General features: G+C 42.0%; 3 protein-coding genes across 5 annotated transcripts; 2 read left to right on the top strand and 1 right to left on the bottom strand.

Annotated features, from left to right (window-relative positions):
* The first annotated feature begins 38,175 nt into the window (after window positions 1-38,175).
* Window positions 38,176-64,108, top strand: COG2 (component of oligomeric golgi complex 2). 2 transcript variants are annotated; one of them, XM_054394739.1, is made up of 18 exons: window positions 38,176-38,247; window positions 39,125-39,286; window positions 40,025-40,090; window positions 41,005-41,085; window positions 42,036-42,139; window positions 43,383-43,491; window positions 44,848-45,027; window positions 48,314-48,438; window positions 49,710-49,836; window positions 50,449-50,588; window positions 54,302-54,363; window positions 55,595-55,746; window positions 56,283-56,483; window positions 57,330-57,402; window positions 58,300-58,439; window positions 60,347-60,486; window positions 61,984-62,164; window positions 63,779-64,108. In XM_054394739.1, the coding sequence occupies exons 1-18, from the start codon at window positions 38,176-38,178 to the stop codon at window positions 63,878-63,880; spliced, it is 2,217 nt and encodes a 738-aa protein (XP_054250714.1). In that variant the 3' UTR covers window positions 63,881-64,108. The 2 variants fall into 2 exon arrangements, with proteins under 2 accessions (XP_054250714.1, XP_054250706.1); XM_054394731.1 differs by having other exon boundaries at window positions 58,297-58,439.
* Window positions 64,109-70,058: 5,950 nt separating this feature from the next.
* AGT (angiotensinogen) lies at window positions 70,059-76,341 on the bottom strand. Its single transcript, XM_054396799.1, has 4 exons — window positions 75,528-76,341; window positions 71,641-71,905; window positions 71,042-71,186; window positions 70,059-70,256 (listed from the first exon to the last, which is right to left on the bottom strand). The coding sequence occupies exons 1-4, from the start codon at window positions 76,318-76,320 to the stop codon at window positions 70,059-70,061; spliced, it is 1,401 nt and encodes a 466-aa protein (XP_054252774.1). The 5' UTR covers window positions 76,321-76,341.
* Window positions 76,342-101,714: 25,373 nt separating this feature from the next.
* CAPN9 (calpain 9) lies at window positions 101,715-132,453 on the top strand. Of its 2 annotated transcripts, none has more exons than XM_054398810.1 (20): window positions 101,715-101,927; window positions 105,339-105,408; window positions 106,400-106,518; window positions 107,144-107,277; window positions 108,128-108,296; window positions 109,852-109,935; window positions 110,169-110,254; window positions 112,015-112,092; window positions 116,377-116,537; window positions 117,220-117,377; window positions 118,038-118,246; window positions 118,845-118,881; window positions 120,277-120,357; window positions 120,859-120,916; window positions 121,459-121,523; window positions 124,955-125,023; window positions 126,412-126,490; window positions 127,111-127,227; window positions 128,270-128,328; window positions 132,391-132,453. In XM_054398810.1, exons 1-20 carry the CDS (start codon window positions 101,715-101,717, stop codon window positions 132,451-132,453), a joined length of 2,109 nt encoding a protein of 702 aa, XP_054254785.1. The 2 variants fall into 2 exon arrangements, with proteins under 2 accessions (XP_054254785.1, XP_054254792.1); XM_054398817.1 differs by lacking the exon at window positions 132,391-132,453 and adding an exon at window positions 129,131-129,157.
* Window positions 132,454-144,179: the final 11,726 nt, after the last annotated feature.

The following is a 144,179-nucleotide window of genomic DNA, read 5'->3' as shown; positions in this document are numbered from 1 at the left end:
AGGGAAGCCTTCTTATCACATCCTTGACTTGGCCCCCCAGTAGGCAGCAGACCTCCCTTTGAAGTGGGTCAGGTCTGCATATTGGGCTTTCTGTTCCCTTTGAAAGGGAGTCTCCTATAACAATGACTCTTCTCTTTTTTTTTTTTTTAATAGAAGATGTTTGTATGGTGGGCTTAGGCTTCCTTAATCTTCCAAGCCAGATGATTCACCTTCCTCACTGGCCAGCTGCACCTGCAGGACATCAAACCTGTTCTGCAAGGGCACCTGGGGGCTTCTGGTAATAACTGAAGCAACACTCATACCACGGCAGGTGGGAAGTTGTTGCCACAGCCCCATGTTGAGTGGGTGGGGGGAGGTAGATGAGGCAGGAGTTTGTTTACTTCCTTGACCTTGGTGGTGTTGCTCTTTACATGAGAGCAACTAGAATGGGTTGAGTTCAGCCCAGGGGTGGATGAAGAGTGAGTTGAGAGTTTGTGGGCATGAATTAAAGGGCAGGCTAACATGACTGACACTGCTGTGGGTGTTTATTACAGGCCACCTGATCAGGATGAGGAAGTTGATGAGGCCTTCTAGAGGCAGCTGACAGCAGCCTTGCAATCATAGGCCCTGGCTCTCATGGGGGATTTTAACTACCCAGATATTTGTTGGAAGGCTTACTCAGCCAGCCAGGAGTTTTCTCCAGTGCATTGATGATAACTTTTTGATGCAAATGTTGGACAAGCCAACGAGGAGAGGAGTGCTGCTGGATCTGGTACTCACTAACAAGGAGAGTCTGGTTGAAGCAGTGAAAGTTTAGGGCAGCCTTGGCTGCAGCAACCATGAGATGGTGGAGTTCAGGATCTTGTGTGGTAGGAACAGAATACTAAGCAGGATTGCAACCTGGGACTTCAGCAGGGCCAACCTCAGCCTTTTCAAGCAATTGCTAGGGGAACTTTCATGGGACAGGATACTAGAAGGTAAAGGGACCCAAAATAGTTGGTTAATATTCAAGGACCACTCCTTCCAAGCTCAAGATCAGAGCATTCCAACAAGTAGGACATTAAGAAAGGGAGCCAGGAGACCTGCATGGTTAAGTAGAGAACTGCTAAGCAAGCTCAGCTGGAAGAAGAGAGTCCACAGATTATGGAAGGAGGGGCTGGCCACTTGGGAGGAATATAAGACAGTTGTCAAAGGATGTATGGAGGCAACTAGAAAGACTAAGACCTCCTTAGAATTCAACCTTGCGAGGGAGGTCAAGGACAACAGAAAAGGCTTTTTCAAATACATTGCCAGAAAAACTAACACTAGAGGCAATGTAGGTCCCCTGATGAATGAGGTGGGTGCCTTGGTGCCAGAGGATACAAAGAAGGCAGAGTTACTAAACGCCTTCTTTGTACTCCATCTGTCCTTTTGGAGAATGTCCTCAGGAGCCCCAGACCCCTGAAGCCCCAGAGAAAGAGATGACAAAGGAGGAGTTTTCCTTGGTTGATGAGGACTGGGTTGATAAGGACTGAGTTAGGGACCAGTTAAGTAATCTGGATATCCATAAATCCATGGGTCCTGATGGTATGCACCCATGGGTGCTGAGGGATCTAGCAAAAGTCATTGCCAGACCACTCTCCACCCTCTTTGGTAAGTCATGACTGACAGGAGAGATGCCTGGGGACTGGAGGAAGGCAAACATAACTCCAATCTTGAAAAAAAGGTAAGAAAGAGAACCCAGGTAACTACAGACTGGTCAATCCGACCTCCATCCCTGGAAAGGTGATGGAACAATATATCCTCGGTGCTGTGCTTAGGCATATCAAGGACAAGAGGGTTGTTAGGAGCAGTCAACATGGTTTTACCAAGGGAAATTCAGGTCTGACCAACCTGATAGCATTTTATGAGGACATAACCAGGTGGATAGATGATGGCAGAGCAGTGGATGTGGTTTCTCTTGATTTCAGTAAAGCATTTGACACTGTCTCCCACAGCATCCTTGCAGCTAAACTGAGGCAGTGTGGTCTGGATGATCAGGTAGTGAGGTGGATTGGGAACTGGTTGAAGGAAAGAAGTCAGAGAGCTGTGGTCAATGGTACAGAGTTTAGTTGGAGGCCTATTTCTAGTGGAGTCCCTCAAAGGTCAGTACTGGGACCAGTGCTGTTCAATATATTCATCAATGACCTGGATGAGGGCAGAGAGTGCACTGTCAGCAGGTTTGCTGAGGACACCAAACTGGGTGGAGTGGCTGACACTCCAGAGGGTTGTGCTGCCATTCAGTGAGACTTGGACAGGCTGAGAGTTGGGCAGGGAGAAATGTAATGAAGTTCAACAAGGGCCAGTGTAGAGTCTTGCACCTGGGAAAGAACAACCCCATGTACCAGTATAGGCTGGGGACTGACCTGCTGGAGAGCAGTGAAAGGGAAAGGGACCTGGGGGGTCCAAGTGGATAGGAGATTGACCATGAACCAGCAATGTGCTTTTGTGGCCAAGAAGGCCAATGGTATCCTGGGTTGTATTAGAAGGAGAAGGGATGTGGTTAGTAGGTCGAGAGAGGTTCTCTTCCCCTCTACTCTGCCCTGGTGAGGCCACATCTGGAATATTGTATCCAGTTCTGAGTTCCTCAGTTCAGGAAGGACAGGGAACTGCTTGCAAGAGCCCAGCGCAGAGCCACAAAAATGATTAAGGGAGTGGAACATCTTCCTTATGAGGAGAGACTGAGGGAGCTGGGGCTCTTCAGCTTGGAGGAGAGGAGACTGAGAGGTGACCTCATTCATGGTTATGAATACATAAAGGGTGAGTGCCAAGAGGATGGAGCCAGGCTCTTCTGGGTGATGTCCAATGACAGGACAAGGGGCAATGGGTGGAACTTGAGGTATAGGAAGTTCCATGGAAACATGAGGGAGAATTCTTTCATTGTGAGGGTGAGAGAACACTGGAACAGGCTGCCCATGGGGAGCTTGTGGAGTCTCCCTCTCTGGAGGTATTCAAAACTCACCTGGATGAGTTCCTTTATGCTCTGGTATAGGTGGTTCTGCTCTGGCAGAGGGGTTGGATCTTTCGAGGTCCCTTCTACTCCCTAACATTCTGTGATTCTGTGATAAAATGCAAACAAGGGCAGCAAGAAATTATAGAAAGTCAAGAAGCCATTTTGTCACTGTGCTGTCAGTGTGCAAGCACTGATCATCAATCTTGCTGACAGTCCAGGGAGGTGTGGAAATACCTGCACCCTCAGGAAACCAAACGAAGCCTTGGAACAAGACCACTATAGAAGGATCATCTCCAATCATATTGAAATCCAGGTAGCAGCTTGCTGAACTATATGTTCAACAGGATACTGGGGCTGGATCAAGGTCTTTCATGAAGAGGTAGATCCTTTTCACCTGTAAGGAAGGTCTTGTGTCTGTTTGCCATCTTTCAATTTCTAATGACAAATAGGTGAATGCAAGCATTGTCTGTTAAAGATGCTGAGAAAACAAATAACAAATATACTAGTAGCACAAGGTGCCAGGGTGAGAAGGGGAATTACAAATGGGGATTAATTCAGTCTTGGTTATGCCTTTCATACCTCTGCAATGCTAGTGGAGTTGCTTACTTATGAGTAAAATTAGTTTTCCAGTCAAGAGAAATGAATCCTGCCTTGTATGCTGTAACAGGAACATCTATGTGACTGTCATATATGTGCCGGGATTTTATAGCTAGTGTTCTGAGGACCAAGAGATGTCTTGCCAATAAACAGCAAAGGAAGACCACAGCCTTTTGCTTCTAGAAGACAGGACATCTTCTGGAAGACAGATGAAAACTATAACTAGCTCTAGGGGCATTTAGCATGGCAAAGTGTGTGAAGGGGTGGAAGTGACCTCATGTTACTCTGGATGGTTGAATGACACAAACTGATCTTGAAATTGCCAAGATGAGGATGTGTGTCAACATAATCACAGAATCACAGAATTAAACAGGTTGGAAAAGACCTTCAAGATCATCAAGTCCAACCTATCACCCAACACCATCTAATCAACTAAACCATGGCACTTAGTGCCTCATCCAGTCTTATTTTAAACACTTCCAGGGACAGTGACTCCACCACCTCCCTGGGCAGCCCATTCCAATGGCAAATCACTCTTTGTGTGAAGAATTTCTTCCTAACATCCAGCCTAAACCTCCCCTGGCACAGCTTGAGACTGTGTCCTCTCATTCTGTCACTGGTTGCCTGGGAGAAGAGACCAACCCCCACCTGGCTACAGCCTCCCCTCAGGCAATAAGGTCTCCCCTGAGCCTCCTCTTCTCCAGACTAAACAACCCCAGCTCTCTCAGCCTCTCCTCATAGGGCTTGTGCTCCAGAACCCTCACCAGCTTTGTTGCCCTTCTCTGGACACGTTCAAGCAGCTCAACATCTTTCTTGAACTGAGAGGCCCAGAACTGGACACAGTACTCAAGATGTGGCCTAACTTGTTATTCATGGATCATGTTTAGTCAGTAAGAGGTTTTTTGGAGACCTACACTATGACCACAGATGCTAATATTTAATAGTAGAACTTGAGACTGCTCTTGAACCTATCAACTGCAGAAATTTTCATGGTGCTAACTTTTGCTGGAGGGCTGAGAACAGCCTGTAGAACTCACACTGGAATTTTTAGACCTTTATTGTGTTTTTATAAGCTACAGACCTATTCCTGTCTGTTAGAGAGTCTCTCACGGCCTTGATTCACCATCTGTAATGTCCTTATGGTGCTGAACTTTAAGACATTGGTTTCTTTTACAACTTAATCAGGCTCTTTTGGGGAAAAAATAATTAAAAGGTACAAACAAATATCTTAGTGTTTTGAAACTGTTGTTCTGGCTCACTTATGTACTACATGGAGGTATATTCACCTAGCCTTTTCTAGGAAAAACAATGACAAATTAAAAAAAAAAAATCTATAGACCCAGAAGTGAAATCCTGGTTGTTTATTTGTTGGTTTGGTTTTTTTTCATTGTTATTGGGGGGGGGGAGGGGTGGGGGGTGTTGGTTTGGGTTTTGGTTTGTTGAGATTTTTTTGGTTGCTTTTTGGATTGTGGGGTTTTTTTTTTTTTTTTGGGGGGGGGGAGGGCAGAGGAAATTAAGTAAATTAACAAAGAAATTACAATTGTGTCCTTTTTTCTGGGGGGGGGGAGTTTCAAAAACTTTAAAATTTTTCCACACATTTTTCACAATTATCATAACATTGGATTGCATTTCAGTATAAGGAAACTCTTTAAGCTCAACACAAGTATGCTGAAATTAGAAAACTAATTATGTTGAAACATTTTGTAATCAATTTTGAAAATTTTTGGTGGTAAAAAAAAATCTATTGTCACGACTAACACTTCTACAAGCAATTTCATCTTGAATGAATCAAAATTATTTCATAGGAAACCAGCTTCTCTAAATGCAGATATTTTGAGTTATAAAAAAACTCTCTTATAGACTAAATTTATACATATATTTATATTGTATATTAGATTTTTTTTTTAGCTAATTCAAGTAAGCACAGTTTTGATCAAGTAATTCTGGTGAGTTGTGAATTCTGATTTCTCAGTCTCAGCCCAGTTTGACTTTTTTTTTTTTTGTTTTATTAAGTTTAATCACTATTTATTTGGCTGTCTGAATCCTTCAGCTGTAAGTAATTTAAGAGAAATCAATTTAGAAATTAAATGCATGAATTACTCAGCAGTGAATAGAAAAGAACTTGCCTTTTTTGTACTTGGTTGAGTCCAAATATCTCTTTTAAAAGCTAAAGCACTAAATCTACTCAGAGGTGAATCAGATCACTTTTTGAAAATACGGGTAATTTTCAGTTTTCCTATTCATAAAATTTGTTTGTTTATGGTTTTAGATTGATCCAAATTTGGACTGATCATGCATGCTGCCCAGTGAAATATCAGAGGTGATTCTCTTTTTCAAAGCAAAATGCCCCTGGGTTAACAGCAGCATGAAAGATGAATGGTAAGGAATACAGCCTCTGAGGGGAGGGAGGTAGTCGGGGATCACAACCAGAGCTGGCTCATCCGCTGACTCTGTGTGATGGATTTCAGACTGTATTTTTAATTTTTCTTCACAAAGTTCTAGCAGAGAAAGCGAAAGAATGTAAATAAATCACTATTGGGTGCAAGAAAGCAAAATAATGATTTTTCTAAACACTTCCATTGGAGAGATAGAAATGTTTAAGAATCTCTACTCAAAACAAGGTTGGGGAGTTGGGCAGTCTGGAACTCAGCTTGCTGGACTTTGGTCTGTTTGCTTCTTTTTCTTCTTTTCTGGCTGAAGATAACACACTGGCCTTGACAAGCTAAGTCTAACAGCCTGTCTGCTTCTTGACTCTCTGCCTTCTGCCAGGGGAGTCTGGGGGGTTCCTTCTGGTCGGGGGGAGGGGGGGGGGGGAAGGCCCCTTGGGGAAAAGCCCCTTGGGAGAAGCAAAGGGGGTTTGGTTGTGCTTTTCTGTTGATTGTACATATTTGTAAATGTTGTGAATAGTGTGTATTTTGTACATATTCATTGCATTTCATCATAGATTGTAGATCTGCTTGTAAATACAGCTTTCATTTGCTTCCAGACTGAGCTAGCCTGGTTACTGTCAGTGTGGGAGGGGGATTTCAGCTCTCATACTGTTACACTCTGGCACATCCAGGATCCCATCCTTGCTTATAAAACCAGAAAAGCAGCATGATTTTTCTATTCCTTGGGTAGGTGGTGAGGTTAGTTTATGAACATTTATTAAACATTTAGATTTTGCCTAGTGGAGGGACTGCTATCGCTCAATGTTTTATAAAACATTGAGGTTAAGAGATTAAGGCTCTTGCAAGGTTACATAATCTTCATCAAGGGCAGTATTTAAAGAAAAGAGTTAATTAATATTTTAATGTCAAAATCAAGAAGAAAATTACTTACATTTACACACTTCTGTATGTTTTACAGGTAGCATTTTTGTCAGATTATGTATCTGTAAATGGAACATTTGAAACTTGCTTTCCTGTATTGACTTTTTATTGATCTCTCTGACAGGCACCTGTGTTGCATACTATAATATGTTAAGTCAAAGCCACAATGGAAGTGGTAGTTCATGATACTCTCTAATGCATTGCTCAAGAATGTGTCAGGAAGGGTTGGCTATTGCCTGTAAATAAGGGAGCAGTGCTGTCCTTGGGTTGCAATGAATTGATTTTAGCTGCTGCAGATGTGGCCCACTGTTTTGAATGTCATGCTGTAAGGCAAGCGAGCTCTGCATTTCTGATTGCTCATCCTTGATGATCATTTGCTGTAGCTGACCACTGTTCTGTCTATACCCCAAACATGCATTAAAGTCATTAGCATAGTGTGGTAGTTTCAGGCTGTGTCTAGAGAATTTTCCACAGATCTTGAGCATAAAGTGATAGAATGTAAATAAATTGCCATTGTATGTAAGAGGGAAAAGAGTGGTAAATTCTAAATAATCCCATTGGTCAGATAACTAACATAGTTTGGTAAACTAACTTTTTTCAGCTTCCTTGCTCTGGCAGATACTAACTTGTGCTTCTGCTGGGTTTGCTGACTTTGAATGCGTTCTTCTTGTGGTTAAGTACCAACAGCAACTCTCCGCTCTTCCTCTTGTCCAGTGTACAGTGGGGAAGGAAGGGAGCAGAGAGAGGGAAGCTATTAGTAGCCCCCTGGTTTGTCCAGGAGGGTTCTTGTGTTGTTTAAAAATTGTAAATATTGTGTATTTTGTACATATTCATCGTATTTCATATTTAGTTTTGCTTGTAAATTACAGCTTCATTTGCTTTCTAACTGAGCTGGTCTGGCAATTTTATATTGGGGGTAATTTCAACCCACCACACATAGACTAAGAAAAAAAAAAGGTGATTCAGTCATCTTAAGATTAGAAATCTCTTCCTCCCTTCAAGATGCAGTACAGAGACAAAGCTGGTTTCATCCTGGTTTGATGTTAGGCTTGTCTGACATGTCTGTCAAAAGCACCTGTCATATTGCATTACTTTTGACTAAACTTTGCTCCTTCAACTTCTCTCTTAATTCTGCATGTTTAAGGAGAACATGAAGGAAAAACTCGGTTTACAGTTTTTTTTAATTCCTTGCTTCTAAGCTATTTTGAGGACTCCAAACTGGGTAAGGAAATTGATCATGCTGAGCTATAGACAATGTTTTTTTTCATTTAGAGAACCAAGAGGTGTTCACACTGAGAATCTGTTAAAAAACCCCACACCCCTGCAGCAACTATTTGGCATCTGTTTGGCATCTGTCTGTAAAGATACTGATGGTGAATGGATGAAAGGCATGAGGTGCATGCCAGGTGTATTTGATTGCGTAACTTGGAGCTGTTTGTCAATAATTTCCTGCATGACAGAGATAGTCCTGGAAAATGTTAGAAGCTGAGTCATATTTGTCTCCTGCACACAGAGGCACCTTAGACATTTCTGCTGCAAGCAGATTTGAAGGGCACTGTTGCTCCCCATTGGTCTGCTGAACTAGTATGACTTATGCTTGGTATCAGCTCAAGCACAGTAAAAAACCAGCACCTTCCTGTAATGGCCATGCATAGACAACACAGTGCACAATCTAACTAAGGGCACCTCCTGGGGCAGAGTTAGTTTGAGGAGTGTTGAGGAGTGACAATTTGTGTGTTTATTGGCAGAGCTGCTAGTCCCAATGTCAGTGGTGATCCCAAAGTCTCTCCTGGCAAGTTTGCTACTGAAAACTTGGCAAAGTAATTCCAAAAGAAATGCTGAAGAGGTGTGTTTCTGGGTGCACAGAAAAGGCTGGATCCAGCATCAAGTTCTGTGCCACTCAGTGGCCTCCAGGAGGGCAGGAATCACAGAAACACTCAGGCTGGAAAAGACCCTCAGGATCACCAAGTCCAACCAATAACCCTACTCTGCAAGGTTCACCCCTAAACCATATCCCCAAGCACTACATCTAAACGACCTTTAAACACATCCAGGATTGGTGACTCAACCACCTCCCTGGGCAGCCCATTACAATGCCTGACCACTCTTTCCATGCAAAATTTTTTTCTAATGTCCAGTATAAACCTACCCAGTCGCAGCTCGAGGCCATTCCCTCTTGTTCTACCAATAATTACCTGGGAGACCAGCACCAGCCTCTCCACAACATCCTTTCAGGTAGTTGTAGAGAGCAATGAGGTCTCCCCTCAGCCTCCTCTTTTCAAACTAAACAGCCCCAGCTTTTTCAGTCACTCTTCATAAGATTTATTCTCCAGTCCCTTCCCCAGTTTCATTGTCCTCCTCTGCACTCACTCCAGCAGCTCCACATCTTTCCTGTATTGAGTGCCCAAAACTGAACACAATGCTTGAGGTGTGGCCTCACCAGAGCCGAGTACAAGGGGACAATCACCCCCCTGGTTCTGCTGGACACAGCATTTCTGATACAAGCCAGGATACCATTGGCTTTCTTGGCCACCTGGGCACACTGCTTGCTCATATTCAGTTACTTGTCAATCAGAACCCCCAGGTCCCTTTCTGCCAGACAGCTTTCCACCCACACACTTCCCCAAGCCTGCAGTGTTGTTTGGAGTTGTTGTGATGCAAGTGCAGGACCTGGCATTTGGCCTTGTTGAAGCTCACCCTATTAACGTTAGCCCATTGATTCAATCTATCCAAATCCCTCTGTAGAGCCTCCCTATCCTCATGCAGATCAACACTTCCACCTAATCTGGTGTCATCTGCAAATTTACTGATGACATACTCTCTGTTTTCCTCAAGGTCATCAATAAGATGTTAAACAGAAGTGTTCCCAACACTGAGCCCTGAGGAACACCCCTTGTGACTGGCCAGCTGGATTTAACTCCATTGGCCACCACTCTTTGGGCCCTTTTGCCCAGCCGGTGCTTTATCCAGCAGAGCACTGCTCATCCAAGCCATGAGCAGACAGTTTGACCATGAGAATTCTGTGGGGAACAGTGTCAAAGGCTATTCAGAAGTCTAGGTAAACAATATCCACATCCTGTCCTTCATCCAAGGAGCACACCTATATTTTCAACAGATACCAGAAAAATGCATGAGAGATGTTTCACAGTCTCAGAATTAACTTATTTGTATACAGAGACTGAAATGAGTAGTGAGTGATAATTATCAAAATCCAGATGCATTTTGACATGTGTTACACTGATAATATTTGCTCCTCGTTCCTTGTACTCTTAGGAGATGTTGCTGCAGAAATATTAATATCAAAGTTAAATACTAACTTTATAGTGGAGTCACCATCCCAGGAGGTCTTTAAAAGACATACAGATGTGGTGTTGAGGGACATGGTTTAGCAGCAAGTTAGTAGTACTAGGTTAACGGTTGCCCTTGATGATCTGAAAGGTCTCTTCCAAGTAGAATAATTTGATGATTCTATGGCTTTACTGTGGCAAAAAATATTGGATAATATTGCTGAATGCAGCAACTAAGGTGGGGAGAGTAATTCCCTGTTGCAGAGGCAGCCATGTGTGATCTCAGTCCCCCACATAATTCAAAGCAGCTCATGGGCTGCCATACCTTTCCCCTTCTTTGGATCATCCCAGTTCCATACCATGGACACTCACTCTTCACTGACCAGCCCCAGCAGAGGCATCCCTGGCTGATGACAAACCCCTGGCCATCACAAGGGGAATGTCATGGTTTACTCCAGTGCTTATTCCAGCCTACTTTCCCTGGTCCAATATCTCAACTGGGCTGTGGTGGTTGCAGCCCCTGGGGATGCCGTTACTGCCTTGTCTGCCTTGTTGCTATTACTGTGACTGTGAGGAATGACTCTAGTGTGATGGTTTGAAACTGTCTTTTTAATTTTTCCTTGCAAAGTTCAGAACAGTGTCTGTTCTGTGTATTCTTAGAAAATCACAGCATTAGTGGGATGACTTAAAATATTTATTAACATGGGAAATTATGTCAGTTTGCAGATTTCTCTCATTACTCTACTTTTTTTTTTTTTGAGGGGGGAGGGAGTGTTTAGCTTGTTGCAAGGCTACCAAGCAACCCTGTGAGGAATCCAGCAGTGGTGTCTTCAATCATGGAAAGTGCTTTTAGAAAGCATTATGGTAATGCTCAGCAGTAAATGCTGCTTGTCCCCAAAAGTAGAAAAAAATCTTGACAGAGAACAAGAAAGTAGCACAGACAGAACAGTGTTCACTGCAAGAAAAGCGTTTCTTCACTCCATCTGCAAATGTTCTTCAAATACAAAATCAAGATGGTTTCAAGCAGCAAAATTCAGATGGTGAACAGTCCTCAGGCATGAACACAGGTAGTGGGCTAGTCAAATGAGAAGACAAAACCATTGTTTTCATCAGTTTTTCTTTTCCTTGCCAGGAATGTTTCAAAAGAAATCAGGCAAGCGTGGTTAAGGAACAGATATTTGGGGCAAATTTCAAGCTAATTTTTACAATTAATATCTAACATTCATTTGTATTTCTCTGTAGGTACTGATGACTGGATGCCACTCTCTTAAGTTAGTTTACTGACTTTCAAATGTCTTTCTTAACTTCTTTTGTACTTTCTTTAGTATCATTTGGAGTCATGACATCCTCAGTAGCAGGTGCTACTGATGCCTCCCTACAGCCATAGGCTGGAAAAGTAGAGAATGTACAGAGACATGTTAAAGGAGGGCCTTTCAACCTATGTTCTCAAGGCCCATGTAGAATCTGTCTCATTTAGGAAAATTGCTACCAGAAAAATCCTCTTTGAGACTTATATCCACTCACATGTCCACCTGAGCACAAGTGCCCACTCATAGTGAGCCTAAGTATTGATGGGCAAGTGCGCTTGTACGATTTTGTTTCATTTTAATTGAAGCAATGAAGAGGTTGTTAAGAGTTATCTGATGAAAAGAAAAATAATGATAGTCTTCAGATTGGTGAGAACAATTTAGATGATTTGCATAAACAGGCAAAAGTACATCTGTCATTTGTGTATGATGTCAAGCAGAAATTGCTAAGTGGTTGTGTAGCTTTGCATGTTTTTTGTGATAGTCTTAGCTTAAGTCAATAATTCTCTTGAAATAAGTACCTGAAATGCCAGAGGCAAACCAATGAAGTAAAAGGCAAGTATCTAAACTCCAAAACTGAAAAAAAACCTCAGTGTAATATCTGCAGGTTACAACCTATAAAGAAATTGTCAGTTAGTTCTGAGCAGAATTTGACTTACACTGAAAAACTACCAAAATATAAGAATCTATTACACAATAAAAATATTCAAAAGGATTAGATATTATTGCTGTTTTCCCAATCAACACTTTGCTTTCCTGAATCTAAAAATACAAGGGTAATAGGGAGTGAACAGAGATGGAAATACTTGTACAAGCATGGACTTTAGAAATTTTCTGTTAAACTAGTCACATCCACTCTTTTTGTTGATGGGGGAGCACAATAAAGAAGGAAGCACAGTATGTAATCATCATTATCATCATCATCATCATCACCTTAAAATGTACATTAAGGACCACAGAGCCTATAACATTGAGTCATTAAGGGAACTCTGAGGGGCTCAGTCAGAGGAAAAATACAGACCTTGGATTATACCTTGCAAATCCAATAGTATATGGCAGGTTTCCACTAATGCAAGCAAAATCATTTCATTGTTGATAAGCAGAATGCTGGAGTCAACACAACGGCTAAATTAACAGGCATGTTTACCATACACACGCAAAATTGGATCAAAACCAACAGAAGATTACCGCGATGCAGAGACAGGACAAAGCTTGATGCAAGCAAGGTGTCAGTTTATTGTATACAGCTTTTCCTTTATATAGGTTAACATAATATCAGAAGGCAGCTTAGTCATTAGTATGTCCAAGCGGCAGTTGTAAACTCATGATTGGCTACAAAGTATCACGCAAATGCATATATTCTACCAAGGCTTAAACAAACGTCAGGCAAGAGATAAAGGATTCTATAACTCTGCATTCCCCTGTCCTAACTTCTGCCGAGTTCTTGTTATCAGGTAACTGTGTCCCCTTAGGTCACACTGACCGTTAGGAGTCACCTATCTGTGTTTTTCTTTCTACACAGCTGCATCCTGTTCCCAAGGCTTACGACCCACCAGGGTTAAAGCATCTCCTTCTATCAGTAAAGCAGTGTCTGGGCTTCTGGTCCCTAAATTATGTCCTACAGCAGATGACTTACAATCTTCAGAAAGTGTTTACAAATCTGGATGTGTGACTTATGCACATCTTGGTCAGCCATCTTCTTCAGTTAGAGAAAGGACAAAGACATCATCTGATAACATGTCTTCCCAAAGCTATGTCTAATTACCTGTGGACTCGCAGAAGTTCCACACCATTCTCTCACTCATTTAAGCAGAATTCCTCATGGAACTAAGTGCTCATCAGAAGGAATAAAGATTGATAAAGCCTGCCCCTGAGAGATCTTCATGCTATTGTCAGATGGATTTTATTCTTGTACAATTTATTAAAAGATACCTGAAATTGGAGCATTGTTGCCTAGGTTTAATTAGATATTTAAGTAACATGGTAAGTGCATGACTCTGGACTAGAAGGGTATCATTTTTTGAATCAGATTGATAGAGAAATTATTCCTTTGTATAAATGTAAAATGTATTTCTTCCCCTTTTTGGCATGGTTATTATTGTTATTGTTAATGAAAATGCTCTCCAGAAAGTTTTTTTAATGGCATGTTCATGCACAAGGAAACTACTACACTTTTATCCAATTACTATTTTTTAAATAGAAACTTTCTGTGATATTTTTCCAGTACAAATTTTATCAGTTTACAGCATATAAGCAATTAAAAAGTATTTTGACGCTAAGCAGATTAAAAGGAGGGCTGAGAGACAGCACTGTGGTACAGGTAGGGTAAAAGTGAAGCTCACCACTTCTTGCAGGAGGTCTGTAAATGAGCTGTTATGCTCTGTGCAGCTGGAAATGTGAGACACTTCTTTCTTTGGTTATAACTTTATTTTTATACCTTATGGCAAAAAAATTCTTTCAGAACTGTTGCTCCTGTTGTCCTGCACAAAATCCTGAGGCCTCAGGAAGACCTCTCCTCTGAGCGAACTCTAGGAATAACAGAGTACTCAAATGTCTAAACTGAGTTCAACTGAAATTAATTTTTAAATACCCATAACATTCAGTGAAAGCAATGGTTCTCCAGAATTTTAAAATGTTACATAAAGTTCATTAACACCTCTGAAAAACAGTACAGTTCCACCTTAAAGGGTGAGACAGCAAGAACAACCAGCCTCCTGAATTAATAATTTCTGAAGCCCTGGATTGCAGTAATGCCATTTGAGAACCTGTCAGCAGTTGCAAAGATGAAGTTGGACCCTGATCAGTTTGGTTTTTAAGCTGAAGAATGTGCATGGGTGCTGGAGTAGCTCTGTCTAAAGACTGCTGCTGTTTGTCCTGTTTCTAATGGCCCCCATGGCTTTCTGCATATGTCCAGTAGGATGCTGTTGGCGTGGCAGGTCATGGTTCCCAGAACTTCATTAAGAGAAAAGAGACTTACAGCTGTGGTCACAAAATGAAACTGCAGCTGAAACGAGAGGAAAAATGCAATGAAAAATGAGGACAAGTTTTAAGTCCTCAGAAACTAATTGGCACCACAGCTAACTTCATTCACTAACGCATGGGCATAAAACCAAATTGCTTTATCATCATGACAGTACTGAGGTTTTTTAAATACTGTTCTTTTAGGCTTTTATCCCTTTTACTATTTTTCCCCTACAGTTTTATTCTTTCCTTTGTCTGAACATTGATTCTAATTTCCCCATTTTCTCTTAGTTCTAGCATTTTTGCTTTTCTCTGCCTTTTTATTTCAAACAATTAAAGTCACATTTATTTTTTTCCCTTTTAAATAAAGTCTTGGTTACCCATTGTTTTTTTCTCACCTTCCACCTACTCCACTCTTACCCACCCAAATATAAAGCTTTATTTTGCTGGGGTTTTGTTTCGGTTTTGGTTGGGTTTTGTTTGTTTTCTTTGGTTTTGTCTTTGGGTGGGGTTTTTTTTGTTCTGTTTTGGGGTTTTTTGTAGTTCAAATCTGCCCCAAAGATCATTGCAGACCTCTATGTTTCCCAGTAGCGATGAGAGGGCATTTGATGAACAGGTGGAGCAGAGCTTTCATTTAGTTTTCCCTGAAGCAAATCCAGTTTCTGTGCTCAGATGCTGCTTGTTGAAACAAATCAACAGGTGAAAAGTGGAGACAATTCTCTTACAAACCTCACTACTTGTCCAAATCAAAATGTTAGACACAGCAAAACAATCTCTGACACGGAAATGTTCCTTTTTCTTTGTTATCTGAAATTTAAATTAAAGTCATCCAAACTAAAAGAGTCTTTGTCTGTCTGCATGGCATAATGGAAGTCATCACTAGCATAGCACATCAACATATTATAATGAACTATTTTCATGCAGGAAAAACATTCCTTCAGTGATGAACCCGGTGCATTTCTGTGATGAAATATGAGAAGACTTTACAAAGAAATGCTAGCTCTTTCCCCTGTAATTCTGTTGAGCATCTAACAACACACATACAAGGGATTTTCTGACATGTTACTAAAGCACTGCTTCAGTCAAATAAAAGATTTTTAAAAAATTAATTATCAAGTTCCCTGTCAGATATAACTTTGCTTCAAACACATCATGTGGTAGTTTTCTTTCCTTGCCTTTTAGAAATATGTATTAACACTACAGAAGGAGCTGTTTGAGCAAATGGAAGTCTGGAGAATAACAATACATTTGATTAAATACCACAATTTTAGTTATGAGAAGGACAATTCGGTGGCAGCAGGCTCCATGTCCCTTTACATAGATGGACTCGGCATGCAGCACATCTAATAAGACGAGGCTGGCAAAAGAAAAGGTATTCCAAATGCTGCACGACTCCACAATTTTCTGAAATCAGTTTTCAAGCTCTCTCAAAGTGATGTACTGTGTATAAATCAGCTGGGTCAGAGGTAAGCAGTGGCATAAAGAGAAAACAGAGCAGACTGAGTGAAAGATCTCACCAGCCAAAAATTGTGTCTTCAGCTTTTAACTCTTATTCAGTCAGTCTTTGACTTCTATGCTGGCAGCTCTCATCACTAACAGAGAAAACAGTTTGCTGCAGGCCAGACTAAGATATCTACCTCCACCACCTCTCTGAAGAGCTATTTCCCCTCTGAACTAATTGCCACCCAAAGAGAAATCGTTTCTAATATGCCATTTTAGGATGATGTGCCAAGCTGGGTCATGAGAGCTAGCCCAGGGATGTAGTAGATATCCAGAGGAAATTCTATGTTGTCCCCATTTGAATGACTAGCACTCAAAACCAGAGATTCATACTGTACTCAGATGGGCCACAAGATGCTAAGTCTTGATCTGATATGGGCTGATCATTTAGCCTCTCCAACCTGTTTTCTCTCAGCCATGCCTAATGTTAGGTCTCCTTAATATCTTCTCCAGCTGTTTTGTCATGGCCTTTAGCAGCTCTGTCTCTCTCTGGCTGACTCAGGTGCTTTCCTGCTGTAATCTGAACCCCCAAATTTCAGAGGTCACCCCTGCTCCACAGCTGCTTTATAAGGTTTCTATAAGTTTTAATAGAAAGTTCTTAAATTAATATATTTACCATGACATGGAAAAGAAGGAACTCATGTCATTAAAATCTGCTTATGACAAAGGGGAAAGAGCATAGGCATGAAGAGTCAGTTTTCATAATGAAGGGAAATTACCGACTTTAATCTCAAAGATTGTGTGCTGGGACTTGTGAAACAGTTACAGGTGACAGAAAAATAAGGTGCACGTATACATGCAAAATTTTTGTGATGATAAGAAAGCTTTGGTAAAATCAGTTCTAAAGCTGACTGCAAAACATGGCTGAGGGATTTCACAATGCTGAATAGCTGCAAGATAAAATGGCAGGTGAAACATAAGGTCAAAAGCATTGCATCCCATAGAGGGAATACACTTCAAAGTATACATCAAAGTAAACGGAATTAGCTATTGAGATTGGGGAAAAAGAATAGGAATCACAAATAGAAGCCATCATTAATTAGGCAAATAGACTGTGTGCTCACATTATTTCAAAATTTTTTTTTCCCCCAGAAAAGATATGGACAAAGGAAGTAATCCTGTTCAAAGCTCTGAAAATAGCTTAGCACTTTTTCACTTGCAAAAGAGATGACTGAGGGAAAAACAGGATTAAAGTTTATGAAATTATAATGTTTTGGAAAAGGACAACAGATCTCCATTGCTTCTCATAATGAAAGAATGAAAGCACAGTGCCACAAAAAGTCTCTAAGCAAATAAAAGAAAAAGAAGTGCCTTTTTGAACAGCAGGTCGCTAAACTATAGAATGCTTTGCCACAAGTGTTAAGGAGACTAAAGTATGAATGGGCTAAAAAATCATGAATGCAGAACTCATTCAAGGGTTATTTATCATATGCTCTAGTTAAGTTTTCAAGGTGACAAAAACTTTCACTTGTTGGTGCCTCAACAGCTGAGACATCAAGAAACAAAAGAAAAAGTGTTGTGTGTCTGCCCCTTTTCTTACTTTCTTCTTTTAAGTATCTGCTATTGGCCAATATCAGACACCATGCTGAGTAGAGGTGTCTATGTTCTGGCTTTTTGTGGGCATCCTACTGCAATTAAGGAGCAAAGGCTGTAAAGAAATTATTGACCAAAAGCACCTTTGTACATTGAATGAAGAGAAATAAACACAGTGTCCAGCTCAGGTACTTCAAATAGACAATCGATAAGGCCTTCAAAGAGATTACATGGATGGCAACGGTATTGGAAGTGTAGAAAGTGTGTTTCCGCTGCAGAACCATCAAAGGAAAATTCTAGCCAAGGAAGGATCTTGTTCAGTTCTTATGTGGCCCAGATATTTGGATTCTGGCTTTAATGTAATCTCCTGTGCAAGCCATTCTGCTCAGGGCAATGTTGTGAATCAACTTCAATGATCAGATATTCTGCTGCAAGAGGGATGAGCTGATGATGATTTCAAATGCGCTATAAATAAACTGAAGGACATGTGATTGAGATCAGCTATTATGCAGAATAATAACAACTTCTGAAGGAGCAAAAATAGAGCACACAAAATGCCAATTTTGCTAGTAGGTGAGGCTTTATGTCAGGTGTAGAAAGCAGATGGCGACAGAAGGAAATATGGGCTACGTGTACTTATTGCCATGGGCATGCTCTGAATGCAGCAAGCCAAAACCACCAAAAGAGACAGGAGAAAAATTGTTTACATAACTACAGGGGGAAGAAAAAGGAAGCAAGAAATGATCCAAACAGGATTCTGCATTTCAGGACATAAGGTGGGAAGTGTTAGTCACAGCATCAGGCATACTTATCTCTAATCCAGTGAGAGGTGTGAAGGCACTGGTTCTGCTTTCCACAGCTATCTGGTACAGTGAATTTTGAAAGGGTGCAGTGAAAGATCATGAAATGAAACTTTGAATAGTGGGCCACATCAGATGGAAAGGTTAATCTTCTTTGCTACTGAATCAAAAAGAACAATCTCTCTAAAGTACTGCAAAGTCTGGAAATTTCATCCACTAGCTTCTTAGGAAAACTGCATTCAATTTAAGTCCATTCAACCAAAGTAAGAAGCCACAACTTTTTTTTTCTGGAAGGAATGCTATCCAGAAGCTTGCAAATTCATGAGGTTTCTAAGCACCAAATAAAACCAAAATCTATGAAAATGCAAAAGTAGGTGACATGTAAATTCAGATAATCAGAGTAACAGATTCACGTTTTTGAGTCATCTATTTCAAAGTTTTTATCTCCCAAAGTTCAGTATCAAATTAAGATCTGAAGGCAAAAGCTACAAAATTATTCAAAATCTGGCAACTCTTACCATTTATATCTCTAACAGAAATTTCAGCTCAGGGTTTATTTATAGACTAGCATTCTGAATCCAGATATGACTGACAGACTTTTCAGCTTTACTTAGCTGATTTTGTAGAACTGACAACAGTATCCATATAAGCTAAGTTTCACTACTGTATGTCATATAAAAAAATGTCACTTTCACCAGGATATGAGAACTTGAAATGTTTTCTGCATCATACAAGGACAAACCTGTCGTTTTTTACTTCCAGTTGTCATAGAAAAAGTCCTTGAGAATGCAAAAAGAAGGCTCAGCATTTCTTTAGCTTCAGAAACCATGCTTAGAAAAAGTAGTGCCTTAGTGAGTTCATTTGTGTCAGGACTAATTTTCTCAGTTTTTAATAATTTGGGGTGGGAGCAATTCTTCCAAAGGCACTGTGTCCTTTATACGTTTGTATACCTTATAAACATGCCAAAGAACTGAGGACCAGTCCCTAAGGCCACTGTGTCTTATCTCCATGTTGCATGCCTCATCTGGTCCATCAGGCATTCTCCACTCACCGTAAATGAGATCTAGGTCTGCCATATGTTGCAAGACTGAAATTACCCTGCCAAGGCAGGTCACTGATCACAGATTCCTGGGGCAAGATTTCTGTTGTTTGCTTTCTGCAGAGGGAGCCAAAACACCAAGGATCCATTCTTCACAATAAATCAATAGTGGATGTTGATCAACAAAAGGATGAACATGAACCTTAATAAGCCTTCAATAAGGTCAGGTGCCAAGTCCTGCATTTGGGTCATGCAACTCAGCAGACTTGGGGAAGAGTGGCTCAAAGCTGCCTGGTGGAAAAGGACCTGGGGATATTCATTGACAGCTGACTGAATATGATCCAGTAGTGTGTCCAGGTGGGCACCAAGGCCAATGGCATCCTGTGTTGGAAATAGTGTGGCCAGCAGGACTAGAGAGGTGATTTTCACCCTTTGCTCAGCACTGGAGAGACTGCACCTTTGAATGCTGTGTTCAGTTTTGGGCCCCTCACTAACAAGAAAGATATTGGGGTGCACAAGTGGGTCCAGGGAAGGGCAACAAAGCTGGTAAAGGGTTGAGAGAACAAGGAGCATCTGAGGGAACCAGGATTATTTAGTCTGTAGAAAAGGAGGCTGAAGGAAGACTTCATTGCTCTCTACAGCTACCCAAAAAGAGGTGGAAGGAAGATGGGTGTTGGTCTATTTTTTCAAGTAGCAAATGACAGGACAAGAGGAAACAGCTCTGGATTGCACCAGGGGAGGTTTAGGTTGGGCATCAGGAAATTTTTTTTACTGAAAGGGCTGTCAAGTGCTGGAAGAGGCTGCCCAAGGAAGTAGTTGAATCGTTAACCAGACGTCTAGGCATAGTGCATAAGGACATGCTTTAGCAGCAGACTTGGCAGTGTTAAGTTAATGGTTGGACTCAATGATCTTAAAGGTCTTTTCCAGCCTAAATGATTTTATGATTCTGTGAATGTGAGTATATGTAGGGGTGACAGCTAAGGAGAGGGATGTGGAAGTTCAGGTTAGAGTGACAGTGATCACAAATTTCATCTTTTTACATAGGATACATGAGTCCTACAGCATCAACAGGTGAAGTCAGCTGGCTTTTGGAGCACTGGTCTCGAAGTACAAAGGAATTTTGTAAAGTTAACATACAAAAGATATGGTACTGCACTTTCAGCTCCCAACACTGACTATAGCTGCCCTCTAAAACAGTGAAAATGCATCCAGAGGTTTAGTCTCTTCTCTTCATTACTGGAAAAGTTGCTCACCTTCATCTTTCTCAGTTTCGGAAAAATGATTTGATGCACTGCACCGCATTGTGAAAGAGAGAATGTGTCACATTCCATCACAGCAGCAGTGGTTTCTCAAAATGGGTAGTACAGTGAAGGAGGCTGAGGTTTCCAAGGCCAAGGCATTGCTACTTAGGTTAAGGAAGTATGCAGCCTTTCTATTTGTTTGTCAATAGCCACATATATCATAATCCATTAAGGGGATGTTTCTGGACAGAGCACCGTTCTAGAATTTACTGTTTTAGGTAGAAAATATCACAGACAGACTCCCCAAGTTTTCTATTCTGTCATTTAGTATTTATCTGGCATTAATAAAAAAAAAAAAACAAACCTGCTGCAGACAGCAAGCAAGGCAAGTTTCATCCTAACCAGCTAAAGAATTATATAATTACAGGCAACTAAAAGCAGTCTTATCTGGGAAGTGTCAGGCATCCTTACTTACAGGCACTGATTGTGCTACAATATGCTCTTTCATGTCTCTTCTCCGTTTTATTGTTTCCCCTGCATAACTTTGTGCCTTGATTTTACACTGGTTTTATTAAGCAGGCTTTAGTCTTCTGTAAAATCAATGGGGATGCAGAATTAAAAAGTTTAGATTAAAAAGAAGGATTTTGCCAACCTAATATGAATGATTTGTCAAGAAAGCTAAGCTTGGCATGTGAAGGTAGCTTTCTTTAGCTATCCAAAATAATTTCTACAGTAACTGGCTTCTTTTGCACATTTTTGAAGGATGTATCCATAGTATAGTACTATACAACTGAAGATTTATGCTACTCATCAGAGCAAGTAAACTGCAGGAAAAATAGTACCTAAGCCACACTGAGGAAAAAAAGTAAAGTCTATAACATAGCTACTAGAACTTTCTTAAGATACTTTGTTAAAAATTAAGAGGTGAGGATAATGTGAAGAATCATTTAAATCAATAAAGCCCAGGATTCTCACAAACTGCAAAGTTATTCTAGTCCATGAAAGGGAAACCAATCTGGAGCTGTTGTGGAGGGCATGTTTTTAGGAGCTGTCCTAAACAGATGCCCAAGAGCCACAGCTCTGGATTTTGGCCTGCCACCCTTCGGATTTGGGCCCATTTGTGTGTTGACCTGGAAGGTTATGCCCTCTGCCTTTGAGAAAGAGTGGGAAACAGTGACAGCCAGAACAGGGGTTGAGGTATTTATTTAGCTCTTCTTCCTGATGGCTTTGTGAGGGATTAAACAATTAGATGGAGCAAAGCATAGCTCATGTAAGTACTCATGGAAGCAGGCTCTGCTGAGCCCTGGGCATGGAGCATCTGCTCAAGGTGGAACAACCTGCATACGCAGAGGCAGTGATCCTGCCCACTTCCCATGCAAGGAGAGGAGCCTTGCATGTACTAGGAAACAGGGGTGCTGTAATCATACACCTTTCCCTCTATGAAAAAGAATGAAATCCAGTCTATTTTCTAGTCTGATGGTCAAAGGATATTGCCTGTAAGGACTAATAGCTAATGAATGGGTTCTGTATCATAGATAAGGAGATGTGGTTTTTTCCATCAGCAACACAACTCATTGCATAAAAGAACAAAAAATAGTAGAAATAGTACTTGGTAGTGACTTCTTGTGTAACAAAACTATGGTAATGCAATAGAAAATAGATGTATTAGCAGTGAATGGATGGATAATCCCTACAGCTGTGCTTTCAGAAACTCCTCATCCAGTTATTTTACAGAAGCCTTTATAAGAACACAGAAGCCTGTACTGGGTGATGTACTGATCCTAGGGTAGTATGACAGCTTAAAACAGCTACAGGACCAAAACCCACCGAAAGAACTTCCACAATATGTGATATTCTTCTTGTGACAACGGTGCTGGGGGCCAACTCTGTTGAGCATCTGCATTTGTGCCTCACTACTCTGCTCAGACCTGAAAGTCCTTAAGCCTTGGTTTAAGGAAAGGAGAGAGAGAAAGGTCTGAGATGGGTCACAGCCTTTATCATCCACAGACAGACAGTGCACTCCATGAACTGCCTCATGCTGGGAAATGAGAGATCTGTGTCTTTGAGGGACATGGTGAAAGAAGAGATTGAGAAAGAAGAGAGCACCCAAATAAACCTTTCCAAAGCAAGCAGTGTTTGCCTTATGTTCCCTCACACATGGGACTTTCATTACCTTTCATTCCTGCAGAAGTTGTAGTCTTGTGTTGACATCTAAGAGCAGTTATCCTTCAATGCTCTCTTGCTAGCAGAGTTCTTCAGAGTGACTTGAGCTCCTGGCTTGACTGGCTGTTGACTGGCTTACTCATTGTGCTTTATGCAGATTAATTGCATACTGACAGACACTAATGAGAACACTAATGAACTAATTAACATTTTTGGTAGCTGAGCTTCCTGGGAATGCAACGGGTGCTGCTCTTCACATATGTCACTAGGACAGCCTCTGCTCCCAACTTAATCAGAGATTTCCACCTGTTTTCTCCTTGGTAAACCTTAATGGAATAGAAGAATCATGTGAATTAAAGTTTGGAAGAGATACACTGCACAGTCCTTGAATCATGGATCCCAAGAATGTGCATCCATCAATGGGACAGGCAGTGGTGGGGAAGAGAAACAAAGGATCAACCACCTGAGCACAGTCATGCATATCCCATAAATCATCCTAAGACATAAGGCTTGATTCCTGTGGAAGCAAGCTTTCCAGGAATTATGTTTCTCTTGCCTATTGGTCACAGCAAGAATGAGAAATCAAATGCCTGATACATGAGATATGATAGGAAAATTATTTTAGTGTAAAAGGACAACTTTCAGAATTGTTTGCATGTTTTAGGCAAGAAATATCTTGTCCAAAAAAGCCAAAAACGGAATGGGTATTATCATCAAGGAAATGCTGATACAGCTACACTATAATAATGAGAGAGTCAGGGTGTTAAAATTATAAGAGCTCTAGATAATTCAGAGATGGGGAAACATGCATAAGACCTTCTGATGGACTGTATCTCCGCAAAGTTAAAAAACAACATATGGGACAGAGCTGCTTAATTCCAATATTTGACCTGTCCTTTGGAAGAAAATACCAGATACGGCAAACTCCAGTTCTTGTTATTCTGTTTTTATTCATAGCTGCAATGGAGATATTTCCCTTGATTAAAATGGGTTTTAAAACTATGTAAACTCATTATTCACAGGATCCGTTGGGCTATCTGGGATATTCTGTGAATATTAAAGTGAAGAACTGGAATGGAAGAGTGCAGAGAAAAGGGAGCAAAAACTGCTGGACAAGAGGAAAGAAAAAGAGACAATCAGGGAATCTCAGAAGATGTATGTTGGCAAGAGATAGACACACCACACAAATATAGGTGGGGAAACGCAATGATCTGAAAAAAGATAACATTTCTGTTCACCTCCCTCTGCTTCCTGATAATGTCAGCAGGAGAAGGCATTAGCCCTGGTCGAATGTCTTATGGTTGTAGAAGGACAGTATGTTGATACACCTCAGAAAACAGGCAAAGAATGACTGCATGTGTTTTGCATGCTTTGAACAACCGATTGTTTGATAAGAAATACTGGAGATCCCCAACCAGTTATGTATTAGCTTTCAGGGCATGGGAGACAGAAATAAAAGTGGTAAGTTGCACTTCTTTCGAGTGTCGTGAAGTTCTGATCCTAAGACAGGACTGCAATTTCTTAAAAATGTGCTCCTGTCTCCGACGTGGCAGTGTTCTATCAATCACTGTGGCAGTGTTAGGACTTCTGTGTGCTGGTGCAAGAATGCCTTGTCACAGGATTGCCATGTGACTTTGAGGAAAGGACATCCCAAAGCAGGGATGTTTTTAAGGAGATTATATATAAACTTCAGGAATTGTTGCCTTAAAACCAACCCTTGTCCCAAAGAAAAGGGCTGTAAATAATGTAAATAGTAGATTGCAATATCACTTAATAAAATTCCATGCTTTTTCACTATCATTGGATTTTTTTTTAATTATTATTTTGTTACTAAGATAAACCAGAAAGCTAAGAAACTGATAAAGCTCTGTGATACTGCAGGACCATTTTTCACTGTACCACTTACCCTATGCACCCAGATACTATTACAGTTTCTGTGCCTTGGTTTCCCTGTGAGGTAAGGAATAGGCAGGTATTCCTGTTAATAGCATCATTATTACTTTACAGGAGTGAGATGAGGCTTAAATGGCATTAGGAGTTTTCAGATCCACTGATAGTAAATACTAAAAAAATGGGTTCCCACAGAAGACCATAAACAAGCTGCAACAAAACAGTACATGATGATGCTCTTGAACAATGACCTTACTTCATCACATTCAATTCCTTTGAAGTAAGTTGGGACTGGTTTTTTTGTTTCTCTTGAGTTAGTATTCCTTGTCTTCTTTTGTTGCTGCACACATTACATCCAGACTTTTTTAGCTGCATAGCCAAGAGGGTGAAAGGAGTTGCACTGCTTCATCCCATGCCACACAAGACAACAACATGCCAGCTGGTACTATCTGGGAGCTGCAATGGTAAATCTGTGCTTTCTTGCTTTATATTCAAGCTGTAGAGAGGCAGAAATAACTGGGGCAAAGTTCTTAAGGGCAGCTTTTATTCCCTTGTTGCATAAGATGATATGTGAGTGCCTGAAACACCAAGTTGAGACTTATCTAGAATTTAATGATGCAATTGTCCCATTCCATAGCAAACTGCAGGAATCACTAATTGCATCTCTTAGAGGCCAAGATAGTCAGCTTATGTAGAAAGAGAGGCTGGAAAAATAATTACTGTTAACAAGTGAACTGCAGACTTCCCCAGCGTGCAGAAGCTGCAAACCAAAATCTGAATGAGGTGGAGAATAGCAAACAGCAAATGTTGTTAGAGGATGTGGAAATTCCTGTGTCCTCTCTTAAAAAAAAATAGAAAAAAATCTAAGATATCAATGGAAAAAATGTGAGCACAGACTTCTGCCCTAGGGTCACAAAGACAAATTGGGATGCAGATGAGACACCATTTTCTGCAGAGCCACTGAGCTGAAGGAACAAATTAAATTATTGCCATCAACCAGGCCAACTGAAGACCAGTTCAAAGTCCCCATTCCCTTTCCCATCTATCTGCTTCCAGCTGGTACTGTCAGCTCAGATGTTGTGAAAAAAAATCTCCTTCTCTGGTGAGAAGTGAATGTGTTCTGTAAAGATTGTCCTGAAATAAAACTGGGCCACCAGCCAAACTTGGATTCAGAGCTCTAAGTTGTTCTAAAATAAGCACAAATACCTTCCCCTATGTGGTGAGAGTTCAGCCCATGGCTGTCTTAATCTTTTCCAACTCTCTTGTATTCTCTTTGCTCATCTCCAGTGCCTCACCCCATAACTGTACCCTCCTTCCCAAGACTCACCAGCACTTTTACAGGGCAGTGTGCATCCTAACACTGACTCAGTCTTTGCACAGGGTGCTGTAGAAGAGATCTGTGAGCTACAAACCTACCACCTCCCAGAAAAACACATCTATTGCTCCAGCATCCCTGCTATCTAGTGCCACAGTGCACATCAAGCTGACTTCCCTTCGAATGGAACAAAGCCTTCAACTGTCTTGTATAAAAGCCTCCATAACAGCAGTTGCTCTAAAAGGGTGGCTTGATAGGATGCAGGACTGGGAAGAGTAGCACATGGCAAGATCCTTATAAGCACGTGGTTACATCAGTCATTGGTATATTTATGCCTGAAGTTGGATTGAACTGTAAGCCCAGATCTTGGTCTTTTGTTTCATTAATGGGGACACTTCAGGGGAAAAGAGATTTTTTTTTGATATCTCAGGTTATTAATTTGCTTTGAGGCATCTGATTCCTTTTGAGTATTAGCTTGGGAGAGATTTCAGCAGAGTATTTATCAGATTCAGTAAATATCCTTATTGGTTTTAGACAGCATCAAAGACAGAAAGCAGGGCCAGCTGAGCTGTCAGTCAGACTTTCTGTAGCAAATACTATCATTTTAAAAGATAAAAAGAACTCCAAACCTGAACTGGCAGCATTTTTAATTTACAGAGTGGGCTAGAGGAAACATTTTTGGAGGGGTATGTTGCAGAATAGGAGAGAGCTGGAACAGTAAAGTAGAACTGAAATCTCACCTGCCATACTTTATAAGACAATAGGAGAAAACAGCAGTGAACTGTACTGCTAGCAAGGTGACTGAAAGTGCTTTCACAGTTGAACTCACAACTTGCACAAAATAGTCATGGTTTAGGGCCTGTGAGTCAGAAATAAATTTAAACCTTGTGTTTTTTAAAATGCCAGCAGTACTCCTTTCTTTCTTCTGTATTCTCCTGCCCTTGCTGAGTGTGACACTTAGAGCCTGTGATCTGCAGGACTGTTTGAGAACAGAAGCAGGTGTGATGATAGCTTTAGTCTATTTATATCTACACAAAATGTACCTCAACCTTGAAAATTCTCCCAGGCTGTTTTTTCTCATTTTCAAACAATGTCATTATTGTGGATGGCAACATACCCAGTTGGGAATCATTTACTATAGCCATGTGAAATAGAGATTCAGATGGATGCAGAACCAATCAGGCAATCAAGATAGATCTAGAGATACCTGGTCAAGTGGAATCAAGCTCTGAATAGCAAGGGAAATTCATCCCAGAGCACCAGATGACACAGCACTGCCAAGAATTTTGAAGGCAACAACTTAGAGGTGGGCTTCAGAAAGGTTTCAGAGTATTACAGACTCATTGCTTTCCTCATCAGCCTCTCCATGATTCAGACAGGAGCTATCCATTTCCTTGAGTTCAGTCCACTTTCTTCAACGTTTCCAGATAGCCTGTAACTCTTCCAGGTTCATTTCATGTGGTTTCTTTAATTCAAATGCTTCACACAGCACTCTTGGGCATCTTAGCAGCACATGCATATAGGTTACTGAGTAAGTTCAGACCACTCTAGCCTCTTCATTATCCTTCTTTCACTGTTTTTGCTCACTTACTTTCCTCAGCTGAGACAGAAATATGCTAAAAACACTAAGTAGTGCTCAGTATGTTCCGGAGGCTTTGTCAGTGCCACAGCCTTTGAAAGAGAGCAATCTAGAAAGCACTCTCGAAAACAGCTCTCAGCCCAGTTCTGGGCTGCACCCCATATCTAGGAGATGTGAACCTGATCTGAGGACAAGAAGTCCTCCTAACTTCTGTAACTGTCCATCAAATGTCTGCCTAGTCCCCTGTATGTGCCCCTGAGGATTCATCCTGCTACTGAAAAAGAGCTGTTATCCATTCTAGTATTTGGCTATAGCAAAGAAAAGTGAAACAGGAACTCAAGGAAACAAGTGCTGTATTGTGAGACTTACAATACAAATTACCAGCAAGCAGCATGTGTGGGAGCACTGGCTGCAGCTGACATAAATGCCTCCCTCACACTGACAGCTCCCTGACAGTGAGGTGACTCAGGAGCAGCCACCTCTGTTAGATTAGCAGAAAGGGCCACAAGTATTGTTGTGTGCCCCCTGATACCTTGTCCTCCACCTTTGCACTTAACATGGGTGTGGGGAACCCTGGCAGAGTACACCCTATAAGTAAAGCCACTCATGCAAAATGGACAGAGTAGGACCACAGTTATTTGTTCAGAAAGTGGAGAATGGCCAGTGTGGGATACCTGCCTAGCTTACCATGGCATGGGAATGCAAGGTGGTTTAGCACACTTTGGGATCAAGGTCATTCACAATCAGCAGGTGTTTGTGCTAAATAAGATCTGTGAAGCTGGCCTGCCAATGGCCAAACGTGGAGTCCCGGGAAGACAAGACAGCCCTGCTTTGGCTAACACTGATGAAGCAAGGCCCAGATGACATAAACACCCAACATCACAGCAGATTTTGAGGGACAGGCTGCCTGAGAAAAGACCTTTGCCTCATCAACTGCAATTTTAATATTAAAGTTAACACCCCCAGCATGGTAATGAGCAAAATGGAGTACTTGCAAAACATGTATGACTATGTTACTCAACTCTCCTCCCAAATCATGCTAAACATCATCTAGAAGGCAGGGACAGCCAGGCCTAGGGTATAAAGCCCACAAGAGGAACATCTCTTGGTGTGCAGGGGCACTATCACCTGCAAGAGCACCACCAGCAAGAGGTGCAGGACCAGCAGCAAAAGTTGCAGCAGCTTATGGGAGGGAAAAGACAGAGATAAGGGTGGTCAACAGGCTGTGCTCCTTTACTTGCATGCAAGACAGGGACACCTTTCTTGGCAAGATTTTCACCTTCAATATACAGCTGACCTTTGCTGCATTTCTATTAAATATTGGAGCTACTGCAAAGGCTTGCATCCCTGACATTGCCAGATGTTACCAGGATTTATTGACCTGAGATCATCTTGCAGTTAATGTCTTTATCACTGGCAAAACCTGAACTGTTGCATCTGTCACTCTAATAAATTAAATTATTTGATTGTTCGAACCTTCTGAACCTGCGTCAGTGCAAGTCCCTATTGGGGCCCTGGAAAAAGAGAGGCAAACGTTAATTTTGTCATAGTTCCAGTAAGAGTTCTGGACTCTGAGTCAGGCAGACACTGGGATCTTACCCTTCATGCAACACCCAATTAATTCTGATCAGAAAGGAAGGAACAGAAGTTCTTCACAGAAGATATTTAGCACGATTGTTTCTAATTGATTTTTCAGAAACAGGGTCAGACTAGGCATTGTTTTCTTGGCACAATGATTTTATTTCTTTAATAACAAACGTTGATCACTTCATCAAGGTAAGCCCTTTTAATTTGTATAAAGAAGTCATATCTTGCCTCGTGAGAAATTTATCTGAGCGGTGTTCTTTATTGCATAGCAATTACCCTGCTGTGAAGGAATGGACTTCATGACCAAACAGGTAATTTCTATTGCTAATTTCTTTGCTTATATCTCAGGAGGGAGCGTGCTAAAAATTCTTTTTAATAAAAGGAGCTTTCTTAACCTAGTGCACATAATTACACCACTGGTAAAGCACTGATACGTTCTACTTTTTAAATAAACGACTCATGATTCAGCCTGCCTTGCTTTTCAGATGTCGAATGTGATCCATCTTGTAGGGATCTGATTCTTAAGAAGCCTCAGGCACTGCTTTCAAATAAGTGGTCTCTTTGAAGTCTTAGAATCTAAACAAAAAGCACCACAAAACTAATTGGGTGAAATTTTCATCTGCAATTACAGTATCTTTCCACATTGCAGCTGCGGTCAGGGGGAACATTTCTAACAATGGCATTTGGCTGCACAATTGTCTGGAGAAGATCCATTCATTAACTTTACATGGCAGAGGATGAGAAGAGAATGGTGGAAGCAACAGAAAACATGAGCTCATATCCAGTCATTTATTGCCACATACAAATTAATCGGTAGCCTAAATGAGAATCTGACAAAACTGGTCTGGCCTAAGGGCAGAATGAGGATTGCAAATCATAGCCTTAGGTTTTTTCTTTTCCAGCTCTAACTGTACAGTGTAAGACAATGACAGTGACACACAGCCTCATGTGTAGTTCAGGCTACCATATGTCTCAGATACATTCTCTTTCCACTGAAAAATTTTGCCTGGGCAGAATAAGAGGATATTTCACATTTGCCTGTAATTTCTAAGCAGCTGGCATTATTTCTTACTAGCTCTGACCAAGTTACTATCTGCAAGGATGAGATATTTCTTCAGACCATCAATGGATCAGATGTACAGTGTTTGACCTGAAGAGCCAGCACACAAACATATGGGTAGTTTAGCATATTTGCTCATAAAACCTACCCTTCTCAGGAGCATCAGCTGATAAGCACACCTGTACACATTCAGTAGAGTGTGGCTTATCCTAGAAGCACTGAATACACTCTGTGGCACATTGCACTTAATTCTCACAACTACCTGAGGTGCCATGTGTTAATTTATCAAATCCAATACAGACCCAGTAAAATTTTCTAAGCAGATTTAACAGGTTTCTTCCCAGTGAATAATCATGCCAATGCTCACCTACGAGTGCACTAACTGAAAGCTGTAGCATGACTACCATGAAAAGCAAATGACACATTTGCTTGAGTTCTATGATGAGTTCTTGTAACTGTCAAGATGTGCATTTTTTTTTCACAAATATTTGAATAGAGATCTTTCCCCTAGCAGTCAGTCAAATTCAAGTTCTTTATCTATAAGTGTATTTTTGGCGATTTCAGGGCAAAGATAACATATCCTTATATAGCTGCATCAGAAAAATGTTTAAAATCTTTCTGAAGATTTAATTTCTATTGTCTGAGAATGCATATGAATCTCTGATCTGCACAGCACTTGATTTAACATCTGCCTGAACCTGGTCAAGACCTCATAAACATTACCAATAGAGAGAGATGATCAGGTACCACATAAAATTGTGATAAAACCAGACCATTCTCTTTGAAAATTGCCTTGCTGTGGTGCAGGAGAGCGTTGTGTGGAGAGATGCCATGTTAATAACATGCTCTGCTCAGACATCTGCTGTCCTAAACAACTTGACATGCCATAGTCATTGACCAGTTTCACAGTGGAGCTGGGACGAAGGTTGATGTCTGGCTGGGGAGGTCAATGGCACCCATAGGGCAGCCACAGGTCCAGAGACAGGCCTTGTGAGGTGACACCAGGTAGCAACAGTGTCTTGCCAGCATTCTTCCCTGTGAGTTCTGCCAGTGACAGACAGCTTTAAATCACCTCTAAAGTGGTAAGTAGCCCTCCCCTACTGATCCTGTTTACCTTTTGGGTTGGCTCCCAGCAGCCATGAGAGGCTGTGAGCATTTTGTGATGTTGCTCCCACTCCCCCAGGAGGAGATGGGAGCCAGAGGAAGATGAGCTGAGGAGGACAGCTTAGCCTCTTTGGCATACAGCAAAAAAAAACCCCAAATGCTCAGCATGAACAGGAAGGATCTTGCCAGGAGTGGAGTAAGAAAGATTATTCATTTTTCATTTCCACTTTGATTCTGATCACTTGCTCTGTTACAGACTGAAGTGCCAGTGTATACTTCAGCACAGAAAATGGGAGGATGAGATGGAGCCTGATCTCACTCGTTGCTAAGAGAGTAACCTAATTTGGAGCAGATGGTGTTTATTGTTACTTCCCATCTGCATGGGGATTAAGAATTCTTCTCAGAATAAAACGATGCAGCCTGACAGCATCCTGGTAGGAAGGGACAAAATTAATTCCAATCAAATACAGCTTTTTACAGAAACACATTTTTTTTCTGAATTTTCAGGTAAGCTTAATTTAGATAGAGTTTAGGATTTTCATTTTTTCAAAAAATAATATCCTTCTAAGTTTCTAGCTCTGCAGAGTAATTTTAAAAAATGTACAGGAATGGAGTCAAATAAAGGTTAAGCACATTGCCTCTGATCAAAAAGAAACTTATGGCCAGAGCTGAGACTGAAGTTTCAGGTCTCCATGGTCTTAGACCAGGATGCAGTCCCACAAAGGAAGTGATAGCACATCTTGTAAGCATCTGTCCTTGGCTCAAGTACTGATAAAACAGAGCTATTAGTATGTTGTCTGTGGTCAGTCCCTTAAACTCCAGATGTCTCTCTTACATAGTTGCACCCAGAGGGTGGTGCTCAATGGCTTGAAGTCCAGATGGAGAGCAGTGACAAGTGGTGTCCCTCAGGGGCCTGTACTGGGACCTGTGCTGTTTAATGTTTTTATCAATGACACAGGCAGTGGGATCAAGTGCACCATCAGCAAGTTTGCAAATGACACCAAGCTGAGTGGTGCTGTTGATACACCAGAGGGATGAGATGTCATCCAGAGGGACCTGGACAAGCTGGAGAGGTGGACCCAGATGAACCTCATGAGGTTCAACAAGAGCAAGTGCACGATTCTGCACCTGGGCCAGAACAATCCTCACTATCAATACAGACTGGGGGATGAGGTGTTAGAAAGCAGCCCTGTGGGAGAAGGACTTGGGGGTGCTGATGGATGAGAAGCTGGACATGAGCAAGCAGTGCATCAAAAGCTGCATTGCCAGCAGATCCAGAGAGGTGATTCTGCCACTTTACTTTGCTCTGGTGAAACCTCACCTGGAGTCCAGGTCTAGAGCCCTCAATATAGGAAGGACATGGCCACGAAAATGATCAGGGGGTTGGAGCACTTCTGCTACAAGAACAGGCTGAGGGAGCTGGGGTTGCTCAGCCTGGACAAGAGGAGGCTCCGGGGAGACCTAATAGTGACCTTCCAGTACCTGAAGCAGGCCTACAAGAAGGATGGAGAGAGATTGTTTACAAAGACCTATAGTGATAGGACAAGAGGCAATGGCTTCAAACTGGAGAAGAGCAGATTTAGATTGGATGTTAGCAACAGGTTCTTTACTATGAGGATGGTGGACACTGGAACAGGTTGCCCAGGGAGATGGTTGGGGCCCCATCCCTGGAGATATTCAAGGAGAGGCTTGACAGGGCTCTGGGCAATCTGATCTAGTTGAGGAAGCCCCTGCTTAATGCAGAAAGGGTTGGACTAGATGACCTTTGGAGGTCCCTTCTGACCCAGACCATTCTGTGATTCTATTCTATGATTCAGCTCCCACTGGCTGAGGTTTCCTTGTGGCTCAGCATGTCTTTTTATACATACTAAGAAAGTAATTGTTTGTTCTATTGATATAATAGATCTGAAGTAGTAAGAGTTACACCAAAGCGATTAGTACATCAAGCCTCATTATAGTCTGCCTATTTTTTTTGTGTCCCATACTATAAAATTCACACCCACCACTATCACTTTCGGTTGTGCATGGGCTTTAATGAGCACACAAACATTAACATGACTACAACTTAGAAACAGATGAAACATTAAAATGGAAATGCAAGCAACTGGCAGTGGACAAAGGAAAAAAAAAAGTATCCAAAACAGAGATAGCAAAAGAACACAGAATGAAATGATAATATGAACAAACTTGTGTTTGTGTATAAATGCAATTTGTCTTAACACATGGGCCTGTTCCCAGAATGCAGCGGTTATACAGTATGTACAGTGTACTTCTATTCTCTGTTTGCTTCCTTACAGATTCATTTTTTGATTGGCATGCCCTCTTTTCCTTCCTGCAGTTTGTCCTGGAAGAAAAATCAAATTTTGACTATTTTCCTCTCATTTCTAGAAATCAGACAGCTTTTGGAAAATCACTGGGTGGTGTATGAGCAGATTGACTATGTCAGGAGATTCCTGTCATTCCCAGCAACAGGGATGTGGCTGAGGCCAGTGGACCTGACCAAAACACCTGCCTAGACTGCAGTAGACAACCATCCCTTGTATTATAGCTGCATGGTTGATCTGTATACTCACAACAAATCTGAAGCATCTGGGATATAGAATCATAGAATCATAGAATCAAGAAGGCTGGAAGAGACCTCAAATATGTCTGATATCTGTCATATCTGCTGCATAAATAGAAACCTCTGTCTAGGATTTCTTGAACAGAAGTCTGGAAGTCCTACACATATATGTAGCAGGTATTCTAGTGGTTGCTAATTTAATGCAAAAATCATGGCAGCATTAAATCATTTGTAACGTTGTCTTCCTAAGACTTGCAGTACAAAAGGCACAGCAGTAGTGGCACCTATATGGTGATGCTGGCCAGAAGTATACTTACCAAAATCTTCAGATGTGTATTTCAGCTCTTAACTGGTTTATACAATAATGACACATCTGAGCCTTTTTCAGTATTTCCTCTTTTGAGGTGTTACTAGGTGGACTCTGTGTCAGAGTGTATGCTTACATGCAATATCCATTATACATACACCACAACTCACACGTTTTTTCCATGTGGAGATTCTCTTCGAGCTTGGTTATGCTCATGCCTCTTAACTGAATTGTACAAGAAACTGCAGGCAGGCCCAGAGTCTTATAACAGAAGATCCATTTGCTTATATAAAAAGTCCTCAAGTTCAACAAAATTGGGTCACCCCAACTAGATCTATGCCTACTGCACACTGATGACATTTTCTTTTATTTTACATAGAAATGTTTCTCTTCCAAATCTTGTACTATTCAAGTAATTTTTTACCATTTGGAAAAAGTGCACAGATTTTTATGTTTCTGTGAACCATTACTGACATCCAGTGGCTACCAATGCAAATGCTAAAAATTCGTAACCTTTACTGTCAAGGGGCACCTCAACCTCCATCTCTTTATCTAACAAATATCTTTAAGAAAAAGGAGAAAGGCAGGAAAAGTGACTGCAGGCTTTAGATATGTGGTGCTAAGACTGACATTTAATCAGAGGAATCAGCATTCACTCACGGACTTCAGTGTTCAGGACTGGAACCAGGGACATAAACTCTGCTACCTTTAATCATGTATTGAATTCCATTCCCAAAAGGAAACAAAGGCACTCAGTAAGGCATTAATATTAGGAAAATACACTCTTCTGCCTTGAAATTCTGCTTATTTATTGGTGTTCACTGTTTTTAACATCTACTTAAAGCAGCTAACACAGAATTTTTCTTCCACAATTTTGCCAGAGAGACAAGTGATACATTGATGGAGACACTGTTTTAGGAAGGCAAAGTATTCAACACATCCACACTGGCACTTTAGTTTGTCTAATACTATCCACATTTTTGAAGCTTCTTGGTACCTGGAATGCCAACACACATTAATTGTAGCATCTCTGTCCCCGTATGTTGTACAATGTCACACTTTTCTCCTTGATCATAAATTGTACATGATCCCTTCAGCTTTTTAAAACCATAAAACCAGAGAGAAATCTTCAGAATGTGGTGGAAAGCAAAACTAGTTGCTTTCCTTCAAATTTAGCTGACTTATACTGTAATGGAAGTATTTCCAAGACAGTAGATTAGTCATTGACAGCCTTCAGGAAAGCAATGATACAATTATACTAAACATCATTTGTCACATCATTATGCATCTCTTGAAATGTTCTTTATTTGAGAATAAGAGAGGATGTTGCAATCTTTAAAAATCAGCACCCACACAAGAGCTAAAAGTAGCTTTTCTACTCTCTGTCACCAATATGATCCCTATTCAGATTATAGAGACAGGTTTTCAGATGCCCTCTCTTCATTCATCTAATGAGTTTTTAATGATATATTATAAAAACCCAGCAGATTAAATAGTAACTGTAGTTTTCACAAGAAATCATTAAGTATCATGTCTTTCTGGTTGGGAAAGGATGATGGGAAAAGAGTTTAAAACTGTGTTTTCTAATCCTGGAAATCTTGCAATGGCAGTGATGAGAGAAAAGGAAAGGGATGAAGGGGCTTGTACTAGAAATTCACTATGTAATATGAGTCCAAAAATAATACAAGAGAGCCTTCTATGACTCTTTGGAATGGCTAATTCCCTCACTGCTTTGCTTGTCTGATCCATCTTGGAGAAACTTTACTTTATGCACCACTGTCCTAGGTGAATAAGGCTGTTCAGAGACAGTGCATGGAAATAACCCATGAGTCCTGTTTATGGTTTTACTGTTAACTTACCTCTGAGTTCCTTAGATGGTCTTGAAACTGATCTTTTCCTACAGTGGGCAGTTCATCCAGCCACTTGGATGGCATGGCTGGAGCAACTAGGTGGGGAAGACTGAGGCAAAAAAGTCATGAAGTACAACAGCTTTCTCCATAGTCCAGGTAACTATGTCTTCCATTTACTTCCAGAGAGGGCCCAGATTTTCCCTAGTCTTTATCACTGATGTACCTGTAGAAGGAGTTGTTGTCCTTAATGTCCCTGGACTGCTTTAATTCTATCAGAGCTTTAGCTTTCCTAACCTGATCCTTGTCTACTTGGACAATTTCTTTGTAGCAAGGCTACCCGTCCTTGCTTCCTCATCAATAAATCCAAAGAATGTAGAGAGTTCATTACTACACAAATTCAAGTGGAAGCATACCTTTTATTTCCTGAAGGAGCTTAGTAATTATAGCCTTGTAAACAAACCTGTAAACAGCAACAGTAAGTCTTTTTGGAGCAAAATCCGTCTTCACTACTATACAAGACCTTAAAAAAAGCAGGTGTAACTTCTTTGTTAAGGAGTTAGGGTTTAAAAAATGGTTAGTTTTAATTTTAAGTATCTACCTCATTGAATTAAAAAGATAGCTGAACAGTAATGTAGTTTTGTTCCTGTACCAGAATGCAGACATTTAAATATCACACAGTAAGAAAACCCTTTTGATCCAGAGCTGTCAGAATAAAGTGCCAGTCTGGATTTATGTAGTGCATCTATCTTTTCTCCTCTTTAAGTGACAACATATGAGAGCTGCCAACGTTTGAGATCTCAGAAAGGGTGGGACACCATGAAATATATCTGTCTCAAAGAGCTTTTCCAAAGCACAGTGAAAGCAAGCAGTGGCAATTAGCACACAAGGAGCCAGCCAGCAGGTTCATATGCCCACCACGTTCATCACTGAACTGTTTGGCTCTTCATATTTCTAACTCAGAGAAGTTCTAAGGAACTCAGCACTAGCTGTGAATCACTGGCATGACTGGTTACATGCTAGCCAGGCTCTGTGGTGGCACTGGTGGAGTTACTGTATCGTAAGTCATGGAGAATTAACTCCAGCTCAGCCCAAACCCAATACGTGTATGCATTGGCTCTGCTGAAATGCTGGCTGCCCAAGAAGTCTGGCAGTCTCCCACCCAGTGTACAACTGCAGTGCCACTGAACCCACGTCCATTGGGCCCCAAGGGTCTTCTCTCTGCCTTTGATCGCTAGCAGCACTACAGTAGATGCACCCTTACAACTGTTTGGTAAGCACTGGGCTCACTCCTTATTTGAGCGTGTAGAGATAAAATTAAAATTCCTATAATGTGTGTGCAAGGAACGAGATCGTTTGCCATCTTCCTTCCTGAGGCGGCAAACAGAAATGCAAGTGACAGCAGGGAGGCTTTTTAGAGCTAAATTTGTCTTCACTAAGGCATAAGCAACCTTGAACAAAAGATTTGGAGACAAGACTATAACAGAAAAGTGCTGAAAAGCAGAAGGATGAAGGAGGGTAAATTATGCTCTGACTCAATTGCTATTACTCAGGATCATCTCAGCACGAATTGCAATCAATTTAAACATAAGGACAAGCTTTTCTGGCTTTTAAGACAGTCAGGCTCTGGCACAACTTGTTTAGAGAGGCTGTGGGGCCTCCACCCTGGTGATTCCCAAACCCTGACTGGACGTGGCCTTGGCCCTCCACCTCTGGGTGACCCTGCCCAGGTCCGGGACGCTGCCCTGTACCGTCCTCTGGATTCCCTTCCCCCTCTGCGGTCCAGGGTCTCCATGGCTGTGACGCTGTCCTAGCGACCGACCCTTGCAACTTCATGTTGCTGGGGCAGGTTTATGTGCTGGGAGCCCTCCGCGGACCACAAAGCAGCTACTTGAAGAGCCCAGTCCACCTCCTCTGACTTCACAGAATGGTAGGAACCAGAAAAACTCTTCTGAAGAGGCTGAGTTGGCCAGCTCTAAGGGCCCGCGCCCCGCAGGTCGGCGACCCATACAAGCTTCGAGAGCTACTCCGCCACGCCATCTTCAGATCCCTGCTGCTCCTCTCGGCCCGCTGCCGCCTGCAGCGCCGCTCGGAGCCCTGTAGGGTGCGCTGCCGCGACGGCAGGCGGCCGCGGCGCCTCTCTTGCACACGCTCTGGCCTACAACGCCACTGCCGGTCGGTGCCGTGCTGGTGGACTCAGCCGCCGCGTTGCACCTAGCGAGCCGCGGCCGGCCATGGAGGCGAAGAAGATGAGCCTGCCGCGGGGTCCCGAGAACCTGTGCTTTGACAAGGACGAATTCATGAAGGTGAGTGCGGGCTGCCGAGGCACTTGGGCTGCGGGCCTAATGGCCCCGGGGGGCCTCCCGTGGAAGGGAGTGGCGGGAGAAGTACTTAGTGTGTCACTGAAAAGGGGGATTCGAGCCACTTGCAAAGCTGGGCGGCTCGCTTCTGTGCGGCAATGTTCAAGAAGGGGTTTTGTCCGGATCTGGTGGGACTAAAACGGAATCTGAGCGGCGGAGCGGAGTGGGGAGGCCTGCCCCAGGGTAGACAGTCGGCAGGTTTGCAACTGCGTGATTGGAGTGACGCCGGCCCGGGCCGGGGCCAGCTGCAGCAGCTCACCTCTTAGAACAGATCTGACTCTCGCCCTTTCTCCGAATTATATTCGGCGTGCTTTGAAGCCAGGTTACAGATAGACTGACGTTCAGGCCTCAGTTCTTGGAGAGCTTAAAGTAGTTCTTAGTACTGTACTTTAACTTTTTTTTTTTTTTTAAGATCATAGAATCAGTCAGGGTTGGAAGGGACCATAAGGATCATCTAGTTCCAACCCCCCTGCCATGGGCAAGGACACCTCACACTAGATCAGGCTGGCCAGAGCCTCGTCCAGCCTGGCCTTAAACACCTCCAGGGAGGTGTTTAAGATGTACACAGGGAATAGACAATCCTGTATTTTGGAGATCTGGTCTTTTAGTTACTCAAACCCACGACTTTGTGTGCATTTGAGGTTAAGGACCAAGACTTTGGAATGTTGGAAACCAGTCTGTTAAGTAACCTTTTTGCCCCCAGAGCTTTAGTTTGGTCAGTTTACTGGCATGTGGAATACTTTTATTTTGTGGATGGGGAAGGGTGTGTTCCTGGTTTGAATTTTTTAGTTACATACTTCTCTCTTTCCTGTTTCATTTTCAGCCAGATTTTGATGTTGATCACTTTGTATCAGACTGCAGGAAACGTGTGCAGTTGGAAGAACTCAGAGAGGATCTGGAGCTCTATTACAAGCTCCTTAAAACTGCTATGGTAGAACTCATAAATAAGGACTATGCAGATTTTGTTAATCTCTCAACAAATCTAGTAAGTATTATTAAGTTATACTATGTAGTTCAGACTTAATGTAGTTTAGTGGGATTTTTATTTTTCATATTAAAAATATATTAATTTTATTTTGGGATTGTTGAATTCAATACATTTTAAAGTGTGACCCCTTTGACAGAGAGAAACTAAAAGACCATTCCTGTAGAAATTAATTACTGTACACAATTGCAGTTGGCTTGTAATAAATGTTTTAGATGTATGTTCTTTGTCTTGAAAAACTAATTAATTATAAAGTTAGATTCAAAGCATGCTGTTTTTCGTTGGTAGTTGTCAAAGTGAAGGAAATAAATCATTGTATAATAATGACGCAAATAAGGCCATTCAGAAGGGCTCTTTTAAGAATCTTTAAGCTTACAATGCAATCAGTATATCTTAAACCTCACCAACCTCTACCAAACTGTAATAATTTTCATATTTCGTCTCTTCCTGCTTTCACTCCAGCTCATTCAGGTTACAATTATACAGGTTCAAAGACTGAGATTTAACATTTGAGGGGAAAAATTTCTCTAGGTCAAGACTTTCTTTAAGTTTTGGTTTTGTGTGACAAGCAGTCTGATATGTTCATGCCTGTTTTTGAGGTGACATATTTTTGCATTACATTTAAAAGGAGTCTGTAAAGGCGAGGTATCATTTCTCAGTTCTCTTTTAGTATCCATAAACTGTCAGGCATTGTCAGTAATTCACATATGAGCTTACTGTTCATGGCAATTTCTTTAGGTTGGAATGGACAAGGCTCTTAATCAGCTTTCAGTGCCCTTGGGACAGCTAAGGGAAGAAGTGATGGTATGTTCAAAACACTCATTATACACAGTTTAGTAAACTTATCTCACTTTCATGTGACCTATAGAATATCTTTTATTCATGTTAATAATTACTATAATAAACTTCTCTTTGAAAGTTGGTGACTTAGAGTGGTACAAGGGAGAGGCTTTGTATTTTCAACCACTTGTAGTAGTGGTAAATACACTTTTTTTGTTGTTTATAGTACCTTTCAGCCAAGGGAAAGGATTCCCTAAATGTGATAAAGGAACGGATAAGTCTGTGATGAAATATTGAAACTGTTTTAATATCTGAGTAACTTAATGATGGTAGTAAATAACTCAGATGTAACACAGTCCAATTAAACACTTTTTAGATCAAACCTGTGGTTTAACCATAAAAGATAAACTCTCTGGAAGGTGGATATCATTCTGACTCTTCCACAGTGACTTGGTAGTTAGCAAATGACAATTTTTTGTCATCCTGGCACTTTGTTCAAAGGGATGTTCGCTGCATAAGTGTGCCTTACAAATATCACAACCTTGATGTCTAAACAAAAAATAGGTTCGTGTAGCATAGAAGTATTTATTATGTGAAAAATGGTACTTAAATCGTATTTCTAACTGCAAGACGTAAAAGCATATTGGGTTTATTGCCTGTTTCTGGGGGAAGGGTGCTTTGTTCTCTGTAAGGTACTAAAAGAACACTTCTGTTTGAAATAATGATACTTGTGATTGCAGTACTTAAGGAACAGGTTATAATTTTTCAGTTTTTTAGTCTTATTTCTGGCTTTCATGTAGGGGGCAGTTAATAACTATACATTTTATTAGTCTTACATTATTAATCTGCCTCCTTGTTTACATTTTTCATTTTTTAATTAAGTTTTTTTTAAATCTGACTGGTCAGCCAGCTTTACATACTGACTTTCTTTCTCACAGAGTCTTAAGTCATGTGTCAGTGAGGGGATTCAAGCAGTAGATGACCGGATGACTAAACAAGAAGATATTAGAAGAAAAAAGGTAAAACAGATAAATTATTACCTTCAAAAGATCCTCCTTAGGATGACTTTTTTTTGCCATTAACCCAGAAAAAAAGACATTTTAGAAGTTCTGGGCTGTCTAGACGTTATCACTCTCTACAACCACCTGAAGGGAGGTTTCTGTGAGGTGAATGTTGGTCTCTTTTTCCCAAGTAACTAGTGATGATAGAACAAGAGGCTGCACCAGCAGAGGTTTCAGCTGGACATTAGGAAAAACTTTTTCACTGAAGGGGTTGCCAGGCATTGGAACAGGCTGTCCAGGGAGGTGGTTGATTCACCAGCCTTGGATTCGTTTAAAAGCCATGTAGATGTGGTGCTTGGGGAGATATGGCTTAGTGGTGGTCTTGGTGGAGTAGGGTTAATGGTTGGACTTGATGATCTTGAAGGTCTTTTCCAACCTATATGATTCTGTGACGCATACTGTGCAGAATTTTATACTTACAAAATTTATTATTGACGTTTAGGTTGGCAGACTTCATTTTTTACAGTAGCTAATTGATCATAAACCTTTATTTTAATTTATTTGCCAAAAACATGTTTAGTTTGGTTGGCTTTTTAAAAATTACGCTCTTGTTTCTGATTGTAGTAGTATATAAACCTGCTTATTATGAATGTAGCTGAAATACAGCAGTTTAATTTTTAAGTGGAGGAGACACTAGCATTTGTCTCTATGCTTAACTTGGATCAGAATCAGGAATTTGAACAGCTATTCTACATCTGTCACAAATGTTTATTTGTGGGGTTTTATGGATTTATATGAGCAATACTTCAATTGAGTTGTAATTCCAGTCCTAAGGTGGAGGTAGTTAATTTACCCTAGCAAATTAACCCCCCCCCCCTCCCCATAAAAACCTAAAAATATTGTCAGTGTTCTTAGATGACGTAAATTGGCATTGGGGTCTGATGAGAAAAATGTTTCTTTAATTACAGATGTGCGTTCTGAGGCTGATTCATGTTATTCAGTCTGTTGAGAGAATTGAGAAGATTCTACGTTCCCAAGGAACTAAAGAATTGTCCTCATTAGAGGGAAACAGGTAAAAGAAATATGTAATGTTCAGGTTTTTTTGTAATTGATGGAACTAGCTTAATTTCATGGTATTGTTGTAGATGAATTTACAAGCATTAGGATATATCTTTAGAAATGTAACTCTGATGGAATAAGTGACTGTTCTAGTATTTTCTCAGTTTTAATCTTCTGCCGACTGGTCACTTACAGAACATGTATCTCAGTCTCCCAAGTTCTGAATTACTTGTAGCGTTTTCAGTAAATATTTTTCGAAGTTTGCAAGCAATAATTTTTTATTTTGTTTTCTTGGAAGTCACTCATCGTGTCATGTCTGAAATACTCTATACAGTGCAGTTTATTCCAGTATTATTTGGAGGTAAATTTTTCATGTTTTCTTTGCTTATATATAACTGAAAGGACTGCTGCAAAAATAGTCTAAAGGTGGGAAGGCCACATGTAGTATTCCTGGTACAAAGAAGGTTTGTGCAAATTCCAGTCAGATCCCCAAGTTCTGGTTTTTTTTAACAGAAGTCATGGGAAGTGTCTTCTCTGCTTTTGCTGAGGGATGGAAGATGTCTTTCAGCCAGCTTTGGAGCTAATGTACCAGCCACATGCTTGACATATTTGACCGGGATGCAAGTGCAAAATGTTGGAGGAAAAAGATGGTTTTGTGAGCCTGTTTGAACATGAGTCTGTCTCTTCAGCTTAGTGTGCTGGGTCACCTGACAGTGATTGAGGAGACAGAATAGACAGTAGACAGAAGAATAGGTTGATAACTAGGGGGACAAAGCATCTGTAGATATTTTCAGTCAGAGTGAGGCACTTTGCAGAATTATGTTTGGAAGAAAGATTATACTTGAGTGATGTTTCTATGTGGGGTTTTATGGGTTTATGTGAGATAGCTGTCATTAGTTTTATCACAATACAGAAAGCAGAAACAAGAAACTGAATGGTGAATAGCACTTACTGCAGTTTCTGAACTCTGTAAGACTGACTTTTCATGTGACGGTAAACGGCACTGCTGTATAGAAAACAGTGCTTCATACTGCTAAGGTAAGATCTCACATCCTTCTCAGCTTCTGCTTCATCAACTTCATATTTTTTTATCTTCAAAACAAGTCTAACCATGTAGTCTGTTCCAGATCGTTATTGCATGATTGCAGTAATTGTAGTAGTATCTAGCAGAGTTCCACAGATGTAGATTAAACCGAAGTAAGTTGATTTGAAAGGACCTAACTCCCTATTTTCATTTTCTATCGTCTCTCTTTTAGCCCACTTTTAACTGGCCAAGTTTTAGAAAGAATTGCCACAGAATTTAATCAACTACAATTTCATGCAGTGCAAAGCAAAGGAATGCCCCTTTTGGACAAAGTGAGACCAGTAAGTATTGCATGATGGCCAGCTTAACACTTGTAGGACCAAGCAAAACCAGTATAACTGGCAGACAAATGGCTGTTTACACAGAGTTTTATTGGATTAATTTGAGGGAGAATGGGTTTCGAGAGAGCGTTTTTTTGGTTGACTAGAAACATTGCTTTTAGTTTATGCTTTGTTTGCTAACTTCTTTAGGATAAACTCCTTACAAGAAGAGTAGGAGATACAATGAACGTTTTTGTCAGGGTAACGTAAGTTGCAGTTTGCTTACTGAGGCCTGGTTCCAGAGATTTATGTTGGTTTCGTTTGCTGCAGTGGACAGACCAGATATAAATGGAATGTACATATGGAGTGGCTGTCTTGAATATATTTTGGTTTGTCTTTTGGTGAAATTTGTTGCCTACATGGCTGTTCAGACTGACATGCTAATCTTCCTAATAACCTGTTTGTAATAGCTATCTACTTGTAAAAGATCAGTTGATGTTTCAGTGAAGAGAGAAACAAATGAAAAACTGGTCCTTAAAGGTTGATATGAATATGGAGATGGGGTAGTGCTTTAAGCTGATTAGTGTGGAGCCGTCATTCTTGACCTCTTTCAAGCTACTGAGCTAGTTTGTAGTTCTAGTGTTTCTCTATGTACTTACGCCTACTGGCAATATAGACGTGTTTCAGCTCAGTATTTCCATAGTACCATGTTGACTAATGGACAATTTACAAGACTGTTCTGGTCACTAATTATCAAACAGGGATAATGACAGGAGTAATCACAAGCAACAGAGTAGTATTCATGGTGGGAGAGCCTTTGTTACCTTGTTTTGTTTTCTTAGTGATGCTTGCCAGGATTTCTGTCTTGTAACTGTTGTTTGCTAAGGGTTTCATGACTGGTTAGCAGTTGGGTTACTGAGTTTGCATGTTTGAAGCAAATTCTGTGGAATCGTTTCAGGATGGATGGACACAATACAGAACCAGAATGGCACAGAAGGCATTTGACTGGTTAAATTAGCAGTTTGGCTGTGACTACATCAATGTGTGTTGCTGAACTTGCTTCAAATACAAGTTGTAAGGGACCATCTTGGGCCAGGAGTATATCTGCAGGTAGTGTAACAATGAGTTGGATCTAGTGGAAGAGATGTAGAAGGAGATCAGGAAAAATAGATAGCAAAAGGAAGAATGTATATTGACTGAGAGTTTGTGTTAATATTCATTTAATGCTGACAGTTGTCAAAACTTGCGCACCTTTCAAATGAAGATGGGAAGCTGAGCTAGGTGTTTCTGGAAGAATTTACTTCAGCAAAGATGGCAAGGCTTTGCTTTTGGTTGTTTGGGTTTTTTTCTGTTTCTGTGTTTTGCTTGTTTTCCTAGCGTATAGCTGGAATAACAGCTATGTTGCAGCAGTCTCTGGAAGGGCTGCTCTTGGAAGGCCTTCAGACTTCGAATGTTGATATAATACGTCACTGTCTTCGCACTTACGCAACAATTGACAAAACACGAGATGCAGAGGCACTAGTTGGTAAAGTGCTTGTAAAACCTTACATAGATGAGGTAAGATGAAATTAAGATTCATAAGAAAATGAATTAATTTGCAATTTTTTTCTGTTAACTTCTAGCTTTCATTAGTAGCTTCAAAGTTTGTATGTGGAGATAGCAGGCAACCTGAGTCCTAACACAAAACAATGTGAAGGAACCAATGTGGAGGAATTCTCTCTACCTGTCACCAAGTTCAGGTTATATCCAACTGGTATTTTTTCTTGCTTCCATTTTTCTTGGAGCAAGGAATCCAAAACCCAAACCTTAAACCAAGCATGTGACTGGAATCAAATCCAATTTGTTTTGAACCAGGGTGCATATGTGGATCTTGGAGCAGATTTGGGGGTTTATTTCTCCATGGTTGGCTCACTAGGAGCAAAAAGCAGTGCAATGTCCTTTTCTTATTACTGTATGAAGAAGCAGTTTCTGCAGTTCCCAGCTGTACCAAGAGCTCAGGAAGAGCAAGAATAAGTGTTTGTTTGGGAAGCGTTTGCTATTGTGTGGTATAAAATAATGTCAGATTTTTTTTTAGTAGACTATCCATTTACAGTACCAGATTGAACCAATCGCAGTATTGGTGTAATTTTCTGCTAATTCTCTTAGCTGTGCAATTTGTTTCTCATCTTCTTGCAGCACTGTTTGTGCTTACCAGTCTTCTGGCCTAAACAGTTGGTGACTAGACTACTTTTTTTCTCTTTTTGTTTTGTTTTTTTTTCCCCTTTGTGTGAGCACACCTGCAGTTGCCGCAAAAAAAAAAAAAATCCCAAGGGCCCACAGTTCTGGTAAATCTAGTTTAAAGGTTCGAGTAAAAACCTAAAAATTACTCTTATAAAGGTCTTTCATAGTCTGCAGTGTTTGAAATGACTTATGAAACAGGTTTGTTACATTTCTAATGAATGTGCTGATGTGATGTTGCTTTTGACCCTTTCGATCTGCATGCTGAGAATCATGTCCAGGTCAGGTAACGATTCTATATAACTTCAGAGGGTGTGTTTCCCTGCCAAGAACTGAATCAGTGCTCTTTTACAAGGTTAATTGCTAGCGCTGACTGCCGTGTTGCAGATGTTTCCCTGGATTGTCCAAGTGTTATATAAATGTGTTATTAACTGTCCTTAAAGTTACTGAACTGGGTCAGCACCAGGGATATAGAGATAGCATTAGTAGCTTTCAGTAACACTAGCATTAGTACTCTTTCAGCAGTATTTTCCTGCTGCTGCAAGGAGGAAAAACTGAAGTACAGGAGCTGTCTTGATGACTCTAAATACACAGAGTTGAATTTGTGCAAGTTAATAGAAGGAAGAATAGATCTTCCTCTCATCATCAGCTCTGTAATACAAAGCACATTTTCAGTGACTAAGTCCTAGGTATTGCTGTTGATGTATCTTTCCCTTAGCTGTCAAGATATTATTTTATTGTCGTTCTTTAAATAGAGATATTTAATAACATAAACCATGCCTCTCTTGATGCCATTCTTTCTGGATCTTTAAAACAGTTTGTTCTCTACTGGTATTTTACAAAAAAATGAGACCTATAGTAGAGAGTTAACATTTTTATAAGACCCATAAAAGCAACGTGAACATTGTTTCTAGAAGTATTGAATATGTTTCTGTAGGCGATAGTTGCTTTTCCTTACAGTGATGTGCTTTTCTGAACATAACGTAGAAATGACCTTAAAGTATTTGCTTCCTTTTTTCATTTAGCAGCCATTTGCCATGGTATTCCAAACTAATGCAAGTGAAGAGTTAATCTGTATAACTTTTGATGATGTAGTTATTCTTCTAAATCAAGATAGGGAAAATAAATTACTTTTTTTCACTCAGTAATGTCTTTAGCAGCAAAGAGATGGAATTGTTACTGTTCCCTTACCTGTGAAAGTATAGTATGTCTGATAACACCTGAGCTGCATGTCATTGTCAGTAGGATGTTTCTTTTCTACTCTTGGGAAGGAGATATGTTTAATTATTCAGGTTTTAATTTGTATGCATACAGATTTAAAAAATAAAGCCAGCTTCTGGCTTTTGGATGGGAGAATAAGTTAAAGACCTCTCCAGTTATGGAGAAACTTTCTTTGGGTACTTGCTAATTCTGTAACAACTGCTATAGTGAGGGACCAGTTGTCGTCTTCTCTTAGTTTTCACTGTATCTGTTTGTGGTGGGTTGAAAATTCCCCCCAATATTAAATTTTGCCAGACTGGCTCAGCTGGAAGCAAATGGAGCTATATTTACAAGCAAAGCTGCAATCTGCAATGAAATGCAATGAATATGTGCAAAATACACAGTATTTACAGATATTTACAATTGATAAACAGCACAAGAACCCCCCTGGCCAAAACCAGGGGAGTTGCAACAGCTTTTTGTTCCCTGCCTCCTCCTTACACCCCTGTACACAAAGGGACAACAGAAAAGAGCAGAGAGAAGTTGTTGTTAATACCAGTCACAGCAAAGCAGGGCAGCCAAGGTCAAGCAGAAGTGAGTTAGTCTCTCCCAGAGCAAAGCAGCAGAAAAAAAGAGATTGTTTAGTACAACCAGTTTAAGTCCTTTATCTTTTCCAAAGGGATTGTTTAGAACCATCATTATTTTCCTTTTTACACCCAATAGTGATTTATTTACATTCTACTACTTTCTGTTCAACATCTGTGAAAATTTTTAAAGGCATAGCCTGAAACTACCACACTGTTCTTTTCTCCCTTCTGCACAAAAGTGTTCAGAGACACGGAAGAATACCAAGAAACAGAAGCTATTGCTCTTCTGTATTGCTCCACTATTGTCTGCCTTCTCTTTAGAGCAGAGTTTATCCCTTTTCACTGGCAATGAGATACGGTGTAGACAAATGGCTTTGCTAGCTGCATTAAAGGCTCAGCACTGTCACAGAAGATTCTTAGCTGTTGGCTTACCTGCATTTCAGACTGCACCAACAACCTCTAAAATTAGAATATTTTTTTTTTTACTTTATTCTGAGCTTTGACTAGCTTTTGCCAGTCACAGACACACAACTTCACAGACTGCATCAGGTGAGAGTGATAAGTTTACTGGGTTGGGAGCTAGACACCGTGGCTAACATTTTAAAAGCAAAGAACTCACTCTTGTTCCTGGGGCCAGTAATGCCAGTTAGTGCTGCATTAAGGAAAGTAATAATGCCAGTTGGCAAGTTATACTTGGAAACTGTAGTATAAGAAAAGTAATACACTATCCCAATGTTTGGGGTTATAACGTTAGGAGTTTTGAGTGAGTAGACTGAGTCTTGCATTGCAGTAGTTTATATTCAGTTTTCTGACATTTATCATTGAATTCTGCCTGGCAGGTCATTGTGGAACAGTATGTTCAATCTCATCCTAATGGCCTCCAGGCTATGTACAATAGACTGTTGGAGTTTGTTCCTCATCATTGCCGTCTCTTGCGTGAAGTTACAGGCGGAGCTATTTCAAGGTAAATATCTTGTGGTTTCTTTCAGCTGCACTCAGCTTACAGCAAGCGTCACATACTTTAAAGTGATTTGCATAATTAGGTTCCCCGTGCAAAAATTACCTCTGTGGCCTTTCCTGAAGATTCATAGTCAAGTTTGGTTTCTTTCTCATATCTGTGTTTGAAAACAAAACAGTGAACAAACTTTTTTTGGTCCTGCAGCCTAGACCTTCAGAGGAGGGAAAGAAAATCTTGTATTTCAGCAGTACAATTGAGTACTGTTCTTAATACAATGTGTTGGATACCTTCTTTTTTTCTGAGTCTGTGAAATATTACTGTACAATTCATCCAAGGAAAGGGGCATAATATAGCCATTGAAAAACACATGTTTAAGAGTTACTGGGTTGTTGGTGCACATCAGAAGAGTGGAGATGGTCCCCAGAGGTTTGACTGATTTATTGTACATACTAGAACTACAGGTTTAAATGACTTGTGCTTCCACTGTATTCTCCAAAAGTATTTAATTCCTTATGCAATTAAATTGCTTGGTTTGAGTTTTAATATTTCAGGTCTACTGAACTGTATCCATTTATTCATCTGTTTGCAGGCTGGTTAGTAGACTGCTGTAATTAGCAGAATTACAACTGTAGCCTTTAGGGACTGCAGAATTACTTTTGTAATTAGTAATTCATTGCTGAGCATTTTATGACTCCAGAGTTTTACTAACATTTCAATTGTTTTAATCCCTCAAAAAGTTGTAATCTTTTGTCTTAGTAATGGAATGTTTCTACTTGAACTGGAATTAAGTGCTTGTAACTCTTCTGCTCTCAACTTACAAATTTTCATGATCTAGGTAGCTTTTAATTTTTTGCTTCAAAGCACATTATCATGTATAAATACAGCTTGGAACAGTTTTGAAAAAGTTTTGCTTCTTTCCATTGAATTATTCAGATTCCTCCTACTTGGTGTACCTCTGAAATGTGGGGCTTTTAAAACTTGAAATATATAAGTAAGAATAGGAGTTCTGAACTGAAAAGTACTAATTTTCTAGAATGCTCTTGCAAAATACATAACTGGTAGACTCTTAGAGAGTCATAAAAAGTGCCTTGCATTTGATGAGACTCTGGGATCAGGTAAGAAATCTCAGAGGAAGAATAGTTGAAGGGAATCAGCACACCTACTTAATAAAACTTAATCATGTTTTGTGTAATGCAGTGCATATCTCTAGTTATCTCTACATCCCAACAGAAGCCTGGTAAAAGTATAACCATAGAATAATTGCAATTTTATTTCAGTGAAAAAGCTGATATTGTGCCTGGATATGATTTCTTAGTGAATTCGGTGTGGCCAGAAATAGTACATGGTTTAGAAGAGAAATTGCCATCACTGTTTAACCCTGGAAACCCAGATGTGTTTCATGAGGTAATTGATTTTGTTTTTTTCCATTTGTGATTCCTTTGACATATGCATAAGAATTTAAGAGTCATGCTTTAGCACAGGTTTTGTTCCTGATTTATTTCTGTTTGTTGTATACCTTTATCTTGTGTGACCAACTGTTCTTAGCACTGTGCATCACTATTGTTCCACCCTAATGATTCAGATTGGAAATATGGGTGCATCTCTCTGTTAGTTCTGCCTGTTCATTGAATCACAGAATCATTTCAGTTGGAAGAGACCTTTAAGGTCATTGAGTCCAACCATTATCTAACTCTGCCAAGCCTGATGCTAAACCGTGTGCCTTAGCACCACGTCTGTGTGCCTTTTAAATACCTCCAGGGATGGTGATAGTTCAGGGTACTTGCACAATTTTATGCTTTTTAGAATAGTCCTGCACTAGCTTTTTTTTGATAAAACCCCCTGCTAGTTAAATGGTTTGGGTTTCACTGCAATCCAGGATTTTTGCCTTGTATGATTAGGTGATGGGGCAGTGTCAGTGCCCAGTCAGTGTGATATAAAATTCTGCTGGATCAGTGGTGGCCTTCCATGTTTGCTAGGACCCTGTGTGTGATCAGATGGCTCCTTCTCTTTTTGCAGAAGTACACTACTAGTATGGATTTCGTTCGGAAGTTTGAACGACAGTGTGGCTCCCAGGCCAGTGTGAAACGGTTAAGATCTCATCCCTCTTACCACAGCTTTAACAACAAATGGAATTTGCCTGTGTATTTTCAAATAAGGTTAGTGTCCATTTTTTTTTTGTTCACTCTTTTAAAAGTAGAGTTCAGTCACGGCTAGATGATCTGCCTTAGGGTCTGTTCTCAGCATTTGAAGTTTCATTTGCCAATGGATCAGAGTAGAAGCCAAACTAAGAATTTAATCACTAAGTCAAGTAGCAGGTTGATACATCTTTCAACAATTTACCAAAATCGCAGCGAGCTACCCTTCAATATGTACTATGCTGAATTTGATATGCTACTGATAAGTCTTTCAGGAACAGGTCTAGATAAGTCTTAAAATCTTGTTTCAAATTCTCTTTCCCAGAATCATTAAGGTTGGAAGAGATCTCTAGAATCATCCAAGTCCAACCATCAACCCAACATCACAATGCCTAGTAAATCATGACTGAAACATGTCTACACGTTTTTTACACCTTCAGGGATGGTGACTCCACCACCTCTCTGGGCAGCCTGTTCCAGTGCTTGACCACTCTTTCAGTAAAGCAGATTTTCCTGACACCCAACCTAAACCTCTCCTAGCACAACCTTAGGACATTTTGTCCTGTCATATAGTTACTTGTGAGAAGAAACCAACACCCACTTTGCCACAATTTCCTTTCAGCTAATTGTAGAGAGTGGTTAGGTCTTCCTCAGCCTCCTTTTCTCCAAACTAAACAACCCCAGTTCTCTCATCTGCTCTTCATAAGACTTGTTCTCCAGACTCTTCACCAGCTACACTGCCTTTTTCTGGACATGCTCTCTCACCTCAATGTCTGAAACTAAATACAGTAATTTGAGGTGCAGCCTTGCCAGTGATGAGTACAGAGGCATGATGACTTCACTACTCCTGACCACCCCATTTCTGATACAGACCAGGATGCTTAGGCCCTCTTTTTCTCCAGTGTCCCTGGAACTAAACTGTAGGTTGAAAGATACTACTTGTGTCAGTCCAGAGGAATACTTAATATGAGGGAAGAAGTCTTCTTAGAAAAACGGACTTGAAGGACAACTTGTAACTTTTCCAAATCTACCCATGCTTTTGTCTCACAGGATTTGCTTTGCAAAGCACTGGGTCATGTGGTAAAAGTCTTTCCAAAGGTCACCTTACTATTCACTCCCTGAGAAGCCAAGTAGTAAGTTTTAACTTACTTTTTCAGCAGGTGTAGTATTACCTTTTACAGATCATGCAGCTAAAAGAGCAAAGAGACCCCAAAAAAGCCCTCTGCTAATCGGAATAATGCTAGAATTGTAATGAACAAAACAGAATGTAAAACCACGTTTTTAGAAATAAAATGTAGACTACGCTTCTGATTTTAAGGCTGAATAACAAGGCTCCAGGCAAGAAAGAGCACTGTTGATAAAGTCTTATGACCTGTGTCTGCTGTGTATGATCTCTGTTAGACCAAAGCCTTCTGATGGCCTATTTAAAAAAAGAGGTAGAAATTCTAAACCAGAGGAAAGGGCAATTTGTTTATTTTTACCAGAATCGCTTTAGTGGCCTTTTAATGACATGATTCTGTAGCTGGCAGTAACAGTACAAACATTCAGATGGTTCTTTTAATTCAGGATAAATCTACATTGCTGCTGAGAAATTCCATCCAGGAATCTTACAAGTGCTGGAGCTAATAGAAGATAAGTGACAGGAGCTGGGAACAGGATTTTAGTGGTTCACTGTTATATAAAATGGTAGCCCCAGACTCCGACATCCTGGTTTGTTTGGTTTTTGCTTGCACATCTGTTCCTGCAGCTGTGTATGAACTGATAGGAGGATCTGTTACCCTGAGAAAAAAAGGCTACCATTTCACTCCAGTCAGTTTCTCCAAACTACTTAACTGTACAAATATTTGTGCTGGCCAAAGGTAAAGGGCAGTACTCCTTGCTACAGTAGAGCTGCTGAGTGCACAGACTAGAGCTGTCTATGCATCTGTAGGGATTACAAACCTTTTAACAGATATATGCCATTAATAGGTCTTTGAGTCTGCCCCTTCTGCTTAAGGTGCAACTTCTCTAATAATTGACCACTTCATCAAAATTTGATGCTCTTGCTCATAGGATTGAAATGTAGCTTCAGCATATTTCTCCTGTTCAAAAGCGTTCTTCACTATTATTTTGAGCTCTGACTGATTTAAAAATAAAAAATCTTCTAAAAATTAATTTTCCATTAACCCAAGAATACAATAAATCTAAATAGTTCACTATTTCAGTAAATGGTTGGATAACAGCAACTGTTCATTCTTTCACTGTATCTGATACTTTCAGAAGTGCCCATGAATTCTTTAGTGCAAAGATGTGAAAATAATGCAACATAATCATTACATATATCAAGGAAGCTTTTTCTTTGGTGTATGTTAACATCCTTAAGTCATACTGAATTTTTATTGAAGTATTTACTCACACTATGGCATTTATAGTTAAAATTGCTGGATTTTTTTTATTTTTTCAATTAACAGAAAGTACCCAGACTATTCAGTCCTCACTAAAACCTTTATAATGATCCTTGCATGTACAGGCATTTCTTCTGTAGCAGTTCTGTTACAAACAGCTCCTGTAACTCTTTCCCTTGCCATTCCTTCAGTTATCTCAGTACAACTGATTGTGGAGCTGTTGTGAACCCCATGTTGGGAAACTTTTTTTCCTGATTAAGAAACATTCATCAAAAATTGTCATTGTTAAAAATTTGATTCTATTCTTTAATCTTTCTCACTATAAGACTTTAAGACTGCTCCGATGGTGGAAGTTGTGCATAGGCAGGAATGAGGTTTTGATGCCATTTCACAAATATTTCTAAAATATGTTTAGTTACTACACATGTATCTAGTCCATTAGGAGTTTGAACCAGGTGGGCCCCTAGTCTGATATGGAAATGATAGTTATGAGACTTTACAAAGCTGTAGGGCTCCTCTTAGTGAGTAAGTTTAACAGAAAGACACAGTTAATAAAATGCACATAAAAGCAAGGAAGAGGAAACCAATAAAAGTAGAACTTCCTATAGGGGAACTCTACAGGGGAGCTCAAAATGATATCTTCATTTGGGCATTTAAAGGGAAAACCTGGGAAAAAAAAATTTCCTGCACCCCTTTCCTGACAATTTTTAGATAAAAGAAATGCTATGTTGCTTACTCAGTAAGCTTTAAATATGGAAAAGCATCTGTGGTTTTAATATCAACTTTGCTGTTATACCTAAAAACTGTGGAGAAAGGATTTTAAAAAACTTTTTTTGAACAGTATTTTTTTTGAGGGTCAAGGTATCCTGTGAGGAACTATTGATTTTTTTATCATGGACAGAATTGTTTGTAGAACCTTATGCCACTGTTCATTAGCAAATACCTAGAAAGCTGAAGCCTCCAGTGTCACATGACATACATGAAGGTCAGCTAAAGCAAGTATAGGCAATGTGCTCACTCCTGGTTTAAAAACAGTAACAAAAAATTTGCTTCCTCAATAAAGGTGAGGACTCGACACTTCCTGAGCTGCTGTTTTGATGTCTGCAACCATGACTTTAATTATTTCCTAAAGTATAAGCTTCATGTCTCCCTGTGAAGTGTCCAAGGTTCTCTTTCAAGTATTTGAATATTGATCTGGTTTATATCCCAGTTTATCTTGGACAAAAATAATGCCTCATTTAAAATCTGCATATGTGCAGATAGTACATTGAAACAAACACTGAAAAAATGTTTAGGCATCAATTCAAGCATTTGTTGAATTGTAATATTCAAAACTTTTCTGTCTCTCAGATTCAGAGAAATAGCTGGGGCCTTAGAAGAAGCACTTTCAGATACACTAGAAGAAGCACCAGGTAAACTTTTATTGCAAAAAAATAATTTCTCAGTTTTGAAGGAAATGGTGGTAGCTGTGGTTAGTGCCTATAGAATACTTAGTAACATGCACCCTGAAGATTCTCTGATGAACTGATTAAACAGTGTAATACATTATAGAGAAGTCAGTATGAGAGTACTCTTCAGTTATCACTTTACTTAATGAAAACAGCTATTTTGGTAACAGCCATTAACATATTTGTGATACTGTCCCTTCAGTGCAAGGAGGAACTAAATAGACATTAAATTGACATGCTCTAAGTGACAACCAAAAGATTATGCTATGTTACTGGGACACCTTTTTCTTAGTTGTTGTAGGGCTACATAAAGGTGAAAATGGCTACCTGTTGGGAATGTCGAAGCCTGCTATGGTTTATAATGTTGGTGTCTGCTCCAAAAGCATACATTGATTTATGAGCAGATGGAGAGGTATGCACAGGAAGGATTAGAGTGGAAGGGAAAATCTGGTGTATTTGTTAGTCATGTATTGTAATCAGAAAAACTTACTTCAGTTAACAAAGTAAATATTTATGAAGTCTGTAAGAGCCACATAAGTGTGTGTGTTTACAAACAAACTTTCTGAAGGTAGCAAGAGAATAAAATCCTAATGGAGATGAAATACAGATACCCTAACGCATCAAGGCGTTTGCCTCGAACTTGCAGACACATTCCTTACCTTTATCATTGTATGCTATAAATACATAGTGCATGAACTGCTTTAAATAGTATTTATTTTAAATGTGATTATTCCTATTGTGTTTTAAATACCATATGTCTCAGATATAATTTACAGGAGCAGTAGTTCATTGCTAAAGAAGTATTACTGTTATGGCTGGCAAGCATGTCCAATATAACTTCTTCAGAAGACAGACAAAAATTATCCCAAAAATGTTATCTCCTGAAGTGAATTGTTTAACCAGGCTGTTCCTGCCTTTGTTGCAGGCGAATTCTTACTTGTTGCTGTTGCAAGCTACAGCAAAACTCAGTGAAATTTAAAATCTAAAGCAATGAGGAGCTAGTATTTTAGGAGTTTGTTTATATGCTTAATAAATCCTCTTTGTTATCTTTGTGATTGTGTCTCATTGAAAGACTTTTTGGTGTTTGGTTTGTTTTGGGTTTTTTTACCTTTTTTAAAATCTCAGGTAATGCAATTATGCTGATGTTTTAAAATGTGCTTAGGAACATGAGCTTTTTTGCCTTGATTGTTTCTAGCTGGCAGCACATACTGTCTTCTGGCCACTCACATGGTCTGGATGAGTCTTCTGAAGTGCTGGTCAGATCAAATGTTTTTACCGCTATTAGCGCATCGTCTGTGGAAACTTAGTCTGCAGATTTTGGCTCGCTACTCTGTGTTTATTGGTGAGGTAAGAGAACAGCAACTAATGATTTTGGTGATTTGGTATATCCATCAATAAGACACTTTTTGAAACACAGTATGTGACCTCCTTTTAAGCACCTTTTTGTCTCAGTTGTGAGTGATGCACGTGCCTGACAGAGAGCTTGGGGAGGTGGGAGAAAGAGTTTGTTTGACAGCAGTGAGTGGTTATAATTTTTGTACTCCAGCACATGAAGGTAAACTGTGTTTCTGTGAAACAAGTAATGATCATGTTTTTGGTGCTGCACGTTCCTCCAGTGTAGTAATTAATTTGAATGATACACAGGTAAAAATTGCTGTAGGACTAGTCTGCCCCCTGCTACAGGGATTTGCTCCAAGTCATCTAACTACTTAGGGGGCAAAAAAACCTGTTTTGAAAATACCTCTTCTAGTGCAAATTAGGAATACTGATATCCCTTGTGAGTGTGGCATTATAATGCTTAGAATTTGAAAATCCTTTATACACTGTCTAAACTGCCTTCATTACTGCTAGGGTTCAATATCTCAATTTGATATTTATGTCAGGTCTCTGTAAGGCCCATTTCCAGTGAGAGTATGAAAGAAAGCAAAAAGTCTGTGCCAGTTGCCAGAAAGGAATCTTCTTTAAGCCTCAACTCTAATGAGGACCAAGGGAATGAGTCTTCTCCAGAAAGTGAGCCATTGCCTTCTGTATCTAGTGCTCAGTTGGTCTCTGCTGCTGCAGATCTGGACAAACTCCAAGAACAGGTTTGTGCTGGTGACTTTACTTAGAAAACAATCTTTGTTGATCTTTGTGACATTATTATTTGGCATATTGTTAAGGACATTAAATTGGTTAAAATAACTTTTTTTTTTTTTTATTTAAATGCTAAAACTGGAGTAGTCTGATACAGAAAGTATCACTTGTAATAAATGGTCTATTCTGCATATTTGGAATGGCAAATTACAGAGAAACCACATTTCTCAGGTGCTCTTCCTATCAGTAGCTCCCATCCTTAACCTCTAAAATAACAGGCTTCTGTTAATTTCCAGTGCGAAGCATCACTGTGCCAAACTCTTACCTTTGCTAATAAAACCTTTTTGTTGCAGCTTGGAGCATGGCGCAGTAAAGTATTTAATATTATGTTCTTTTTTAAGTGTTTACTGGTTTAGTCTTTGAGGTTGAAATGGTTTTGTCATCACAATTATGCTTTACTAATGGTACGGATTCTTGAAAACAGATGTATGGTATTTCTTCCAGTAGTGATGACTTCTGTGTCTGTTTGGTCAATAAGGCTGAAATTCCTCTAGTTTTGTGAAACTGTAAGTTGCATGTAGGTTGATAATATTTTGTTAATTCTGAATTATTTCCTCTGAGGACAACAGTAAGATAGGGAAGTTAATGCATAGTTCTTTGTTCTTATAAATATTTTATTTTTGTACTGGTTTCTTTTAAATCCAGTAAAAATATAGAAAAGATTGAAGGTATCTTTTGATGCACTGGAAACTTAAAGAGTATAAGAAAAGTAATTAAAATAGGCTTATAACATGGCTGTATCTCTTTTGGATTTTTTTATTTGTTTGGGTTTTTTTCTTGTTTTGTTTTTTTTCTAGATTCCTACTATCTTAGAAATTATTAAGCCGAAACTTGAAATGATTGGCTTCAAGAATGTATCTTCTATTGCAGGTAAAGCTGATGGATGAATTCAGTCTCTCTCCTCTTTCTCCCAAATCCTCTCTGCCAACTTAACAACAGCAGCTGTTGCACACATTTTCATTAATTACAATGAAAAATTTGAAAATACAATTTTTTTCTCTCTGGCCTGACACCTCATCTTAAGAAGGAGAGTTCTCAAGTTTAATAGTTAAATACTGCAAATTCAGAAGCAATTAAGTATTTGAGCCTCTTTTTTTTCTGTTGTTGGTTGATTGCTTTGGTTTTGTTGGGGTTTTTTGTAGTTTTTTTTTTTTTGTTTTAATCTGATAATTCTTCATGTGAACCATGAAGTCTGATTTTAGTTTAAAGCCAAGTCTGTAGCTGGGTGAGTGAACTGGTCCCTATCTTTTTGATATTACCAGAAGTTCTACACTGTGAATTCCACTTAAATCTTCTAAATCAGGATTATTGGTAGATGTCCAAGAGAGGGAGAAGCTTGTTCATATCCCCACTCGTAGATGGTCTACTGTCAATTGTAACTTTGAAATGTGCATGTTGCAGTCGCTCCACAGGGAATTTATGGATGTGTGAAAGACTTTTACAACAGCAGTTTTCTCGATGTGTCGCAGCCTTTTGATTCAAGCCCCTTGCTACATTGGTAGTACTGAACAAACTGTGAACCTGGAGAGTGTTACTTTAGCTCTTATTTCTTTCCTTCTTTCCATCTGTTTTTCCATCTGAGGAATGGTTGATGTTACTGGTGATACTTTACAAATGGCTGTGCGTGTTTGTTCAGTAAGCGTCCTGTATTTGACACCAGCAGCTGTCTAGATAGTGAAATTGGGACAATGAGGGGATTCACATAATGTGTGTTGTGATTGGACAGGTAGCTCAGTTTAAATTATAGCATTTTTACTTAAATAGGAGCCTTGGAAGACTCAAAGACTTCCTTATCAGCCTGTGTGCCTACCTTGAATAAGAGGATTATCCAGGATCTCAGTGAGTCCTCCTTCACTTACCTGAAGAGTGCACTGGAAATTCCAAGGTTATATAGGAGAACCAATAAGGTCAGTGCTGGTTGCGGACGGCAAAGTAAATGTCAGGAAGGCCTGCACTGTTAACCAGTCAGTACGTTTATGAGTTCTTGAGGCTTGTCCATGTGTACTTGACAGTCAAGAAACCTAATAAATACCTTGAGATAACTTCACGATTTACTGTTTACCTCATTGCTAAAGAAAAAAAAAGGTATTTTCAATTTTAGGTAGGATAACAATGATGAGAGTACAGGCTTGATATGGAAGAAAGGGCAAGGAATGCATTGCTGATGTGCAAAAGAAAAAGGGTTAACGATAGTAAGTGTGTTTCTCACATGTCATTGCATATAGCTTAAGGTGCAGTGCCTGCTGAGTGGCAGGCTTCTTTTGGGAGGATGACTCTTATGCCTGCTATGTGAAGAACTTCCTCCTAGTGAGCTAGCTCCTTGGATTTGATTCAAGAAGTACCTTGCACCAAAGGAACAAGATGAGAATGGCTAAAAAAAGTAATTTGTTGAGAAACTAATAAAAGGTAATGCTGAAATGTGATGCCAAAAGCAGTTGTCTGATCTTGGCCTGTTCTACTACTGTGACATGGCTTTGCCAGCCTGCCAGTTGTGTTGGTAGTTCACTTGATATCATTCAGGCAACAGAAAACTTTGAATAATGGGAACCACAGACAACCACATCCTTGCCTAGTTTGAACACAGAAGGCAGGCTGAAATGGGCAAGACCACAGCTTTTTCCCGTTCACCCCTCTCTTTCACTTGTTTATGGAGTGATTTTGGTTGGGGTTGGGGCAAGGGTTGCCTTTGTGCACCAAAATCAGAAGCACTTTCTTGGCTGTCATGAAGAAACAGCGCAGCCACCAGCAATGCTGTAGTTTTTAAATGGCTAAATAGAAAAACTTAAAGCTGTTAAGTCTACTGTGAATGTCACTAAATTTTCTTCAGGTGCTAAACATTTAGGGTCAGCTGGAAGAGAAACTGTTCTTAATGGAGTGGTTTATTACTTTGCTTATTACTAGGGTTTCTTACTATCTTAATTTAAAGACATCCTTAATCAGAAATTGTATTTCAAAAGAAGAAACAGACTCAAGCCATAAATTCATCTATTTAGCGACTAGATTTTCTGTAAGTAAAAATATTCTCCTGAAGATGGAACAGAGTTGAGTAAAGTATCATTAAGTTCAGGGAGGGTAAAAAAAATCAAAAACCCTACACTGCTTAGCTCAATTGCCTGAAAGCAAACTGCATAGCAAATCAGTGGGCTACCATCATCTCTCAGTTGTCTGTGGGGTATGTGTTATCCCAAGAGAATTCTTCTGAAAAATATATTGAGGATGCAGGAAGGTGTAATCATGGAATAACAGAATGGAGGTTTTGGTTGGAAGGGATCTTAAAGATTATCTAGTTCAAGCCCCCTGCCATGGACAGGGACACCTTCCACTAGACCAGGTTGGTCAAGGTCACATCCAACCTGGCCTTGAACTCTTCCAGGGGGCATCTACAACTTCCCATAATCATAGAAGGAACAGTGTCTTCAATACCTCTTCAAGTGTGATACAAAGCAGTTGGTATTTCAACAAAATGTAATGATTTGTTGTGAACACCGAGTCTGTTCAGCCTTCTCCAAACTAAGCATGATCAGAAAGTGTATTCAGGGTCATGCTCTGGTTGTAGGAGTGGCTGGCTGGTGCATGCATCTTTAGTCACTTTGAATCTTGTTCTATATCACATAGTAAAACACTACTGAATGTTTTTGTGATGGTGTCTTTCCTGTACATGTTGATCTCCCTGTTGATTTGACAGGGATGGAGTATCTCTTTGCATAAGTGCAAGCTTAGCATTTTATGCATGTGCTAGAATTCAGTGTTGATACTTTTCAGTAAGTAAATTACTTGTTCTTTTTCTCCACCTTGTTTCCCTGTCATCTACTAGGAGGTTCCAACTAAAGCTTCACCTTATGTTGACAGCGCTCTTAAGCCCTTCTACCAACTGCAGAATGAATATAAAGATAGACTGAAGCAACCCATGATTCATCAGTGGTTGGAATGTGCCCTCTCTGAAAGCACACAAAAGTAAGAGAATCAAACAGTACATTCTTTACCTGAATTAAAAACATCAGTGCCCATTGAATGGGCACAGGAAGAAAGCAAAATACCTTGTGTTAAGGCAACTGTGAAGAAAACAGTAGTATACACCTCTTTTGTCAGGGTTTTATTTCTTCAGATTTACTCTGCTCTCTCCAGCAGGGTAGGGAATCCAGAGACTTTTCTGTTGAATTCTGTTTTTGTGACTTGTTGTTACTACTTTTTTATCAATTTGGTTTTTAAATGTCTTCACTTAATTAGAGACAAAGAAACTGAATTTCTTAAATGGAGGAATATTATAGTTTCTTCATTGAGAATACAGATGCAAGTAATTAATTTAATTTCCTACTGTGGCAATACTTTCTGGCATTCAAATGAGAAAAACAGAAAAGCATAAACTGATAAAATCACTGAGGACTAAACTTGCTTAAATGACAGAAGAACTTTGAAGTACAATAGAAGCAAAAAGTCTTCACGAGTGAGTAAGACTTTTACTTTACTGGTATGGTATCTTGAAACAGTTTCCATGGCACCGGCAAGCACTTACTTCTTTAGCTTGCATGCTGTCTGTTACTTCCCTGTATAAAATAAACATCAGGCAGATTCTTTCAACTTTCTTAATTGTTGCAGTAGTAGCTTGATCACTGTCATGGAGAGACTCTTGGAAAATTACAGATTTTAGCAAATCAGGGAACATAGCTCAATCTGGTCACTTCTCTCATAGCTCCTCAAACTTGCTATTGTTGCTCAATTTTATCATCGTAATGACTTGCTGTGCTGGGCAGCTGTTAGTTAATTTATACGATGTTATGCCCTTCCCATTTAAGCAGGGGGTTTCAATCCATAAGGCTTTTTTGTTGTTGATTAGTCTATTTGTTTACCTTATTTGATTCTGTGCTTTCTCTAATGTGGATCTCATTATGTTGAAAGTGGTGTTTTATTCCATCTATACCATTTCCAACTTGGCTTCAGTGTTCTTCTGACTTCTTTTGCCAGCTTCCTGAGAGTCCTGTTTAGATCAGTTTCTTCCTTTTAGAAATAGTAATTTCTGGCTGGTGTGCATTTGCACATTCTGTGAATACATGTACACATATATCCCTTGTCTAAAACTGTATTTTAAGTAAAATTCCTTTTACAAAATGCTGTTGTCATAAATAGAGACTGATTCATGCTGTTTGAAACTGAGCATGCTAATTCCTTTGTCTCTAATGAGTACAAACATCTGGAGCGGGTCAGAAACATTGCAATGAAAGGAGGCTTCAACACTGAATAGTAATCTTCAGATTGGCCTCTAGAACTAATGATGGAAATACTGAATAATTGATAATGATGGAAACATAAGTAGCTTCTTCCTTGCAAGTAAAAAAATTCCTGACAGCATTGTTCAGCATTTTGCTCAGGGCTAGTGGAGTGCTAATGTGTATGAAGTAGGCTTTTCGGTAAAATGAGGGTTTTTTTCTTTCTCATTAACGTCCCTTAATCTAGGTATTATGAAACTGTATCTGATGTGCTAAGTTCTGTTAAGAAAATGGAAGAGAGCCTAAAAAGGTTGAAGCAAGCCAGAAGAACTGCAGCTTCAAACCCTGTTGGTACAAATGGAGGCATGAGTGATGATAACAAAATCCGACTGCAGCTGGCCCTAGACGTTGAGTATTTTGGAGAACAAGTAAGTTAGGAGAAACAAGTTTGTTTGCTGTTATCATTGGTCTTGGAAGGGAGTGAGGTAGAGAAGGAGGAGAGGGAAGCTTGACTCCAATTTTTGGTTTTGAAAGCTTGTTCATTCCAGTTTTGAGTTCTGGAATTTGTGTTTTATTTTTTCACATCTGTATAATAGAGATGACTTGAGACCTTGATGATTGTCGATACCATTTGGGAAGTGCATAATGTCCTGTCCTTTCTTATACAAATGCAAAACTTGTGTTTCTTACTAGTCAAAATTCAAGTACTGCATAGTGCGTAGAAGTACAAAAAATAAACACTGTGTGGACAGAGCAGAGGGCAGGGACCTTCCTTATTTCAGATGGAAACACCTTTACGGATGTGATTCTGTTTGCCTTCTCTGGATGTTTCCAGCCTTGACTTACTGTATAGTCAAGGATCTCTTCTCAAGAGTTTTGAAGATGTAAGCCTTATTTGTACTGAGCAGCTAAGTTCCTTTCAGTGCAACATACGAAACTTTAAATTGAAAAAAAAAAAAAATCCAGAAAAGGCATGCAGTATCTACATCAAATTACATAAGCGTTCTCTTTTATGTGTATAGTATATCTTCAGTATACTGTTCAGCATACTTAACATTATATATAGGAAAAAACAAACTTCCAATTGCAAGTCCCTATCTTAGTTGCTAAGCAGTTGTCATGAGTCTTGTTTATGAGCAGATGCTGTTGGTCATTATAACGGGTAGCTGAAGTCTGCCTGTGTGTGAGCAGATGCTTTTCTTGTATCTGAGACTTACCAGAAAGGAAGATTTAGGTGGAAGTATGTAAATCTTAGTAATAAGAATTACTTGGCAGGCTTTAGCTGGAGTTGGACTTTGGTTCTTTTATTCCTATTGCATACACTAAGATTGCTGCAATTTGAATTTAAGATGAAGTGGAATGGATCCATCCATAATCATTTAGGAGCTGTTTTGGTACATGTGAACATTACGTACTTTTTCCAGCAGCAAACACCTTTTCTGAGTCATTTCGCTCCAGTTTTATTTAGATCCATATTTTTCAGTTCATTTTAGTTTTCTCGTGACTGTATTTTTCTAATTGTGAGAGCAATAGATCTCCTGGGTAAGAAATGACTCGTAGCAACTTCTCTATTTGTAGAATTTTTTCCATCACTTTAGAATTTTGAGGCTAGAACCACAGGCTCTGGCAGCCTATTGAAATGCTTTCATCATCATGCTGTTGGCTGTTCTTGGAGGTATCCATATTTATCTGTGAAGTTTTGCCCAGAAACCTCATTTGGGGTTTGAAAGCAATTCATTTAAAACAGACTTACAGCCAAGTTTCTCTTTTACTGTTTCACTGGAAAACTTCCAACTGGCTTTAGTTACAAGTTGCCTAGAAGACGGTTAAATATTTCCCTGCAAGACACTACATTAACTGGAAGGACTTAACAAGGTTGGATACAAAATCTTTTTTTGACAGTGTGCAGTATATGTAGTTGGGATTTTTTGTCTCACATTGATGCAGGGCAGAACATGTGCTTTGCTAAATGTGTAAAGGAGAATAATTAGTGGGCTTTTGATGTTTTAAAACACCCTAACGTTTCTTCTATGTCTTTTTAGATACAAAAGATGGGACTGGAAACGAGCAGCATAAAAAGCTTTTCAGCCCTTACAGAGCTGGTTCTAACTGCCAAGGATCAGGCTACAGCAGAACAATCCTAGATATTTTCAAAGGCATGTGTTTGAAGATAAACAACGTCCCTAAAAGAAAGAGAGAGAATTTAACTCTTCTTTATTTTACCAAATAAGTAGCCATGAAGTGCTTCCTAATGTATCTTGAGTAACAAATCGGTGCATCTTCAGTCAAGATGGACTTGTTTCACTAGAAGACTGAGAATTTTCTGGTGTTTTCCATTATATGGAAAGCAATCAAAAGTTCTAAACTTTATACTGTAGAATAAAAGTGTCTTTTTATTTTTGTTGTACATCTTAAAATGGAGAAGGATGAACTTACATGATGAAAATAATATGTAATAAATTGTCTTCCTAACTTTTGATGTTCCATATGTTTTTGAATCAAATGTATTCATTGACTGTCAAAAAATTCCAAAGGGACTTTGTTCCAGCTCTTCTGGAATAAAGAAAGTGCTCACAGGAATAGGAGTCTGCTTCTTGTTAGTGATTTGCACTTACTTGCTTTCCCTCATCATGGATATGGTTTGCTCTTGTCTTAGTTTCTGATATTTTCATTTTACTGCTCTGTGTTTTTTCGTGGACCTCGGTGAGAAGTGCTGCATAGAATAATCTCTTGAAGTACTTTTAAAACACAGTCTAGGGACAGTAGGAGGTGAATTTGAGGTTTTAAAATGAGAGATGGAGGAAGTTGTTTTTATGGATTGGTTGCATTTTGTTTATACCCCATGAAAATTTAACACTGAATTCTAGTTAAGGTTTATTAATTAAAAATACTCATTTCTTCCTGAAGTATTTAGAGAGCTTGAGTTTTAGTGGGGCAGCTGAAGATGCCAGTCTTCCAGCGCACTTGGCTGTAACATGGCATTGAATTCATAGTGAGCAAACCTTTCACAGCATTAAGGCTTTTATTCCTCACTTGTTGGAGAACTGACCAACCTTTAATTGAAAAGGTAGAACTATGTGATCACAGCTGTTGAAGCGATTAGGGGAGGTGATTCTTCGGACTTTCTAGAAACAATTTATAAGGAGAGGCAGTAGGGAACGTACTACTGCCTAAATTTATGTTGATTCTTCTTGGATTCAATCTGAGTAACTTGGCTCTTCTGATTTGTTCAGCATTTCTCTGTTCATGGCAGCATATACAATTGAGAGAGCACCCAAATTTGTTGCTGAAGAAAGAAACAGCACATGAGCCAACCTGCCAGATGTCATATCTGTTTGTTTTATTCAGTGACATGGAGATCCTCAGCCAGCCAAGGGCGTGCGACACTGCTGAGTGAACGTAGTTCTTGCTGCTTGTGAACAAAGTTTGTATTGCATTTTCTAGGCTCCTAATTGAAGAAGCTAGAAAAAGCTTGGTCTCCCTGCATCTCTTCATTTGCGTGCAGTAAGACTCAGCAATAGAGACATCTTGCTACCAATAGCTACTGCTGGTTTCAATTATGTTTCTTTTTTATGAAATGAATGTATAAGTTGCAGTCTGAGACTGGTATTGTAGTATTGGAAATGCATTGTGCAATTACTAATTTTGGAAGGTATATGTCCAAATTACTAGAGCAGCTACAAAAGTAGTAGATTTTGAGAACTGTGCATACTAGTGGCTGAAAGGAGAGCAATTCTCTATCCTCCAGTAGCTGAGAAAATGATGCAACCTGAGCATCAAATCAAAAGGTTACTTGCTCTTTTGTTGCTTACTATTTCCCATGTCTTCCTGTAATAACCCCACTTCTTCCTTGTTGTCATCAACTTGCTGAGCGTACAGGCTGAGTTCTGATCCTTTCCGCTGATGAGCTTTTATTTTGGGGCAGGCAATAACATTGGATAGCAAATCAGAATTGCTGAATGGTCTTATGATTGCTGTAAATGTCTACATCACTGCTTTTATGTCCCCATCTTTTATTTTTGTTCCCTTGAATAGCATTTAATTTTCTTTCAGTGGAATACAGTATTAGTTACAAATTTGTGATACCCCTGTTGAAAGAAAGAGGTGTAAATTGGCTTTGTCTTTGGTAAAGACAATAACTAGTGATACGCAGATTTGGCTGGACTACTTAATCTTGAGGAATATTTACTCTCCCACAGCATCCTTGCAGCTAAACTGAGGCAGTGTGGTCTGGATGATCAGGTAGTGAGGTGGATTGAGAACTGGTGGAAAGAAAGAAGTCAGAGAGTTGTGGTCAATGGGACAGAGTCTAGTTGGAGGCCTGTATCTAGTGGAGTCCCTCAGGGGTCAGTGCTGGGACCAGTGCTGTTCAATGTATTCATCGACAACCTGGATGAGGGCAGAGAGTGCACTGCCAGCAAGTTTGCTGAGGACACCAAACTGGGTGGAGTGGCTGACACTCCAGAGGGTTGTGCTGCCATTCAGTGAGACTTGGACAGGCTGAGAGTTGGGCAGGGAGAAATGTAATGAAATTCAACAAGGGCAAGTGTAGAGTCTTGCACCTGGGAAAGAACAACCCCATGTACCAGTATAGGCTGGGGACTGACCTGCTGGAGAGCAGTGAAGGGGAAAAGGACCTGAGGGTCCAAGTGGATGGAAGGATGACTTTGAGCCAGCAATGTGCTCCTTGTGGCCAAGAAGGCCAATGGTATCCTGGGTTGTATTAGAAGGGATGTGGTTAATAGGTTGAGAGAGGTTCTCCTCCCCCTCTACTCTGCCCTGGTGAGGCCACATCTGGAGTATTGTGTCCTGTTCTGAGCTCCTCAGTTCAAGAAGGACAGGGAACTGCTTGCAAGAGCCCAGTGCAGAGCCATGAAAATGATTAAGGGAGTGGAACATCTTCCTTATGAAGAGAGACTGAGGGAGCTGGGGCTCTTCAGCTTGGAGGAGAGGAGACTGAGAGGTGACCTCATTCATGGTTATAAATACATAAAGGGTGAGTGTCAAGAGGATGGAGCCAGGTTCTTCTGGGTGATGTCCAATGACAGGACAAGGGGCAATGGGTGGAACTTGAGGCATAGGAAGTTCCATGGAAACAGGAGGAAGAATTCTTTCACTGTGAGGGTGATGAAGCACTGGAACAGGCTGCCCAGGGGGGTTGTGGAGTCTCCCTCTCTGGAGATATCAAGACACGCCTCGATGTGTTCCTGTGTGATGTGGTATAGGTGATCCTGCTCTGGCAGGAGGGTTGGACTAGGTGATTTTTCAAGTTCCCTTCCAACCCCTAACGTTCTCTGATTCTGTGGTCAGCATAATTGTCAACTGTGCTCTGGGATAAACTGTGTTGTTTTGGTGAAACTTAAAGCCTGTCCTTGTCTTTGTTTTCTTTCTCCATATGTCCTGTCTTTTAGAGAATGGCTTTAGGTCCTTCATTCACCAGACTAAGCTGTAGACTGTAGAGAAGAGCTCAGTGAGTGAATGATGCTTAGGATGCTTGAAATGCACATCATTGTGTCTCTGGCAGAGGAATTTTTTGGAACTGAAGGAGTCCACTGGAGAAATGTGAAAAGCATGAAATGCCATAAAAATTTTAGATGTAAAATTCATGTCAGAAATGGGTCTCAAGACAGTATACCTTGGGGAGGTGAGAGTTTTAGTTAAGGTTTTTTGGGGTGAGCTTCTTGGTTGGATTTTTCTAGCATTTGAATGTCTAGGAGAATGAGTACATGTACCAATAGCTTATCATTTTGGTACTATAGTGCTTGCTCCAGCACTTCTCTCTTCCCAGTCCTTCCTCTGACTGGTATACTTGTAGTTCCTTGTCTCTGCCCTTTCGTCCTTTATGCAATCATAGAATTGTTTTGGTTGGAAAATACCTTTAAGATCATTAAGACCAACCGTTATCTAACTCTGCCTTGTCTGGTGCTAAACCATGTCCCTTAGCGCCATGTCTCAGTGTCTTCTAAACACCTCCAGGTATGGTGACTCTACCACCTCCCTGGGGGGCTGCTTATTCCAGTGTTTGAGAACCTTTTCAGTGAAAAGGTTTCTTCTAATATGCAACCTAAACCTCCCCTGATCCAACTTGAGGCCATTTCCTCATCCTGTCACTTGTTATTAGGGAGACTCACCTTGCTACAACCTCCTTTCAGGTAGCTGTAGGGACTGATTAAAATCTCCCTTCCAGCTGCCTTTTCTCTGAACTAAACAACCCCAGTTTTTTCAGCTGCTCCTCATGAGACCTGTTCTCCCCACCCTTCACTGCCTTTGTGGCCCTTCTCTGTTCCCTTCAGCGGAGAGCTGCTCTCCACCACAAAATTTCTTTTCTGTAAAGTGTTTGGTTTTGTGGGTGGTACGTTTTGGTTTTTTGTTGTGGGTTTTTTTTTTCCTCTCTGCCTGCAGCCACTGAACAGGGTATGGAGCCCTTCAACAGCATGCAGCCCCAACCTATGAATAATGGCATTTTGCCCTAGACCTTACTGGCAGCAGGGCCAGGGGCTCCCTTTTGTTTCTCCATGTTCATCATAGAAATGAAACATTTTGTGGTTTGAAATTTTGTTTGTGGCTGATGCTACCTTCTGACTTTAACTGTTAAATTAGTGTGACTGCTTGGAAGCTGTCTCTGTCACACTTACAGCTGTATCATTGGCTGTTGCATGATCATTTGCTTGCAATATACTGTCTGAAAAAAAAAATCCAAACAAATTTGACTTAACACTTAACACTTGAGTTAACTTAAACTTCAGAAGACAGAACAAGGGATATAGGTATGGACAAAACCCCAACTGATCTGTGGCAAAGCAGTTTGGAGGAGATTTTATTTAAGTGTTTCCATCTCTGCATGTTTATTTGTAATTGCTTCTGTATATAATACAAGTACAGAGAATCTGGAATACTTACAGTAGAATGGGATCAGTCTGTGGGAGGTCTATTATAGCACTTGAAATCCCAGTGTTCTCTAGACTTGTGTTCTTTATTAGTGTTTTCCGTTAAGCTAGAACAATCTGTCACGTATCTACATCACTGCTAGCAGGCTGCAGTGGATTAGATAGACATTTGGGCCACTGTGGGTGGCAATGAGTTACTGTGCCCTGTAGGATGCATCTGCCATCATATACCAAAGAGGTTTGTAGTTATCTGCTAAATGCCACCCATGCTGAAGACTAATCTAAGGATGAGAGGTGGAAATCCTTGTTCCACTGAGACATTTTCCTTAATATCAAAGATTTCACTCCCAATTCCTCACTTCCAAATTCAAGAGTTATCTCATAATCTATTCCTCCTGTTTGATGTTTCGAACCTTTATGACTCTTTTAAGAGTTGGACTGGACCACTGATACCTTTTTATTCACACAAAGCAGCACATTCACTGTTTATACTATTATATATATACCACCATTAATACTATTTTTAAGAACATATGGTTTAGATATGTTAAAGTTCAGAGATCTGGGCTGTAAGCAGTAATGGTTTGGGGGCTTTTTTCACTATAAAGCTGTAAAAACTGCCTCTCAGGTTAGAAAGTAATCCAAGGAATGGAACTGTGTTGGAATAATAGCCTTTTTATTATTACTATTATTAAAATAAATCTGATATAATGCTGTCAGGCTGTGGGGGTTTATTAATCACAGTTCATTAATGCTACCAAATCAAATTTTTAGCCTTTCCACCAAGTTAAGGAATGAACATATCAATCTGAGATGCAGAAAGAAGATATTTCCTCAAATGTGTTTTTGCTTTCAAGGCAAAAAAATCTTGTCTCACTAGAACAAGCAAAGCTTGCCTGTGCTGTTGACAGCATTTTAAAGAAAAATGTTGCTGATAAATGTAGACATCTCTGTGGGTAACTGTAAAACATTCACTGTAATGTAAAAGGGAAGGGTCAGTCTTGCAAAACTGACCAAACTAAAAATTTAAAAGTGCTCCTTAAAGAACGAAGATGTCGCATTTTGTGCATTCCTATAGCAAATGCTGCTTATGCTAATGTAAAAAACTAATGTGTTTTTTTTGTTTTTAAGTCAATCCCCTGCTGGCTACTACTTTGTCCTTACTACACTGAAAAAGATCTGGAAACAAGCTAGGCAAAGTAGAGAAGAAGAAGAGACACTGGAGGAAGCGTTTGAGTCAGCTCATGTGAAAAGAAGAGCAAGGATGAAATGTTGCAGTATTTTAGCTTCAAAAGCCTTATGTTTCAAACACTACTACCTGCTTCATCTTGAAGCTAAGTAGAGCACTCAAGAAGACCATAAAAATAGGCAATGAATAAGAAAAAGGTGATGGGAAATGTGTATCATTGCCCTCCCTCCCCATCCCCTGTTGCATTTAGTCCCCATGATGCAGAGGGTTTGTTACTCTGCCAAGGAAAAGCATTGCCCTTGACTTCTCTTCAAAAACAGCTAGAAGGAACGGCTTGTTCACTGTTATATCTAGGAACACTGCGTCTTCCTTCTGGGCTGCAGGATCTTCTGGCTGATCTGCTGTTCCATCACCACTCAGCTTGAAAAAGGCTTTATTTATTACCTGCAAGGCAAAAACATGAGTAACTCGGGAGTCGTCAGAGCATGATAGTTAGAAGACAAATGAGTTTGAGTAGATGATAAAGCACATGAAGTAATAACTTAGATCAGCTGTTAGCAATACAGTAAAGACTCCATGGATGCTGGAATACTTGTTCTAAAACATGTGGAAAAAACTTCACAACTGCTTGTACGTTGGGATGTATGAAATCCTGGCACACTTAAAGCCCCTGACAGAACTTCCAGGGTAGTGCATCCTCTGGAAATAGATTACACTTCTGGAACATGATTTGCCTTCTTATGAAAGACAGCCCTCTCTTTCAAACTCTCCCTTCTTCCCCTTGGGACTTGAATGCTGGAACCTTTCTTCATGTGACATTATGTACTTCTTGCACCTCTGCTTGTGATTTCTGAGAGCAGTCCCTAAATGATGGAGGATTATTCTCAACAACCCAGATCCAGCTGTGGAAGTATTTAAGATGGAAGTGGTAACAAATGCAGTCTAATTTGTACTTACAGCACCTAGCTCAAATCTCAAACTTCATCTCTGCATTGCCTTGTGTGTTTGCTGCAATGATGAAAAGTGAATGGCTTAAGGCAAACCTGTTGCTACTGCTAACAGATTAATCTAAGGGATATTCACATTATTCAGTCATTTTGAAAGGCCTTGTACTGAGCATGTGTCCCAAATGGCTCTGATGATTTTATTCTAGGTAAATCTCTACAGTTAAAGAGGCTGAAACTGAGCAGGAGGCATATTTTTTCTGATGCCAGTGATGGGTACTGTACCTTTCCAACTGTTAGATTGGCATCACTTATTTTACTGAGATCTGCCCCCTTCCCCAGCAGTGCTGGCAGTTCCATATCTGACAGAAGCTCTTGTAGGTCAGAGCTGTCTTCTATTGTTAGCTTCGGCAGTGTTAATTTAATTTCTCTGCAGAAAGAAAGAGAAAAGTGAGGGTTAGCTGTCCACGCTGAAAGCATGGTGTTCAGGTAGTCCTGGGGAGCAAGCATATGAAAACAGACACAAGAATTGTTGGTTATGTGGGGACAGACAGCTACCAAGGGCTGATGGGCATCATGTTACTGTTTCTAAGTGAGAAGTCACCCTAAGTCTGCCTTGGGTATGCCTTTGAACCCCCATTTATGGGTCCTGTGCAGTCAGCTATAGAAAGGCACTTGTTCATTTCCTTGAAATATCTCTAGATAAAAATCTGATCCCACTAAAGTTGAGCTCCCTCAGAGCTGAGCGCCTCTGGGTTTGCAGGTGCATCTTCAATTTGTGCACAAGGGTGTTAAACCCTCCCTTGGTGAGGGAGCAGGCAGGCCTGTGTTGTGCACTCTGTCTCATTCATTCCTATTGGAGGGTGCGTGTGCCTGAGCCCTACCTTGGGGACAGCTCCTGAAGCCAGGCTGAGGACTGCAACGGTAGCTGGGACTCCACATGCTCCAGGTCACTGCCATTGATGGGTTGCAGCAGCACCAGCAGCATGGTCTTGCTGAGAGGGACTTCCACCACAGAAAAAGTCCCACTGGCATCAGTTTTGTACTTGAATGTCCCTGTGACTGACAACATAGGGACCAAGACCATCATGTTTGAATCCACCCAGAACTCCTGAGGCTCTTTGAGCTGGGAGACTTGCTTAGCATTCACTGAAAAACAGATTGAGAAAGAAGAAATTGATTCCTCTCCTTCTTCACTCCTTTGCCTATTACCAGTATGTATGTTTGTTTAAAAGCCACACATTGTGTGTTAGACAAGGGCTGTGTGTGTAAATTCATAACTAGCTACTGCAAACATTTATCATGCCTTTAGTATGCCTTCTAGTAATGTCAAGCAGAGGCTGGTGCAGGCTCACAGCATAGGGACTGTGACCATCAGGACTGCAGTTAAAGCTGCTGTATTTCTACCATCTTCATGGCCTGTCCTGGGCACAGCATTTCTGCTTGGCTGATTGCCTGCTTTCTCACAAGCTTCCATGTGGCACACAGGCCTGTGCCTAGGGTCTACTTGGATTTCCTCTCCATCCTTCAAGTGGCAGCAATGGCACATTAAAGAACACACGCATCAGGGCCAGCCCTTGCTGCAGGAGCACTGTCAGGCAGCTGGGTAGGTTCAAAAGAGGGCAGGCAGCATGAGCTCTGGCTCAGGTCTCACCCTTGCTGATCTTATGAAGCAAAACAATGGGGAAGACAGGAAGCATAACTAGCATAGCAGGTGAGCCAAGGAAGTAAAAAGGACATACCTAATCTCTTGCTAAAGCTTAGTACATTTTTCACCCAGTTCACAAGTATGGGAAGCTTTGCTCTCACCTCCCTTACTTCTGTACACCTTCACATTTCAACACATTATCTGCCACTGCCATAGATCAGTGTTGCTGCATGGTTAGACTGTTAATACTGGTGGCATTAAAGGAAGTATTTCCACCAGCAAGAAGGTCTCAAAAATTGCTGTTTGCTGGAATTAGGAAAACAGGTGTGTACATTGTGGTAAAGAAAGGAACTCCTTGCATTAAAGTAATTAATACTGGTATAGACTAGGAGATGATCTATCTGTACTGCTAACTAGTCTATTCTCCGATAAATCCAGAAAAATGCTGGACCCTAACGTATTTAATTTGTAGTAAGTGATTTTGCATAGGAGCACTTGCGTCTTAGATGAGCTTGCATGGAAAGAATATTTAGGCACTTTCACCTGCTGTAACTTCACCAAAAAGAAGCAGCAGGTAGGAGATGTAATAGGTGTAAACAAAACAAAGAATAAGGAAGTAGAGTACATCCTTTTTTACTGTTTCTAAAGAATAGGGAATGAAAGCAGTAAGGAGCCACTTTCGTGGGGTCTGTATAACCAGCAGAATTTATTCTCACAGGATAGCAGAAGTTAAGACTGGAACATATAAAAGGAAATTAAGAATTGAGTATTCAGATAGCTAAATATATCAAGGTGGGATACTATTTGGTTTTAAATAGTCTTGGGAATGGTACTGCAAAATTTCAATGATTTGGGACTGAGTCCATTAATCTTTTACCAGTAGTGAACCATGACCAACCAGCATCTCTGTGTTTGAAATGGCTCCCTCTGGCCTTCTGCCAGGTGAGAGTTTGGACATCCATGCCCTCAAAAGTGTTACTCAGTGTGTACTCCCCTGAAAGCAGTCTAAAAAGATATTAGGCTTAATATGACTATTTCTTTCTTGCAGCACTTTTTTCAGACATTGGAGAAATCTGTTTACTAAAGAAACCCTCCATTTTTGTCACAGACACCTGGAACATAAAACGAGGAAAACTGAAGAAGATGAACATCCCTTCTACTTCTATGGAAGGCACATTGGGAAATTGTTTCTCACAGTAAGATCTCCCCTATCAGGACAAAGAAGCTGGGACTGGGCAACCTTTCATCAGCCACAGCAGAGCAGAGAAGAAATCTTTACAACAAAGGGAATGTAACTGAAGTGAAAAAAGTCTGTCAATCACAGAGCAAAGATGTAGCCTGGGAAAGTAAAAGAGTACTCTGCAGTTCTGACTTGGGAGTACAAGAAATGTTGGACCTCTCAGCTTGAGGTGATGAACTTCATGTTGTGTAATGCAGGTTTTTAGGTAAGCCTGACAAGCTTAATGGGATGATGACTTTCTGTAGAAAGCTATGACTTTTTGTTTAAAAGAAAAAAGAATACAGCAAAAAGCATCCTAATAAATTTCTAGGTAAAACTGAAGCTGAGGGTTGCCTGTTCAAAAGAGGATTTAAACAGGAGAAGGTAAGGGCACTAAGATCAAGAAGTCCCATAGCGCTGTTTTCAATCACTACTTCATAATTATTTTGCATCTTCAAAAAAAAAAGAGGAGTCTATTAGTAAAATTTGTACCTGGTGCTCTGCATTGTATTATGAATGACAGCAAATGTACAAATGAGAAAACAACCCTGTGCAAACAGCAGACAGTTGAGAACACTGGAACATTTAGCTGCTATTTTGTATATATTTTTGTCATTTTATCCATCTTACAGCTGTTGATAACATAGCAGGAGCATATTTAATGTGTTTCAGTGAAAAAAAAAAACATACTCTTTTCTATCTACAGCTGTAGGGACAAGCATGGAACATGACAGTATTGGCTATCCTGATTGTCCCACTGCAGTCCAATGACAAAGCCAATGCTGGAGTAATCTCCTGTGTTTATTAGAAGAGAGTTGCTTCTCTGATTCACTTACTCTTCAGCCAATTTTCCCCATCCCACACATGAAGACTACAGTATCTCGAGTGTATCCCTCTGAGAGAGGCTGATCTAGTGAATCAAACCCTCAAGCATGTGCACCTAAGTTAATAAAATGACAAGTTTCCAATATGAAAGATGAGGGGGGGAAATAGTTCTGCTGAAGGAAAACTTTACTCTTGTGACCATGCCCCACTCTGTGACACAAGAATTATTTTTGCAGTATCATCTTTTTGCTAGGTCTTCTTACACTAAAGAGAAAGATGGTGCTCACAGCTCTCTGAGGAGCTGGGATCAATTAATAACAGCACCTGCTTAGAAAATGATGACTCCTTGCAAGTTTTCTGAAATACAGTAGGCAAGCTGTCCTGAAGTGCACAGTATTGCATTCAGTCACAAGAATGTTGAAAAGTAGCTACACTTAGAAGAGGATACTCAGTACAGGAGAAATTCTGGAACAGCAGCACAGAATGACCCCAGGCAATTAAGGGATTGTCTTACTCCTTTTAGTTTTATATGTACTCCTTGTTTCTATAACTGTAGCTTGTTTGGTTGCTTCCTGAGCCAGAAGTTGCCTCCAAAGTCCTGTGTTTAATAACCACTAGAGGAATAATTTTTAGCCTTTATTGAATCTGTATCTCCAGCCTGTTACCCTCAGCTACCCTGTGGACATACAGGTTCTGGGAAAGTATTTCATAGCTTTGCTTTAAACCTGAGCACTTTTCCTGGAGACTCCTCATGACTTCTAGTTCCTTTGTAGTCAGAAATACCAAAAATTCCTCTTTTATTCACCTTTCCACAACTTTCTGAATCATTAGCTTCCTGAACGAGGAAACTTTCTTGGAGGACATCTCCCTCCACCTCCTCCCTATTGCTCTTACTGACATGTGTCAGAGTGCAGGCAGGACCCCCAGCACAGCAGTGGGGAACAGGGCATTACACATGGAGCAGTAGTCCAGCCTTTAATTTGAACCCTGCTGGCCAGGCTTGGTCTTGCTTTCTTCCCAGAAGCAGGGCCCCATCCTCCACCCAGCCTGCCCCTGAAATGAGCAGTGCTGCCTCATACCTGCCAAGCGGACATCCACTGCAAACAGCAGGTCAGCTGATGGATCAGTGTTTGCCAGTAAGCACTTGCTTTGGCCCTCGGTTTTGGCCTCCACAAAAGCATTTATTTGCTTTGCTGCCTCCCTTGGGTTTGTAAAGTCAACAGCTCGAGCATACAGAGCATCAGCAGCGGGGAGCAAGTCCTGTATGAACTGCTGTGATAGAGCTGTGCCAGGAGCAGAGAACAGGCAGAGCATCTTGGAAAAGAGCAGCTCCTCATTGCTGCTCTTGATAAGGTTTTCAATCATCCTCAGGCTGGAAAGGACTTTATGTCCATCCACCCTGGAGGTGCAGTCAGGGTCTCCAGATGGGGGAATAAATCCTAGCAAACGCTGCAAATCAGCTGCAGTCTGGTTTGAGGCACCCAGGTAGAATGATACCAAGGAGCCATAAAGACTGGTCAGAGACAGCAGCAAGTTTTGGCCCCGCCGTACTTCCCGCAGCACGCTGTAAAACCGTCTACCCAGCACGTACAAAGAGTCCTTCAGGTAGCTCAGTTCCTGCCTCCCCCGGCTATTCAGGCTTGGGGCTTCCAGCTCGTCCTTGTTGTTCAGGTCATCTTCATAGGCAGGTGTGGTGTGGGACTCAATGGAGATAGGGACAAAAGTTTTCTTTCCCTCCTGGACAAGACTTTCCAGCTCCTCACAGGTACTCTTGTTGAAAGAAAACAAATTGAAAGGGTGAACGTAGACTCTGTCAGAAGTCACTGTGGTGAGGCACACCAACAAACAGAGAAGACTTGCTACCAGGTTCATGGTGAAAAACTGCTTCCGTGGTGTCTGCTGAAAGAAACAGTAGGGAAGAAAGAAAACTGATCAGCCTCTTATAAATATAGTTTCTCTTACTCACAGGATAAGGTGCTAGTGCTGCATTAGTGTTACAAAGGCAGGAATGCCAGTATTTAGTGCTGGCTGGTCTGACTCTGCTCCCTAAAAAGCCCAGGATGAGATAGCCACCATTTTTAAGGATAGGAAGTAGGGAAATGCTAAGCACAGACTGACCTCTGTTACCTCCATCAGTACCCCAGTGATTTAGCGCAGGAAACAATATGGTTGTGCATGCCAGCTAGCTAGGCTCATGTATTAGAGCATGCTGGTTCTGGCAAGGCACTATAATAATGCAAGTATCTTGCTCCTGGGACCTGGTCACAGCTATCTTTGCAAACTACTACGCTAAGTCTTGCTGACGGATGGATGGGGTAAGTGATTTGCCTGCTGTGTTGTAGGAAGTGGATTTGGAAACCAAGTTTCTAAAGGTCTGGCTTGCTGACTGATCCCACTTCGTATGTCTGGTCAGCATAATACTTGGCACTACCCGAGCAATTTGTGTTTTCATAGCCCAGTACAAACATTCATTCTAGCTTCTAGGCAAACGTACTCAAGGCTTCTTTATACAGAATTATAGAATCAATGAGGTGGGAAAAGACCCGAGAGATCATCAAGTCCGACCTATTACCTAATACCTAACACCTCACGACAACTAAACTATGGCTCCAAGGGCCACATCCAATCTTTTTTGGAACACCTCCAGGGACGGTGACTCCACCATCTCCCTGGGCAGCACATTCCACTGGTCAATTACTTGTTCTGTGAAGAACTTTCTCTTCACCTCGAGCCTAAACTTCTCCTGGCGCAGCTTGAGACTGTGTCCTCTTGTTCTGCCACTGGTTGCCTGGGAGAAGAGACCAACCCCCACCTGGCTACAACCTCCTTTTAGGTAGTTGTAAAGAGCAATAAGGTCTCCCCTGAGGCTCCTCTTCTCCAGGCTAAACACCCCCAGCTCCCTCAGCCTCTCCTCATAGGGCTTGTGCTCAAGGCCTCTCACCAGCCTTGTAGCCCTTCTCTGGACACGTTCAAGTATCTCAATATCCTTCTTAAATTGAGGAACCCAGAACTGGACACAGTACTCAAGGTGTGGTCTAACTGGTGCTGAGTATAGGGGAAGAATGACTTCCCTGCTTCTGCTGGCCTCACTATTTCTGATGCAGGCCAATGTGTTAACACTGAAACTGTTCTCATAGCACCTTCTTTAACTTAATGCAGAGTTAGAAGGGGTAAGTTGAGTTTTACTCTACTGTACAATAGAAAGACCACCTGCTACTCTTGTTTTTCATGATTGAAAGTAGAGAATTTGACTGGACATGGATGTCACTGGTGTTTTGGCAGAAAGGATCTGGTGCATATTGGGAATGAGAAAGTCATTGACAGACACACACACACATATGTGGCAAATGCAGTGACAGATTTTGTATTTTTATAATTCTCACTTTTCCTATATCACATCTTTTTATAACTAATTGCTCTGCTGTACCTTCCCTGGATTTCTAGTATAAAACTTTGTGTATTTGAAATCCAAATATTTTGGAAATTATGCATCTATAACACTTATCACCAGCCAAAATGATGCTATTCAGAGCTGTACTTCTATTCTATTATTCATTTCTTGTTTGTTGTAACTCTGTTCACCCTCTCCTGCCCTTTCCAAGCTCTGCAGAGCCTATTGGATGGGCAAAATGCTAATAGCCTTTCCAGCAACCAAGCTCTGCTCTCCCCTTCTTTCTCCAAGATTTTTGGAATTGTGCCAAACAATTGTAATTCTGGTAGCCTGAGATTTTGAGAGGATGTAGTGTCTGTCTCACCAACACTCTAATTTACACAGAGTGGAAGTGTCTGGGTTTAAATCCAGTCATTCAAGACCTGACAAATTCCCAGCCTTATTTATGAAGTATAACCATATTCATTTCACTGCAGTATCATTATTCTCTTGCAAATACAACAACAGAGACGTGCAGGTGCTTGGTTACTAGGTACACCTTGCTAAGTACAGCTGCCTGCTAATGCACGTGTCTGCATTCCCAGGCTGTAGGCTCAAGCCTAACAGCTTGGTTTGCAAATCAAATTTCTCTGTTACTGTAGTCCCTCAGGATGTCTAAACATCTTCCTAGTGGGTGCATCCAGATCAAGCCTGAAATTCCTTGCTCCCCAGAGGCACATAGGGGAGGACCTGTTGTTGATCTCCAGCCTTGTGTCTTCATACACGGATTAGTCTTCCTCATTAAGTCCCACCCCATCCTCCAAATGTAGACAGCAGCCGTCTCCTCTGCTCCCTGCCCTTTCTTTGACTCTCCAGCCTTACTGGCAGCAGGTGATGTGCATCACAGAGTTTCTTTGTCTCTTGAGACCAGTTTAAAAATTACCTTGGAGGGTGCCTTCCCAATTTCATACTCACAGTTAGTGCAGCCACTCTGCCAGTGCATTTCTAGACCACTCACTGCATTTTCCACATTGGGAAAACTCAGGAAAACAAACCAAAGGGACACAAATTGAGGCAGAGCCTTTCCCACTCTGTTCTCTCCATCATACAATTCTTTTGAAGCATTTCTTAATGTCCCCTGTGGCAGCTGGAAGAGTAACTCTGTGCCACCCAGTCAGGCTGTGCCATGAGGCATATTTGGTGCCTCTATGGCTGCCAGAGCCACCATGGTAGCTCTTTTCTCAAGAGCAGAAGCAACAGGAGCAGTTCCCACCACCAACACTCACACTAAGCCCCATCTGTGGAAAGTCGATGTGTCTTATTTCCCTGAAGAAGTCAGCCTCAAGCCTTTGAGAAAAATGTGAAAACCCAAGTTTAAAAACTGGTTTTCCAAGCAAATCCAGTAAGTGTGCTCACTCGCCTCTGTCCTGGTGTGTGCTGCCCCTCCAACGCTGTCCTGTCTTGGGCAGGCTCCTCACAACACCCCTTCCCCCTGGACTGGGGTGGTGTGATTGCAGGTAGATTTATGTTCTTTCCACAGGAAGGATTTTTCTACATGTCTGCAGTGGCATTGCGCAAAGCTACTTTATATCACAGGCTGGGGGCCCGAGAAAAGTTAGCTCAGGCCAGATAGGTCCCGATGAAACCTGAACACAGATTAATATCAGCTTCACAGAAAGTTCCAGGAGTGGATACAACCTTTAACCCAACCCAGCACATCTGCATAGCCTGCAGTTACACATTTACTGAAACAAACACAAGCATTTACTATGCAGAAGAGCTGTTCATAGGAGCTGAAAATAACTCAGCTTGTTTTGTGCTAGACTGAAAGGAATGCAGATTTCTTTGTACCTGTATTTATTGTACAGTTGGACTAGATTTCTTTTCTTTTCAGATAAATGCCTTTAATCTCTTCCTTGCATTCCAAGTACCCATCAGTGAGTGGGACATGTAGGCTACTGCAGAGTAAAATGATTAAACCCTCACCTTTTTACCCTTTCTTTCCCTCTTGATCTATCCATAAGATCAAAAGTTTATTTTTTTCTCTTCAAAACAAAATGGGTTGAAAAGGAGATAATGAAAGCTAGATGGATTATGTTGCCAGAGCCAGATCACATAGACTTCAACCTTCCCAGTCTCAGTTTCCCAAGTCCTGTTTGAAGTAAGGCAACAAGATTTGGAGATCTTTCTGCTGCTATTGAAATGATCCTCCAGCTTTGATGTATTTCTTCTTCCTCTTTAAGCAAATAAACATTGAATTAAATTAGGGACAATGCAGTTGAGTCAGACTGAGTCTTGTTCAGTGCCCCTTTTAGAGCTAGCGTTTAAAATGCCATGGTTCTGATGGGAGTAGGGCTAATTTCACATCTGTGCCCTGATTTAGAGGCCCAGTCAGGTGTGGTTTCTACTGCAGTGCCCAGTTACATGTTGGGTTCAAGGAGAGAGCTGTGAGAGAGAGATGCTTTCGGTGCACATGGCAGTCAGAGCAGTAGAGCTGGAGGCAGAGACAGAGACAGGTGAATCCTGCCAACCTGAGTGCTGTGTCCCAGTCGTCTAACACCAAAGGGATGGGAAATTTCTATCTCAGCAGCCCTACTTTTCGCTGAAACTGTCTGATTACTTCAGCTCTAACAACATCTGAAAGCACAGGCCCATGTGACATGTTGTCATGCACACAAGGCTTAAACAAACAGCTTGAAATATTCAAGGTGTTTTGTGCTCTTACTGCCTGAGCATCTCGAGTGAAGAAACACCTGGCAACAGAACAGTCCCCAAGCACTTGAACTATCTCCAGCCAGCTATGTAATGCATGCAGCCCAGACACGGATCCAGACAACAAGTTCCTCCATTAAAAATTAACTTTATTTAGCTAATTGCTAAGAGAATAAGCTAAGTTTTGAGTTTCAGTCCTCTTTCTTTCCCCTATTCCCCCAGAGAGTTGTTCCTGTAGGTAAGATACAGGAGAAAGCTGGGCCCATAGAGGTGAGTGAAGGTGCAGGTGGGATGGATGACAGCACAGCCTAAATTTGTGTTTCCTGCACCACCACCACCCACTTGAGTCCACATGAGACACTAGGCACCAGTAATGTGTAGAAGACAGACCACCCTGTGCATGACATCTATAGCTGGTCTGCTACATCTTCTTAAGGGAGGCTTGAACATAGGGGAAAAGCAAACCCAGCCTGATACTGTCATTATTTAGGACACAAAAACAAGGCTGTTTCAGTGAAGGGCACTTTGTGTTCTGTAAAACTCTCAAAAGTGTCTTTATGAACAAGAATTCCTGACTTTGGTTATTCAGCTGTAAGTGATGCTAATAACATATACTCTGGCTACTGTGTTTGCTATGGACCACACTGGAAGGGGAAATCACATAACCCACAGCCACTGAAATTTTTTTCTTTAAATCATTATGCCTCTATTCTGTAGCACTAGGAGGGCGTTTTTTGGGTATCTCCTGCTTCCAGCTCCCCTTCAGGCCATGACCAAGTCTTGCTGCAGAAGGTGGTGTCCTTTTGCTACAGGTACCACCCATAAAATAGTCATCCATGGCCACAGGGGATGCTGTTTCATGGAAGAGGGAGTGTCGAAGTCTGAACAATTCCAATGTGATGCTCTCTCACGTAAAGTTCAGCTTTTATTTGAAAGTTCTCAGGATTTTCTTCCAGCCTGATGTTTGGAGCTCTTCTGGTGTTTGTGCACTCAGATCTATTGTTTTCCTTACACAGAATGTTGTAAGGAAATTTCTTTGAGTAGCACAGGAGTCTTTCTTCCACTCCTCCCAAGCAATCAAGTAATCAGATTTAAATACCCAGCTTTCTCCAGAAGAAGATTTCACCAGAAAATATCCAATGACCCTCTTTCCCCACAGTGCTCCTCCCACTTTGAACCACCAGGCATTTGACTGGCCTCAGAAATAAGGGAGAATCTTTGATTTCACCTTATATTCACATTCTACCACAAAGCTCAGACATAACACCCCCCCTAATTTGCCAGTCACTTTTGCACAGTCAGTTAATATCCCCCTATTAAGATGAATCATGCACTAGCACACTTCTTAGATCTTTGCCTTTTATCTTTTCACAGTTTCTACTGAAGGAGAAGCTTTCATATATGAAGACCACATACCTGCTACACCTGGAATGCATTTCACCCTAGTAGGACATAATTACGGTTAGTTGGTTGTTTTACTCCTGAGCCATTTCTAAGGAGGAGTGCTTGACTATTATTCCAATTACAATACGTAGAACCTGTTATCAGCCTTTTTTTTTTTTTCTTAGGTTGCTCTGGTTTTAGGAAGAATTATGTCTTTAAAGACAGAACTTCAGATTCATAAAGAAGAGAGTCTCTATCCTGCCGTTCAGCTCCAAGGATTTGGCTCTCTGAAGAGAGCTGTGCCAGAAACCCTATTTTGAGCCAAACATAGTTGAAAAGCTTTCCAGCAACTAGGAACCTAAGAAGGTGAAAGCAAGGATGTTCCTACAGGCATCCCTTGTGCAAAGTAAGCCCAGGGCCCATGTATGTTTCCTAATGAATCTCTCCCTGCAACAGCCACAGTAAAGGTACAAAGAAACACAGACCTCTCAAACTTGCTCTTCAGTGAAGATGTTCTTGCTCTCCTTTTTTCCCCACTCTTCTGATTTTGGAGGGATATTTAGCTCTTGCTTTTATACTCATTCTTGCATAAGCAGGACCCTCCCTCCTCCCCCTCACTGCCCTCATTTCTCTTCAAAACCTGCCTCTGTTTTTCCTACTTGTTATTCATGGTCACTGCTAGGAGGGAGCAAAAAGGGGTGGAAAAACACTGGTGCTGCGTTTAAGGGTTCTCTCCCACACATGCTCAAGAGGACCAGATCTCCTGGTCAGCCTTGCTCTTCTGAAGTGCTAATGTGGTAGCACTCCCCTTTCACACAAAAATTTCTTGGTAGTGGTGCTGCTAATGCTTCGTGTAAATACCACCAAAAAGCCTTCAGAAATTTTAACCCTGGCAGCACACCAACCCTGCAGCCAGAGGCATGCAATTTGGTCTTGAATGGGAAATTCATGTTGCTCAAACTAGCATTTCGATTGGTCACCCAGGTGGCTGTTCTTTTGCTGAAGAACATCAAGGCTCCACTCTCTCAAAAAGTGTTTTCATTGATCCAGATAATTCTGGGAAAAGATGTATAAAATTCATCACTTCATGCAGAGACAACAGTAAATATTTTATTCTGTTTTGTTCCGTTTGTTTTCCAGCTTTCCTAAATTTTGCTCTAATATTTAAATTCAGCGTGGCCAAATGTATTCCTGTGATGATGTTTTTGACTCCTGCAAGGTTATGGTAAGTGTCATGGAAGAGGGATAGTAAATTACTCTGCTCACAGCCTCGGAACACAAATCTTTGTTTACCTGGGCTTTTGATAGGTTGAGTTGGCATGTCTGGCCAAGTCAGACATAATAGCATGTTCTTGGTCATGTAACATTCATTACTAAATTTGAGGGGTTCTTTTTTTAAGACTAAAGATGAGCACTTGAGTGAGAAGAAAGCCAAAACAGTTCTTTTATACAACCTGTGAGTTGATGTTGGAAATCATGAACCTCTACACCCCATCAACATTTGTAATGTCTTCTATCTCTTCTGCTTTGGTAAAGGAAGATGGCATGGGATCTGAACAAGGCGCCTGATGGAGGAGACAAACAAGCACTGGAAAAAGAACAGGAAGGAAGGAAAGAGGAGGATGCCTGTGTGGGAACATCAGACAAAAGGAAGACAGAGAATATTGCTTCATCAGCTGTTACAGTGGTTGCCCAAGGCATGGGACACAGATGTGGTGGTGCAAGGACCTCCATTTGTAAAACATCCAGAGAAAAACTTTGTAGAGCAGCCAAGAGCTGCCTACAGAGACCCAGACATTTCAGTTTGGAAGAGAAACCACTGGTATGAGGAGTATAAACATAAAATAGTGAATGTGGAGAGAAAGTCCTAAATCACTGCTTTGTAAGATGTGTTATGGTTTGAATCAGCAGGTTCCCAGTAAAATTATCAGGCAGTATATGTAAAAGAAAGGAAGGGCCCTTATGCATATATAAATTGCACGAGGCACTGCCACAGGACGCTGTGGAGACTGGAAGTCTCAGCTAGTATAAAAAGAGATTAAATGAAATCACAGAGGGCATAGCCATCAGAGGTTGCAGAACACGATGGCTCAGGTGCAATTGCTAACTTGGGAAACCCCCAGACAGCTGGATGTCATGAATTTTAACTTGCTCAGTATAAGGGCTCTTGTGCTCCTCTCAAGTGCTTGTTGCAATGGAAATAGAGATGTCTGAGCTGAGACCAGCTGGCTCATTTTGCAGCACAGACTGGAAGTGTTCTTTCAGTTCAGCTGTGCCAGTGAACATCATGCCCAACAAACTCGTTACTGGTCTGTGCTCCTGTGCACAACACGTTTAGGAAGCTGATGCTGTCTCTTCAAAATCAATATAAGACCTGGAAAAATGTGGGCAATTTTCAAAAACCTTTCACATTTTTTCTTTCCTAATCAGGGTACATGTACTAGCCAGAGTTACTGCACTGGAGACTGAAACATGCCTTTGTCTCCTGCCAGGCTTTTCAGCTCTGTTTTCACTTCAACTGAGCACAGAGTACTTGGTGACTGTTTCCAAAGTTAATAAGCTGAGAAGAAGGGGTACAGCTCTGATAACATTTCAGGCAAGTTTCTATGCATTAACTAATTATTCCGCCATTCCCTGAGAATGGTGGCAAGCTGCCATGGGCCTGATTTTGTTTATTTTTGCTGTCTCTAGGTGGGAAAGGCTGTGCAAGGTAATTTTATTTTTTTTTAACTGGTTTAATAAAGCTTTGGTAAGAAATAAGTCTGCATGTGATTTTCCCCATGTTTTCTCTGTACACTTGACCTCTGCCCTTGCTGGCTGGAACCACTTTTCTATGAAAAGAGACAGCTTAACATGGGGGATGTACTCAGCTTGCCCAATTTTTTGTGTAAAGAGGATTGCAAAAATACTTTTCAATAATAGCATTCAAAGTACAGATGATGAAACAGAGAGATTTTTCTAATTCTGCTGCAGATTCTCACAGCAAGGACCAATAAAATATTGGTAATTCAGCTGCTACAAATCCTGGAAACGTGTGAAACTCCTCTGCTGGGATGGAGGAACACAGTGTGCCACTCTGGATGATGTCAAAATGCACACAGTGATTGAAGAGTTTATTCAGGTACCTGGGGGCCTCCCTGAAAGTGTTCCTTCCTCACAGAAGGAGAGGTGCCCTGGCTGAGCCAGCTGCCCCAGCAGCCACTGCCCTGGCAGTCCTGCAAGCCTTCTGTGATGGAGGAGGGATAATTACGCTCTCTGCATCTCATTCAGGTTCTCAAGAAAATGCGTCCTTGAGGGAGGTCTGTGCACTGCTGATCCCCTGTCTGTGGAACTCTTCTAATAATTTAATACCCAAATGAGCTCATACTAACACTAGTATGTGTTGTTCCAGCTTATACTTACATTTGAGTTGTTATGACTTTTGTTTTGGGGCCCCAAGTGTAGAAATTGCTTCAGATTTTTGTATCCCTGTTTTTTTTTTTTTCATTCTCCCAATGGAAGTCACAGCTTTTAATATCATTTTAAGAATGGTATATGCACAGCCTACACACAGAGGCATGATTGCATGCCCACAGTGTGTGGGCAAAGGGAACAGCCTGCCTTGAGGATCTCAAAATACTCTGCAGTCTAACAATTATAACATTGATCTGTAACTGAGTTGGGGTCCCTCCCTGTGGCGTGTGCTGTGCCTATGAGGAGTGAGAGACGATCCTGGACCAAAGCATCCAGGACAGAGTGAGCCTGTCCTAAGAGAGAAAGTGAACATATGATTCACCTTCACTGACACTCCAGGTTGGCAACGTCTCAAGGACAAGCAGCCAGGTTTGTCAGCTTCCAGCCCAGTGTGTTACCTATTTGATCATGCTGATCTTCATCCCTCGAATGAGGGCTACAAGACAGAGGAGCAGGAATGGCAGCGCTTGCACAGCAAGATGCCTGCTTCAAAGATTTGGGGCCAGTTTTGTTATCAGAATTCATGCAGTTTTCATTATACTCTCCTGATGGATGCCTTTGTGTCAGGAAGAGATTGTTCACTGTTCCAACATGTCCCATATGGGCAGGCCACTGAATTGTTCAAGCTGTTCCCCAAGGTAAGAGAAGGAAGCAGCCAGGTGTCTGCTGTCTGGGAGCTGCTACAATATTCAGCTCTAAGAGGCTCTGCTACCAAACATCCTGCTCCTCTCAACATTGTAAGATTGCTGCATAAAGCTCAGTGAAGATTTACTCCCTAGGGACTAAGTGAGGCCTTGGGAGGATATTCCATGCTGGCACTACTAGAATTTTGAAACTCACATTGCACCTTTTGGTCGCAAACCAAACTCTCCACAGGGCACCATGGGCAACAGTTAACTGTCTCCTAGCCTGGAAATTCAAAGCACAGCCATAGAAAGACCTTTGGTGTCTGAGATACTGCTATTTCTTGCACAGATTCAGGTTCCCCTTTGTCTTTTTCTCAGCCTTCCTCAAGCTATCTCCAGCCATCCTCCCGCTCCTCTATCCACAACTTCTTGCCCATCACAGGCAAACAGCTGCAAATTACAGGACTTTATTATTTTGGCTGCTATTTAGTATTCCTCTGAGAAAATTTTCTGTGCTGGTCTCCTACCTCACTCCAGGAGTGGTTTTAATCCTATAGAATTTATGCAGTTAGGCCAGCAGCAGCAATTTTCACAGCTCCAAAAGCAATGTGTGGTGTAAAAAGGACAGAGACAAGGTTGTGGCTTTCACATTCGCTTTAGTCTGAGGGGTGCACAACTGACAATCACAACGTTGTTGGCTCACTCCCACTTTCAGATTCTGATAGAAAAACAGAAAGGCAGAAAGCAGAGAGAGAGAGACTAAGCCAGGTAGCATTACATTAAGGCTGCCCTTAATGTTGCTAGAGCCCCATAGAATCTCTAATTAAGGCTGCTGTGCATCACCTCCTTCAGAATCAGCGCCATCTATGCTAAGCAGAAGTGGGAACCAGATTTCCACATCCACCCCTATGTGGAACTACTCACAGGTCTCACGTCTGCAGAAGGTGAGCAGGGTGCAGCAGCAGTGCAGGGGTGGTGGCAGGTCATCTCTTATCCAAAGCTGCCTCCGTGCAGGGAGCCTCTGCAGCACCACTGCCAGCGATGCACAGGCCCTCACCACTCAGTGCCACTCACCACGCCAGCAACACCTGGAGGTGTTATTACCTTACTGAACTTTCTTAGATAATTCTGAGGGGAAAGTTAAAATCATACACAGTGGTGGAGTTTTTGCAGGAAATGAAGAAGGAGTTTATACCTGAAGTTTCTGAGGTTTCAGTAAGTGGCAAAAATCAGTCATCTTGCAGATCAGAATGCCCTGCTCCTTTGTTTTTACTGGATGATTTTTAGGCCAAGGCATGAATGTTTGGTGCAATTTGGGGTTAATTTTATTTTTACTTTGCTTTATTTTTCCACTTTTTCAATGCTAACTCTAAAGCCATGAAATAGCATTTTAACTTACTGCTTCATGGACAAAGCCTTGAAACAGTAAACTCAGCCCAGGATATTCCTGGTGAGAGAAGAACTCTGGTTGCCTCCTGGTCAGGATGCTGAAACACACATTGATGAAAGCCTCTGGAAACCACAGCTTCCCCTTACAAAAAAACCAAACCAAACCAAACCAAAACAACAAAGCATAAAACCCAAAACCATCAATGGATGCTCTTACCACTATCCACCCATGAAAAGCTCCTGTAGGCATTGCCTCTGACTCATGCTGCAACTTGGCTCCTCTCCCACACTGCCCTTTGGTGTTTCATAGTCCAAAGAAAAAGAAAAAAAAAATCTTAAAAGCCCTCTTTTGTTTTTGAAATGGCCCCTCCTCCGAAGTAATTAATTAATGCAGTGGTGTGTGCTTAGCTCTGACAAAAGCCTGGAACAACAGCTTAGAAAGCCATGCCTGTTTGGCTGGGTAAAGCACTTAGATGGCTGTCTAACCATGGTATCTCAGCTGTCAGCATACATAATGTTGCCATTTCTTACCAAAGCAAACAAAAAGACCTGTTTCATGTTTCTCTCTGGACACATAAAAGTAAGGGTAGCCCATTGAGGATGTTGGTCAGAAAGGAAACAGGCAGAGCAGAGCAACCTCCCATACCTGGGGTGCTGTGTAAACATCTGAATAATCTGGACGATGTGGGCTATGATGGGGGAACTGCACCACTGGGTCACTCTCACTCAGGGTGGCATCTCAGGACTTGGTTCCCCTGAGCCCCGCAGGATGTCTGGCTGATGTCATCATTTCATAGCCAAGAATGGCAATGGGCAGTGATGGCAAAGCTGCAGGTGATGTGAGCACAGATTAGTCCTAAGACCACATTTGGGATTGATGCTGCTTTAGAAGGACTTTTTGCTGTTACACAGCACAGTAAAAGCAGCCAGACTGTGGCCTCTGGCCTCTCACCTCTAAGCAGGAGCACTAGCACACCTCTTACTGACAGGTCTTCATGTTCTCTTATCATGGTTTGATTTACATGACACCAGACCTGCTGGCAAAAGATGATTACATACGTCTCAAAGTGGGGAGCTAGCACAGGTCACTGAAAAAGCTTTAAACTAGATTCAAAGCAGGGAAGGGCACAACATAAGGCTTGGCAGAAGTATGCCTGAGGGCAGCACACCAATGTTTGAAGGATGGTGTGCTACTGAGGTCTTTGATCCACCATTTCACTGGAGGTATGGAGTGAAGACCCACATGGCAGCAAAGACACTAGGGTTATTGGTAGGAGCACCTGAGAACAGTTGGGTAGGAATTAGAATTTCTCCCTTCAAAAAAAGGGCTGAGCAGAAATAAATCACAAGCAATCGAGCCCCGAGTTGGAGCGCCAAAAATAAAAAGTGTGTCGGTGTGAGCTGAAATTCCCCCCCCCCACCAACAATAACCAGGCTAGCTCAGTCTGGAAGCAAATGAAAAGCTGTATTTACAAGCAGATGAAATGCAATGAATATGTACAAATATACAAAATTCACAACACTTACAAATATATACAATCAACAGAAAAGCACAACCGATCTCCCTTTGCTTCCCCCCAAGGGGACCCTCCCAAAGGGGCCTCCCTCTCCCAGGAGCTTCCCCCCCAGACCCCCCTGGACAGAGAAGCAGAGTTTAGTTAGAGCAGAAAGTTGTTAACTTAGCTGCCAAGGTCAGTGTGTTATCTTCAGCCAGAAGAGAAGAAGAAACAGCAGCCAGACAGCCCAGCAACTGCCCCCACTGCCGAACGCAGAATGTGCAGAGTGCCTACTTTGTTTTGGGTAATAGTTCTTAAACATTTCTATCTATCCAATGGAAGTGTTTAGAACAATCGTTATTTTGCTTTCTTACACCCAATAGTGACTTATTTACATTCTTTCACTTTCTCTGTTCTGAACTTTGCAAGGAAAAATTAAAAAGACAGTTTCAAACCACCACAGTCCACCCCTTCTAAACAATTCCATTGGCTGCTACTATCATTTATCTAATCTAAAATAATATCTACAACAATAGGTGAATAAAGACCATAGTCCATTCCGGCTATTTCAGATGTAGATGATTCAAAAGAGTCAAATCACAGGAAAAACAGCAAACAATTTGTTTCCTCGCAGATGGAGCGAAGGAAGGAACAGGGACTCTCAGGTGACTCAGGGCTCTCAGGGTTCGTGCACCGTAGATCTCATGAACTCTCCTCTTGGGCGCGATGCTGTATCTGCGCAACACTCTGAATTTAACCTCTTTCAGCCAAAGTTAGATTTCTTTGTGGAATACACTGAATTTCACCATTTTCTTGCATCACCCAATAGGTGTGACCAGGACCTTCAGCAGAAACCACCCCTCGGACAGGTTTGGCCTCTCCTGAAGGAGAAAATACCCAAACAGTTTTGCCTAACAGATTCTTTTCTCTGATAACAGGAACTCTACCACCTTCCTCCTTTCGCAACAAATCTGATTGGGCAGGTCCAGCTCGATTCACTGAACCTCTACTATTCACCAACCAGGTTGCTTGTGCTAAATGTTTCTCCCAGTTTTTCAAAGATCCACCCCCCATGGCTTTGAGAGTGGTTTTCAGCAAACCGTTGTAGCGTTCGATCTTCCCTGCAGCTGGTGCATAGTAGGGAATGTGGAATATCCACTCGATGCCGTGCTCTTTGGCCCAGTTTTTTACAAGATTGTTCTTGAAGTGAGTTCCGTTGTCTGACTCAATCCTCTCTGGAGTTCCGTGTCTCCACAGGATTTGTCTCTCCAGACCAAGAATGGTGTTACGTGCAGTTGCATGAGGAACTGGATAAGTTTCCAGCCATCCAGTGCTCTGCCTCTACCATAGTCAGCACATACTGCTTACCAGATGGAGAACGAGGTAGAGTGATGTAGTCAATCTGCCAGGCTTCACCATACTTGTACTTGGACCATCGGTCACCGTACCACAAGGGCTTGATCCGCTTTGCCTGCTTAATAGCAGCACAAATGTCACAGTCATGGATGACTTGTGTGATAGCATCCATGGAAATGTCAATGGATCTGTCACGAGCCCATCGGTAGGTTGCATCTCTGCCTTGATGTCCTGACGAGTCATGGGCCCACCGAGCTAAGAACAGCTCACCTCGGTGTTTCCAGTCAAGATCAGGATCAGGATCAGAGTTTGTGTCCACCTGGGAAACTCTTGCAGCTAGATCTGCCTGATGGTTGTGTTGTTGTTCCTCAGTAGCTTTGCTCTTAGGAATGTGAGCATCGATGTGTCTCACTTTCACTGGGATTCTCTCAATGCGAGCAGCAATGTCTTGCCACAGATCTGCAGCCCAGATTGGCTTTCCTTTCCTCTGCCAGCCATTCTTCTTCCAGTCTTTCAGCCAACCCCACAAGGCATTGGCTACCATCCACGAGTCGGTGTAGAGATAAAGCTTTGGCCATCTCTCACGTTCAGCTATGTTAAGAGCTAGCTGGACAGCTTTTACCTCTGCAAATTGACTGGATTCTCCTTCTCCATCTCTCGCTTCTGCAACTCTGCGCGTTGGGCTCCACACTGCAGATTTCCATCTCCGCTTGTTCCCAACAAGACGACAGGAACCGTCTGTGAACAAAGCATATCTCTTTTCATCATCAGACAGATCACTGTAAGGAGGAGCTTCCTCTGCACGAGTTACTCTCTCCTCTGGAGGTTTTGCACAGCTTGTGCCTTCTGGCCAGTTTGTGATCACCTCCACCAAACCAGGCCTTTCGAGATTTCCCATTCGAGCTCTCTGTGTTATTAGAGCCATCCACTTAGACCAGGTAGCATCTGTTGCATGATGTGGTGAAGAACCTTTGCCTTTGAACATCCAATTCAGAACTGGCAATCTAGGAGCTAGAAGAAGTTGTGACTCAGTTCCGATCACTTCAGAAGCAGCTTTCACTCCTTCATAAGCAGCTAAAATCTCTTTCTCTGTTGGAGTGTAGTTTGCCTCTGAGCCTCTGTAGCCACGACCCCAGAAACCAAGAGGACGTCCTCGTGTCTCCCCTGGAGCTCTTTGCCATAAGCACCAGGTTGGACCATTGTCACTCGCGGCCGTGTACAGAATGTTCTTAATGTCTGGACCAGTTCGGACAGGTCCCAGACCCATCGCTTGGACTACCTCTCGCTTGATCTGGTCAAAGGCTGCTTGTTGCTCAGGACCCCATTGGAAACTGTTTCTCTTTCGAGTCACATCATAGAGAGGTTTCACAATCTGACTGTATCCAGGAATGTGCAGTCTCCAAAATCCCACTATGCCTAAGAAACGCAGAGTTTCTTTCTTGTTGATGGGATTTGCCATGGTGGAGACTCTGTTTATCACATCCATTGGGATGTGACGGCGACCATCTTGCCACCGCACTCCCAGAAACTGGATTTCTCTGGCAGGTCCTTTCACCTTGTCTCGCTTGATAGCGAAACCAGCTTGCAAGAGAATGTCAAGGATTTTGTTACCTTTCTCGAAGACTTCTTCAGCAGTCTCACCCCAGACGATGATGTCATCGATGAACTGAATGTGTTCTGGAGCTCCACCTTTCTCCAAAGCATCATGGATCACTGCATGGCAGATGGTTGAACTGTGAATCCACCCCTGGGGCAAACGATTGAATGTGTACTGAATGCCTCTCCAGGTGAAAGCAAACTGAGGCCTGCATTCCTCTGCTATGGGAATAGAGAAGAAAGCATTAGCAATGTCTATGGTAGCATACCATTTGGCCTGCTTGGATTCCAGCTCATATTGGAGTTCCATCATGTCTGGTACAGCTGCACTCATGGGTGGAGTTACTTCATTCAAGGCACGGAAATCAACTGTCAGACGCCACTCTCCATTCTGCTTTCGCACAGGCCAGATTGGACTGTTGAAAGGTGAATGAGTTTTGCTGATGACCTTCTGACTCTCCAACTGACGAATCAAGTTTTGAATGGGCACCAAAGAGTCACGGTTGGTTCTGTATTGTCTGTGATGCACAGTTTGAGAAGCAACCGGCAGCTTTACATCCTCTATCTCATGTTGTCCCACAACTGCAGATTCATCTGAAAGCTCAGGTCTAATGGACAACTTCAATTTTCCTCCATCAATTTCTACAGTTGCTATTCCAAAAGCCCATTTGTAACCCTTAGGGTCTTTAAAACGCCCTTCTCTCAGAAAGTCAATTCCCAAAATACAAGGTGCATTAGGACCTGTTACAATAGTATGTTTCTTCCACTGCTTCCCAGTTAAACTTATATCAACCTCTATCTTAAACAACTCTTGAGATCCACCAGTGACTCCCTGAATAGTTATAGATTCTCCCCCTTGATAATTTGATGGTATTATGGTGCACTGAGCTCCTGTGTCAACCAAGGCCCTGTACTTCTGAAATTTTGAAGTGCCAGGCCACTGGATGTACACATCCCAATAGATTCTGTTATCTCCATTATCCCTTACCTCCCCCTGGCGGAAGGCAGGGCACCCCTAATGGTGGGGATTACCTCCACATGTACAGCTGGCACAATGTCCAGCACCAGAATTAGGATCACTGTTGGAGCTATCAGAGTTGTTCTGGGAAACTGAGGAAGCGACAGCTACCCTCCTGGTATTGCTACCTCGGGATCTGCCCCTCTGCAGCTCCCGTAACCTCTTGAAAAGATCAGAAGTTGGTTGACCATCCCATCTGTTCATGTTCTCACCAAACTGATCACGCAGAGTTATCCAGATACTGCCACGTGATTGCCTCTGCTGTCTGTTTTGGTTTGACCTATTCTGGAATGGCCTCCTTGGAGCACGTCTGTTCCTAACAGCTGAAACTTGTATCCATCTGGAGGAAGAGGAATCAGAATCATCCCCCTTCATCAAGTTGGATATGGAGGTTTTAAGTTCCTCCTTCAGCTCTTTCATGCAATTCTTTATCTCTCCAGACAGAGTTTCAATGGCTGAAACCAAAGAAGTACGTGCAAGACTATCCTCCAATTGCCTCATTTGGTCAGTGAAATGGCCAACAGTAGGAGGCACTCCACCATAATTTCTTGCCACAATCCTGCTTGCCAGAATAGTAGCATAATTAGGAGGAGCAAGCTTAATGAGCTTTTTGGCAAGGCCTGTTCCAACAGGAATTTCATCAGGATTCAGAGTCTTATGATCTCCATACATTACTTCTCTCACAGCAAACTCTCTCAGACGCTTGATTCCCTCAGCTATTGTGGTCCAAGGCTTAGGGTTCCATGGTAAATCATCTCTGCTGGGGTACCTCAGCGAGACTGCCAGTAGGAGGCGTGCCCACAGAGAAACTTTACCAATGCACTTGCCTAGGTGCCTGTCTATGCCTGTATCCTTTGAGAGCATCCCCAACTGAGAGGCCGACTTGTCGCCTACCACCAATGCTGGGGCTCCCATATCAAAACACCTGGCTAGCCAAGACAGGACTGGCTCATTATCTCCTCTGATGTAATCCTTCCTCACATGTCTAATTTCCTGTCTGGGTGCATTAGCTGACTGTATGTCATCCTCATCATCATCATCATCATCCTGAGGTTGCTGTCCCCATAATCCTGTTGTAATCCTCCGTTGAATTTCCTTGAGTTCAGAGGCTCTGCCAGCAGTTGCTAATCTACTAGGGTCTACATCCTGACCTACATCTCCATCATCCATGTGGGGTCTCAAGAGGTCTACCAGAGTTTTAAGGCTAACCCTCTCTTCCTCATCAGAAGGATCTTTCTTAACAGAGGGACCCTGAGTAGAAGGACCCTCATCTCCATCTGCACCATCTCCTGCAGCATCTGCATCTCCTCCTGCAGCTCCTTTACGCTTTCTGGTTACAGTGGCCACCAAATTTACTGGCTTGGTTTTCACATTCACAGCAGAGTTGGAAGAGCAAGTAGCCTTATGTCTTTCTTGACACAGTGCTATCAGTAGCCATATGATTATTCCAAGAAGCAACAAAATTAAGATTAAGGCTAGTACAAGATATCTAGGGTACCACTGGTTCCAAAGACCCTCTGTAGTTGTAAGAGGAGTAACAAACTCATATGTGTCTGCTAGCAGATCCATAGTTGAGTTACCATAGCTTCTTAGCCCAATAAGACCACAACAGAATTCACCAACATTCAGTAACTTGTTCTTAACCCAAAGAAATGACTTATATGCCACATATCTCACAATCTTGTCTATCATGCAAGAAATGGCCCATCTGTAAACAATCACACTGATAATAGATGAAATAGAATGACTCAGAATCCAAAACAGCTTCATTTTGCTTCCTAATCTGAGCAGAAATAAATCACAAGCAATCGAGCCCCGAGTTGGAGCGCCAAAAATAAAAAGTGTGTCGGTGTGAGCTGAAATTCCCCCCCCACCAACAATAACCAGGCTAGCTCAGTCTGGAAGCAAATGAAAAGCTGTATTTACAAGCAGAGTCTAAAATCTACAATGAAATGCAATGAATATGTACAAATATACAAAATTCACAACATTCACAAATATATACAATCAACAGAAAAGCACAACCGATCTCCCTTTGCTTCCCCCCAAGGGGACCCTCCCAAAGGGGCCTCCCTCTCCCAGGAGCTTCCCCCCCAGACCCCCCTGGACAGAGAAGCAGAGTTTAGTTAGAGCAGAAAGTTGTTAACTTAGCTGCCAAGGTCAGTGTGTTATCTTCAGCCAGAAGAGAAGAAGAAACAGCAGCCAGACAGCCCAGCAACTGCCCCCACTGCCGAACGCAGAATGTGCAGAGTGCCTACTTTGTTTTGGGTAATAGTTCTTAAACATTTCTATCTATCCAATGGAAGTGTTTAGAACAATCGTTATTTTGCTTTCTTACACCCAATAGTGACTTATTTACATTCTTTCACTTTCTCTGTTCTGAACTTTGCAAGGAAAAATTAAAAAGACAGTTTCAAACCACCACAGTTAGCAACGAAAGGACTAAGGACAATCTCTGTCCTTTACTGGATTCATTGAAGAACATAGTGGTCAAAGATGAGGAAAAGGCTGCGTTACTCAATACCTCCTTTGCCTCAATCTTCAGTAGGAGGGCCAGTTGTTTGCTGGATACCCAGCCCCCTGAGCTGGAAGATAGAGATGGGTAGTAAAATGAGGTCCCCATAATCCAAGAGGATATGAGTAAAAACATGCTGCACCACTTAGACACATACAAGTCTACAGGGCCAGATGGTTTACACCCAAGGTTAGTGAGAGACACAGCAGAAGTGCTCCCCAAGCAACTTCCCATCATTTAGCAGAGGTCCTGGCTAACCAAGGAGATCTCAGCTGAACAGATTGGTAAATGCAACACCCGTCTACATGAAGGGCCAGAAGGAGGATCAAGAAACTACAGGCCTGTCAGTCTGACCTTGGTGTCAGGAAAGGTCATGGAACAGGTCATCTTGTGTGCAGCATTTGCAGGGCAACCAGGGGTGGTCAAGCCCAGTCAGCATGGGGTCATGAGGAGCAGGTCCTGCCTGATGAACCTGATCTCCTTCTATGACAATATGACCTGCTTAGTGGATGAGGGGAAGGCTGTGGGTGTTGTTTACCTGGACTTTAGTAAAACATTTGACATAGCATCCTCCTGGAGAAACTGGCTGCCCATGGCTTGGGTAGGTGGTCGTTTCACTGGGTAAAAACTGGTTGGATGACTGCGCCCAAAGCATGGCGGTGAATGAAGTTAAATCCAGTTGGCAGCTGGTCACAAGTGGTGCTCCCCAGGGCTCAGTTTCCAGGCCAGTTCTCTTTAATATCTTTATTAATAATCTGGATGAGGAAGTTGAGTGTATCCTCAGTAAGTTTGCAGATGACACTGAGTTGGGGCAGGGTGTTGATCTGCTTGAGGCTAGGAAGACTCTACAGAGAGACTTCAACAGGCTGTATCAATGGGCCAAGGCCAATTGTATGAGGCTCAACAAGGCCAAGACACTGTTCCTCCACTTGGACCACAACAATCCCATGCAATGCTACAGGCATGGGTAAGGGTGGCTGGAAAGCTGCCCAGCAGAGAAAGACCTGGGAGTGTTGGTCAACAGCTGGCTGAACATGAGCAAGCAGTGCACTCAGGTGACCAGGAAGGTCAACAGCATCCTGGCCTGTACCAGGAATAGTGTGAAAAAAAGGACCAGGGAAGTGATTGGTGCCTTGTACTCAGCACTGATGAGGCCACCTTGAATACTGTGTTCAGTTTTGAGCTCCTCACTACAAAAAAAGACACTGAGGTGCTGGAGCAGGTCCAGAGATAGGTAATGAAGCTGGTGACAGGTCTGGAGAACAAGTCTTATGAGGTGCAGCTGAGGGAACTGGGGTTGTTTAATCTGGAGAAAAGGAGGCTGCAGGGAGACCTTATCACTTTCTAAAAATACCTGAAAGGAGTGAGGTGGAAGCTGGTCTCTTCTCCCTAGTATCAAGTGATAGGTAGAGAGGAAATAGCCTCAAGTTGCAGCAGGGGAGGTTTAGACTGGATATTAGAAGAAATTTCTTCACTGACAGGATTGTCAAACACTGGAATAGGATCCCAAGGGAAGTAGTTGAATCACCATCTCTGGAGGTGTTTCAAAGATGTGGTGCAAAGGGTCATGGTTTATCACCAGACTTGTTAGATAACAGTGGGACTTGATGATCTTAAAAGAACTAATCCAACCAAAGTTATTCTATGCCTATGCAAAATGATAATGAATATTCACTGTAATTTTAGGATCCTCCTTTGAATGGCAATTTTATACCCTGCAATGCCTTCAAGATATATTTTTTTCCTTTAATCAGCTCAGGGTAGGATTTTCTAAGGACACTTCTTAAAGCTCCTCCCTTTATTTTCCAGTACCCATTTTCTCAGTGCTCTCCAGTATTTTTCTCTAGGCTGTCAACAACTTTTTGTCAAACCCTGAAACCCTGCATGACCTTTCTCACATCCCCTCCCTCCACTGCACTTCTGCATCCGGCAATGAGGGAGAGAAGGATGCTCCAGTCCCTCTGCAGCAAACCCTGGAAAGTCCAGAGAAAAGTGTGTGTTACCCTATTGGTGGAAGCAAGGGAAAGCTCCCTACAAAAGCAATGTTCAATGCCATCTGGTGTCAGCTGTTCTTAGAGCAATATAACATGTCCCCAGTTAGCAAAGATGTCTGCAGGAGCATGTGCAAAGGTTGACAGGTTGCAAGTCACTGGGCAAAAGTCCATGCTCTGCCAAAATAATGGAAAGTATAAGAAACAGTGTGGTTTTGTGTGACTGTGACTGTGGCATTTTGACTCAAATCAGTGCTGTTCAGATGGTGCCAAGCAGTTTGAAATGAGACTAATCTCAGAGACAGAGCAAAGATGTTTTATATAACTGTATATAAATCCAGAGGAGGAAGGAAGGACAGAGAGAAGCTCAGCTTCACAGATGGCACCTCAATCCACATAGTAACATCTGCTCTTAAATCTTTCACGATATAAGGAGAGCTACAATGGGACCATGACAAAACCGTTTATGTCTCTCAAACCCGTGGAGAAAGAGTGTAAGATGAAATGATCTAGCCTAAGCTAGTCCTTTAAAGAAGGTCAGATGACACTGAAGGGGCTTAGCCAGCAAGCAACAAGCACTGGAAAACACAGGATCAGTCAGGTCAAAGGCTATGGATAAACCATCCAGTGTTAAACTGATGATAGGGCATGAGGTTTAATGACACAGGGTTATGAAATCAGGTTGCTGTGGTTTAAATACCCAACTTTAAATCCTGAATGGCCAGGGTCCACCTGACGTTAGTAGAGAAGAAATTGCATTAAGTGTGACTCAGAAAGCACATGCCAGATGCTGAACAGAGCAGAGACTGAAAGTCAGAGCTGTATCATGATGTAAAGTGAGGAGATCAAGAAATGGAAATCATAGTTTCCTACATTATCTACTCCGTGAATTACAACCGGAGAAAACGAGAGAGAAAATAAGTCTCTCTTAGCTTAAATAGCAGCTAAAACCACAGCAAACCAAATCAGGCTTTCTGCCTTCTTGACAAAAAGAAGATCCAGGGAACTCTGACCTAATAGTAGTGATGATAGAAAAAGAAATTATATAAATTACTCTGCCTCTGTTCCTAGTATGAGTAAGTAAGGCTCTGCTCTTGGCAGAGGATGCTTGCCTTCTGCCAGAGCTACCACTTCTTCAGTGCAATACTCACCCAGACCCCTTTGTGGGTGCCATGGGATGAGCAGTGTGGCTGAGTAGGAGAGCAATGTCTGTGGACAGCTGCAATTACACTGGTATTCATGCTCTCTGTGTGCTTTGGATCAATGGCTGAAAGTAACAGACAAAGCTTTTGTTATTTCAGGAATAGGCATTTAATGATGGTGCCTGGAAGAAAACAGCATTCAGCTTTAATGTAAGTTGCTGACCTGTGCATCACTCATTCTGCTACACTGTCTCCTTGAAATCTTGCCTGGTGATATGACTCAGAGAGAGATCTCTGCAGACCACAGGACCCTAATGATGTCTGGAAGTGGTCTGCTGGGAATTAATTGCATTTGATCTGACATCTATCTCTTGGCTGACTGTGCCTTCACATGCTGGCAGGCACTCACTTCACAGGCAAAAGACAAACCTGTCCTATTGCACCTGCTTGGAGAGGGCTGGTGGGCTGGAAACCTACTGCATCCAAGATAATGTAATTGTGAAGGAAGGACTCCATTGCCCCGGACTTGAATTCATGTCACAATATATCTGTTGCAATGGCAAGCCAGATGAAAATGTACACAGCCTGGTGTCACAGTTTCTTATTGTCTGTGTTCACAAGTTCCAAGGAGTGTTAAAATCTACCCAGCTTTAGCTCAGGGGACCAGCACATCTAAACTGCAGAGCTATCCTATGTTGGCAGTTCAAATCCTGCCTACTACTCTGCTGAGCTAGTTAACATGTTGCTGGGCTCTGTCCCGAATAGGGTATCACAGGACCCATGTTTCATTTTCTTCCCACCCGAGAATCTGCAGAGAACACCAACCAGCAGCAATAACAAGAGTCACCATAGGGGAGAAATGCACTTCTCACTGTTTTCAAAGGGGATTTCATTACTTCAAGCCCCTTTCTTTGTAAAACACTTGAGTGGGGCAAGTAGATGATACGTACTGTTAACATAGAGCTGGAAAAATCTTGTATTTTAATAAAAACTGAAACTTTGCAGTATTTTCTGTTCATCTCTCTGTTTTTCTACCTGCCCTCCCCAGGTACCATCTCTCTTGGGAACTTTCAGTGCCTTGACACTGAAGTTGAGATATCAAAGATGTGAAGTTTTCCTGCAGAGTCATGACATGAAGCAGCAGGGTGAGGAGAGGCAAAAGCTGTCCTTGCCCTCTGAAAGAAAGGCTGCAGTGTGAAAACATCCCTTACTGCACACCAGAGAGTTCACATCAGAGAGAAACCTCAAGAATTTCCCTGCAGCAGGAAGAGCACCAATAAAGCTCACCCCACACATTTTTGTATGCAGCTAAACTTTGAAAAACAGAAATTCCCTGAAGTGATAGATGGTTTCTCTCCTTGGGTCATAAAAGGCATGGAGGCAGCATGTCTAGAATTCTGAACATCTCCTTCCCCAATCTGGTGTATCAGAACTTGTCTTGGCCCACACAGAGGTGTTGTAGATAAATTAAGTTCCTAGTTTTGCCACTGTCTGAATGCAAGATATTAGATACATAGCTTCCCTGGCCTTGTGCTAGCACTTAAATGCCTTTCACCTGCCTTAGCTCCTGGACTGGGATCCCTCTCACTTGACTACATGCATTTAATAGCTGGGCATCTACTCCAAGCTAGTCAATGAGGGTTTGTCTCCAAAGGGATCTTATGATTAAGCACACAGCGAATATTCCACACTGACTGTAGAAAAAGCTGATGTGAGTGGCTTGGACATAAAATTTGGTCAAATGATTGCCATATTTGGAGAACCAAGCCTGCCTCTTCTCGTATGTTTGAACAACATCCATACATCTGGACAATGTGAATTCAGTCTCAGTAGGGAGCCTGCAGGCATCAACAATAGATGTAATTATGGAGAATAGATATGAGAATATAGGCTCTGAAAAAAAAGCTTTCCTCACAGCACTGCTCTGAAAAATAGTAGAACAGAATGGAACTTATTCTGTTTCACCTAATTGTTCTCCATAAATCATCTCTTGGCAGCAAGCTCAACTGCTCCACCAAGGGCCTGTTAAAGCAAAAGGAACCTAAGTGCTTTTTATACTCAGAGCTGCTTTTGTACTACGAGAACTGTCAATGGCTCCATGAGGGTAGCGCCTCTTCCCTTTCCAAGGAGAGAGGAACACACATGCTAATCTGGCCCTGAGCCCTGCCTTCAGAGCAGCCACAGCAGATTGGTCGGCATCCTCTTCAGCACAGTGTTTTGCTGCCCACCACTGAGATATGATGCTGCAGGTAAAAGCTGGGTAGTAGAAGCAGCACAGCAACAGATGACCACAGTTGTGAAACCTGGAAATCGGTGGCAAATACATATGTATTTATTTTTAAAATCCCAGGTTGCAAAGCACACAGAACTCCTTCAATGTGCAGCCCATTAAAATCCCTCCTCAGGGTAGCATTTCCTGACACTTCCTCTGGTTTTGCCCTGCTCTTGATAGACATCCTGCTAAAAGCCCTCCCCACTAGCTACCACCAGCCCTTCTGCACACACCCAATGTTTGCCCTGCCACTAGACTTTTGCTGGTGGATTGGCCTTGGCCACAACCATCTCTCAGCCTTGCTATCCCTCCTTCATGTCATCCAAAGTGGTCATTTACTCCTCAAGATGGCCCTGCCACCAGTAATGCCAGGCTGCTCTCCCACATGTGAGAGACAGGGTAAATGCACACAGCAGCCACTCCCTATTGTGTGGCTCTGGTTTCTTTCCCAGATCTCACCACCTCTGCATGATTCAAGGGTTCTGGGTCGGTGCTGCATACCGCAAAGCCACCCCGGGCCCAGTGGCAACCTCCCGTGCCCACAGGGAGTGGTGCCAGGTCCTGTGCACGCCCTTACCCTCTGGGCGGGCACAGCAGCTCTGCCCAGGGAAAGGACAGGGCACCACCTGGCTGCCCCAGCTTCGGGTGTGGCCAGGACCAGCCACCTTCCTTCCCTGTTTACTTTCAGGGTGTTCATCTCTGCTGGTGTTCAGGGCAGCTGGAAGGTCAGTCTCACACTGCAGCTCAAGGAGGCACAACCAAGAAGGACTGGAGGACATTGCTGACTCCGCCCCAGAACACTGCTTTTGTCCACTTCTCCTTCACAAGGTGCTAGAGGTATTTTTCACTCTCTCTTCCTTTTCCTCCTGTTCCCCCACTTCTTCTGTCCCCACTACCTGCTAAGCCTCATCTCTCTGGAATCTCTCTCTAGCAGGCAGGAGGGAGCCATGCCCTACCTGTACCAGGACTCAAAGCCGAGGCCACCCATGCTGCCCAGGACAGCGCGTGCCACCCACAGCTCAGGGAAAGCCTATGAGGAGTTGAAGCAGGAGTGTCTGCGCAGGGGGGTCCTCTTTGAGGACCCTGACTTCCCTGCCTGCAACTCCTCCCTCTTCTTCAGTGAAAAGCCACCTATTCCCTTCATCTGGAAGAGGCCCAGGGTGAGTACACCATTGTGTTCCCTCCTTTCATCCTGCTGGAATTCAGACTCTGCAGAGACAAAGTGCAGGGGTAACCCTTCCTACATCAGGGGCAGTGGCGTGGGGCTGAGATATCAGTCAAAAAAGCTCAAGTTGTGGGACAAGAGGGCTGGAAGGCTTCTCCCCATATTTTAGATGTAGCTCATTGCATAGCCACGCTTGACGCATGCATATTTATGTATATGCATAAACAATTTGTAATCAGCTTCCTCTCTTACATCATTGCCAGATAAAAGCAATGTTAAGATGAAAATAAGAGGACATGCAAGGAATTAAGGGTAAAATACATTATAATGATGTTCTGTGTAAAAATCAAGTCAGAAATTCATAATTACAGTTAAACTTAACAATTGTGAAACTTCTAGCTTTTAGAGTATGAGACTCTTGTACTTGCTTTCTTCCACCATGAAACACTGAGAAATTACAGATACATGCCATGGTTACTGAGCCATTCAGCACTAGCCAAGGGCTTGATGAATATCCTTTAACGCATCTTGCATAACAATCACAAACAACATAGTGAGAGCCTGAAGCTTCACTAGTCACGTGCTCTCAGATCACAAACCCTGCACTATTCCAGATTCCTTCTCCTCATTTATTTCTGTGACAGTAAATCAGAAAGAACTTTGCTCCTTTGGACAGCCATTAGGTGCTAGTTTGTCATTTTTCCATTTGGGGTTTCACAATAGTTAAACTTTGCTGTAAAATATGACCAGAAGCAACTGAGAGCTTGTGTGTCCTTGTGTGTGGGACCCAGGGACAGCCAAGAGCAGCCTGTTTGTTGTAGTTGTCACAGTCTTTTTCAGGATCTTTGTGCACTGAACTGGAAACATTTCCAGGATGAGTAAATTACCTGAAAAGGGATCTGCCTTTACATTCCAATTCTCACTGTCCTAAAAGGTGAACTTTTGTGAGCTGCACAGCGACAAATAAAGCTCAAGAAGGCTGAGAGAATATGCAAGGACAGAGATTTAGTTAGGGACTTCTCTGACTTCTTAATATTTGAACTAAATCAGTTTGATCTCTACTATCCATCAGGAGCAGCAGCAAAACTGGGGCATTATAGCACCATTTCAAGTAAACACATTTTATTTTGCAGGTGAGATATAGGCCTGGTGCATGTACAAGGTTATTTGCCACAGCTCAGCTGGCAGGGCTGGAGAGAGTGACCACAAGAGCATGGCCTCTGTGCAGCACATCTGTGTTTAAACTGATTTTCATGCTGATTGGGTTTTACTGCCTTTCCTACCAGTATTTTATAATACCTTTGAAGAGTAGCACAATACATATGGGTGATGCAGGGCCAAATTATGTCCTCTTCCCTTCTCCCCTTTCCCTTTTCCCCTTTTCCTTCTTCCCTTTCCCTTTCCCTTTCCCTTTCCCTTTCCCTTTCTCTTTTCCTTTCCCTCTCCCTTTCCCTTTCCCTACTATGTTACTTGAATGCAAGATCCAGCTCTGGGTTTTGTCCTTTAACATGTTGAAAGCCCTGATATACAGGATTATACCATTCAGTCTGAAAACCCCTTTAAAATTAACATTATTTCTACAACATTCACTCAATAACTGTAGAGTATGGGGTATTTTTTGTGCAGAAGAGAATGTGACATAGATCCAGTTAAATAATCTTTTCAATTCCTTGTTGTTTCTGTTTTATTATTTGTGCTTGCTTTAGACATATGAGATTGAAAATATTTTTCTACATTTGAGTTGTAGAGCTGTGAAATAAGCAATGACCTATGAATCTAATGTTCAGACTCATGCCAGTGGAAAGGTTTTTTTATCTCATCCCTTGCTAACGTGCAGAGTTTCTTTGTAACAGCTAAATACAGGTCTTGTCATCAGAATTATGCTCCCCAGAAGCAATGATGTTAAAACCAGGCATGTTGTTAAAGATCAGGTACTTTATCAGCTGATGTTATATTTATGTCTAAGGGCAATGAGCTGTGTTTTTTATTGTTCACATCAGTCCCACCAAGACTGAGTGTATTTAACAAGCAGGTGGGCCAGGTAAGAAGGAGCTGCTGTTTGATTTCCCTTTGCTCTACACAATGGGGACACGGTGTACTGTGGTGCCTCCTCCCCAGGGCACCTGTGGATGAGTGACAACCTGTGTGCCACTGCCTCCCCTGCATATGCAAACAAAAATTATGTAAGCTGGCTTCCTCCTGAGTATTACCTCTGCAGGGTGAGCTTCACAGGAGCAGTGCCTAGTTCACTGTGTGGAGTGTCTGGTTCCAGCAGTGGCCAGCAGTAGATACTTCAGCAGTAAGTTGAGGAAGCTGATCAAAACTATTAGTATCTTGCCCAGATAGCCTCACAAATTGCAGTGATATGAACCAAAAGCAACTCAGTTTTCTCCTAGGCAAATGAAGGTGTGAAATGACTGAATGTCTTCTATTTTTCCCTCTTTTTTTTTTTGTTGTTGTTTGGTTTGGTTTTTGTTTGTTTGTTTGTTGTTGTTTGTTTGTTTGTTTGTTTTGGGGGGTTTTTTGCAAGTTTCTGCCACCGAGGCGGAAGTGTCTTCTTCACACCATAGGGTCTGCAACAACGTATCAGGACAGACTGATCAACTACAGGCACATTCCTCTAGTTAATATATTAAATACCCTCCTATATTAGATACCCTTCTCCTCCCTTTTTGGTGCAATCAAACCAAATATGCAGTTCATAGGAAAGGGAAGAAGGGCGGGGAATTCCTGACACATTTACTGGTTCACCACTGTAATTTTTCTCTCCAGCTGACTGAAACAGTCAAACGAATGCTTGAGAATTGCTTTAATGCCACTGTGAGCATCAGTCTCTCTCAGCACACAAGGGTGGGTAGTGTCAACTCCTCCTAGAAATTGACTCTGTAAAGCAAACAAGGCTGGAGTCTACCTTTGTTGTTTGCTTAGTTGAGGAGGAAATGGTCTCATGGTTGTTATACATTGTATGCTCGAGGTATTATGTGCAGGTAAATAAAAGGCTTAATAGTGCATTTAAAGGTAAATTGGTTGTGCTGGTTTTCCACCTATTGGAGGAAAAGAAGCAAACAAACAAATGAAAAACTCATTAACCAGGATCATAACCTAACATGGAGATCCTGGACGAGGTTGTGCTATGTTGCTTTTAACAATTGCCTGTGGATGAATTAAGAACACTAGCCTTTTATTAGCAGCCAACTAATTATGAAAAACTGAGAAAAGCTGATTCTTTAATTGCTCTGCACTGCAATTAATTAGCAAGTATTCCCCACCTTGGTTTTTGTTGTGGCTGTGCTGCTGCAGGATAAATTAGCTTGTGGCACACACCATGCTGCATGTCTGGGCTCAGTGATGGTGATATTTTCCTAGCATGTTCTGTCATTCCTGTGTCTATCTTCCACTCTCACAGGACATTGTGAAAGACCCCAAGTTTATTGTTGGAGGAGCCACAAGAACTGACATTTGCCAAGGGGATCTTGGTGAGTAATGCCCTCTGGATAGATATGTTCATAACTACACCCCTTGTGAAGCAGCAGCAATGTCCTCACACATAGAGAAATGTTTGTCCCACCTGAACTGCTGGAAACAGTAAAGCTGGAGATACCACCCATGCTCTCCTTGACTGCAGGCACTGCTTTGGTAGCACCCTCCCATCTGTGCCAGGGATCATCCTGGCAGAGTGAGATTCATCATCAGGGAAGGATCTCCACATGAGGGTATTTGCGATGGTTTGAAACTGTCTTCTTAATTTTTCTTTTCTTCTCAAAGTTCAAGCAGAGAAAGCTAAAGAGTGTAAATAAGTCACTATTGGGTGTAAGAAAGCAAAATAATGATTGTTCTAAACACTTCCATTGGATAGATAGAAATGTTTAAGAACTACTACTCAAAACAGAGTCAGGGCAGTCGGAGTGGGGAGTTCGCTTCCTTGCTGGGCTGTCTGGCTGCTGCTTCTTCTTCTCTTCCGGCTGAAGATAACATACTGACCTTGGCTAGCTAAGTTAACAGCCTCTTTGCTTTTAGCTAACTCTGCTTTCTGCCAGGGGGGTCTGAGGGGGAGGCCCCTTGGGAGGTCCCCTCAGGGGAAGCAAAGGGAGCTTGGTTGTGCTTTTCTGTTGATTGTATATATTTGTAAATGTTGTGAATTTTGTATATTTGTACATATTCATTGCATTTCATCATAGATTGTAGATTTGCTTGTAAATACAGCTTTCATTTGCTTCCAGACTGAGCTAGCCTGGTTATTGTTGGTGTGGGGGGAATTTCAGCTCACACTGTACTGCTGTACTGTGAACCCAAGGGAGTCTTTTGTCTACCAGTATCTCCAAACTGCAACACAGTCTGCAGACATGCTTCTTGGTGTCACATGATCTGTCTTTTGGATTTCAAGAGAGCTGGCAGCCCCTCCACTGTCGCCACTTCTCTTTCTGAAGTGAAGAAAATGAAGGTTTTCCTCCCCTTCTCAATTCACAGGTGACTGCTGGCTATTAGCAGCCATAGCTTCTCTCACACTGAATGAAAAAACACTAGCAAGAGTGGTGCCACTGGATCAAAATTTTGGGCCAGATTATGCTGGAATATTTCATTTTCAGGTAAAATAAATGTCTGGCATAACACGAACACATTTCTGTCATTACATGCCATGGTCTATTTTGCAGAGGCTTGCCAGTTATAGCAAAGGAAACATCAATAAAACAAACAAACAAACAAAAGACAGTATTGTTAAGCTTACACTGTTGTTTGTGTTTTGAGAAACAACCTAGAGGGCTACAACAGCCTCCCATAAGCACCTGCATAGCCACTTCTGCTCTGTGAAGAGATATATGACTTTAGAAATCATTTCATGTTTTCCTAGGCACAAAACCCTCATATATCATGAAAGGCCTTAAAAGAGTTGGACTGGGATATGTAAAATACATTTGTCTTAACTTTCTCTTGAATCACATGGTGACCACTTGTGTGTAGCTCCTTGTGTGAATAACATCACTCATGTAGCTATAGCACAGCTCTACATTTTTAGTCTTTTCTTAAGATAGATTAGCCTTCCTTCAGAGTAGTCTAGCACTGTATATAGATGGGAATGGATGATTTACATATGACTTCTAACCAAGCCTATGATTGCCACTAACTTGCAATTGAAAGTGCTGAGACACCAGAGTCCTATGCTTAAGGAATGAGATGATGTCAGCAGATTCATGCCCCATCCCTTCTGAATAGTTTTGGCAGCACAACGAGTGGCTGGATGTCGTGATTGATGACAGGCTGCCCACGTTCAAGGACCGGTTGGTTTTCCTGCACTCAGCTGAGCACAACGAATTTTGGAGTGCCTTACTAGAGAAAGCCTATGCCAAGTAAGTTACACTGCACATGCAGAGTTCACTATGTGTGCATGTATTATTCACGTTTTGTACATGCATTATTCACAACTCAAGTGAGCAGCTTCTATCCAGTAGTTTTTTGTTGCTGATGGGGGGTTGTTTTGTTTCGCATTTTCTGCTGCCCTAATCTAAAGACATTGCATCCATTACTTCTGAGCTGGTCCAGCTTCCTGCACTTCATTAGGTGTAGTCCTTGCTAATAGCAATAGAGTTGGATCAAAGCCTGAATACTGCCATTTGTGTCTCTGCTGAGACCTCGATTGATGATTCTGGCTAACTCTCAGAGGACACAGCCTCAGGTTGTGCCGCGGGAAGTATAGGCTGGATGTTAGGAGGAAGTTCTTCACAGAGATGGTGATTGCCCATTGGAATGGGCTGCCCAGGGAGGTGGTGGAGTCGCCATCACTGGAGACGTTCAAGAGAAGACTGGATGAGGCACTTAGTGCCATGGTCTAGCTGATTGCTTAGGGCTGGGTGATAGATTGGACTGGATGATCTTGGAGGTCTCTTCCAACCTGGTTGATTCTATGATTCTAAACTATTTGGCAGGTAGCAAGCCACTGGAACAAATTTATGTTCAGTCCTTGCAAACCTGACAATTGACACTGAAGAAAGAAAATCCTAGCCCTTAAGAATATGAACAAATCAATAAATTAATAATTCAATTAATAAGGAAAGTAAAATTATCTCAAATATTCCTTCCATATATCCTGGGTACATTCTGGGGCACTTCTTTTGGCTTCAGTGTCATTGCTGTGTTTTCATGCCCATGTGAGAAAGCTCTTAAACATGAGTATCCTCATGGCTGGCATATGTTTTCCAGGCTGAACGGCAGCTACGAGGCTCTGAAAGGAGGCAGCACAATAGAAGCCATGGAGGATTTCACTGGGGGTGTAGGAGAAATGTATGAGGTTAAAAAGGCTCCTGACAATTTCTATGAAATCCTAGAGAAAGCTCTGAAAAGATGCTCAATGGTGGGCTGCTCTATTGATGTAAGTAAGAAATGGAGTCCAAATTTCTCAGTTCAGTTTTGTGGATTCTCTGTTAGAAAAATCTACTTTTTAATGACTAGTTACATTAATGACAAGTAGATGGACATGCACTTAATTCCAGAAATAATAGCTATGAACTGACAGTTATGTAATACTAATATAGTTCTTAGTACAGTTTTCATCAGGTGATGGCCACTGTATTTAGTGCAATAGTGACATAAGTATGAGCACTCAGTGAGAATGAACTTTCCTAACTGATTTGATCAGTTTTAGCATTAAAATCTGCATAGTTTTCTGAAGACTTACTGGTTCCAGAGACTACAAAATTTGGGGTTTCTTTCAGCCCTGGATTCTGTAACAACTCCTATGGGGACTTCGATGGACTCAAGACAATTTTCAGGACCTGAGTTTTTGTTTGTAAACAGGGGCTGTAAACAGGGAATTAGGATATGTCACTTTCATCCCCCCCGAGACTGAAAACTCCAGTTTTCCTAGAGAAAGGCTGCTGGTGGGTAGTACCTTCATAGGTTACTTACAGTGTTCATAGGTTACTCACTGTTTACCCTGTCTGACCCAGGGTAAAAGGAGCCATCCATGTATTCTTAGCTTTCTGGTGAAAAATGTCTAAACTTCTCAGCAGCAAGAGTGAAAGTCCCATTGCTGATCCTTGCTGACTGTGCTCAGTGGGAAAGGCAACATGGAGACAAAGTGTGCCAGGTTTCTCTGCCAGAATGAGCAGATGGAGAAAAGGGTTTCAGAGTAAATGAGAAATCCCACCAGACCCAAAATATTCATTTTGGATACTTGTAACAAAGGCAAAGTAAGTGCCCAGGCTGGAGGAGAAAGAAAGAGGCTTTCATTTGCACTCTGCCCAAGAGCCTTATCATTTAGTATTTGGCCAGGGGGACTTTTTATCTCAAACCCAACACCTGCCTGTCTGAAAACAGGGCTGTTTCACAAGCTCTCTCTTACTCAAGATTGTGTCCTCAGCTTTGGAGACTGGTGTTTTCTGATTTGAGTTTCTCTTCTGACAAAGCTTTGCTGCTTGCAATGATTAATTATTTATTGACTAGAGAAAGAGTATAAAACTCAGCTGGCTAATGGAAGTCTTCAATGCCATCACTGCTCCATAAATGTCTTTTTACAAGGGATGAGACCATATCGGTGCCTGATCTCAGTCTGAAATCACCTTTTCCCATTCCTAAGCTGACACAAACTACATTTGAATGGGAGTTAAAACTGAGATTCTGAAAGTGTAGATGATGTTGATGCAAAATCACAGGGACAGAGAAAGTATTTCAGCATGGAACCATATTATTTTCCCCTCTGAGTGAAAAACGCTAAAAATGTTTTTAAAATCCTTTTCTTTCCTCAAAGGATGGCATTGCACCATCACTGCATTGAGCAGCCAGGTAAGTTCCCTGTTCATAGTACATAGTTCATAGTCAGCTAGCCACCAACCTTTCACCTGATACTTGGAAGGGACCAGGTGACACCACTTGTGATCTCACTCTGAAGAGAGTGATTTACACTTTTTTTCCCCCCCTTATTTCAGACCAGCAGTGCTGCTGAGTCAGAAGCCAAAACCCCCTTCGGCCTCATAAAGGGCCATGCTTACTCGGTGACTGGCATCGATCAGGTATGTTCATCAGCATGGGGTAAGGAGGCCTGGGGGAAAAATAAAACAATGTCCCCCAACCTCAGGTGACAGGGGGAGTTATCCTGGGGGAGTTATCCAAATCCCACATCTCCTGTAGCATCCTGCACCTTTTGCCCAGCTGTTTCAGCAGCCTGGCCTGTCTGTGCACACTGGAGAAGTCCTGCTCCATAGCTACTGACAGTTGGTATTTTCTCAATCTCTTTCTTCCCCAGGTGAGCTATAGGGGCCAGCAAGTGCAGCTGATAAGGATAAGGAACCCCTGGGGACAGGTGGAGTGGAACGGCCCTTGGAGCGACAAGTGCGTATGCTGACCCGTACACACTGGCCTCACAATGCCAGACCCCAGCTTTGCTCCACCGCCCCAGTTACACCTCAGGAAAGGAAATCAAGGCTTTGAAAGTGTAGCACAGGATTACTGCCATGCTAGCATGTCACCCTCTGGATTTTCAAAGCTGGTCAATTATGGGGACACTGTCAAATTTGTTTAGTACACCCCTTCAATCTAACATTAGCCAAAAAAACATGTATCAATATAAAAGGGGTAAGTTAACTTTAAGACACTCCCAATTGGAAAAAATTTTACATTTGGAGTGATTTTTAGCTTATTTTTTGCAAGACTCTTGCTGTAGTACTTGTAATGCAGAATCCATACTTTGTCCTACCGCAGGTAAGATGGGAACTAATATTGTATAGCCACTCTAAGTAGCTTATGCACTCATAAACTCCAGTTGCATTTACTGTCCTGGATTTCTAAACATTTCAGGAATAGGCAGGGACCTTATAGGTTATATATGGCCATTAAATGGTGCCTTCACATGATACCTACCAAAGTTAAGGAAGGACCCCAAAACACTACAGGATTTATCTGAAAACCAGTCTTATTGTAGTAAAAACCAGCACTGCATTCACCCCAACATACACTTTTCAGTATGGTTTTGCATATACCCATGGTTTCATTTTTGTTTCACTTTCTTCTGTTATGGTTTGGGGTTTTTTTTTTTGGTTCACACAGATTTAGAGGAGATGATCCATAATCTCTCTGGGCCTTTAAAACTGCTGAGACATGCAGTCATGTGTAGAATGCTTTCAATGACCCTGTCCTTAACATGACTCAGAAATAAATGAAATATTTCGACATCAGCTCTGATCCTTTACTATCTTGAAAAAGAAAAATGTGGATAATTGTCCTGTATAATGAGTGATTAAATCTCAAAAATAAAAAGAACCCCAGCAAGATTAAGATAACAACAGGCATCTGGCAATTCATGCTGTGATTGAACAGGCTGTCTCTGCAAAACAGAGCTCTGATTCTGTGGCTGTTTCCCAGATGCAGAGGGGCTCACAGGTCAATACAAGTTTCTATATTAACATTTTGCAGTGATTACTGGAATTAAAACCTCAACATAAGGTGTCTTCTATTCCTTGTTTATTGTACTAGATTGGAAATGTAGCAGGATATGTTCAGTTTTTCCAAAAAGTTTAACCAGGTTTTTGTTTGGTTTTGACCTGCCACACCTGGAGTTGTAGGAGTGAATGAAAAGGAGGCAAAGATTTTACCTGAAATCTCAGTTACTCCAGCAAATCTCCCTGTACAGGGGAAGGAGCCTACTCAGTTCCCATTGACTCCATTTTGAAGAAACACCTGGCCCCAAATTACTGACAAACAGAAAAAAGGAGATGGTGCTACAGATGGAAAAAGTAGGAGTGTGAATTACCAAACTCCTGAGGTTTACCAACAGCCTTATTGCTCCCAACACCAACACCTGAGAGCAGTCCCAACTCTTTAGTGCAGGGAATAGCTTACACAAGACCATCCTAGAGCAGCCTTGGGATCTTCGGCCCATTCCTGCTTCCAGCATCATTAGTTGGGTCTCTGCAACCATGAGTGACAACAGGGTTTCGGAAACCTCTTAAATGTATCTGTGTTTGTGTGCCCCCACACAAATAAAACACTTCTGGAAGAAGAACAGCCTGCTGCTGTGTCCAGCCAGTTGTTCTGAGCTGGGGGAAATTAATTGCCACATACTCATGCTAAAGCTTGGGTTTGTTTTCTTGCAGCTCTCTGGAATGGCGTTCAGTAAGCCCATCAGAGCAGAGGCGCCTATCTCAAGCAGCGCAGGATGATGGAGAGTTCTGGTAAGCCACAGGTTTTTAAAGTGTGTGCCTTTAGTCAGAAACCAAGGTGTGAGTGGCTAGAAGGAGCAATAGGGGAAAAGTCTGTGTATGAGAAAAAGCTCAGCTTCTGCCTCACAGAGGGAAGGTAGAATACTCCCTTGGTTTCTGAGTGTTTCATGTGTGTCCATGTCTATTTTAACAAGAAAAAGCATTTTAAAAGTCAGGTTAGTTAGTGGCATTAACATATCTCAAACCCTGTGTGCTCCCCACGAATGTAAGACTCTTTAAATCCTTCCTGTGACCAAAGGTAAGCTCTACAGAAGGGAACGTTTTGCTGTGGCATGTCACCTACGAAGTGCCTTTAGGCACACACTGGAAAGGAAGGGAGTCCTGAGAAGCAATGTTAATTGTTATGGAAAGTAAAAGGACATCAAGTTATGAGTGAAATGATGCAAAACTTTAAGAAAAGATTAAGTGAAATGAGGGGGAAATGTAGCAGAAATTGCTTTAGAAGTGTGAAGACTTCTTCATGCCAAATTCACGATTTCAGACAGAGCAGATGGCTGACTTGCATATGATCCCCTCCTACATCAACCGTGCTGTGCACTACTGCCAGTGTGTCTGGTCATGTTTTCTAGGACCAGATGATCATCTCTTTTACACAGAGGTAAACCTAGAGAGGTATGTAGTGGTGCTATTCCAGATATTTCCTGCAAGTTAAACCAAAGTTCAATTCTAGGCCTGAGAATTGATTTAAGATAGATAGTTGTGGTGGTTCACACCGACACAATAGTGCAGCACATTAAACCATATAAAATGATTTATCCCAAATTTTGATACCTCTAGAGGGAAGTAGGTCCAGTGGCTGACCCACTGCTCAAGTATTTTGACATAGAATATTTTGAGTTATTTTGCTATTGACATTGCAAATGCAGTAGGGCATTCTCAGATTTTCCAAAAAGCTTTTGTGGTAGTTTTCTTGTTGTTTTTGACCTGGCTACAGCTGGAGCTCATGAGGTAAATGAAAACAGGGCAAAAACTTTACCTGGCACCAAAGCAACTCCAGCAAGTCTATCAATACAGGGCATGACTCAAAACTTTTCTCTGTAATGGAGTTATGAGTGTGCAAGTAGGCATCATATGGGTAATGAAATTCATTTAGAAGTCATCTGTCCAATAGAGCTAAGCTGATAGCTAAGTAAGTCCTCAGAGGGCAAATAAAAATTAATGAGTTTCAGAATACCCAGGCCTTCCTCACCCAGCATCTTAGCCATTCAGAGCAGAAACAAAAGCCATGGGGACTGAAATTTATGTTGAAAGGGTTAGGTGGACAAAAATCACATACAGAAGACAAGGAATGCTTCCAAAACCAGTCAGGCAAGTTTGATGCTAGCTAAACCCTCCACCCAGTCCATTAGACTTACTTTCCCTACTGCATTTTGACTTCTCTTTTGGCACTCTAAGGAGTGTTGTCTCTTTGCCCCCTCTAAGCCACACTTTGATGGTTTCCCCATGAGGCTCCACATAATGTGATGTATCCCTAAAGTCATTAAAATGGTCAGATGAAGAAAGAGATGGACATAGATGCTTCTCTACAGCTTTCACTTTGCTGCTACTGTGGCTCTTGCTGATGCAGTTTAGCTGAAGAGATGGTGAATGAGTATATTTCTCCTTCTGCAGCTGAATAGCTTCAGCCAATCCTGGTGGCAACTTGGCTTGCCTCCCTGGAAAGATGGGGCAATCTTCATGAGGTGCTTCAAAACGTACTGCTAGAAATAGTGAGTAGCAAGTTAATTAGGTCCTCAAGAGTTCAAAATATGTTCTCCATGACATGCATTACCCTTGGGCTTAACAAATAATGTAAGGTGCAATGAGGCTCTTCTCTTTGTTGACTGCAACCAGTTTCTACTGAAATAGATTAATAGGAAGGTTTACAGTTAGACAGCAATGTAGACATCATTTCTTTAAGTGTCTGGAAGCTGAAAGGGAACCCAGGAAACCTACTATGCACTCATGAGCCACTTCTGTAACTGTGCCTCAGGTTTTGGACCCAGCTTATTCTCTGCACACAAAACAATGGTAATTTCTCCTACAGGCTCATTTCTGTTAAATGAAAAATAAGAACAGCAAGACAAAATATACCTGTTTAATCACATGCATTGTGTTAATTTTCACCCTAAGCTAAGGGAAAGGGTAGTGCAGCAAGGGAAATTAGATCAAAAACTATGGAACACTTAAAGCAAGAGAAATATGTGGCATATTATCAGAGATAAGACCTTTTGTTCGTTTTTGTTCTTTGGATTTGTGAGGGCTGAAAAAAATCTCCATGGTAACATGTTGAGGGCCTGCTGACCTTCTTAACTAGACCAAGATTTTTTGGCTACATATCAGCAGTTCAGATTGGTCTTCTCCAGGTGCTTCTATTAGATGCAAAGAAGGCATCCTGCTGTTGGTTTCTCACTCATCCTAGTCTCTTCCTTCCTAAAATCAGAGGGTCAGAGCCTTCTATCCCTTCACCAGTACAAATTCAGGACAGCCCTAGGGAAGTCCAAGCAGGTGTTCCACCTCTTGGGAGCCAAGTCTGATCTGTAAAGTGCAATTCCTTCATCTGCTTGGAAGCACAGTGTGGCAAAGAAAGGGAGATTTTGCTGTGCTGCCCCTGCTCTAGCACGCTCAGCATCAAACTGAGAATTAACAAGGTCTGGGAACAGCCTACAAGAAAGAGAACAGAGCTCAGGAAAGCAAACCCTGCTGTTTCTTCACACCCTGAACCCAAGTTGTAAAATGGCCCATCTCAAGTGCAAATTAATATCACCACAGACATCTATTTCTATGCAGAAGAAAAACAAACCCAGATGTGTTTGATGAGCTACATTGAGGGCTAGTTGGGTTCTCTCTGCCATTGCTGCAGACAAACACGCATTCTTGGAGAGCTTTTGGTCTCCTACCACTCCATTTTGGTTTTAGGCATCAGTTACTGGAGGAAAATTATAGCTATAGAAGTTCACGTTAGGGAGGAGATCAATTTTTGTACCTTATTTATATGGTCCATGGAGAGAGAGGGACTCTTATAGGTAATGACTCAGAGCAGAGAATATATCTGGATGGTCATTTGCCCTCAGGAAGACCTAATATGTCTCCCCTTTCACAGAACGAAATTCAGCCTACCAAAACTACCCTCTTAGAACACAGGGGGCTCCTGTCCTTGCAGTGCCGACCATGCAAGCTGCTGTCTCTTGGAGAGCTTCCTTGCTCTGTTCCTTTTGCACAGGGCTGGGCACCATGTCCAGTGGTGCCTGGGCTCTGAATGTCCCTCTTTTGATTGTTTGCCCAGTCCTGAACACCAGACTCCTTGGCCAGCAGGACTGCTGGAATCTTTTTTCCATCATACTTGCTAGTTAAAATCACATAGCTTATGTGCTTCTCAGCATGCTGAGTAGGCTGGTTTCAACCAGCCCAGCCTAGAAGATCAAAAGTAGCCATATAGTAGCATTTACTCCTCCTTTTCATGGTCACTTATTTGTGTCTACCTTGGGTATAAAATATATGTGGTGCAATCTACATGACACAGTAGCAGGCAAAAGTGTCTATACCACCTTCAAGGGCACATTGGAGCCATCAACTCAAGTCCAAACACACTTTTTGTCTCTTGTGTTTGGTGTATGTATTTGCTAGGATGAAGTCTCAAGCATTCATAAAGGAAAGGAGGGTGAGCACCTTGAGTACGTTAGCAGGGGCCCAGATGTGACTTTAACTGCAGTGTGGGCAGGCCAATGCATGGTTTGGCTAATCAATCAGCATGTGTCCCTTGTGGTGCTGCCATGAGGCTGGCACTGAGCACACAGCTGATTTGTAGACAGACTTAACTCCTGCACAGATGCCTGCCATCCTCTGGTTGGCTCTTCAGTGATACAGATGCAGCCATTAAGGCCAGGATATTGTTAGCAAAATAACTCTCTCCACCATGGATTTTGTGCCAGTGTCACTTCTTTTCATCTTATACTCAACAGAACTGAATAAAATCAACAGAGTTCTAATGTCAAAAGAAAGGTGTAGGAAATGTCAGAATCAGTGTTAGACAATAATGTAGCTTGTGTTTTTACACCACAGTGAGTGAGAGATGAGATTTGTCTTCTCCCTTTGTGTACAGTGGCATATATCCACAGTCACTGCAGCTATTTGGATTCACACAAGCTGGTCATCTGGTCCTGGGACTCTGGGGGATAAGTACTTCTGCTGGATATCCTTCACTGAAGTGATTAACTGCCTATTCCTTCCCATGCTTCCTTCCCTTCTTTTGCTCAGGATGAAATTTGAAGACTTCAAAGTGCACTTTGATAAAGTCGAGATCTGCAACCTCACTCCAGATGCCCTGGAAGACAGCACTGCCCACAAGTGGGAGGTGACCATCCACCAGGGCAGCTGGGTCCGGGGATCCACCGCAGGAGGATGTAGAAATTTTCTAGGTAAATAGATACTGCTTTGAAAATGAGAAGCAGGCACTGAGCCCTTTACCCCACCCTCAGCCACCTCTCCTGTTATCCCATAGCCAGAACTGTGTGTGCAGGCCAAGCCAGCTGAGTCTCAACAAACAGGAGCCAGACAAAGGGACAAATATTCATGTGGTCACACTTGAGACTTCATGGTAAAAGAACTGCCTTCTTTGCTCTCAAGTTCATTGGATCTGATTGGCCTCTGATTTACATTTGCATAAGCAAGACCAGCTCAAAATAAGTCAAACTGCAGCAGCAAGTGTCAAATGAGACAAAAATCCATCTCAGCCAGCTTGTTGTTGTGGCTCTAAAGTAGCATGACGGGTCTGAAGTGTGTCACTCCAGACTGGCACCATCACTATGGGAGCATTGTAGCTATGTACTTTTAATAAAATCTTCATTTAAGCCATGGTAATTTAAGAAAATATCATGCCTAAAAGCTTTTTTAATCCTAATTCCACAAAGGACTTTACTTTGGGATTTGGCTTATTTTCTGCAGAGCTAATGGAAAGAAACATGACAGAGGATGGAAAACCTAAATTTGAGTAAAAGCTCAGCTTAATTGTCCCTTTTGGTTTTGTTTTGGTTTTTTTTTTTAGCAGTAGTAGTGTTGTTATTCTGAGGTGTGACACTCTGGTGTTCTTTACATTGGCAGAGACCTTCTGGACCAACCCACAAATCAAGCTACATTTGACAGAGAAAGATGATGGACAAGATGACTGCACATTCATAGCAGCGCTGATGCAGAAGGATCGCCGTAAGCTCAAGAGGCTTGGCGCTGAAATGCTAACCATCGGCTACTCCATTTATGAGGTACTCCACTACTTTGATGGTGCAGCAGCCACACTCCCTGTATTAACATCTTTCTCTGGGTTTGTACTCCTGCCAGTCATCATGACTTTTTAGGGCTTTTGAATTTAAAATAACCTTCTCAGTTATATCAAACCCCAAAAAGAATTCTGACATGGTTGGAATGGAGTCAGTCTTCTCAGAGGAGGATTTAGGAGTCCCTACAGGGCCATGTGTTCCCAGAATAGACCCCATGGCCCCATGAGTCTGTCATCCCCTGCCTGGCTCCCAGAGAAGGGATGTTATTTCTTATGAGCCTCTTGGGGGGCATCACACACATAAGGTGCCTATCCACAAGTGAGGCTGTGATTGGCAAATCTGTTGTCACTGCTCTGTGACATGCTGCCTGACACGAGGATATTTAATAGCAGGGAATGTTTAAGTGGGAAAACAACATCTCAGAATCCTCTTAGACTGGGTAGGAAAGGACCACCACTAACTGGTCTTTGCCATAAGGTGGGAGGTAGGTTGCTGTGACAGCCTGGGCAAAGGTATAAGTATTAGGGTCACAGCCAGGGATGAACTTCGTGGCAGGCAGAGTTCAGCTCTATGATTAGGAAAGGAGCAAAGATGGCTCTCAGCACACCCCGGCCAGTGCAGCATTGTCTTTGTTTCCCCTCCTAGAGCCCCAGCAGAGACGGCCACTTGGGCAAAGACTTCTTCAGGTACCACCCCTCCAAAGCCAGGAGCAAAACCTACATCAATTTAAGGGAAGTGTCTAACCGATTCAAGCTGCCACCGGGTGATTACATTCTTGTTCCGACCACATTTGAGCCACACCAGGAGGCAGATTTCTGCCTGAGAATTTTCTCTGAGAAGAAGGCCATCACTGAGTAAGTCAGAAGCAAGCCCCAGGCCCTCTGGTGTTCGCCTGCATGTGGGGCTGCCAGTCACTGGGGCACCCAGCCCAGCAGCCTGGTACAGAAAGTTCCTGATGACTTTTTTGCATTTGTCCATTTTTCCTAAACCTGAGAGGAGTTTAAGAGGTGGGGAATTAGGGAAATAAGGTTTGCCATGGTGAATCTGCTGGATGCTTGAGAAAGAGTTGCTAGCTGCCTGATAGTTTAGGAATTTGTGAATGCAGCAGTGTTTGGTTCCTGCTTGTTTCCTCACAAGTTTGACAAATGACAATTTAGTATTAAAAAGAGTATTGAGGGAAAAGTGTGTGCACAATGAATAAAAATGAGATTAATTCTTCGGCAGAGAGCCCATACAGCTATGTCCTATCTGAGTCCTGCTTGAAGTCTAAGAGCTTACGACAAAATTTAAACAGTACAAAAATTTGATTATCTGATTAATTTTATCTAAACTTAACCTGTACAGTATAAAATGTAATTTTATCGTTCACTTCTGGAAAATGTAAGATCAAACTTCGAGCACAAGCAAAGGCTGAATGTCTTCAGTTACTAAATAAGTTTTTCTTTTCTCCAGGGATCTAGATGAAAATGTTGCCATTGATCTTCCTGAGGTAAGACTGCAGAGTTAAAAAGGCAGGAGAATAGCTCAGCAGAAGCCAGCCCATGTTGCTTTTCCTGTCCTTGGCTAAAACACGTTCATTTCATAGGAACGTTACACAATTGCCAGCTTTGTGTATGTGACTGAAATAATCAGTTCTGCTGAATATAGTAAAAGAGTTGTAACAATCAAAACAATCATTCTCCTTCTGCATATACTTCAAAGCTGTGGGTGTCAGCCAGCACCAGAGGTAGGTACCAGCCACCCTGGGTGTGCTGAAAGCATCAGGGAGGAACATGGCCAAACACATCTTTTAAAATCTTGTTTATTATGGAAAAAATAAAAGGCAAGAGATATCCACAGACCTACATTTGCATTTCCCATGCAAATATCTGTATTTTACTTATCAATATCTGCAGGTCTTGATCCATACATGTGCTTACTAAAATGAATAAATTCTTTTTTTTTTTCCTGAATGGCCTGGTCTCTCTGAAGAAGCACTAATTGCAGCTGAGTGTGAGTCAGCTCCTGTTTAAGTGTATTCCTGCAAATAAGCCACCCATTGTGGTGTGTCTTCCCACGAAAGCAAGCTAAGCCAAGATCTCACGTGTCCATCTTTAGTAAAATTCTCATATAGGGACCAGCTAACAAGTGTATCTCCATTTTTGGGATATTAGGGCCATATTCAATAGAAAAGCAAATCTGTCTACTTGTTTCAGTATCATTAAGGGACTGCATCCAAACTTGAGCAAAAGTGAGGAGCATACATATGGTCAAAAATGTCAGTGGACAAGCAGTATCAGCAGGGCCACTTTCATTTTATCTTCTGTGGGTAGAGAAAACAAAGCCAGATTCTTTGCTTGCTGGGCTGTTGCCTTCTCTTTCTTCATTTTTTTGGCCCAAGAACCCCCCTCTATTCAGATGGTCACACCAACTCTAAGAGTGGCTCTACACTATTGCATGTCTCTGCTCAGTGCATACTGAAGCCTGGACTCCTGTGACTACAGTGAGCCATATAGCTGGCAGCCAGTATGGCACTGGGTAATGTGTCAAAGTGTAGCCAGCTCTGGCTGGTGCCCTCAACAAGGGTGAAAGGTCCCTGGATGATACCACTGGAGAGTAGTTGTTCAAGGACAAGGGAAGGAGAGTGGTGCACGGGTGGGATGAGAGGAGGGATGGGAGGCACTCTTGGTTTTGACATAGCCAAGGCAATAGCACACTATGCAATTGCCCAGGTGAAAGAAATGAAATGGTGAGGCTCCCTCTGAGCACCTAAATAGTAGGGAAGACTCAGGTCTAGCAATGTTCAGGAGCATGTGCATAAGATGTACTGCAGTACATCCGATGCACAGAAGGGCTATGGCATGTTTTACAATTCTTATAACGACTTACGTGGTTGATGTTGCAGCCTATAAACCCAACTCCAACCCTGCAAGAAACTGAAGAAGAAAAGCAGTTCCAGACACTGTTTGAGCAGATTTCAGGAAAGGTGAGTGCAAAGCCTTCATGCATGACATCAAGATGCAGAAAGGAGGCGTTTGTGCCGCCAAGGAAGGCTAGATGAAACCAAAATTATGTATTTAGGGAGTATGTTTAGTTGCAGTGTGTTGTTTGGGCACCAGATGTCACCATGCCTTATGTCTGCGTGAAGAAGGGTGCAGTCCCTGATGAGCAAGCAGGAAGACCAATGCTAGGACTCAAGCTCTGAGGAAGCCTGTCTGGTTCAGTGTCAAGCTGCAGTTTATTTTTCTTTGAATCAATGGTTCCTGCTTTGGATCTCCTTCAGATAGCCTTGTGCACAGCAGCACTCCTGTACTTTGCCAGCCCTTTAGTTTTTAGCCTTTTCTGCATTTTGTGTGGTTTTCTTTTCCTGAGTTACAGTTGAGTACAGATGGGTGATGTTTGTGTTTTCTGAGGGTTTTGGTATGTCTGATTATAGAAGCATTCCAGTAACCAGTGCTGCTTTTTTTTCTGTTTTCCCCCACTTTAGGACATGGAGGTATCTGCAGAAGAACTCCAATATGTTTTGAATGCTGTATTAAAAAAAGGTAACCTTGAAGTTTATTAAAGCTTTATTAAAGCTACCATTAAAATTCACCTATAGATAGAGAAATGAAGCCTGTGTTATGAGTCCTGCCTGGTGCCCTCCAGACAGCTGGGGCAGAACCAGAAAAAAATCTCATCCATGATCCAACAACAGGCTTGCCCTGCCTGCAGCAGGATCCATGCCAGCTCAGTAAGGCCATCTCTCCAGTGCACTACTGCTCTGCTGGGGAGAGACAGCACTGAGCTAGGACTTGTAAAGCATGGATGTAGTTCATGAGCTGGCTGCAGACCCTTTATGCAACACAAAACCTATTACTCTCTGAACCTCATCTCACAATTTATGAATTGTCTTCAGTAAATACTTCTTCTGTCTGGACTGTGACTTCTCTATAATGAGGGCTATCTTCATCTTCCAGGGCACAGGTCTCCTCACAATGAGGACTGAAAGTCTGCTGTCTCCGCTTATGAAATCCTTTTTTCTACTTTCAGCTTCTAAAAGGCAGATTTAGCCAATGACTTCTTTCTCATTATTGTTCTTTTTCAGCAAAGAACATCAAATTCAAGAACTTAAGTCTCATTTCATGTCGAAATATAGTTTCTCTTATGGATGTATCCTTTTGAATAAGTGCTTGAGAAGCTAAATGAATACTGAATATAATCATCCATAGAATATCTGTCATAGATATCAATATGGATGTGGTAATACCATGGCAGAACACTACCAAAAGGAAAAAAAAAATATTCTGTGACATTTTATTTTAGAAACTTTGGGTTAGGACCTTCAAGACAGACCATTTTCTGCTGCAGATTTAGTGGCAGCTGCCCTAATATGAGCACTTTTAGAAGTAAATCTCAAATGACTTCTGTATAGAACAGTGTATTTTTCAAGCCATGGTCTGTTTGAAAAAGGCTTAGAAGTGGTAAGTCAAGAAAAGTTTGTTGTCTGGAGGGTTAAATTCACCAGACAGAGTTGTGCATGCAAGTTGTGGGTCAGAAATTAAGGATGATTAGAGTGTTGAAAATTACTGATATCAAAGCTGTGGGACTTGTGGCAGCCAGACTAAGCTGGAAAATCTGGTCTTTCAGCTAGATCCTGGAACTCCAGGAAGCAGACGTGTGGGTGTGAGTTGTCTGTTCAGATTTAGGCATTTGTGGTGTAGGTGTCTCCATCTAAACTAGCTTTCTAGACTTCCTTTGTAGATAGTAAAAAGGATGCTGTAATTACACTTGTTCTGGGTGCACCTGTGAGAATGGTTAATGACTGCACAGATATTAGGCAAGAATTATCATGGCCCTGGTACTTCCTCACCAGACTTGTCCTTTGCAATGTTCTGAATTTGTTTTCTCATGACTTCTCAGGTAAAACTGGTTTTTGCAGTATACTTTCCTGATAGACGATTTTGTTACATGTATGACAAAACAGATGAAGTCCTAACAGGGAAAGTACCTAACATTTGGTTTATGTCTTGTTTGTTCAGCTGAGAAATTCTTATCTTTTACTTATGTTCATCCAGTCCATGACAGAGGTAACATCCTCTCAAACTTTTGTAACAGAAAACCAAACCAAACTTTATCTTCTTAAAGCTCTGTCCATAATGTAAGAATCCGGTGCAAATTAGTCCCTGTGCATATGCAATGAGAAATAGGGGACTGGCCCTAAACTTCCTCCCTTAAAAACCAGCTTCAGTAGGGTGCTGGTCCACATTCACATCTCATCCTTACATGGTATTAGGACACAGACAGGGTGTGCACTCGACCCAGGATCATGGCAGCAATCCTAGGTTTACTATTTAGGATATAATTGAATAGTTTCCATGATTTGCAATGCTTCCAAGCAAACCTCTGCATATTTTTGAACAAATGGGGAAACATCTCTTCCTCTGCTTTGGAAGCACAGGGAATGCAAACACAGTCCTCCCACTCTGGACATGGTATTTGGAGCACAATGAAGGACACAAATGCAAACCAAAACCAATGCTGTAGGAGCTCCTTCTGTGTCATACACCACCAAATTTCCTGCCCTACAGTCTCTACATAGTGGCACAGAGAAGGGACAAATTTTTATACATAGAAGCCCAAAAAGAATCACAGGGTTGGAAAAGACCTTATGATCATAGAATCTAACCATAACCTAATGTCTTCCTGCACACAACTGTTAGACCATGTCCCTAAGCACCTCATCCAACTGTCTTTTAAATACCTGCAGGGATGGTGTCTCCATCACTTCTCTGGCATATTTCAATGCTTGACCGCTCTTCCAGTAAATAATTTTTTCCTCATATCTAATCTAAACCTTCCCTGGTACAACTTTAGATCATTTCCTGTCATCCTGTTGTTAGTTACCTGGGACAAGAGACTGACCCCACCTCACTATCATCTCCTTCCAGAGGAGGCAGAACAAAGACTTGTAGACAACAATGAAGTCTCACCTCAGCCTCCATTTCCCCAGACAAAACAACCCCAGTTCTCTCAGATACTCCTCAGAGGACTTGTATTCAAGACCCCTCACTAGTCTCATTGTCCTTTTATGGACACACATCAGCACCTCGATGTCCTTCTTGTAGTGAGGACCCCAAGACTGAACACAGTATTCAAGGTGTTGTGTACAGGCGCACGACTCCTTGGTCCTGCTGGCCACATTATTTCTGACACAAGCCAGGATGCTGTTGGCCTTCTTGGCCACCTGAGCACACTGCTGGCTCATGTTCAGTTGGCTGTCAACCAGTACCCCCAGATCCCTCTCTGCCAGTCAACCTTCCAGACAGTCTTCCCCAAGCCTGTAGAGTTGCGTTGTGACCCAGGGTGCAGGACCTGGCATGTGGCCTTGTTTAACGTCCTACAGTTGGTCTCAGCCCATCAATCCAGCCTGTTCAGATCCCTCTGCAGAACCATCCTCACCTCCAACAGGTCAACTCTCCCACACAGCTTGGTGCTGCCTGCAAACTTACTGAGAGTGCACTCGATCACCTTGTCAATGTCATCAATAAAGATGTTAAATAGAACTGCCCCAATATGAGTCCTGGGGAACATGACTTGTAACTGGCCTACTGCTAGATCTAACCCTGTTCTCTACCACTCTTCTGGCCTGGCCACCCAGGCAGTTTTTGACCTAGCAAAGACTATGTGCCTGTCCAGATCAATGGCAGCCAGTCTGTCCAAGAGGAAGCTATGGGGAACCACATCAAAGGCTTCCCTAAAGTCCAGATACAGGACATCCACAGATTTTACATGACTCTAAGGAGAATCCAGCAGGATAAACAGCCTTTCTATAGGAGCAATAACGTCCTTAGGATCTGTGGCTACCAGTGTAGGGGCTAAATAATGGCAGACATTAGCTAGACTCTACTTGACACATTTTGACCTTTTTTAATGCTTGGTGAACCAGTGAATGTCTGAGTGAGAGCTTTGTACTGACAAGTTAGATGGAAAGGAGAAGGAGAATGAGGTCATTTTTTCTTTTAGCAGTTCAGAGCAAGTGCCCTGTCCTGCAAGCAAGCTGTGCTTGAGCAACATCAGTAACTAAGCAAAATAAAGCCAGGCAGATCTAATCACTGCCTCTTCAAATTGCTATACAACTTTTTCAGACCATAAGGACCAGATTTTGCCAGCTTCACCCCATCTCCTATTAGGTTTTGACTGAGCTATTGCAACAGAGCCTGGTCTCTAGATAAAAATACTGAATAGCACATTGCTTGACTAACTCCTTTGAGTACAGTAGCAATTTGTTTTAATCAGGTAGTTTAATTCTCTGAATAATTTATATTCCATTTATATTTAAAGCTGTTCTTGCCTTAGAACAATCTGTCTTTCTCCCATGGAGCCTGCATTGCTCAGCTGTGGTTTTATATCACACAAGGTTCCCCAAGTATCACAGTCACAGCCATGACTGTATCTGCTGGAGATGCACCTCATGAGAAATCCCAGTTTCAGTTTCAGTAGCACCACAGGCTTGCCAGGCAACTTAACATTTTCTGCTGATAAATACAGGCTGAGTTGGGACCCTCAAGTAACAAACTCTTTTCCTTAATTTGGATTATCAGACCAGTGGCAACGGGAAACTGGAATTTAGTGAATTCAAAGTTTTCTGGGAAAAACTGAAGAAATGGATAGTAAGTGATGTTATTCATTGTGTTTGTTTCTCCATTTCATTAGCTAGTTCCTGCATAGTTTATTATGTACACAAAGACAAAAATGGAGACGAGACGAGAGTGTTTACAAGCCACAACATTTAAAACTATAGGGGTTTGTTTTGGATAGTCAAAGACGTTCTTAGCTTTCCATGATGCTAAACCATAACAGTTTTCTGGAAATAACAGAGATTTTTGTAAGAGAATCAACTATGTTTGGATAAAGATTGCAATGGGCACTAATAAGTAAGCCAATCAAAATGAAACTTAAGGAGTTTCCATTACTGTTGTTGTACAGAACAAGAAGGTGATGATTCATGACTAGTAGGAAACAATCTTTTATCAGGTCACTGCATTTTCATTATTGATCCCTCAGGAGTCAACTGTACTAAAGTCTGGGAAAGTGTTGATTCTAATTTTAAACACATTTCTCTTCCACTCTGCATGGCAGTAAGAATAAGCAAGGTTGCAGAATCAGGCCACAGGCTGAATATTCAAATAAAGACATCATAATTGCTTCCTTGTGGTCATTAATAGCTTTTTCTGAATTCATAATTCACACAAGCATCCAAAATATGCTGTTTCTGCTTCTTGTCTAGTCCATCAGAAATGGCAAACACTTTTCCTGGGTATTGATGCTACATCTCTTTTAACAAAGGATGCACTATGTTTTAATAAGGGTGCTTGAGAAATCCCTATATCCTATAGGAATATATTTGCTGGAAAATTGTAGGAATATATATTTGCTGGAAAATTTTAAGCTGAATGTAATGCAGCTCTAAATATCTTATATTCCAAGGATATCATTTGACATCTCATTACAAGGATGGAAATTAACTCCAGCTCAATAATTATTTAATTCAAAATTTAAATAATTTGTACCAGTTCTGTCGGCTGTAGCATGAATGTGGCTGTTTAGATGTTTTATACCTAGAGGAAAATGAGTAAGTAGCAGTCTTTGTGTTAAGCAATTTGTCTCTAGTGTTCAGAACTACAGAGAAAAACATAAGAGGTTAAGAGAATGTGTTGGTTAAGAGTTAAAAGCCAACGAACAATACATCCTTCCCAGATAAAATCACTTTTAAAAAAACATGGAATTTTTTTATGAAGGGCAACTCATTATTTTTCATTGCTTGGGTTTGGCAGTACTTGTGTAAGTTTCACAACAACCTATTCATATGACAAAGAAAGCTGAGACTCAGATTTCTGCCTCAGTTACAAAATCAGACCTGGTCCAGAACAAAAGTCTTGTCAGCTTTCTTAAATGCTGTGCTACACAGACAGAGACAAATACCTTGCCTTTCTGTGTTGTATCTGTGCTCCATCTCATGTGCAAATACTGAACTTTCCATGTGCTCCTTTCATACCAGAATATCTTTCTTCAGTTTGACTTTGATAAATCTGGCTCCATGTCCTCCTATGAACTTCGCAGTGCTCTTAAAGCTGCAGGTAAGAAAAGCACTGCATTTTATCTGGGAAATCTGTTGGACAGGTGACTGTGGGTGAAGAGGGCTGCAGACCAGGTGCCCCTGAAGAGAGAGAAGGTCTAAATCCCAGAAAGGACCTGGGGTGGACATTGAGTAGACTGATTTTGCCCCAGGTACCCCAACACTGCATGGCAATCAGTGACAGCAATCTTTACATCTTTATTGAGCTCTGTTAAACTCAACAGGGCTTCACATGTGCAGCATTAGATCCTGGAACAAACCACTTTAGAGTCTATCTCCACTCAAGAGTTGGATGAACCATGCGTAAGCTGTCAGTGCATTTGTATTTCATCACAAATTACTTTTGTTAAAGTATCTAGTTTTACAGAAATCCCTTTAAATTTCACGGAGACAGAATGGTCCCTCATACATCAAAAAGTGCATGGAGGAGAATGGTGGTGACTGCAAAATTTCTTGTTCAGAGTTCATTAGTTATTGCAAGATTATAGAACTTTGTGGTCAGATTGCTTTCTAGATGGATGCATGCCACATGGTTTGCAGGATTAGTTAGTAGAGATCTGTGTGTTATTCCCTAGCCTTCAAGGTTGCTCACTATTCCCTTGCATATGTGTCTTTGGAAAGGATACCAACTCAACAATTACCTGTTGCAACTGATTGTCCTGCGGTACTCTGACGAGCAGTTCCAGATTGAATTTGATGATTTTCTGAACTGCTTAATTCGCTTAGAGAATGCAAGTCGTGAGTATCTCCTTCCTCTGGAATCTCTTCCCCTTAAACAAAATTAGTATTCCTCTTTCAGCTGTCATTGATCGTATTGCACAACATCTGAGACCAAGTGTGTAGACAGCTAACAGAAAGGAGCTGTGTGTAGCATTTGTGTGTAGGGTGGCTTTTCTCCTGTAAAGTGAAAAACGGTCTGCTGCTAATGGAAAGGTTATCCATGTGAAGGGAGCCTGTTTTGTAAACTCTGCAGCACTGTAAAAGACATGAAGAATGCTTGCAAGGTCCATGTTATGGCCTTTCTTGTGGCTCACCTGTGAGTTTAATTTGGGATCACAGAAGTTCAAAGTACAAATATTGCTTGTGCCTCATGCAAAGAGGTAATTGGCACATGCTTGGGCAGGTATCTCCTGTACCTTTTGCAGAACTTGTCCACTTTGGGCTGAGGATATGGTTCCCTGTACATGAAGGCACCCTAGGTCACAGTTAGTTTGTTTTCAGGGTTAGTTGTGTTTCAGAGCAGCAGTAGCAGAGCTAGAACAGCTGCATCAATGCCAGAGTCATCATTAGCGTGGCTCCAAATTCAAATCAAATTCAACTCTATGAGGAGCAAAATCAGCTTTCTTGACTGATTTGTTTGGTTGGTTGGTTGTTTTGATTTGGGTTTTTTTTGGGGGTCGTTCTTTTGTTTTGGTTTGGTTTATTTTTTGTTTTGTTCTTCACTTTACTTTCTGGTTTGGTCTGTGGCAATAGAAATATTAAACCACTGAGAGTGAAAAGTTAAATAAGATACATCAAGAAATGCAAAATGGTTGCACACTCTTCCGGTCAAGTCCTCAAGTAAGACTTGCACAAAAGCTTTAAGACAGCAAGATATTTTCTCTTGCAAAGGCTTTATTTTGTCAGAGCAGCTACCACCACCAATCAATCCTAAGCAAGCTGCCTCTGTGCCAGACCTCCCTCTCCTTGGCATGACCACCCATCACTGTGGGATGGGGAGCTCATGTATGAATATGAATGAGGTGTATTTATAGCACTGGTGTCCTGTTTTTAATTTCAGGAGTATTCCAAGCACTGAGTGTGAAAAACAATGAGTTCATTAACCTGAATACAGGCGAGGTATGAGCACATCTTCATAAACACTGACAAAATGATGGGGCTTCTCTAGAGCTTTGTCTTCTTGTAAGAACTGATGCATTTCTCCATGACACTTCAGATGACATCTATGTCCATGAGAGTGCAACAGGCATCTGCCATAGGGCTGGGATTTTACAGCACATGAGCTAATTACATCTCCGTTGTGCTATTTCTTCCCTTCCTCACCCTGGAGCATGTAACTTCCCATCCCCCTTTCTACATTCTCTGATTGTTTCTTCCCTGGGTGCCACCTTTCAATAGGAGAAAGGGGAAGCAGCAGATGGGGACAGAAGGGGTCTTTCACTCTCTGAATCCCCCAGGACTTCAGATCAGCCTCTACTGCTCATGTCCACCATCTGCTTCTCACACTGCTCAGCAGAGGCTTCTTGTTCTCTTGTGCTCGCTTTGTCTCCCTTTTGCATATGTGGGTTGTCTCTCATTTTACACTAACCCAAAGCTTCCTGAGGCAAGGCAGTATTAATTCCCTGGCACAAAAATTGTGGGAGCCCATGTGGACTGCTGGGATGCAAACAAAATCCCTGCCATTATCGGCATCTAGTGCTTGGAGAGCTCTGTCTCCTTCCCTCCAAGCACAGAAGCAAATTCTGGCTGAGATCTCTCCTTAGTGACAGCCTAGTAAACACAGGTCATCTTCCCTGTGTGGGGTCAATTCAGAGCAAAGCACTGCTTTTGAACCTCTCTCTTTCATTTGAGGAAAGAAAGGAGGAGAGAGATGGAGAGATGAAATAATTTATTTTAAAGTTGATCTTTCTTCCAATATTAGTTTATCAACCTGGCAATGAACATCTGAAGAAGCCTGACTCGGATGCTGTGAATTTCTTGTGACATCATTGCTGAGACTTCTGCCCCAAAGGCTGGGGTCCTCTTCCCATGCAAACTGTGAGAGAGGAATGTGCATGCTGCCCACCCTTTCTGATCCCCAGCCCTGTTGATGGGTTCAACAGCCAGATCACATTTTGGTTTTATTTTTGGTAAAGTTTTACATGGGATTTCCTGCTCTGAGAGGCATCCAGATGAGGCACACATGTCTCTCAAGCAGACTGAAAATCATGTCCCTAAGTGATCACAGGTTTTCATCAGATAGGATTGTATTTAGTTTCAGCACAGAACAGACTACAGTGATTAAAAGTCTTTATTGCTGCTTCACTACTGATTACTGTAAGGTGCCTTGAAAATACAAAGTTGTTAAAACTTCTCTCAGTTTGGAATTTATTTCCTGGCATGATGTGTGGCTACACAACAAGTGCCTTGTCACAGCTACATGAACTGCAATCTGGTGGACTGCAAACAAAGGAAGGCTACAGAATGTACAGATGAAAACTCATCCTTGAGTATTTATGACAGAGGTACCTGGTCCAGGCTTCCTTAGAAAGATGCTTAAGCATTAAGGTTTAATTTAGAGGAAAATTGTCATATCTAACCTCCCCTTAATCCTTCTTCTGCTACCAAAAAAGTTCCCTTGCTACTTGCTTTGCTCTGTGGCCACAGAATGTCACACAAGCCACTCTCTGAAGAGTTGCACGCACCTTTTCTTTATCTTCAGAGAAACATTTCCCCTGAGACAGTGGGCTCTTGTGTGGGGCCATTTTTATCCAGGCTGTTTGAGATTGTGCCCTACATCAACCATGCACCAGAAGAGCAAATATAATCACTGTAGGTGAATTAAATGTACTCACAGTAAGGCCCTGATCCCTGCAGCTATTGCTATTTCGTGTCTCTGACTTACACTGTATTACTCATGTGATGTGAGTAGCCAGTGCTGACTTAAAAAATAACAGTAATAGAAGCCAGGGACTTAAGAGGTCTTCATAGGATTTGTTTCCATTATTATCTTCATAACTTATGCCTATCTTATAATGAATCAACTGTCTGGATTTGTTTTCTAAAACCTTTCTTGCAGTGAAACAGATGGCCCTAGAATAGCCTTGTATTCCCTACTGTTCAGGATCACTAACACAGACAGTTTTGGGGTTTTGTTTTATTTTGTTTTGTTTTGTTTTGTTTTGTTCCTAGCCTTAGACCTAGTGAGAAATTCTGGAAGAAAGATCAAGCTGCAGTAAAGGTGAAGTTCAAACAATGGAAAAACATTGTGATCATTATGTTTAAAATACCCACTTCCTTTTTTTCCCATCAATTATAGTCTTGTAACTATGCAGAAAATACTCTGAAGCTAACTCTGAAGCTGAGCAAAAGCTAATGGTTGCAGCATTCAACTAACCAAGGTAGCCAGCCCCATGAGGTGTGCTGATTTTCAGATGTGCTGATTGTACACCCTTTTGACAGAACTGGAGGCAGCTGTCTAAATTTGTGTAAGTTTGGATTAAAATCTAGACTGTCATAAAAACATTTGGTCACATACTTGAAACAAAAAAAAAAAAAATCAAAATCACAGATCCTTAGTTTGGTCATTGGGCAAGCAATGTGTGAACTTGTATTCATTCTCAGCTATGGAGATGTCTCATTGTCTGACATGACCAGAGTGGCTTTCTGTTGCTCTGCACAGGGCTGGGAACGTCTTGGCAGAATCAAGAAAAGTATAAATATTGAGGTGGGAGCAATAGGACACAGACAAAAATTTCCCCTGGATGTAAACAAAAATTCATCCATTTAATAAAAAAACCACACTGAGGTGTTTCCTGTCCACTCAGAGCAGTTGCCTGCTGACTGTGTCACAAGGAATGTGTGAGCTAACATCTGAGTCCTTTATGAATCAAGGCTCTTTCCTGGCCAGCCAGCTGACTATGGAGATCCAAATCCTCATCCTACTTTGGGGTTTACACAACACTGATAGCCACAGCAGAAGTGTGTATAAGGGGGGGGCTAAGCACACACACAAAAAGCTGTAGATAGCAAACAGGCCAGTCCATGGCCACCCAAAGTTTGCTGCAGCACGTCTCATCACTTTGGTTATTAGGACATTATGGTTGCCTGTGCTGAAATCTTTGCTGTAACCAAGGTGAAGAACAGCAGCTTCTCCCCATTGTCCTATGCATTAGACCATTTCTTTTCCTGCATTGGATTAAGGCCCACCTTACAAAGAGAAAAGAAGTAAGTACATGTGAAGATTATATAATCCTTGGTAAAATGGGGGAATTTTGGCCTGCCATTGTAACTGCTTGTGTGAGTGACTGAGTGGGCATGAAAAGATGTTTGACTTCAGAACCCCATCCGAGTTTGATAGCCCTGTTCAGCACTGCACCTGCCTGGAGGTAGGGTAACTCAATGCCCACACATGGGTATTTGGGCTTGTTTACCTTCTTTTCTTTTAATCAGGGATCTTGGTTTTAAAGATAGACCTTGCTACCTTCTCTGACATGAGCTGTAGATATATTTGGTGCTATACCTTTATGAGAGGTATGGCAAACCACTTTACAATGCACTGAAGGCTGCATCAGTGGTACATCCTCTCGTGTGGTACACACAGACCTTGTTAGCAAGACTTGGCTCATACTGGGAGACCTGCTTGTCTGCTAGTATTAGCAACATTACTGGGGAATACCAGAGTCATTTTTCATAATTATACTACTGGGGACAAAAAAATCAAAGTCACTCAGCTACAGGTTTGCAATATGAGCATGCTCTCCCATTCCCTCACAGAACCAAAAATCTCTCTCTAAAACTTGCTGCTCAAGCCTCTGCCCAGATGCTAGCATGGGCTGGCTGCAGCCTGGGTGACAGTCACCTCTTTCTCTGCTACTCTGTGCCCTCTCAGCAGCCTCAGCTCCCCAGGATGTTGGGCAGTGCTCAGAGATATGGCATGTTTCTGAGTCTGAAGGAACAACACAAGGCTTTTTAAGAGGAAATTAATTTGGAATTTGTCAAGAGCTCTGCCATCTCCACCACCCTAACCAACATGATGGTAGATTTGGCAATGTTATTTTCCTGCCTTGAAGGAAGTTTCCTGCACAACATATTGCTGAGGTCAGAAGTGACATAGTTAGTGAAAAAAAGCTGTGAAGAACTACCATAAAAAAATGTTTAAGAAATTGAAAAATAGTGGCATCCTGACATTTCTCTGTGCAGAGCCAGAAATTGTCAATAAACATTCTGGAAACAAGTGTGGCAAAAGTATCACATGCTTCTTGAAAAAGCTCCCAGGAAGTGGATCCACAATATTGAATCTTCAGCAGCAGTAGTGGACTCTTTTTTTTTTTTTTTCATAGACCCCACAGCGTTTTCTGGGCTCCCCCAAACTCATGTGTCAGCACAGAGGATGCGTGAGGCATTTTGGGAGTGAAAGAAGGGAGGAAGAAGAAAAGTGAAGTTTAGCCATTCTGCCACTGGCAAAGCCTCCGTATTGTGGTGCTGTGGTGTCAGGCAGGAGAGGTGCTGGAAGTGCTGTGGTGGTTCACCCCAACTATAACAGTTGTGGTTGCTTCTAGTCATGAAAGTTAAGTTTTTGTGAGTAGATACTGAGCTAAGTACTTTTAATTTCAACTGCATCATCCCTCCATTATTCCCCCGCCTCTTCCCTGAAATATTTGAGTACTTGTGCTTTTTGACTTGTGGCAGTGTATGTTTTGGAAGCACTTCAGAGTGCTGGGGGCAATTTGTGATGTTCCCAGTGAGGCCAGAATGTCAACATTTTGTAAATTAATTACAAATACATGCTGGTTGAGGTAAACACACAAGCTGTCAGCCGTTGCCAGCAACTATCTTTTGTACGTCAGCCACTTATAAGGGCAAATGTGCTACAGACTGATCTCCTAAAACCTCTAATTCATTTCCACCTCTTGCCCTTTGCAAGGCACCTCAAGGGAAGTCAGCTCCACTGAGCAGGGTTTGGCCTCCAGGATAGCCTGAATATCTCTTTGAGTATTATGTGCAGAGGCAGAGGAATCAAACAGGGCAAAGACAGCAGCAGTTGCTAGTCACGTGCCTGTTCTTCTGGCCCAAAGAATACAAAGTCATAACTCTTCACTGTATTTTTTTCCTTTGGTTTTATTTAAAATGCCTTTTTTCCTTTGGTTTTATTTAAAATGCCCTGAGCTGAAGTAAGATGCTGTAGTCAACCCCATCTCCCTTAAATACAGTAAGGAATAGTGAATATTTTCATTTTCAGACAAATTTTAGGTACTTCATGAGAATAGTCCTAGTATGCTTTTTTCCACTGGTCTTTCAGAGACAAAAAAAGCATTTATCCACTCTCCAACAAGGCATAGATGTCACGATCAAGAGTGTTGTGTTTCATCTGGCCTTGGGATGCCACCTGCTCTGCAGGCAGACATCAGGGGGGAGCTGCAAGCAACTCTTGCCTGAAGGACAGCATTTGCCATGTGTGTGGACCAAACTCCCTCAACCTTTGGGGCAGCACACTGCGGGTACAGGGGTCAGGGGTCCCTTCATGAGTGTTACACAGCCATCTCACCTGGCAGATTGCTCCACCACAGTCACAGCCCAGTCCTTGCCCTGTCCTGGTAAGGAAGGCACTGCCAGCATTTTGTGACAATTTTATCAGTTGCTAAGCAGCTGGGTCCCAGGGACACAAATACAGTGAAAACAAACTGCCCCAAGGGAAAATGTCTGTGCTGCTCCCTGCTTCAGGCCAGTGTCTTCCTCTCCCCTCCTTGCTCAGACACACACAGTTTTATGGAGTGCCAGCGTCTGTCTCAGGGCTCAAGCGAGGATGATCGCCTGTGCAAGACTTTGGGAAGAGGCCAGGGTCCAACCTGTGCTGTCCTCTCTGCTCAAGAGGGTGGCAGCCCACACCTGCCTGCAGGAGGCTGAGAGCACAAACCTCTCTCTTCCAACCCTCATAGCTGCATCTGCATCTGTGCAGAGCATTAAGCACTGCTGGGGCCAGAGAACAAAGCTGTGTTCAGGTCTCAAGCCTGAGACTCAGGGCACACACTGCTGGGGTGTAATTTGTGCTGCTGTACACAGTTCAGTGTTCTGTGGAAGAGTTCTCCCTGTCTGACCAGCAAGACAAGCAAATCATACTTTTAAATACTGAAATACTCCTTCCACTGTCCCTGACCTCTCAAAGGATTACTTTGTTTCAGTGGAAAGCAGAGTAGCTCCAGCATGAGGGACTGAGCCACACCACAGTGTCTTGCATTCCAGTGGTTAGAGCAGAAAGAGAAGACCCTGGAGCAATTCAAATAATATTCACCTTTCTCAAGTCTTCTCAGCCTTTCTGCTTCAGTTTTATGCCCAAATCAGAAACTGTCCACTATCCAGGAGTTAACCTGTGGAACCTTTAGAATGATGCAACATTTCCATGTACCATGCAAGAGTGGGATGTGCCATGCCATAGCAGGGCAATTTAGGACACAACCATCTGTTGTACAAGAGGGAACAAACAGAAGTCTTCAGGGATTCAACTCCATTGCACTACAACCCCCTTGGTCATCCAGCAGTAGGCTGCCAGGATGGGCATCTCAGCATCTGCTTCATCTTGAAAAGAGATCATCTGATGCCACAGAGAATGGATTTATCATAACCAATCCCATTCATTTCCTAGAGGACATGCCAAGTGACTGAAATAGAAATGGGGTCAGCAATTAATAAGGTAGCTCTCAGTCCCTGTCACCATATGTTCATATGTGGTGATTTATATATTTACACAATAAATAGATTATTGAAAATTTTAGCAGGATACAGGTCAAGGAGAGTGGAGACAGAACTCAAGAGGCTGTTGTACAGGAACTGCCATCCTCACAGATTCCTTCTCTAGTGTGAAAGCATGCATAAATATTTCTCCAATTTCAGGGTGAGTTTGTTCATGTTACCGAGGAAAGGGAATTAAATGAGTTTGCAATCAGCTGCAGCCTCAGCTCAGCTTTCTTCCCCAGGCTCAGCTGACTTTATTCCTCACAAGGTCATATATGCTGTGTTTTCCTGAACTGGGGTAAACAAACATCTGAGCATAAGGAACGGAGATTGAGAAGTGTCTTTACAAAAACGCCACAATGGCAGTAAGGCAAGATGGATCCTCTGGGACATCTTTAGTACTGGCACCATAAGGGCTGTTCAGTTTCTGATCCTTTCAGTAAGTCCAACTTTCTCTGCAGTTCATGGGTAATACCCCTCCAACAGAACCCACAGTGCTCTTTTAGAGAGGTGTTATTCACTCTTGAGGCAGGAAATTTCAAGCTTGTCAAAGCAACTTTTTGAGCCAGCAAGAGCTATAGCAGAACAATTTGGATTGAAAACAGGTGTGTGGCTGGCTGGCCAGCTGAAAAAGAGTGACAGCACAGTTTGCATAACCATGAGGAAAAGAAAATGAGCACTGGGTTGAGTGTGACATGATAAGCCTGCAAGGAGGCAGGGAGTGGTGGCTCCTTCAGCAGCTCACATTGCAGTCTGCAAACATTTCTTTGCAAGTGTGGCTTAACTGAGTGGCAATCCAGTTTGTATTACTCCCTTCTGCCAGTGAGACTAAGCTGTGCAAATCACAAACAGTTGCAATGGTCACAGATTTAAATCCCAGGAACCAGAAGCAAAGGCTCCATCCACACCCCAAAGGACCTGAGAAGAGACCTGTTTGTCAGAGCCCTTGACATTGATTTATGATGGATGGGGCAAGTCCTTCTGGGAAAAGAAGACCATCTGTGTGCAGTTTCTGGGGATGTGATACTTCATTATTTCAGTCTATAAAGTAAAGACCTCCAGTAAAACCATTTAACCTGATTAGTTGCACACCTATGGGCAGTATGGGAAAGAAACTTTCCCTGTTGTGTATAAAATTTTGTATCCAATCTGGCCTCATACTCTTCCAGCCATACCCTAGAGGGCAGCTGTCTAATCTCTGTGTTGCCTAAAACCAGATGTCTGTTTAGGAGTAAAAGAAAATCTCATTGTACAGAGCTCATGATTTGGGCTCACTAAAGTATGTCTGCGCCTCATGTGTGGTGGAAATAATTCCACCCTTGCTCAAAATTTCAGTCTGCACCTTCCTTGCTGGCAGCCTTTACCTTTGCACTGTCAGTGGCTCAAGATTTCATCTTCTCCAGAAGCCTCTGAGAGTGAACATTCCCAGTTTTTATTCTGGACATTTCAGCTTCTATGATTACAGAGATTGTCTAGAAAATGGCCTTTGAGCAGGCCCTAAAGGTTCAGAAGCCAGAAGAGAAATAAAGACCAACCCCTAATTTATAATTTCTTGAAGTCTAAACCCTGTTGTTAATTTTAGTGGCCATAACTCATGACTTGTGAATGCTTTGATGTGTTTCTCCTCCTGACATAAAAGAACCCTTTGGTGGCTTTATTTACAGGCAGGGATTTCCTTCTCTAATAAATGATTGAAAGTGTTCAGGCAATTAAGTCTCCAGAGCTGTTAATTTAGTAGTTTGCCTGATTACTAACAATCAGCTCTTTAAAAACTTTAACACCAAACTAACACAAGAGTGGGAATTAGAGGTTTAAAAACTTTGGAGACGTAACATCAGCTTGTTGCATTTTTAAGTGGTATTCCTTTTCTCTCCATAGTCACTCTGCTCTTAGTTGCACAAAGAAGGGCAGGAGACATGGAAAACCACTGCTTCAGAGGCATATTAGATAAACTGAGTTAGGTGTATATATACTTTATATAAAATATGTAATGTATTTTTTTCTACATATACATGCACTTTTTACATACATCAGACAGCATATGTACAAGACTTCAATAACAACCCCAAGTAATGAGGCAACTGGTCCCCTAGAAGTACTGACAGCCAATTTGTGATTCACCATGCATGGATTATCCAGTTTCACAATTAGCTGGGAAAAAGGTACCAAAGCCCCAAACCTGCTCTTCACAATTGCCTGTAGTCAGACTTGCCTTTGTCCCAAGAGGAAAACTCCATTTCTCCATTTAATCAGTAAGATGTTGGTCTTGAAAAGCCAACAAAAATATCATGGGGGTTTGATGAACCCCAGAGGGAAATAGTATAGACAGGTGTGTGTGCCCATGTGGGTACACATGCAGGTTGTGGTGTGGCCATAAGAAAGAGTCCTCCCTGGCCAGTGTCCACAGTGAGCAGGGAACCAGCCATTGTAAGTGCTCTCTATCAGCAATCCCCTTCGTACCAAAGGCACTATACAAGCTCAGTCACTTGTTTTGCCTCTAAATGGAAGTCAGTCTTTAGAACTCTAAATATTGGTTAAGTGGCTGAGCCAATCAGGCAATAGTGAATGCAGAACTCCCTGAAAAATGCCTTTTGTTTCCCAGTCAGTTCCTTTGCTGTGCAGATTGGTGAAACTTCTACGTTGTTGGTCTTCTTGAAACAAGGAACCAGCTGTTCCTGATATCCATCCATAGATCTGAAAGATGACCTGTGCTTATTTCCATGCTTCTGGCTTTCATCCTGCATATACATTGCAGATGTAGATTTATTCTCAGTCAGATTTGCATTAGGCAGCAAACCAAAAATATCTCAAGCATTTTTGCCTCTTCCTGGTCTCTCTCTTAACTTCCCTGCAAACCTCAGATACCCTGGGTAACTGTATACTGAAGACAAACACCTTCAGCTTCAGTTAAAATTATGTCTGAAAGTCAGAGCATAGCCTTTCCCATTGAAAGGCAGCTTTAGGCCAAGCAGCATCAATTTAAATGATTTATCAAGGTATGATGCAACTATAAAGGGCTTTCAGTGCTCCTAAGGCTAAAATTAGACATCAGCTACATTTGGCACCGCACATTGCCCTCCTCTGACATACTCAGTGGGGTAACTCCTGGAGCCTGGCAGTGGCCCCCTGACCCTAGGGGATCTGCTTTGAAGATCACCTGGAAAGCTGCAAAACTGACCTTCAGTGGGACATCATCAGAGGAAAGACCTTGTGTTGTCTTCAGGCACAAGACAGGATATTTAGCTCTGTTTGCAAAATAAACACAAAGCTATAGATCCGTGAGTAGAAAGTGGATCTAAAAGAGGCTTCAAGGCTGGCCCCTGGTGTGTGCTGTGGCAGGCACTTTGGAGGTGCTGCCTCACTTTTTGCCAATCACCAGCACAAGCACAGGTGAAATGCCAGATCTGTCTTCCCTTGGAAGCACAATAAGCCCCTGTTTTCTAAATGCAGGATTTACCAGCTGCCTGCCAGAAACACAGCACAGAGAGGCTCCTTGTTACTCTCCTTGCTGAAAGCTGGGAAGCCCTCCCCCAGAAAAGTGTCACCAGGTATGCAGAGCTGGAATGTGTCCTGTCCCCCACTGATCCTGTTTCCACTACATACAAGTGTCCTTAATGATTCATGGGGTACAGAAAGCTCCTTTCTAAGTGTGTTTGGCAACTGAGAAGGCCTTTTCTGTTCATTAATGTGTTTTGAATACTTGTCTCTCCATAAACTATACCGAGAATTACTTGCTTCAGCAAATACTTCATTTTATTGCATACCAGTGAGTGCCACCTCTGCAGGACACCTCCATTTGGGAAATGCTTTCAGGCTGTTGATGGCAAACTGGCCATCCATGATTTTGTGCTGTGGGAGCATCCCTATGCCAGCCCCAGCATGAAGCCTATCCAGTTGTGGGGACATTTACTCCACTACTAACCTGTGCCTTCACGCAGTGTCTACAACAACTTCTTGAGATGCCAACATCTCAAATGACTTAAAAAGGTTTGTTTCTTGCACTTCCCAACATGAGGTTGCTTTCAAGTGACTTCATCTGGTGCTTTTTGTGGCTTTTCAGGAAGTTAAAAGGAGGTTTTGAACTGTGTGCCAGCAATCAGCCTGAGGTGGATGTTACTATTTGAGACTGGGATCAGAGGTTTCTGCCTTCACTGGAAGTTTTTTGACATACTTTCTGTTTCCAAGAGAATATCTGAAAGATTTCAGTACAGAAAAGCTCTTTGAAATAACATCAATGCTGGAACAAAATGATGTCCTGTAATAACAGAATTTGCAAGTTCATCCATTAGGCTACAGCTCAGCCAACTGAGAAAGGGTCATCCTCTTCTGGTCTTTACAGCAAGTGGGCTGGGAGTAATTTGGGAAGGGAAACACTGCTGTCTTTAGTCTCACTGAGGCTGAGATGGGCCATGAGAAGCATGAGCCCACGGTCTTTACTGCAGTTATTATCACCCACTTTTGTCATAAAGTCATTTTCTATTTCTATTTTCATTTTCTATTTCTTAAAAAAAAAAAAAAAAAAAAAAAAAAAAAAAAAGCACAGCTCCCATGGTCTTTATCTTGCTGGGCCTCAAAGCATGACAACAAATGTCAACACTTCTGTCCTTAGGCTCCTGTGTGCTGTACACACACATGACCAACATCCCTGCAGATCAACCTCTAAGGATGTCTTGAAGGGAAGCAAGTGATCTGAGGTCACACCAGATTTGCATGCAAAGACGTCAGCAGAAGTACTCTGCAGCAATGTCCTGACCACTGCAGCTTGGCTGTCAGCGGCTCCTATCCCAGCACTGGAGCCTATCCCTTCAGCACTGGAGCAGGAGGGGGACCTTCAGGGTGGAAGACCATCCCTGCTGCCAAAAGGGACAGCAAAGAGCGGGGCTGTGTCACAATCTGCTCTGGAAACAAGGTGACAGATGGAGCTGGCCTCAACCCTCTGAGGTTGGCTGAAAGGAAGAAGGCTGGCAGATTCTCAGTGTTTTGCTTGTGTTATTAAGGGCAAGCATTTCTAAGCCCTGATTTCTTGGATTTAGTAATATGCATACCTGTTTGTTAGCACTCTGTTGACACTTGGTGTCTTTCAAGACCATGAACACCCCTTCCCTACAACTACCACTAATTCTGTGCCCTGCTGTCTCCTGCAATGGCCTGTCACAGGGAGAGAACACGTGTTACACAAAAATAGATCAGCAAAAGTTAAGGCCTTTTGAACTGAGCATGTTTTGCAGGTAGCTGGTTGCAAGAGCTGAGGTTGTTGAACTCAAGAATGACTTTAAACTTGACAGAAGTAACTTGAAGCCTATAAATCTTTTAAACAGCAGAGCACTGGATCAATTAAAAATCTTTCAGTGCATCTCTCCAGTAACAACTTGTTTATGCACTGTATGCTTTTCCTCACTCTTGAACTAGGTTATAATCACCCTGTTTACAATGCTGTGTGTGGTGAATGCACTTGCACATCTTGCCCACTCTTCTTGAGTCAATCTGGCAGCTCAGATATAACTATCTCAGTAAAGTCAAGCCCTCACCAAGGCTGGTTTGCAGTCACTCAGCACTGCACAGGCAGCTCAGCTGCATGAGCAGAGCAGGAAATTGAGCAGCATCACCTGTGTGATGGATGCTGGAGCTGTTGGATTCTGCCTTGCTGCCTTTCTTTTTTTCAGATGACACTGTGAAATACATCAGCTCCATCTTGAGGTAGTGAGAAGCTCTGAAATCCCAGAGCCTCCCCTTTAGTGGGCAGGAACCTAATTTGCTCCCGCATTGGTCAGTGTCTGACTCTCATTTCTCCAGTGTACCTGAGGATGTAGAGTCAGTATGGTGCTGGCCTGGAGGTCGAGACACTACAGGTTCTGGCAATCACAGGATCATAGAATCGTCAGGGTTGGAAAGGACCTCAAGGATCATCTAGTTCCAACCCCCCTGCCATGGGCAGGGACACCTCACACTGGATCAGGTTGCTCAGAGACACATCCAGCCTGGCCTTAAAAACCTCCAGGGATGAGACTTCTACCACCTCCCTGGACAATCTGCTGCTGGCTATGCTTCTCCTGATGCAGCCCAGGATGTGATTGGCTTTCTGGACTGCAGCTGCACACTGGTGGCTCATGTTGAGCTTCTTCTCATCCACCAGCACCCCTAAGTCTTTTCTTCAGGGCTGCTCTCAAGCCAGTTCCTGCCCAGCCTGTATTGGTGCTTGGGATTGCCCTGACCCAGATGCAGGACTGTGCACTTGTTCTTGCTGAACCTCATGAGGTTGGCTTGTGCCCACCTCTCCAGCCTGTCAAGGTCCCTCTGGATGCCATCCCTTCCCTCCAGTGTGTCTGCTGCACCACAAAGCTTGGTGTCATCAGCAAACTTGCTGAGGGTGCACTCAATGCCACTGTCCATGTCACCAACAAAGATGTTGAACAAGACTGCTCCCAGGACTGATCCCTGAGGAACTCCACTTGTCACTGGCCTCCACTTGGACATGGATCGATTGACAGCCACTCTTTGGGTGCAGCCTCAAGCCAGATTTTATCCACTGAATGGTCCAATCATTCAATGCTAGGTGTTGGAAGAGACTTCCCACCTTTGTGGGAGCCCTTGGGTTTGGTTGGGTGCTGGTCAGGCTGGGATGCATGTTCTAGAAGTACCCAAAGGTTTCCTGTGGGCTGGTAATGTTATAGGTGTTGTTATGAAGAAGCTGCAGAGGGGACAGGGTGGATGAGCATTGCTGGTCCTGTGTGGCACCATGGCTGAGCAGCTGCTTCAGAGTCTCCCTGTGATGGACAGAGAAAGGAGACTGCTTCTGAAACACTGGGTGCAAGAACATTTTTTAATTGGAAGCTTAATATTTTCTTCCCTAAATAATTCTACTCCCTGGCCAAAAATAGTGTCTAAAATTAGCTTCCTCAGATAAAGACATTTTGGTCATATTTGGTACATTCCTATCTAAATACTGAAAGTCAGCTGTTTGGGCTGGGTCACAGAGGCCAATCTGTTTGTAACTATACTGATCCAGCATTGTTAGTCCTGGAATTAATAGCTTTTTTTATCTGTCTACACCCTATGCTCATATTTTCCATACTAAGAGAGGTCCAGAGGAAGCATTATAAAGGCTATATAATTAAAAGCAGAAGTGCCTCCTAGTGAACTTGACAGTAAATGCTAATGGCATGCCTAGCAAAAGCAGAGCCCCGGGGGACTCACCACAAATGAAGCAGAAAGGACTCAATTCTCTTGCTTTTATGGATTTTAACTGAATCTGCATAGTTGAGAGGAGTTGGGGTTTGGAATTTTTTCAGGTCATTTGTAATGTGCCATGAAACTGTGGTCACTGCCTGCTGGGTACAACCTGTGAGACCAGCTTCAGAATCCACTCCTGCTGCTGTTGTTTATTATCATGTAACTTTCCTTACCATGACATTACCATCATGACCCAGTTTTTTCATCTACTATTCTAGCTCTACACTGGTGAAAGTCCTGTGACTTAAGGGAGCAATGTTGAAGTAGGAATAGAGGTGGGCTCCAGTGTGAGAAAAAGGCAGTGGGAGGCTGGTGGTCCTTGGTGTTGCCTTCTGATGCCAGCAGAGCAACCAAGGGCTGGCTCTGCACATCTAAAGGCTTTGCACCCTTTAGGGCAGAAAAAAAAAGTTGAGAAAGACTGAAATGACATATTTAAAGAATGCCCACAAAAATCCAGTGGTCTTATAATGGCCATGCTTTGCAAATATTTCTGTGCCTGATTTCCCAGGCATGTGTGAGAAGCTTGCACAGGGAGTTTTAAACTGACTGTTTCAGGAGAGTTCACTGCAAGTGGTGGAGCCTTCCTGTGGCCTGCCCACTGAGGTGCTTGCTGCAGGGTGGGGGCTCTGGCAAGAAGGCAGAAAACTGGAGCACAGGTTAGCCCAAGACAAAATGTTTTTCTGCACTGAGGGTCAGTAGGATGACAGCAGTGGGCTGCAGACAGGCTCTGGTGCCTGGCTTACACTCTATGGAAGCTAAACGCCTCAAAGGGAGAGTGTCCCATCCTGGCACAGGGCCTTTCACCAAGCTGCTTCTGCAATAACAAGCTGCTGGGCAGTGAGTTGGCAGCCCAGGAGGGGAAAGCTTCCTTTAAAAGGGCAAGCCCAGTGCTGGAGCAGCCTGGGCTGGGAGTGGGAGAACCAGTGTCCACCTTGCCAGCTCTCAGTTCCTGCTCCATTCGTCAATACCAAACCCCCACCCTAGAACCCTGGAGAGCCCAGATAACCCAAAATAGACAGCTGTCTGGTGGGAGTGATTTAGACCAGTGACTGTGTGGGCTGGGAGAATCACTGGAGCATGGGTGTAGGTATGAGGGACCCAGCTTTGTGCTTGGGCAAATTCCTTCAGTGCTGGGAATTTGGGGAGCAAATATCGTTTCCAGTGGAGAAGTGGTCGACACATCCGTGATGAGGAACAACACAGGACTCCAGGGCTGAAGTTGCTTCATCTAAGTCATAAGCAAGTTTTGCTTGCTCCCCACCAGCACTGGTTTTGGACCAGCTGGTGGAAAGACCATATAGGAGCATACATTACTCTTTGGTAAGCTTGTTCTTAGACATCTGTGCTCTGTAATGTTACAGATGAAATCTCAGTGAATAGGAGCTTCCCTGGGGCTGTTAGAGGATTTCCACATAGTCAGTTGAATTGATACCACAATTAATAGGTCGACCTAAAGCTTGGCTCAAGGCTGGTGGTAAAGATAGGGTACAACTTACCTAAAAACTGGGCACTCAAAATGGTTGGATCTGGGATTTCTAGCCCCTTCCTCAACTCCCTGGGAGTTCTTCAAATCCTTTTAGTTGTTTCTGGAGGAAATACAGGCAGGATCTGCACGAAATGTAATATGCCAGGTATGCCTCAGGGCAAGCAAGTGCCTGACACTTATCTGTATTATTAAAATGTCTTGCAAATTTACATCTTGCAAGGTTGGCAATGCATGACTTCAGTGACAGCAAGACCATTCTCTCAGTGAGATGAAAACCAGAGAGGGCAAAACAGAGAACAAGCAGTAATAAGCAGTACTCCTATGTTGGCAGGGCAGTGGGCCAAGAAACTCTCATCATATTGGTACTTTTACTGTGATTTTGGCCAGACTTAGTTTCCAGAGCCAGCTCAGTGTCTCAGACTGCAGGGCATGGGATTTGCTGAGGGGCTTAAAGGCAGTGGTGTGGCCCTGGGCAGCAACTGACAGCAGTTCAAGTGCCTCCAGCAGCCACTGGTGGCTGCCTGCACTGCTTCCAGTATGGTGA

Source organism: Indicator indicator, chromosome 2 (assembly GCF_027791375.1).
Source record: "Indicator indicator isolate 239-I01 chromosome 2, UM_Iind_1.1, whole genome shotgun sequence".
Taxonomy (NCBI): domain Eukaryota; kingdom Metazoa; phylum Chordata; class Aves; order Piciformes; family Indicatoridae; genus Indicator; species Indicator indicator.
The sequence above is the reverse complement of the archived record's forward strand: the minus strand, read 5'-3'. Positions and strand labels throughout refer to the sequence as shown.

Coding starts and splice junctions, on each gene's coding strand:
- COG2 (XM_054394731.1), top strand. CDS start 38,176: ATGGAGGCGAAGAAGATGAGCCTGCCGCGGGGTCCCGAGAACCTGTGC. Junction 38,248..39,124: donor ACAAGGACGAATTCATGAAG/GTGAGTGCGGGC, acceptor TTTCATTTTCAG/CCAGATTTTGATGTTGATCA. Junction 55,747..56,282: donor ACTCTGTGTTTATTGGTGAG/GTAAGAGAACAG, acceptor TATTTATGTCAG/GTCTCTGTAAGGCCCATTTC.
- AGT (XM_054396799.1), bottom strand. CDS start 76,320: ATGAACCTGGTAGCAAGTCTTCTCTGTTTGTTGGTGTGCCTCACCACA. Junction 71,187..71,640: donor CTTCAGGAGCTGTCCCCAAG/GTAGGGCTCAGG, acceptor TTCTTTCTGCAG/AGAAATTAAATTAACACTGC. Junction 70,257..71,041: donor CCAATCTAACAGTTGGAAAG/GTACAGTACCCA, acceptor TTTGCCTTGCAG/GTAATAAATAAAGCCTTTTT.
- CAPN9 (XM_054398810.1), top strand. CDS start 101,715: ATGCCCTACCTGTACCAGGACTCAAAGCCGAGGCCACCCATGCTGCCC. Junction 112,093..116,376: donor CAGGATGATGGAGAGTTCTG/GTAAGCCACAGG, acceptor TCTTTTGCTCAG/GATGAAATTTGAAGACTTCA. Junction 121,524..124,954: donor ATATAGTTTCTCTTATGGAT/GTATCCTTTTGA, acceptor TTGGATTATCAG/ACCAGTGGCAACGGGAAACT.